The sequence below is a fragment of the Gobius niger genome, assembly GCF_951799975.1.
Source record: "Gobius niger genome assembly, chromosome: 17".
Classification (NCBI taxonomy): Eukaryota; Metazoa; Chordata; class Actinopteri; order Gobiiformes; family Gobiidae; genus Gobius; species Gobius niger.
In genome coordinates, this window is record NC_136868.1 from 12,822,735 (window position 1) to 12,966,913 (window position 144,179).

A 144,179-nucleotide genomic window follows, 5' to 3' on the forward strand; every position below is an offset into this window, starting at 1 on the left:
AAAATATATTTACCTTTCAGTTCCTGAAAGCAAAACTAGATATAAACAATCATTATTTTATAAGAAGCAACTCATTTCCAGAGTCAATCAAGGCAGTCAACTATCAGCGGTCAAAAATGCATTGCAGATTTACAAATCACATTCTAGTAATAAATATCTTTTCTGTCTAGCACTTGGCTCATCCACTCACACGCATACACACAGTAGGGTTGTTCCGATACGATACTGGTGTCAGATTTTATGCCGATATCCAAACTTTCCAAGATATCGGTTTCGTAGAGCACCAAAACCGGTTCACCGATCCGACCCGAGAGATGTGAGTCACAGATGTTTACTGTTAACGCCCGGAGCAGCTCAAATACCGGAGGCTCTGCAGGATGTAAGAACTCTCATAATCACAAAGCGAGGATCTGTGTTGAATATTTAATGCCTAAGAAGACCTCGGGCTGATTAGAGCTTGGGAGTGTATCATCAAAACTGCTAAAACGTCTTTAATTAAAAATGTATAATACTCGAGTCACTGTTAACATAAAGCATTTGGACACTAATGATGAACCCTTCAAAAAAGTCGCCACGTGGATTTAACTAACTGTTATGATCTGGGTTTGCTGCATTCAGTCAGGTCGAGGCTCAGCAACACTATGTGCCCTAAGAATAGAGATCAGCTGAATGACCAGGTTATTCCATCAGTGGATCTCCTCTTCACTGATGGCACGGGCATGTTCCAAGATGACAATGCCAGGATCAGCGGAACTATGTTGTGAAATGGATCTCAGGGAGCATGAGACATCATTTTCACACATGGACGCAACAGAGTCCAGATCTTAACCTCATTGAGAATCTGAAGGGATGTGCTGGAGAGGGGTTTGCGCTGTGGTCACACTCTCCCGCATCATCGATACAAGATCTTGGTGAAAAATGAATGCAACACTGCTTATGGAAACAATGCCACAGCGATTGCATGCTGTAATCGAAGCTACTTTCTTTTTGTGGCCGGACAGTGTATTTACCACGTGTGAACTGTCTCTATTCTCAACTTTTTGTTTGCTTGCCCCTGTAATTCAAAGCACTTTTTCAGTTTTTATCATTTGATCCTGAACTCTATCAAGCAGCGTAGTAACTTACTCGCTTTGTTTAATTATGCATAATGAGCCATATGTTCTGGGGTTTAGAGCCTTTTGTTTTAAACTTCGCTGTTTTATTCAAAGATGTGGCATCGGCCTGGGACTCAGCATCGGCGGCTACCCTGAGCCCAAGCATCGGTATCAGATCAGATTAAAAAATAAATAAATAAATGGTACCGGAACAACCCTAACACAAAAAACAATGATCATTTCGAGGTTCCTAAATTAGCAAATACAGAAGCCACAAAAGAGTGTTAAGCAGGAAAAGCAGGGGCATAACAATGTGAGAGGAGAGGCGTGAGGGTTTGAATCAGGTAAGTGAGAGGTGAGTGTTTCATGTGTGTCTTGTTGTTGGACTTGATCTCTTCTGGCTTCACTGTTCTCGTCAGTGTTTTTTTTTTTCTCTTTTTTTTTGTGTGTCCCTGTCTTTATTTGAAATACTCCTCAGCTGTCATGGCAACGCTCAGACCAGACGAGGTAAGGATCGGAGGCATCACAACAGTTCACCAGGGCCAGGCGCTGAGTTGAAACTGTCTGTAAGGCCAAGACGAGAAACAAATGATCAACGCGTTTTAGTCGAGTAGAATGAGTGGGTTATTTGTTATAGGCTTTGTCATGATGTGAACTTGAGACTGGTGCATGTCAGAGTGTCACATGGATCAACAGCAGCAAGAAAAGCAGCATTACTTTAGACGCCAGTGGTCCTCGGAAAGCCCAAATGTGGGTTGCATGAAGACGGAAAGTAGTGTGTGTATCGTTACTTATCTAAAAAGCCATCCCTTGTTCTGGGTTGTTAGAACATTTCACCTCTAACCTCTAGAGGCTTCGTCAGCAACTGAAGGTCTCATTTAGCTGAAGGCTGTACTGCTTTTCGAGATCACTCGTTACTGAAAAAGCCTCTCGAGGTGAGTAGAGAAACGTCCTCAACGGTAAAATACCATGTAAGTACAGATGACAGCTTGAGAGCCCTTTTCTGTGATGCAAAAATCACTCTGATAACAGAAACAAGCAGGAAACTAAATAGTTGAATTTCATTAGAATGCAAAACATGACTAGGTGATGCATGTTTTTTATTGATATGTTGTTAATGATGCTATAGATGGATTTCAATGCTGATAAACATTAGACACATGACTGATGTGCGCGCGCATACTAGGTGCAGAAACCTGGTGCTTCCAACATCACATATCAGTCATTTCTATTTCATGGGAACTTAGGCTCGAATAATGGCAATGAATGAACCGCTGTTAAGGCTCGAAAATAGTTCAAAGTACGTAGAAAGCTTGTCACTTGAGGACGCGGCGCGTATTTAAAGAAACTCACTTTAAGGTGAACATTTAAGGTCTACTATTATGTTAGCTATGTAGGTGTGTTTATTGAATTTTGCAATTAGCATTAGTTTGAAAGGGGTGCAGAGTAATGGACCTGCACCACTAGTTTACAGGATGAATCTAAAGACGAGCGCATCCATGTGAAATAACACACACTGGAGCGAGGTGCGTCACAGCACTTCAAAGGCTTTTCTCAAACCGTGCAGCGCTTTAAACATGTGATTTATCCATTTATCATAAATGAAAAATGACACGTAGGTCATTGATGCAAGAGAATGAAAATGTGGCTCATTTATTGTATGTTAATAGTGTGTTGGTGACAGACAGTGTTTCCCTACTCAGACCGAGGCAGGATCCTCATGATAGTTTCTCTTTAGAAAGCTCCTCCTCTCGTCCCTCCCAACAAGGCTTACTGTCAGGTGTCAGACCCGTCACTGCTGAAGTGCAAAAACATGTGTTCCTCGCCACGTCTGGATTGAGCAGATCTGAATTGTGGCGCCGGGTATATTCTTGATCTCAACTTTGGACCTTTTGTCTCTCGTTTGACGCACACAACCAAAGTTCTATTCTTCTGAAAAGTGTGCACACCTGCCTCTATTTACGCTATCAACAACACGAAACTATGGCAGTGTGTTGTTTTTATATGAAAACAAAAGCATGTAAATTGCATGACAGTGGTACCGCAATACACTTTTCCAGTTGTTTTGCACCAGGCCTGCGTGCATGCACCTAATTTAGTATGCGTACGTCACATGACATGTGTCTATAATATGAGGTAGATCTCCAAATCTGAAGTTAGATGCATGAAAAAAAGTTAATGCACTTTTTAGCCTATAAATCTGGTCCCACAACAAGACTTTGAGGAAACCACTGCACTGTGCTATGACACACACAGACACTAGACTCACACCATGAATAAAACAGAGAGACTTGTACCAGACAGCTCCAGGGACTTATTTCTGTTTTGGGGAAGTCTAGGTTTTTTCACGGGGGGTTTGCGATTTGGGGGCTTCTCAACGTTATTAGGGCTTTCCCTGTCAGGCCCTGGGGTCAGTGAGGACAAAACAACAGTTAGATACAGACTGCACGCACAGAGCAACATACAGATTTGATAAACAAGTGCAGAATGCAAAAATGCAGCCATAGTAACGGTTACCTGTGTCACATGACATGGCCTTCCTGCTTCTCTGTGGTTTGATTGGTGCCTGAGGTCTGAGTCCTTCATCACCTGAACCACACAGACAACGCATCGGTCAACTTCAATTTAAGCAATCAACATGTGCAGTCGTCTATCGATGAAGAATATTTCCATCTGAAACTTTTACTTTTTTTGAGCTTGCACACCGGTCAACAGTTTATGTTCATGTGAGTTAATACATAACCCTCTGATGATCCCACTGTTTAAAACTGATTTAGAGGACAGGCCAGAATCCCTCACTTCCGAAATACATGCTAGGTCAATGTTGAGGTGAGCTGCGCATGCGAAAACACAAGAGAGTCTAAAGTTGAGGTGAAAATCAGTTAAACATTAGTGCAAATGAGCCAGAACTGCAGAAATCTTTGCTGGACACTCGGCTGCATAAAACAACAGCAAGGATCCTTCGAATTGGGAGTGCTAAACAAGCACTTTTGCATAAATGCATATTATGTAGCCATGTGGTCCAGGTGCGACTCAGGCCTTCAAAGTAATGGAATAGAACTGGGAAGGCTTTCAGATGCCAATAAGACTAAAATAGCATGTGTCTGTCACAGTGAGGGTTGAAATGCTGAGTACTTCATGTTATGCCCCAACTTATTTCTCTGTTTCAGCATGCGCAACTCAAATCAACATTGACCAAGCACGTATTTCGGAAGTGAGGAATGCAAAATGTTTTGAACTTGTTGATAATACTGCATCTCTGTAATTACTGACCCATCCACATGAACAAAAACATTGACATGAAGTTCAATTCCTTCCAGAGGTGAAATGTGGGGGATCATTTTGGGGATATTGAAACATTAGCTAAAATCAATAGAAAATAGTATGGAAATAACCATGGAGCAAATATAGTGTAAACATGCTGTAAACAATAGCTAGTATTTTATATTTCATAATCTCCATTGGTGCCAGGGAATCCTTGCAGTTTTGACAACACAATCCCAAGCTCTACACCCTACATCTGAAATGATGACATCAAATTTCAGTTTGACTTGAAGGCAACCGGTTCCTTGGCTGTGGCTGTAATGTGCTTGCTGGCGTGTGGTGCAGTTACCCTGGCTCGCCGCTCTGTCGGGTAATCCGTGTGTGGGTTTGTGACCAGGAGGAGGCACAGGAGGAGGGGGTAAGCTCCTGTCAAAGGCTGAGTCTTTAGAAAAACTTGCGTACGCGGATGTCTTTGGCTGTCGAGAGAAGAAAAGAAAAAGCTATTACATCTCAATGTGTTGTAGATTTAAAGGGATTAAGGATAACACAGCGTCATAAAATGAGATTATACAACGCGGAGAAGAAGAAAGACGAAGGGGCAAACTAAGTGATGTCGAGTCGTGAGACAGAGACAAACCTTTTCGGGGATTGGGGGTGGCTGACTCTCTGAATCCTTCCTCTTCTCTCGCTCCTTCTTGTCTGTCCTCGCCGGGTCCCGCTCTGCGTCGATTTCCTCTTCTACACCTGGGGATCAGGAATAGGTTAACCACCTCACAAAGAAGTTAAAGTGTGACAAGTTTTGTGGTGGTACATGGAAGGACTTGAACTGATTAACTCCACCATAGACACTTTTCATTTGCTGTTTTACCCCCAAAACACATAGAAATAGCAATACTTGATAACATATTCCAAACCAGATCATCAGGACACTCAATACTGTGCATTTTATGTCAATAAGCAGTGTGTAATTCTAACTTTTTATACAATTCACGCAGTGATGTTGAAAAAGTGGGACAATATCTAAAGGACAGGGGTACAGCGATCCAAATGGCTTTGCAGCACAGCCAAAAGAGGGTCAGTTAGTCATCAATATTCTGAAAGAGGAAGGTGGACTAATGTGACTGAAATAATTGTGCTTTCAGAAGTGTGATTCAGAGCTTTACGCGTGGCTTCAACACTCCAAAAGCCTCAACACATTGACTGACATAGTGGTTAATAGCACTTCACAAACAGTGCCGCTGCTTTGGTGTTATACTGTAGTAGTGTGATGTGACATTTTGAGCAGCTGATGATTAGCAGAGAATGTACGCTTTGTCTGTAATTTATGCACTATAACTCTCTACACATTCGTTACATAAGACCAGTGCTGCAATATCAGATTTGACTTAAAAAGAAAAATCAAGATTAGATATTTTCCCAAATCTTTCAGCCCCAGTTTTCACTATAGAAATCCACATACTGTCAACGTGTACCTGGTACAGCCTCTGCGCTCTCCACGCGGGACCTCTGCCTCAGCTTAGACAGATTCGGTTTGCTGCTCTGTGGCGGAGGGTCCGGTTTAGAGACTTTGGGACCGCCTCCTGTGGTGCCCCTCCAGACTTCCACCTGCCCTCCTCCGATGCTGGGACACATCAGCCGATCCCCCTGGACGTCCTGTGGCCCATGGTGCCAGTCTGCTGCAACCTCTGCCTGCCCCTTTTGTGGATCAGAGTCTTGTTTTGGCGATGGCGTGCGGTCCGAGGGGTACGGGGGCAGCGGTCTTTGGGCTAAGTTTAGACTCTGCACTGGTTTCCTGATCGACTGTCTTGTGTCGGTCCATTGATGCTCCGCGGGGACCTCTGCGGGCTTAAACTCAGACCACGACCGGTCTAAGTACCGCCCCCCTGGTCCCAGCTGCCTCTCCATTTTCCGGTCGATTTGTCGCTGGGTGTGTCTGTCCACGGTCCACTGCCGGTCCACGGCTCTGTCCAGGTGCCGGCTCTCGCTCCAGTGTCGCTCTGTGGTTTTGGGGTCTCCGGGACTGTCCTGAGTCCGGTCGTCGTACCACTGTCTGTCGTGTGGCTTTTCGGTGTGCCGAACCACTGCTGTGGTTCTCTGTTTGTCGTCGACCCAGAACCTGTCCATGTCTTCCAAAGGCTCAAACACAGAGTCGGACTCGGACTTTTGTGGCTAACAAGAAACGATATGGAAAAGAAAGCAATCACAGAAAAGTAAACATTAAGCAGACAGATACCCTCCGAGCTTTGAACCATACTTAAAGAAGTACTAAGTAACGTGTTTACCTATAAATCCTTTCTGTAGTCCCTCTGAGGGTAATACAAGTGTTAAAGGGATGATTGGGGGGTCTTTTTTCTCTCCCTGGTGTCTCTGGCCAGAAAATCACAATTGCAACTTTGTTGACTACGGGTCGGAGGCCCCAATAGACACTAATGGAATCACGTAGAAGAAGCTAACAGGCTAACGGGCAAAGCTAACTGCTGGCTAGTGCCACTTAAACAGTATTTACATCAAAGTTTAAGTGAAAAACATTATCTCCATTGTGTAATTGGTTGAACATTATCCCTCTCTCCCTTTGTCTTTTCTCTTAGCGTAGTATTAACTACAAACATGCTACAACACCTGCAGTGGCTCTTATGGCCTCTAGGGGCATGAGTTACTTAGTACTGCTTTAAGCTAAATTTGACTGAATACAATAATGTTCCTGAAAGCTCAGCATTCTGAGTGACTTTACCTCTCGGGGTGAGTAGAAGGGGTGTTTGCTGCTGCCCCCTGCTGAATGGGGAAAGCCTGGCATCGGTTGTGGACTCAAAACAGGTGGGCTTTTTTTCTGGTTGTCAGCTTTTTTCCCATCAGCCCCTTCACCAGGAGACCCTGCTCTCCCTCCTGACCTGGGAGGCTGGAGGAGCGTGTACACATTCTCTGTGGCCGTCCTAAAGAATTCATAACATTTAAGATTAGTAACACTGAAAAGCTGTAAAATGTACTAAATATGCCTTGCTTTTTTATCTGTAGAATGATGTGTGTTGTTTAATCCAGCTATTAAAAGTAAAAAGTAAAATTAGGGTCAAAAGTTTAATCTGGTTCAAAGTAGTTCGTATTTTTTGGCTGAGGCAAGTTGTCTTATGGTAATCTGTATTTGACGTGTTGTGTGTTGATAATGAGTCACCACCTGTGAGCTACATCTGCGTAAACATAACTGTCATGAGTCTCCTGCAATTTGGCAGCTTTGAGCCAATTCAGAAGCCACAAAGTCAAACTAAAAGCAGTTTGGAAGAACAAGTAAAAATGTAAGATTATAGTTCATGCAGAATTCAGTTAAAATAGATTACCACAAAGTTACAGGTATTTTTTGGGGACTTGCTGTTTAATGCAGTGTCTGGAATTATTACTTTGAGAAAAATTGTATATATTGATGATTCACATATAATAGTAATACTCGTCTTCAGTCATAAAGTGTCTCTATGATGTTTTTTTAACGAAATATAGCAATTACGACTAACTACATTGAAGCACAGAATAGATTAACTTTCTGATTGTACTGCACATAAGGGCCAAGAGCGAGACCTTGTTTTCACAAATATGCTAAAGCTAGAACATACAAATTGCCACTTTTATCCAAAAGTGTTTTAATTGAATTGACTTGCCACTTCACTGTTGTATAGCTATAATTAATACTTGAGTGTTGTTTCATCAAACTAAGTAATAATTAGAGAATCATGAAAACCCGTCATGCACTTTGATGTCTGTGGGTTCATAAACTCGTAAAGACTTGTGAAGGAGCAGGCCTGGGATAGACTCAGAGACAGGCTGAATTATGAATAAATCACAGAAGTCTCTCTTTTTTCCAGAGCTCTATAGTCTGAATCGTAAAGTGGGATACTGAGAGACAGATAATGAGATTTTGTGCAGTGTCTTAAGGCCATAGCTCAGGGGAAACTGCTAATGATGTGTTCGTGGCTGTACAGACCCCGTGGGCGCCGTGGCAACAGTGTGACACCCGTCTCCAAAAAACTCTGCCTCTGACTCGGTCGGACCCTGATTCGACTGGTTTTGGCTGCGGTTTTTCCTGAAGCTGAAGATGGCCAGCATGTTCCTCCTCTTCTTCCTCCGCAGAGAGTGGGCTTTGTGCAGCGAGGACAGCTGACTGAGGGAACAGGAGCAAACAGGTTCAACATGTCACACCCCAGACCTGTCACAATAATACATTTTAGAAGTGTGATAGACTGCTGCTGGAAATATTTTCAACTTGGAGATCATTGTATGCCTCTACTGTAACACTAATGCAGTAAAAGCCCAGTAAGTGCTTTTTTCTAGATGTACTTAAGCCAAGTTGAGGAACATTCCTGGTTAAAATCATGGCACAAGAGACCCCCTGCTGAAACAGACCCACCACAGGCCGATCAGACCTAAGTGTGTGCCGCATAGGGACTGAGTGATCTAAGGAGGCGAACAAGCTGTGAATCAATAGCTCCCTACTCTTTCATCAGGCAGGATTTGAGGTGTGCAACTCTCCAGCCTTCGCTCCATTGCCGACTCTGGCTGGGCTCTGGGCATAGGGACTGATGGTAACTGTGTGCTCGTCTGTGCTTTGTCTGGAGTTTAGATACACTGTGGACCGTGAGGCTTGTCCTGCCGCTGGATATCACTTCTCAGAAAGTCCTGGTAAAGTCTTAAAGTGGACCAAACAAGTGGGAACTCAAATCTTCTTCTTTTAAAGATTTAAAACTGCAGACCGACATGGAGAATTTTAATAGAGACCTGAAACAGTGACTGAAGTCTGGCCAGAGCTGCACACATGATAATGCTGTATGAATTGTAAATTATCCTAAACTCTCCCTTTGAATTGACAGAAACAGCTTTACCTGTCAGGGAGAACTCTTTTGGTGTAAAAGTCTGGAATCCCATCGTCCAGGGGGCTTATTCCTCCATTTTCACTGCAGTGCTGCACACAATACCATCAATAATTATTCATACATTTGTTTCACTCTTAAGTTATTGACATATTCTTTATTTTGAAAAGTTAACATTATATTTGCCACAGCCATTTCCCTACCATCTCTGCTGGCATGTGTGCTCCTTTATGCTTTCGCGGCGGTCGGGGACGAACTCTGGTCACGTGATGCAGAGGCAGGCCGTGTGTGGGTAACTCTGACAGACCCTCCCACGAGGCGGAGCGGGACAGGGGAGATGAGTACGATGGGATGGAGGGGGGCGGAGAGGAGCTAGAGTCGTCACACAGACCTGACAAACAAAAACACACAGGATTTTTAATCCTGCGGTAATTTGTGTGCATATCTGAATAAAATAACAAGAGTTAGGCGGTAAGGGCTGCACAATACAAAACATATCATGCAAAATTTAACCCTGAAAACATTATTCTGGGTCCGGTGATGGCTGTGTGTGGAGGATTATGTGAATTTGTAAGATATGTCCAGGTTCTATCCATTAAGAAAGAAAAGGACTTTATAATTTTTCACAAGAACACATAATAACATGGTTTAAAGTCCATGATTTGAAGTCCATTTGATAATGTGTCCCCTTTAACGTAATAACAGAGTGAAAACATCCTTTCCATTTCTTTTTTGACATAAATAGCCCCCTAACATTCAGTGTGAGCACATGCATATAGCAATACCTGATTAGACATTGTGCATCCCAAGCCTCTTAGCTTCTCCGAGAATGATATAAAAGAACTGTCTAATGGTACACAGACAGGAAACATTTTAGCGGACAAAGGAAGAGCAGTACTCACTCAGTCGAGTGGAGACAGGCCGTATCCTTCTTGTTCGTGAGCTGCGCTTCTTAATGGCTATTGTGTCCTGAAAGAGAGAAAAAACATGCTTTAAGGATCACTAATAATGTGCACTCAGTGGAAATACACAGAGTGGCCTGACCGCATTGTGTGTGTGCAATTGTAAAATCTAATGAACAGAATACAGTCGTATGGACGTAACAGAGATGTTTTATTTAACAGACCGGATCTACATGAGAAATAAAGGATGAGCTATCAGGGCAAATTAAATAAATCTGGACATGAATAAAAAATTCTCATTTCTGAAGTGCTGTACTAATGCTTTGAGAGCTATGGCCCTGAAAGACATTGTGCTGATGATTTGTATATTATATGATGTTTATCCACTTAGAAATGGATAGTTCCAGTGGCTGTCTCTATATAATGTCCCAAAGCCAGAAAAACACTCAACACCCATCAAGCATTATGTCACAACCACCTTCATGATGTTGGTCGTCTCTCTTCGGCACAGTGAGCTGTCACTGGGTTCATTAATGTTCCCCTCTCCGACCTCTCTTGACTGGGAACACCTAAAAAAATGCTGAAGTTTTGGAGCTTCTCTGACCCAGTCGTTTTGCCTTAACCGCCTGCTTTACGCTGTTCAATGAGAACAGGGAGGAAGAGGAGTAAAAAAAATATGTGGCAACGCGGCCAGTGATCAGGGGAGACTTTACATTCAGGCATCGTGCATGAAGTCTCCGTTCATTCATCACCCAATAAAACAGTCATCAGCAAATATAAGTTCAGATGCCCCAACAGAAAGTCAGCGGCATGTTCTCTGGAGCCAGTCACAGTAGAGAGAGAAAGATGGAAGGCGCAGAGAGAGAGAGGGGGGAAAGACGCGTCTCGTCTGGGCTAAAAATAAGTTTCCAACACTAGGCAAGGCAGACAACTTTATTTATACCGCGCATTTCGTACACAAGGCAACTCAATGCGCCTACTGATCAGTGATCACCAACTCGATTCTGCTCCACACCGGTTACTAACAGCGATGTGGGGATGACAAGCCACGGGTCAGGGACACGAGAAAAGCACATGCAACGCTGTGCACAGAGACAGCCAGATGTGCGTAATGGGTCCTGTCCTGGGAGAGGCAGAGGACACTGATAGATGGGCTACGGTCACGATCAGGTGGGCCACGGATAAAAGTGGGTGGGCACATCTGCATCTTGGCAGTTCAAAGCCGACCATAGACTTCTCCTCAGTTTTAAGAACCCTCTATAACGGTAAAACATCATGTGAGCACAAGTTACACAATCTACTGGTGCAGACTGCATGGACATCAAGGCCAGAAACCACGACATTTAATTCTCACCTACACCAGCTCCTGTGTTCCGTGTCGTTCCTTCAACGCCCAGGGGAACAGCCCAAGACGGGGTATACTTGCCAGGGCTAACAATACTCAGCCTTTGTGGAAAAAAATGTCAGTCATGTGCCCACACTGTCAGCTCACAGCTCCAGGCAGAAATCCAGACGGACCCCAATTATTAACAACTCCCCTCACCAACTCTGACACCGTCCATCTACAGAAAAGAGTCCTTCTGGGGGTTACCGAGCAGTCTGGTGCTGTCAGCCCACAATGTCTAACTTTTCTGCAAGATTAGCTGTTCTAATAGATATAACTCACACGTCAAGTCCACTTAAGGCGAGACTCCTGGACAGTTTCCGCTCAATGTGGAAAACATCACTAAAAATGGCAGATGTCACTTGTCCTGAGTGTGAAAATAGTAAAGCTACATTCTGATAGCATTCATGTATTAAGTTTTGAACAGCGAGGACAAAGGTCGATCCATAAAGAGCCGCTACTAGGGGTGCACCCATCCGCATATCAATACTGGAAAAATACGATATCAGGTATCGGCTACAAATATCCGATACTGAACCGATACTAGTTTTGGCTCTCCTTTAAAATGCTACTTTTACCACCTAAATCTAAGTGAATATGGGCCTGCTGCGAATCATTGTAAAGCTAAGAACCTGATGAATTCAATCACTGAGCTACTTTAAACATTTTGCTGCACAAAATTATGTTAGCAATAGCATGCTAAAGCTAGCTGGAGCATGCTAATGCTAACGGAAACTATGATAAAAAATAAAGTAGCCAAATAAAATAAAATCGGCCACTGCTGAAGCAAGTGTTTGTATTTTAGTTTAAGAAATAACTGATATCACATGTTTGTAATGATCAGATCACTTCATGTGAGTTGTTTATATTAATGTAACCTAAAGCCTGGCATTTACCCAAGGATAGTTAGTGTAGAAAAGTCCAGTGATCCTTGTTAATGTTTATTCAAGAGTTTATCAATAGATATAATTGATAATTGATCTGCAACATGACAATAAAATATGACTTCATTGATCTTACAATGGAGAAGAGTCAGTAAAATGTTTCAGTCAGAGAAAGCCACTTTTAGATTGGTAAATATCGGATATCGGCAGATACTCAAACACCAGTATCGGCATCGGTAGCAAAAAAGCAGGATCGGTGCATCGGTGTACGGAACCAAGGCTGCAGCAGGAAAACTAAACAATGATTGACCTCATTTCAGACTAGCACAAAAGCATGTGCAAACCAGGACAAAAGCAGGACATCTTTCAGTTAACAGTTAAACATCCCTAAGAGCAGAGACAACTGTTGGCAGGAGGAAGAAAAAGTAAAAAAAAAATGGTAATAGAAAAATCTGATTGAAAAAAAAAATAACAAATTGTTGGGTATAGCACCATTTTTCTCCACTGGCCGCTTGGGGCCTCAAACTGGGTCACACACATGTTGTTAGTGGGTCATGAGAAAAACGTGGCTTCATTTTTCACCGCTCGATATTGAGGAGGTCGGACCCACTGCCCTGGATATAATATGGTTAGGCAAGCAACAAATTTAGTTTTTAATCAGTAATTATACAGGACTAAACAACAAAAGCAAGATTATGAAAAGTGAAAGGAAAAGCAGGACTAAACAAGATCAACCAAATAGCTAAAACAGGACTAAATCAATGAGCAAAACCAGGTAAAAAAGAAGTATAAGAACTAGCTGATTAAATAGACTGACTTGAAAGCCAGTGGACATTATGTTCTGTGTGTAGAGATGCGACAGAAGGAGAGACAGGGGAAGACGGTCAGGTCCAGTAGGAAGAGCCTTACGATGCTGGTGCTGATCTCCTCGTCTGTGATGTCCAGAGAGTCTCGATGTCTGTTGTACCTCCAGCTGGTTCCCTCCTCCCCAACACCGTCCCAGCGCTTCAGATGGGACACCTGCCGACTCTAATGAACACACGCGCACACAAAACTAGAAATTATAAATACTGTACATTTGGCTATCTGTCTTGATTCCAAAATGGACACTCGCATTCCTGAGTTTTCTATTATTTGCATGATTGAACGCTCTATCTGGATGCTCTCCACAGATGAATGAATGGTGAAAGTCTCTCTTAGGAGTCAAATATCCCCAGAGCCAAAAATGATAGAAACGTCTAATTCTAAAGTGGTCACATGTTTGTACACCTATTTTATGTTGTAGTCTTTTGCTTATAATAATAAAATAAGAAATAAAGAGTTCTTTTTGTTTTGGCTTTTTGTCTTTCAGCCAAGCTCCCACAGAAGTACCTAACAGGAATGTCCTGAAAAAAATCAGCCCTATGTGCCTCATACAGCGCCCCCTGCTGTCACAGTTCAAAACTGACACGTTTAGAAAAAAAACGTGTTACTTTGGTCCAAATTGCCGTCATTCACAAGCTTAATATAGAAGGTGCTGTTACACGTATGACCTGAGGTGGCAGTGGTGAGTATAAAATGACCAACTTGCATCTAGCCCCTTTAACCAAGTGCATTTTCTCCAGTTCAGCTTTACCCAAATCTAAAAGGTTACAGGCTATGTAACGCCTCATTTGAAAGCTAAGACCTACAAAACTGATCTAAATCAATATTTTCCTTGCATTGTTGCCGTACTGTCACAATCTTTTTTGACATTTCTATTCATAGCTTTTTTGTTGCTCTTCAGTGGTGTTTTTGTTGCATCTTCGTCACACATTATTGTCACATTTGTGTTACTCTTTTGTCACATTTTGTTGCATTTTCGTCACTGTGTCGTCACATTTTTGTCATTCTTTTGTTGCATTTTCATCCTCGTTCTCGGATAATTTTTGTTGCTATTTTGAAAGAATCTTTTAGATTTGGGTAAAGCCAAACTTGAGAAAATGTGTTTGGTTCAGGTGAGGGTTAAGAGGTAAAAAAATGACATCAAGTTAAATTACTTCAAATGTTGGCCTATATATCGGCTATTGGCTATCCCTTCATATCGGTATCGGACCCAAAAAATCCAAATCGGTCAGGCCCTCGTCTCTATGATTTATATAAATATTAAGTTTCATAGTCACTATATGCTTGTCTGACCACATAAAATTTGGAAAGTTCAATTAAAACTATAAGTTAGTATATACTATAATTTACCAATGACTTGTGCGTGGTGTAGAGCTCCTGCAGAATTTGGTCGACGATGGTGTTTGTGAGATAGGAAACCACTGAGAGCTTCACTTCTCTGTAGAGCAAAAGGAGGAGCGGTAAAGATTTATATGAGTGGGAGAAAATCAATACGCTGCTTATCAAATCCAAGGGCATTAGTGCTTACTCCAGAGCCCTGTGGATGTCCTGGGCCGCTCGCTCCATCAGGGCGGTCCGGATGGAAGAGCGAGGGATGGACACTCGCTCAGAGACGGACGACAGCGAGGGGCTCAACCTCTCGGCCGCCGTCGAAGATATCGGACAGAGTTCATGGCACAGGGACACCATAGAGTCCACGATCACCTGCAGAGGAAACAAGCCTTATTCACTCAAACTGTGGTACACGTACAGTGGACTGTAATCTGTTTTATTTTAGCTTTAAAGGATCTGTATCATGCTTTTTTAGCCATTCCAAAGTAAAGTATAGGCACTCATTTTTTTTTTGTGATAAATAAAAGTATTTTCTGGAGGTATTTTTCAAACCCGGAAGACACAACTCTTTGATTCAGTTAACTCCACCCCCTCTCTTGATGCAGTTATAAGGAGTTGACATCCGCAACACAGCTTCATAAATGGTCCATTACTGTTTACGCCATGGGAGTCACAATGGTTATAAAAGTTAATCCACTTTGGTTCAGGCCAAGGTTCACCAAGTATCCATCAAGATACAAGTCTCAGAAAAACACTATTTGGGCTGATAGTCGCCAAATACCGGAAAGAAATTCCAGTGAGTGGCCTCTTCTTTAGGAAGGTTAAATATACTCCCGTCCTCGTAGCCAAATGCGCTTTTCTCTGACATTAGTGTTAGGTAAGAAAAAAGAACAGGTGTGTCCAGAGTAGGTTAGAAAGAGCTCCGTCTTCACAGCTTCCAGCGCAAACATCTGTTCAGACGGTCAGGGGATGCGTTTGTTTTGGCCACAGGGGCAGCGCTGACCTCTTTTTAGTTTTTTTAAATGTATTTCTTGCAACAGAAATAATGAAAAAATCAGGCCGTAAGCTTAGAATTAAGACATTGCATTACAGACGTCGAGCACTTCCTTTCCGCTCTGACGACACAACTGAGCCAGTCAGTCGTTCACCAGGAGAGGGCGGGGAACTGCATTGCTTAGAACTGCGTCAATGAATCCAAAAAACACTCTCGGGGTGTTTTTGATAAGGAAATAGCATAACAACATGGTTAAAACCTCCAAATAGTTGATTTTGCATGATATAGCCCCTTTAACTTAATTCATTATGTGATCTTGCATAGTTTACTCCTCTTGATGATTTTTGTGTTTTGATATGAGGTTTGATTATGGAGTAAACTTGTGATCTGTTTTGGTAAAAAAAAAAGAAAAAAATCTACCTGCAGCTCCTTGTCTGCAGCTTTGGCCAGTTCCCCAGCCAAAGAGTCCAGCCTCTGCCTCACCGGCCCATCCACGGACAGCACATGAGCCAACTCACACAGGGACGGATACAACTAAAAAAGAAAAAAAGAAAAAAGAAATGCCACCATATTTAATCCAACTTGGCTCTTGATAAAAGTCGCTCACATGCATCACGGGAAGCCAATTCACACAGCACTCACCGCGCGGGAGTTCCTGGCCTCTTTTAACACTTGTTTAGCGGCTTGAATCTCCTCCATCTCGCCGACGCCTCGTAACACGCACACCTGCTGTTGGACACGCACGCACAGGCGCTCCATCACCTTGGAAACGTGCAGCGAAAGAGTGTTACGAAAAGCACCCGACAGACACGCACAATAGTAATAATAACGGGGACGACAATGACAATACTGACCTGTTCGGCGGTGCTTGTGACCAGACCTTGGTGCAGCCTGAGAGCCTGTCTTTGGGAAAAGCGCTGTGTTTGGTTGTTCCTCACCAGAGCTCGCTGAATCTGTGCAAAGAGGGTGTTAGTGTAATGACAGGTAATTCAAGAAATAAAAAATAAATAAAGATATACATAGGGATCAGGAAAAAGTTCATAAAAGAGATTGTGTTCAAAGTAAAGAAAACCAAATTTTTGCTGCTTTTTTATTGTCGCTTTTGTCATGTTTTTTTGTCACTTTTATGGACAGAATTTTTTCAAGAAGGTTTTAGATTTGGGTAAAGCCAAACTGTGTGCTCACTTTCTGCAATCTTCCTCAGAGTTGGTCACATGATGTTATTGTGACGTGTCTTCATAAATCAAAAAATAGCAAACACACGCCCATGTCCAATTTTTATTAACCAAGGAAAACGTTTCAGCATAGCCTTCTTCAGATCATTCTTTTTTCATTCTTGAACTACAGTGCGTGCGGCGTGACGTGTCTTGTCAGCTGATTTTTGCGCTGTTTTCCTACCAGTGGGGGCAGGACAACAGCGCTGTCTGCAGTCCAACTTCTTCAATACAGCGTTCCAGGTGTGTGAAAGCAAAAAGGCCCCCTCATTCCGGTTTACTGTCCCAGGGGCACCTTTCCGAATTTCAATTACCTGTTGCTTACCAATTACATGTTTTATGAATTAAAAATATTTCTCTGTGATAATTAGATGGTGATAATGACGTGCAGGCGAAAGAGCTGGTGGAAATCTGGACTAGGGCTCCTCCAGGTGGCAGCTGTAGGAATAGTTTTCTAAAAAAATAATTTCCAGGTTGGACGTAGGGGGTGGTTAGCAGCTCCAGCAGTGCGGGATAAACACACTTCGAGCACAGAGCGGCTCCAAATCGATAATGTTGGATAAAAAATGTGGAGGACAGTTTTTGGGTTTGAACAATGAAACGATTGTAATCAGGAAGTGCAGAACGAGGCGTGGAAGAAGAAACAGCTTTGTCTGAGGGTTAGTCAAAACTGCGGGAATGTTGTGAAATACTACTCCAGGTCTGTATTTGACGAGGGAACGACATTGAAACATGGTTTAAACCTCAAGAAAGTCGATTTTTTTTCATGATATGTCTACTTAAAGACACGTCACAGTAACATCATGTGACCAACAGTAGTCTGAATTAAAAGAAAACCTTTACAAGTTCAGACAAGAAGAGCAAATTATGTTTTTTTTTATTCTGACATGTGTTTTTCAATTAAACCAGGTCAAAGCATTAAAAAAATCCATATCGAAATGCAAAACTGATTATAAATAGGCTCTGTATGCAAAGATTAAGACGTCATTCTTTCTCATATTGCTCAATCTGAAATTCTGGGTCACTATTATGTAAAGATAGTATAAAATCATATGGCAATAATGATTAGCGTTGTTGAAGGGATGTAAATAGTTGTTCATTTATCTTTTTCGTGTTTGTGCCGAGGCTCGTTCGGTCCATTACACAGACACCATATTGATTTCTGTCACAGCAGGAGTGTCTCATTTTATCTCAAACTTCGCTTTCTTCTCTTTGAATAAAACAGATACACATCGGCGTCAGATGTTCTATGTCTTTTATCTCCCCTCACTGAGCGCAGAGGATAAGGCTAAACGATTGTTCTGCTCTGATCTACGGGATTACTGGATGAATGTAAATGGCACAGATGAGGAATTGAAGATTAGCACCTAACAATAATGACTTGCTTTTTTCATCAGAAAAGAGTAAAATAGCAGCCGCACAGCAATTAGTCTCAAGCTTGCACACTTGATTTGCTGCTCCCAAGCCTGGGTAAACGGGGAGGGTGGTGTCAGGAGGCGCATCTAGCTTATAACCCTATATTAACACTGCAGACAGACTGACAGACATTTGGCATGCATCGTAATAACCTTGGTAAGCGCCTGCTCTGTCCTCTCGGGGGCGCTGCGATAAGCCTGGCTGATGTCACTAAAGGGTAGAGGCATGTACTGCAGGATGAAGTTGCTGGAGAAAAAGTGGCAGACAGAGGGGAAAGGTTAAGGATGAGGCAGACACTTAAAGGTGAGACACTGCAGGTGATATCTCTTTGAAACTGTTTTACTGGCATAAATATGAGCAAAAATGTTTTGCAAGAAAACGTCTTTCATTTACACTTTCATTTATATGGAAATAAGACCATTTAAGAAGAAGGCATTTAGCGAAAACAGTAAAATGCATGTGATTCATGCACTGGCTGAGCAATCCCCTTTCAGATGTTAATGCTGGAGGTGCACAATGAGCTGAGTCATGAATCATTATTCATGAACATAATTGCACTCGCTGTATTTGTCAGAACATTCTCAATCAGGTATTTTTCAGAATCTTGCAGCCATTGTCCAAACTAAGCAAGACCAAATCCATGAACTCTTAGATGAACAAGGACTCAACAACATTATGTATAATTTAGAAGGAAAAGTACATCATTTTTGCACAACAGGAGTAAGGCTAAATCTACAGTGGGAGGAAAAAGTAAGTGACACCCAGAATCTCACTGAACTGTACCAGTTTTGTAAAGAGGAATGGTCCAAGATTCATAAAACTCGGGCAGTTCAACGAGATTTCTAGGCGTTCATGTGCTTTTTCCACGCTCTCCTGTGAATGTTTACATGTTATGGCCAATAAAAATATGATTAAGGTTTGTATGTTTGGGTGGTATTAGTTTAAGCAGACACTGTTTATTCATTCTTATGCTTTTGATCAAAATCAGACCACATTTAGTGACCAATTTAGGCAGAAATGTGAGAAATTCCAAAGCGTTCACAGACTTTTTCCTCCCACTGTACATTAATAACAACTATGAATTTGGACAGAAACTGTAATCCCACCAACGCTGCCCCGACCACAGCTGGAGAACCTACTGCATCCAGCACTCACGCCTTCATCTCATGCGAGCCTGTCATTTTTGGCCTTGAGGTAAATCTGGACCATTCGAGATAACGCCGAACAGAAAGCAACAACTCATTCAGCTCACGTTACAGATTTCATGCTCGTCACGTGATGTTTCTAAAATAGGCCGTAACTCTATCACACAGATCAATATTGCCGTGGCGGTACATACAGGCAGGCTGTGTTTATTGACCCAAATGAAAAAAACACATACAGATTTTAGACTTACTGCTCGAGCGCTCTGGCCACGTCGAGAAACCCGGTTGCGGAGGTGTTGTTGCGATCCCATGTCACACTCCTGCAGGGCAAAGACACGAGATGCATTCAGAACATTTCTACACAGCATTTCATACATCGCCCAACATGAGTTTAAACACATCCAGCCAAATGCAAAGGCAGCGGCTTCGATGGCCGTTAAATTCACCTTCTGGTAAGCTGTTTTTGAGATTTCGCAGATCAAAACTATAATTGTTGCAATTAATTCACATTTATTTAGATTCAGTATGTCCCCTATTCTATTGGACTTTATTAGGTATAAAAAATCAGGTAATACGTTATTTTACAGTACCCTTGATACATTGTAACTAACTAAATTTAGTACAATGTAATGTGCTCTGTAATGATGTGTAATAACGTGTACCTATGGGTTAGATACACAATCGAATAACTTGTATTAGTAGTTTGTAGGTACATAATGTAATAAGACATAACTCTAACCCTAACCTTAAGTCCTAGCCCTAAGGGTCTCGTGTCCTATTACATTATGTACTTACAAAGTACTAATACAAGTTATTCCATTGTGTACCCATAGGTACAAGTTATTACAGATTGTTACAGAGCAGATTACATTTTACTAAATTTAGTTAGGTACAATGTATCAAGGTAATGTAAGTGATACCAAAAATCACTATATCTAAAAATGTTGTGAAATACTTTTGTTTCTTGCATTAGTTTAGAAGTTCATATTTGTCTAGTATAAATGCTGTTGAAATCAGACATCTTCTCTAGCCAGGGGTCCAACAGCAGTTTGTAGGTTGTCAAACAAGTACAATGTACAAATAGACTGCATCAGCCCAAACTACAATAAAAAAGAACATCAAAGTCCATCAAAGGTGTTGGCTGATCTAAGGTTTTGGTCAGGCTTATATATCTCGCAGGCTGGAATAAAAAGCTAAAAAAAAAGCCGCATGTGGCCATGGGACTTTAGTTTGCCCCTCTGTCCAAGGTTTATAGGGTGTGCGATTACATACAGTTAGTAAAGGAAATTCTCAACAGGAAATATCTCTCGATGATAGAAGGAAACAGAGATGGAAAGAGAATGTAAGACCAGCCAGCCACAGTCTGTGTATTTCTCCTTAATCGATGATTGCATTATGAATTAGTACAGTATAGTTTCCACATTACAACACATTGGCTGCTTTGTAATGCACAACTTTACTTTGCTGTCAAACTGTGGTATCTATAATGTTTGCTTCTTCAGGTGTAACTCAGGGCAATCTGCAATTTTAGACTTCGTTATAATTAGAGACAGCTCCTACAGGTCGCCCTGGCGGCATTGAAGATAGGTCAAATGCAGAGAATGTATTTCTCTACGGGGATTAATAAAGTAACTTAACTTAACAATATATAGGCTACAGTATATATCTTCAGTAGTATATTCCTGAACTGAGTTTATTACCTGAGACTTGTATTGATCTGTAAAGCTTTGCTCAACATCTTGGCTCCGATGTCGTCCATGCTGTTCCCGCTGAGGTCGACTTTCCTCAGACACGTGTTGCTGCCGAGAGCGTTCACCAGAACTGTGCCTCGAGACCTGAGCCGCGAGTCAGTGAGGGACAAGGTCTGCAGCGCCTGAACACAAACAGAAACCACTTTAAACAACAAATAGCTGGATTGGAAGCACAAAACAGACAGTAACCAAACCTTTTTACCTCATAAACATAAACTTAGAGAAATGTAATTGAGCCACAAAGGGGATTACCAGGCCACTATGATACAATAAAACTGATTAAAAAAAAAGGAATAAAATCTTGAAGTGAATTAGATGATGTAATCGAGGAGTAAAAACTGCTCCAACAGAGAAGTTCGTACTAATAGGTGTCTGTTTTGTTTGCGTGGTATGTTGTTGCCACATATACGATGCCTAATGGGTGCAATGTGTCCATTATTTATTGTTGTCAAATGCATGAGGTGTTTGGTAGAAAATCAGGATGAAAGAAAACAAATGGAGCTCTGTGAAAGAGGACGATGCAGCCGAAGGGAAAAGCGAAGATTTACTCCTCTCTAATGTCACTGCTCACCAGTGGCTTTACACGCTGAATACATGAATTATTTACATTGTGTTAGAGCTTTGATATGGACACTATGCCTGCAAGGATGAGAGAAACGGTAATTATTAATGACAGAGTGACACTTGGAACAGAAAGCAGGAGGCCTTCGAGGATGAGCAGTATATGGACTGTCGCTATGAGACAGGGATCCTCTTAAGATGTTTAATATTTGATGATGTTTATACATGGGAGGGCATGTTTTATTAAAACACATGGTGCTGTCCACTTAACCTTGAACTGTTTTCTCATATGCTTTTAGGCCTGATTTACTCAAAGCAGTTTGTAACTAAATGTGCATTTTAAAATTGGCAACATGTTTTGTGTTGCCCAAGGGCTGCTTAATATTGGAAACAATATACAGAATATAATAACAGGTAAATAAGTCTGACATTACTGGTTCAACTCGAGCTTAGCTTTTTAATATCATTGTCACAGGGGGACTTTCGTGGCTAAATAAAAAAATTAGAATATATATAAAAACGCTCTGGCCCGTAAAACTGCCCTCCACGTCATCTGGACCCTTTTTGAGCAGATCACTGTTTTATAATGCATCATTCCCACTACTGTCTGCAGAGGACGCTCCTGGGCAATTTGAAATCTTGACCAGCCCAGTCTCTCACTCCTTAGGCTACACTGTTCCTCCCATTTACATTAAATAATATTTAAAAATGTAAATTACTGAGGAATGTTTTCAAGCTTAAATTATGCATGATATAGTATGCCCACTTTAAAAACATGGAGGGTATGTAAATGTGTATCCAGTATACACAAAATATATATGATCATAACATGCATTAAAAAACATAGCTCCCAGTATGTTTTTTGTGACAACATGACAGCTAAAACCTCAGAAAAGCCAGTTTAGTAAATTCTGCTAAACTGGCTTTTCTGAGGTTTCTGAGGTTTACCCCTACATAGTTTAACTGTCTTGTCAGTTGTACTCACACAGTCCTCTTCTTGTATGAGCTGCACTAACTTCTGCAGCACCTCGTCCAGCAGCCTGCAGTCACAAGCAGAGAGACACAGAGGATGAGCTGGCGCGGTCACTTCCTGCTGTTAGCATGCTGTGTGCCTGTGGGCGCCCGTAAAAACAGTAGCGCATATTCAAGCACACAGACACGCGCAGCTGCGGTACATCAAAACACGCATATTTTCCGGGGTGGTAAAGCGTGGCGCCAAGCATCCACAGCGGCACCTGTTTTTGATGTTGAAGTTTTTGCCCAGATGGAGGTGTTTGAGGGAGGGGTGTCTGGAGAGAGCAGGCAGCACCGTGAGCAAGTCTGCGTCGAGACCTGTCAAATGCAAAAAACACATCTCTTAATCTTCTTAATGTTGGTGTATTCTGTTGTTTTGCTGTTTTGTGGTGAGCATTGCTGTAAAACTTTATATTAAGGAATGCTTGTTAGTATTAAGCATTTCTAATAGGCAGTGAATATTAAATTATGCTTGTAAAGATATTAATACGCTTAAACTATTATCCATTACCATTCTAGTAGGGCAATATTAATATGCTATAAATATATCAATAAGGTTAAGCTGCTCATTATACTATTATTATCGACTATCATGCTAATAGGCCATGGATAATGTATGGGCCTATCACACTAGAGGAGGCGTCGCTGCCCGGGCTGCAACCGACAGTCACATCAACCTGTCCGCAACTCAGATTGCTTGCGCGATCACCAAATCACGTCACAGCGACGTCTTGGATAAGTCTCTGTGATGTCTCTCTGACTTCTCTCTAACTTCTCTGCGACGTCACCATTACGTTTCTTTAAGCTCTCCTTGGTATCCAACAAGTCTCGGGAGACTTTGCAGGAACATCACAGAAACGTCCCCACAACTATTTGGTCTCCACTGAAATTGGACCAGTTAGTTTTCCCTGCGACTCCCTGGCAACTCGCCTTGTCTCCGGGTGACATCTCGGAGATATCTCTGTGATCAGCGGCGTCAGTCGCCAACAGGTCACCAACTAGTCTCCAGGCCGGTGAGATAGGCCCTTAACCCGTAACCCTAACCAGATTACTAATGCTTATTAATACCCTATTTATACTTAACGAGCAACCCCTTAAAGGCACAACACTTCATTTTGTTTCCCTAGTAGTGTAACAACTTCGTTTTATCCTCCTTCAGTATATTGTAGACTCAGACATTTGTGGGAAAAACACTGTGCAACTAATTATAAAGCGTTAAAGCATAAATTTTATGAACCTGCAGGATAGTTTTCTAGCATTTCTGCGAAAGTGACCCTATAAGTTGTGAAATGTGCCTATAAACTCATCCCTGTGAAGAATTGGGACGCTATAAATATGTTAGGAAAGCTAGGGATGAGTTTGGACCACAACTAACGTCTTAATTTAGTGCCTTCCTCTTTCAATGCCATAATAAAAAATAGTTATAGGACCATTAATATACCAAATTTCTCCCTGGTGAGACAAAAAAGATACTTATATAGATACTTGTATATCTGCATATAAAAATGGGTGGGAAAAGTGTTATCATTGCACAGGTTTAGATGTATATTATAGCAATTGCGCATACGATCATGACCTCTTTTCACTATTTCTTTTTATTATACAGCTCTCCGATTCAAACATTTCTTAGATCAAAGGTAGAAATTCAGAGTCTTTATAAAAACTGCAGACTTGTTTCATTCACAAAAGTGAATTCATTGACCATGGACCAAAAAAGTACAGCTTCAATCCAAGACCGAGTTGGCTCTTTTTCACCCAGAATCAGTATTGACTGGGTGTGAAAGCTTCCTGCACTGTGTATTCGTTATCCAGCTCCTTTTACTCTCCCAGACAATGAAAGAAACATGGTTTATTCATTTATGGGCAGGATTTGTGGTGACTGGACTACTTGGTATTTTTCAGGTGACACGAGCTCATGGGTATGTACCAGTGCTCTGTGTTATTTATTTATGATAACAAAACTGCAGCTCTTCAGGGGTGTTCAATAATGCAGTATTCTTGTGAACATTTTAACATTTTCTGTCCAAGATTACAAGGTCACAAACCTCCTACATCTAAACATGCATGGATTTCCATATTAAATGGCATACTCAGTTTTAGTATTAAAGTATTAAATAAGAAATTCCCTAGAGGCACAATGGTCAGGGTTATAGATGTGTTTAAGCGAGTCCACACCGTTGTCTGAGATATCCAGAGTAGCGATGCAGGAGACTCGGGGGAACAGTTCCTGGATCACAGCGGCGCCTGCGGACCTGAGCTGAGAGAGAGAAGAGAGAACGGGGAACACTCCATGAATCACAGACATTTCAGGCTAAGTCTATGGAGATTTGTTCCATTTTTCCAGACAAAGGAAACGTATGGATGGATTGTGTCGTATTCAAAGGATGCGCATACGCATATTCTTCATCTACTTGGGGATTTTTTCACTAGATATTGAATAATTTAAACAAGCCCATTTTCCCCCTTCACTTATTGCGGTTAGAGCTGAAGATAAATTTATGTGACTCATTCAATCAATCATCTTCCACTAAATTCTTGTGTGGAGATGATTGCAGTAACTATGGGCATTAGGTGGGCTGCATCCTGGACACACCACCGATAAGGAGCCATTCACAGGCAAACAAACATCCATCATCATCATCCATCCTCACCCGATCTCGAAGGGTGCGCCCAGCCACCCTGCGAAGGAAACTCATTTCGGCCGCTTGTATTCGCGATCTTGTCCTTTCATTACCCAAATCTCATGACCATAGGTGAGGGTGGGAACGTAGATCGATCGGTAAATCGAGAGCTTTGCCCCCTGACTCAGCTCCCTCTTCACCACGACAGACCGATACAGCGACCGCATCACTGCTGACCCCGCACCGATCCGTCTGTAGATCTCACGCTCCATCCGTCCCTCACTCGTGAACAAGACCCCGAGATACTTCAACTCCTCCACTTGAGGCAAGGACTCCCCACCGACCTGTAGAGGGGAAGCCACCTTTTTCCCGTGGAGAACCATGGCCTCAGATTTGGAGGTGCTGATCCTCATCCCGGCCGCTACACACTCGGCTGCAAACTGCCCCAGAGCGTGCTGAAGGTCCTGGTTTGTTGAAGCCAACAGAACAACATCATCCGCAAACAGCAGAGATGAGATCCTGAGGCTCCCAAACCGAACACCCTCCGGCCCCTGGCTGCACCTAGAAATTCTGTCCATAAAAGTAATGAACAGAACTGGTGACAAAGGACAGCCTTGGTGGAGACCAACAGGTAGGCCAGGTATGACTCCTTCTTCAGCTTGACGACATCCCTTACTTACCCACCACCGGGTTCGGGGATTGCCGCCGCGACAGGCACCAGAGACCTTACGGCCAGAACTGCGAGCAGCCGCATCGACAATGGAGGAGGAGAACAGGGTCCACTCGGACTCCATGTCCCCAGCCTCCTCCGGAATCTGGGTGAAGCTCTTCCGGAGGTGGGAGTTGAAGACCCCACTGACAGAGGGATCCGTCAGGTGTTCCCAACAGACCCTCACAACTTGGGCCTGCCAGGTCTGACCGGCTTCCTCCCCTGCCAGCGGATCCAGCTCACCACCAAGTGGTGATCAGTTGACAGCTCAGCCCCTCTCTTCACCCGAGTGTCCGAGACACGCAGCCGGAGATCAGATGACACAACTACAAAGTTGATCATCGACCTCCTGCCTAGGGTGTCCTGGTGCGACGTGCACTTATGGACACCCTTGTGCTCGAACATGGTGTTTGTTATGGACAAACTGCGACTAGCACAGAAGTCCAACAACAGAATACCACTCGGGTTCCGATCAGGGAGGCCGTTCTTCCCAATCACTCCCGTCCAGGTCTCACTGTCGTTACCCACGTGGGCGTTGAAGTCCCCCAGTAGAACAATCGAGTCCCCAGTCGGAGCATCATCTAGTACCCCTCCCAGGGACTCCAAGAAGGCCGGGTACTCTGCACCGATGTAAGGCCGAGACAATGGTGAGAGACCTGTCCCGGACCCGAAGGCGTAGGGACGCGACACTCTCGTTCACCGGGGTGAACTCCAACACGTGACGGCTGAGCTGGGGGGCTATGAGCAAACCCACCCCAGCCCGCCGTCTCTCCCCGCGGGCAACTCCAGAAAAATGGAGAGTCCAGCCTCTCTCCAGGAGTTGGGATCCGGAACCCAAGCTGTGCGTGGAGGTGAGCTCGGCTATATCTAGCCGGTATCTCTCAACCTCCCGCACAAGCTCAGGCTCCTTCCCCCCCAGCGAAGTGACGTTTCAAATCCCGAACGCCAGAAGTTGTGCACATCCGCATAGTCCCTTTAAAGGAAATAGGGCCAGATCTTGTGCCTGGCGTAGAGGACCTTCTTGGTCAAAGCGCGTTTTTGTGCTTTCGCCAGTAGCCTGAGGGCGTCGCTTAGGGAAAAAGGTGGGTAGTCGGAGGCGTGTACTACAAGCAGCGCTGACTTCAATGAGCGCTTGCTGCATTCCCTTCGCTCAATCTCCTGTAAGGGCGCTCTCACACTTTCATACCCATCCAAACCGTGTGGCACCGTTGCTCAATGCGCACACGCACGGACACAAGCAGCTGATATGAGCGGCTGCATTTGTTACTCTAAAAAAGGCTGTATTTACAACGGGTGTAAGTGCCACTTATCTCCTGATGAATAAGGAGCATCAGCGGTGGTCATCGTAATAAGCCTTGTGTTTACTGCTCCTCGTGTACAGCTCAGTCCAAAATTCAAGGAGCGCATTTCACAAACAGGGCCTTTGCAAAAGTTCATTAATTCAGCCCCTTCAAAAATCATGCACCTGTAGCGCAACTGTTCCAAAAACCTATAATTTCCTTGCAACTACTGCATAACTCTGCAACTTCACCGCAGCCAATGTGACAGTTTCTGATCAATTAAATCCTTTTCATTTGGTAAATATGTGCATTCGAGCGGTGCCCTCTCCCTGCCTCCCTCACACTCATCTCGGATCTGACTTGGAGCGAGTGGCAGCTGAGCGGAGGGACAACTTTATTTCTTTCAGCTTTATTAAACATCGGGGTATGCGGCAGGTATTGATAAGAATGCAAAGAGCGTCACCCGTCTGCACAATTGTCTGCTCTACAGTTTGCGCTATGAACCGCAAGATCCGGCCCCAAGTCTTTTTAGGAATAAATTACAATTTTTACTCTGTTTTTTTGGTTCCAGACGACAAATTGTTCATGTACCGGTATCGAAAACAATGTGGGAACTAAAATTAGTCCTAAGTCATTGGCTCACAAGTCCAAGTCAAGTCTTAGCAAACACATTGGATTAGATTTTTTCTTTTCTAACTCCTGCAAAGTATTTTGTGTTCATGATGCTACAGGTTTGTCTCTAGAGCACAGAGAGGCTGTTAACTTGACCTAAATACCACCAGGTATTTTCAAGTCACGTGGCCCAGGTCTTTTATTTATCAAGTTGAGTCTCAAGTCATCACATTAATGAAAGTCATGAACCTCTATTCCATACTACACTTTAAAGCAGTGGTTCTCAACCTGGGAGTCGTGAGATAGATTAGGGGTTCACTAGATCATATGGGAGGCATATTTTCTATGTAGTGTGAATGGAAAACGTGCCCTGAAAGAGCCAGTGGGGTAGAGTAGATATTTCTTATAACTGTTAGAAACTGTTTATGCATAAGCGCTCTTACCTCACAGCCACTAATGTCCAGATGAAGGTCATTGATATGAGGATTGGAGGTTAACCCAGTTAGCAGCGACCTAGAAAAAAAACGCAAGATCAAAGAGCAGACAAGGAGATGAAACGCAAAAGGCAGACTTGGCCCAGTCGTGCATAACTTTACAAATCTGCTTTTTAGATTTTTGATAAAAGTGCAGGGGAACAGGGGAAGACGTGACGAGGAGTACCTGAGCACATCGGGGGGCAGCTTCATGGAGGACAGGCTGACGTGATTCAGACTGAAGGCAGAGCAGAAGAACTGGCGGAAAAGTGGCAACGTGTCTTTTACTTTTCTGGAAAATCGGAGGGAAATCGTTAGATGGCAGGGAAATGAAACCAAAGCGTTGAGTGATACAGCGGGAACACATTTCAATCATTTAACTCTTTTGAGAAACTGTAGCCGGCAATTAAGTGAGATTTTAATTAACTTTAAATGAATTGCACACCTCATATGTGACAAATTGCATTATCAGCAACGTGAATAAGCCACTATGAAAACTTGAGCTGACCACACAGGCAGTTGGTGACACGGTGTCATAAAGTACAAGAACTGTGCAGAACACCAAGTACGGGCGCATAATGAGAAATGGAGTGAGTTTTTCTTGCAGTTTAAGAGACGGAGCGACCGGGGTCAAATGATGGATCGCTCTGCTCAAATATTCATGAGTCTTATCTACGCACAAGACTCTGGTTTAAAACGGCACTCGACACACCCGCACAGCGATTCCCACAAAGCTCATTCAGATTTCCCATTAGGAGCGAGAGAAAGATTAGGTCGGGCTAAAGAGGCAGAGGGAGGGATGGTGATGGAGAGGATAGATGGGACTATTCGGATGATGGAGAGGTACATCAGAGGGTTTACAGTACAGGACAAAAGTTTAAGGCAGGTGAGAAAATGCAGTTAACTTAAAAGGTGTGCTTTAGTTAAGAAATACCTTAGTTTTTCCGCCCAATTATTGTTATTGAAATATCACATGACACAGTATCCCTGTAGTAATATATTGCAGAAAGTCATTGTATCAAATATTATGATTTTAATGGACAATGGTTTAGTCTGGATTCAGATCACTGTTTAGCCATGAGGGTCTTTAGATCAAAGTCCGAGTCAGCTTTATTGTCTATTCTACTTGATGTCGTTTGTTTGTTTTGGACGAGGGGTTGGAGAGCAATGGCATTTTGATTCTCTACATTCTCTTTGAATGTGGTAGAATTGACAATAAAGTGAACAGGACTGAATGTAGCACACACACAGAGAATGTAAATTGTGTTCTCAAAAGCAAAAATATTCTTTGAGAGTTTATATATTGACCAATGTAACTTTTAAGAAGAAGGCAAGTCTTATGTTTACTGTAAAATAGGAAAAGTGCTGTAGTATATGTCTAAGCTTCCTGAGTATTAGTGATTTAAAGCAGTACTAAGTAACTCATGCCCTAGAGGCCATAAGCACCACAGCAGGTGTCGTAGCATGTTGCGTTTTTTTACTCATTAATTGTCTATGAGAGTAAATACTACGCTGACAGAAAAGACAAAGGGAGAGAGGGATATTGTACATCCAATTACATTATGGAGATTTTTTTTTCACTCAAACTTGGCTGTAAATGCTGTTTAAGTGGCGCTAGCATAGCTTTGCCCGTTAGCCTGTTAGCTTCTTCTTCATGATTTCATTAGTGTGCTTTGGGGCCTCCGAGTTAGAGCAGGGAAAGTTGCAAGTGTGTTTTTCTGGCCTGAGACACCAGGGGGAGATGAAAGATGAAAGGACTACGAAAAGGATTTATTAAGGTAAACAAGTTACTTAGTACTGCTTTAAATATCATTGACTCGAGTGGGTTTATTAGTTGAGGATGTTCTTTTGTCAATAAAGAGCTATTAATCAGACCTTTGCATGTTTTAATAGCTACATTTCTCTTCGAGGCGAGGCTATGACTAACCTGTGCGAGAAGGAGTTTTTGGAAAGATTGAGAAAGGCAAGATCAGCACAGCAGCCCCTCAGCAGCGCCCCAAAGAGCTGCGTTAGACACAGAGTGGAAACAGTTAATGTGGCACCGAACGCATGCATTACTTATTTAAAAGCCTCACGTAAACATTTGATTATCCCAAGATGGCGCTACTCACAGAGTCCACACAGCAATCTGTGCCTGACAGATCCAAGTGGACCAGGCAGTTGGGCTGAGACAGAAACAGATATAAGCTCTGCAAACAGATGAGGAGGGGTCAGGCGAGATGAAAGATCCACACAATAGAGAAGAAAAGAAAAGATCTCAGTCTCTGAACTCGGTACATCTGAAACATTTCCTGTACAACGCAACACCAGCCTCAACGAGGGGAAGATAAACCCAGATAGACGAGCTACAGCACTTCATGTTTCATATTTATCCATTACACCAGTGTTGATACACATTTTACAGGAGGTACTTGGAAATATTTCAAAAGATGAGAGTGAACATTGTTTTCAAAGGAGTATAATTTAAACAATGGGCTATATGCACAGTGACCCCACGTGATTTCCGCCTGGACAGTCAGCCAGAGGCTGTCCTTCCTGTCTGTCATCTCTTCCCATTAAAAATTAGCAGGTCCCACAGAAATGAAGCAATAGCTTAAGATTGGGTAAAGGACAGCGAGTAAAAGTTCGGATGTGGCTGGAGCAGGTTAAAAAATACTACGTGAGACGTAACGACTTCACTGGAGGAAACTCCGTGTTCATAACGGTGGATGTTTTTGTCTTGAAGCTAACGCGGCTAACAAAATAAAAAATAAAACTAGCGCAAAGTTTTGAACGAGCCAGCGCAAAAAAGAATCGTCCTGTTAGTAGTTTAAATAATATTTACTTGTTTACATGTTATATTATCATTTTTCAACACTAGCCTTTAGCTCTAAGATAAAAGCTCCTACTTTACGACAGCTGGCGTTTCCTTTGGGTGCTGGATTCACAGCGAACATGATGTTTGTAATAAGTTGCTGTGACTGTCCATCAGTAACTCGTTGTCCTTAACCAGATCCTGAGCTATCGCTATTTTTGTGTGGGAACCTGCTAATTGTGAACGTAAACGACCAGCGACAGGAAGTGCTGCGTCTGGCTGACTGTCCAGGAAGACGTCACGTGGGGAAACTGTGCATATAGCCCATTGAAAGCTACAGTTTGTAGGTTCCAGATGCAGCTACATTGCACTTGATTGTGAAAGAAGCTTTCTCCGTTGGAGCTAGCTCATGACTAACTACTTGCAAGCAGCTAACAAAAATATGAATCTCCCTTTTGTCGGGACCAAGGCCGTTGCATTGACAGAGAGAAAAGCGAAAAGGCTTTTGTCAAACGAGGCCGTGGAATGAAAGAGACAAAGCATCAAACAGCATCTTAGCTACAGCGCAGTTTTGCTCCAAGGCTCTGACTGGGCAATTATTTTGACAAAGATCCTCATTTTAAAGCCTAATACTGCAAGTAAACATCTGAAACTGTGTGGATGTTGCGATGACGCTTGTGATATATAGCCGTGGCCAATAAGGCGTGCAAGTGGAGCAGAGTGAGTTGTGTTTGCAGATGGTTTGTGTGTCTGACCGAGCAGTCTTCTCCCGACAGGACCCCGGGGTTTTTGCTCAGGTCCAGGTGTAGCAGCGAGTTTGAGTACTCGTCGCTGGAGCACAGGGCCTGGGACAGCGACGCCATGCCTGGACCGAGAGAGAGAGAGTCAGTAAAAGTCCAGGTTATGCTTTACTTTACAGAACAGTAATAACATAGTAAGACACAAATTAGTTGCCATGCTATTAGGCAAGATAAGGGAATCTTTTCACATGACCCAGTCACTCATAGCAAAGGGACATTTTTATTCACTCCTTACTTTACTGTGCTGTCAAGTAAAGAGCTACCAAAGTAATGATTTATTTAGACAGGAAGGAACAGGATATTGGTAGATAGAAAAGAGGTTTTAAACTAGTGTAGCATCTGGACACACCTTTAACCTCTTACAGTTAAATCATGAACTGCAGTTTGTTCCTGTTTTAATAATAAAACATAAATTATATGACTAACTCTCAAAAACAATCCAAACAAATTATCCACATTAATTTTTGGTGACCTTCTGAAAATGGTCCCACGAACCACTGAGATAGAATGTAGTGTCACAATACTACAACAACTACAAATATTTCAAGCCAAAATTGAAGCAAAGAAATGATAACAACTACACTTTTATGACAAGGATCTGACTGCTCGCACCCGAGAAACCAAGGAAAATCTACCAATACATTCCTCAGTGAATGAGCAACCAGAGCTTACATTTTCTCATGTACATATACTTAACCTCTTACCCCCACCTTAACCAAGTGCATTTTTTTTCAGTTTAGCTTTACCCAAATCTGAAAGCTTCTGGACTGGAGTCCTTAGACCAGTATGATACCGCAAAAAGACCATTTTTGTCACTTTTTTGTTTGCATTTTTGTGGCTTTATTATTGGGGTTTTATTGCATTTTTGTTTAGTCACATGACATCACTTTGGGGAGGTTTTTCTTTGCATTTTCATCTTCATTCATGTCTTGTTTCGTCGCTATTTAGATGCTTTTTGGGTAATAGCAAACTAGAGAAACTGTGCTCGGTTCAGGTGGGGTTAAGAGGTTACGTAAAAAAATGTAATTGTTACACCCACCAAGCAGAGCAAATATTTAAAGGGAATATACAGAGTTTAAAAATGTATTTGTCCTAATGTGTAGAATGAGCCCAGACCTGTTCACCACAACTACCTCTAACATCCTGCACTGTCACTCAGAAAGGTGTTAATTTGGGTCTGAGGTGCCGTCATGCACGAGCTTAATATAGAAGCTGCAGTTACACGTATGACCTGAGGTGGCAGTAGTGAGTATAAAATGGCCAACTTGCATCTAGCCCCTTTAAGTGACAAATCTTCATTTTGACGCATAAAAAATGTGTATTTTTTGTTTTGTTAATTTAACTTCCTTTTGAAAATATTACAATTTTCACATTATTTCATGTTTTCTTTCTCATAATTAATGAAACGCTCAAACAGTCACTCAGTACAGCACTAAAGTAACATTTTCTCCAAGTACTTTTTACTCTTACTTAAAACGTAAATACTTGGGCCACTACTTTTGACTTCTACTTCAGCAAAATTATGTAAAAAAATATCATTTAAAATACTCAACTCAACTCACCTCTGCATTCAAAATAGTGTAAAACAACCTGTAAATACTGTATTACACATACAGTATTTACAGGATTAGGATTAGGCTTAACCCATACGTATCCACATATTCGTGAGTTTAAATTATTATATAGCGTATAATATAGAATTTTGAGTTCCCCACAGTCAACGCTGTAGCAGAGTAGCACCATTTCAAAGCATTTTGTGTCTCTGCATAATTTATGAGCCCTATGCGGCAGGTAACCGGGCGTAACAAGAAGCAGTGCAAAGTGTCTCTTCATTTTGATGCAATATTTAAATTCTCCACTGGGTAAAAGCTAAGATGAGAGAGCGGCGGGGGGCAAAGAGGTCTACAGGGCTTCAGATATAAAAAGCACTGATCCCAAATCCATGAAAGAAAGAGCTTCAAGGGACTATTCTGATGGCTTTGAAAGATTTATGAATTCAGCGACTTACATAAAATGTGCAATAGAACTGTCAGAGCCGCCTCGTTAGTTTCATCAGGTTTAAACAAACAGCTGAGTGTGAGAAATCGGACATGAGCTAACAGTCGGATATTGAAAAAAAGACACTAACCTTTAGAGGTGAGGGAGGTCTTCGAGAGGTTGAGGAGGCGCAGTCCTTTGCTGAGGCGGCACACCTGCTGGATTAGGCTGGACACACCTACAAGGAAAATTTTAATCCGTAGTGTTTTATTGGGCTGAGCAATATAACAAAACAATAAATGTTCTCAATAGTTAAATCTCATTTTCTTATTGGATTTCCTCCAAATGAATATGGATTTTACTAATATGGTTCATAGACATACAGATGCTCGTCAAAAAATTAAAAAGTGCATTCATTTCTGTTATTCAACTTAAACTGTGAAACTAACATATGATAGACTAATTACATGCAAAGTGACATATGTATAGCCTTTATTTGTTATAATTTTGATTATTATGGCTCAGCTTGTAAAAAATCCAAATTAAAAATCTCAGAAAATTATAATATTTTGAAAATGGACTGTAAGCCATAATCATCAAAATGATGTCACTTTGCATGTAATGAGTCTATATCACATTAGTTTCACATTTTAAGTGCATTAACAGAAGTAAATGCACTTTTTCATGATATTCTAATTGTATGACGAGCACCTGCAGTAGATAAAATATATAATAGTAAAAAAACAATGTAATGCTCCCAAACAGGAATTTTCAGACATCCGTTTAATAGCAAAGTCGGATAAATCGAGATAAATTAAATCTGGATTCAAGACGGCAACGTTATGTGATTCACTAAGCCATGTCTTCAGGCCTTACAATGATCTCTCTCTGTTTCTTTCTTTATTCTTTATGTAACCAGAAAAGTCCCACTGAGATTAAGAATCTAATTTCCGGTGGAGTCCTTGCCCCAGAGGTAAACCTATTGTACATGTTTTAATGGTAGAGTAAACTGTAGCACCCGAAGGAAACCTACGCATGCAAACTCCACAGAGAAAGGCCCCATCCAGGTGGGAATCGAACCCGGGACCTTCTCGCTATGAAGCACAAGTGCTAACCACTGTGCTAGCGTGCCGCCTACGTTGATGACAGAAGCTCCACTCGAAATGGGCGGAGACACTAAACGAGAATTGGTCAAGTTTTGAATTAAGATGTATCCATCCGTCTCGATTTATTGGACTTTGTTGATAAATATTTATTCCTCCGAATTCTGCTCTGAACCATTGGCTGTAAAGCTGTGAATTGAAAAGCCTCATGCCAATAATTGTATAATAATAATGGTATTGCAACTGCAAGACAAGAGGCTCAGAGAAAGACCAAATTGTTGTGGTTAAAGAGGCTGTGAAGGAGGATGATGGACGGATAAGGCTTGTTTGGAAGTTTCTAAATCTCTAGCCGTAATTACAGGTGTTGCATCAATGAAGACTGACAAATTATACGGATCAAAGCATTTAGCCAGCCGTAAGAAGCTGGGATGGGATTGTTATGTCAGGCTATAATTTCAAGTCGGCTAATGTGTAAATCTGAGGAGAACCAGGACGGTTTGTGGTAAGACTAAGCAATCCGTGATAGATCTGAGCAGCTTAGACAAAAAGACTTCATCATGATCAGTAAATGAAGATTTAATTTCACACCTTGGTTGTCCAGAGAGTTGTGCGCGAGGTTGAGTGAATGAATGACTGAACCAGGGTTTTCAGATAGAGCTGTGGACATCTTCTGAGGGAAATCTCTACAACAATAAAAGACAGAATAAAGAAAAGGTGAAAAGTAAATGAGTGCAACTAATACATCCCCAAGTTAAAAAAAAACATGCAGACTCCACACAGGAGGGATCAAAATGGCAACCCACAATATGGCGTATTATTAGCATGCAGAAAAGCTGATATCATCTGAAACCAGGACTAAACAAGGGCTTGATTTAGGACCAAGGCTAAAAAAAACTTAAAAAAAAAAATGTTTTAAATTCCCAGCGCTTACGATTTGAGCCCGGCGTTCTCCAGTGTTAGCTCCTCCAGGCTGGAGGATTTGCTGACAGTGTGTAAGACCTGCTCTGCTACCTCCGAGCCCTGGAGCAAACACATTATTTTGGTTTTGAATGAATCTCATCAATGGTAAAAAATACAAAAGGGAAGGTTGAGCTCACAATACGAAGGTCTTTGCAGTAGAGTTTGGTGAACCAAGTGTTGTAGGCCATTGATGCGACAATCACAGCCAAATCCCTGGAAATGGTGCGTACAAGAGTGAATAACCAGTTCTCAAAGCACTTTTAATAATCTCAGAAGAGCATGGCCAATGAGAGTGAGAGTGGCTGGTGGAAATGAGGCTTTGTTATTGGTGTTGCTGTGTATTTTAGGGATTTCTAACTTATTTGAAAAGCTGCATTTATCTATTTACAAATTATGCTCTGCACACTCACAATAAACTCCTTTCCGCAGCTTTTTCGATCCACAAAAAGTGCTGTATTGGTTATAGTGTCCTCACCTGCTCTCCAGATGGCTGAAGTCCTGCAGGTTAAACTCGCGGTTGTCCTGGGAGTGATATATGGTGTCCACATCCTACAAACAGGAGCAGCACAAGTCCATGAAGCTGTTTCTCCACACACAGCCTATTTAAGCCTCTCAAAGCTTCGTATACAGTCACCAGCCAAATGCTTTGCGGGTAGATTTATGTTCTGGCAAGAAACACTTAAACTTGCACTAGTGGCCACTTTAGTTATGATCCTATTTAGTTGGGGCTATACTGCGGTCGCAACAACAAATTAAACAGTTTAAATGTGCTTCACATGATCAAGAGAAAATGTAGTATTAAACTAATATTTTTGGCCACATGTTGCCCCAGAAAAGTCTCAGTCTGGTGATGTCCCGCTATGGCAACAAGGTCTATAAGATAACTAAACACCACTAATTAAATAAATGTTTTATTTTATTGTATTTACTTGAAGAAATTCTATGCACTATTATTTTATATGCCCACATAACAACACAAAGTTTGAAATCTGGCAGTAGGTTGTGTTTAAGACTGGAGTAAGACGAAGAAAGGGGCAACTAAGAATTGGTATAAAATTAACTAAATGCAGATGTTTTGACCAATTCTGGGTAATATCTCTGTAATTGACCTTTCGCAAAACCCCGCCCTAAAAGGGTTATTGTCCAATCACACCTCATAGCAACCGTTGCTACCATACATTCCCTGAACATCCTTCCATTAAAACGAATGAAGCAGGGTCTGTTTCTCCCCTTTCAAAGCTGAAAAACAAGCTGAAAAACACTGCCTGCTAACTTTTAAGCCAAGGTCAGACTTGTTGTCTCTCTTGTCCTTTGCCAAGAGTTTCATGAGTTGTCGCACTGGACATCATCACTAAAAAGCTGTTTCTGCTGCTGGAATATCTGGCACATTTTCTTTCAAAGCTCTGCCCCCACAGTAAGAGGCCGTCTCCTTGGGCGTCTGTCAGCCGCTGCCTGCACATCTCATGTTAAATCTGCGATTTAAGCTTACCCCAGACTGGCCGTAAAAGTTACACTTAACTCCATAAAGTTACACCATAACTTTCAGATTTAAGTCAGAAGTGCACTCTGCTCTGGTAGCGTTTGCAAGCTACTATTTGATCAATACTAGACAGACAAAAGAAGAGAACTTATCCGATAGTGCAAGTGAATGACTAGTCCACACAACAGTGCTGGTTGCATAAGGAAGCTCCAGGGATATTTTCCTATTCCCTAATGTAGGCCTGTCATGATAACAAATTTGAAGTTTGATATATTGAGGTAGGAAAGTATCGCGATAAAGGATATTATTGACTCTAACGATACTAGATACTGTCAATTCTCAGGCATAAAAATGAAAGTAAACCAGAAATATATCGTTTATCTGTTATTTTCTTGAACGATAAGTCGATATAGTAATTATCGTGACAGCCCTACTGCATTATTGCGCTGGTATTGCACCAAAAAGAGTCACTAGCACGCACTTCTCCCCCTTTGTGACATAGCATCTGCTTAACTTCACTTCTTAACCAACAATACCTTTTGAGAAGGATCAATTACTGGGTCTATCCACATGAAACAAAAACAAAGCTCATTGTCTTCTCTGTCAACAGTAAACAGTAAAGTCATTATCTTGCTACAGCCTCAGAAAGTGGTGGCATTATCCAGTCAGTTGCTTGCGCGATCGTTGTTAGAAAATATTGCAAGTTGGTAAAGTCTAGTCATCAGCAAACAATGACGAGAAGAGAAAACTTTGTGAATTTTCTGTTTGGAGATTTCTGTCAAAAACCGTGCCACTCCCATAGAGAAAAGAACTTATAGTCACAGTGGGAAAGAAGCCCTACAGAACACTTCTGAGGACAGTGTTGTACAAAAACACTCAACGGAGCACTCTCGGCTCTTACCCACTGCACTTCCTCCTTGCAGCTGATGCCATTATAGTCGCACAGAGCAGCGTAGGTCTCAGAGAAGCCTCCTGGGAGAGACACAGACAGAGGGGGAAAATAGCAAAAAGAGAATTTCAGATGATGTGAACAGCTGCCTCTTTCACTAATAAACTCGCAGACAGAGTGGTGAAACTGTCGCCCCAATTATCAATCATTGGTTTGTGTGACGGCGGCTGTATAAGGAACATCTGGGAGAGCATTTGTTAAGTTTTTAGAGCCAATTTCCGCCCCAGTCTGCTAAATGAAGAGCCCTGATTTGTGAGCTGTGTGGTGGTAGTGGCAGACTGACAGGAGACAGTGGTTTCATCTTATACACAGGTACGATTTGTCGCGTAGTCACCATTTGAACTAATATTATTTCTTCTGATAACACCAAAGCATCTTTCCTCATGGGGGTGTATTATAAACCTGCTAACTGTGTGCAAAATTGTCGCAGGAAAGTGATTTGTCTTTTTAGTTCAGAATTTTAACACTCACATTCTTGAAATTTGTGCTGTGTTAAATTCTCATTTTAAAAGCCAAACAGCAATATCTATGCAAGTTCGATAAAGCTCGAGATTGTGTTGTCAAAGCTGTTTCTGAGATGTCTGAGATTCCTGGCGCATTCACATAAAAGCCTTTAGACTTTACAGTGTGTTAGATTTTTTTTTACTCGTAGTGACCTGACAGCTTTTTTCTCTATAGTTTTACAGCTAATGTCGCTTTCTATTAAACTCTCTAACTCAGTATGTTTTTTTTTTCTTTTTAAATCATTTAACCCTATACGTTTGTTAAGTAATAAAAATAATAATGCATTGTTTTTTTATAGCGCTTTTCTGGACGCTTCAAAGGCGCTTTACACTGCACTATTCGTACACTCCATGCTCGGTGGTGGTAAGCTGCTATTGTCGCCACAGCTGCCCTGGGGTAGACTGACGGAAACGAGGCAACCAGTCTCCGCCATCGGCCCTTCCAACCACCACCAACCACTCACTCACTCACTACATTCACAAGGCTTCCTGGTGTTCCTAAACGGTCTCCCATCCAAGTCCTGCCAGGCCCTTCCCTGCTTAGCTTCCGAGGTCTGACGGGATTGGGCAGAGCAAAGGCGGCATGGCCACAAGTGCTGACGTCACAGCTCTACTTCCGGGTCCGCAGATGTGCGAGAAACTACAAAAAACTCTTTAATTCCACAATCAATACTTCTGAAACTCAACAGAGAGTTACTGAACATACTTATTTATCAGGCCCATTAGCCAAAAATGTTGTACCTACTGCTATAAAAGTAATATTTGCCAAAATCTGTACTTCCGGGTTAGTGGAGATGAATGCTAACGGTGTAGCAGCTACGCTAACCCCGGAAGTAGTGACTTTAGAAAATATTACTTTTTTACCGGTAGGTGTGGCATTTTTAGCTAATGAGTCTGAGAAATAAGTAGGTTCAGTCACTCTCCGTTGAGTTTCAGAAATATTGATGGTTGTTTTCAAGAGTTTTTGGTGTTTTATTTCTTCTTCAATACAACAACAAAAAATCTAAAAAAGGTGACAAACACGTGATGAAAACACAACAATAAAGTGACAAAAATGAGGTGAAACACAGCAAAAAAGCAACGGAAAAACTGTGACAAAAACGCAACTAAAGCATTTCCATAAAAAGACAAAAATGCGGCAACAAAAACGTTAGGATCAGTTTTGTAGCTGTCAAATGAGGCATAACACTGTTGCTCTCCAGTCGAGAAGCTTTTAGATCTGGGTAAAGCTGAACAGGAGAAAAGGCACTCGGTTAAGGCGGGGGGAAAAAGGTTAAGTATTGGCCCGAACTAGGACCCTATTGTACATGTTGTTCAAGGTTGCAAAATATATTTTTTCCCTGTAACCTTGACAACAGTAAAGCATACATGGGATGCATCTTTCTCCATTTATCTGAGCAGGAGACCAAAACCAGGCTCAAACTACATGCATTCAAAATGGCAAAACTATTGGATATTGATATTCACTCCCGATCACTTTGTCCAGAAGGATTTGACAGCTGATCTTGCATAGTGTTGACTGACAGAAATCACAATGTAAAAATCCCATTAAACTGGCAACATCCTCTTCCCAGAACTGTCCATTCTTACAATAACAGAGTGCCCTCATTTGTATGGCAGCGCAGGTTTAACAGTGAATGCATTGGGTGCTAATGTTTTATGTACCACACGCCCTCTGGGTCTCCACTGAGGTCTCGGAGCTCGGAGAGTACTTCCTGGAGCCCTCCGAAAGGTCGCTGTCTGAGTGGCAGATGGACGGCCTGCAAGAAAAAGTCAACATAATAATATGGTATTGAGCAAACTTAATGTGAACTACATGTTTTTTAAGGCACACTGTCTGACCAAAAGAAAGGCGCCGCCTGGATTTCACTAACTTTTATGATCTGAGTTGTTGCACTTGGTTCAGGTCTACAATAATGTGCCCAAAGAATGAGGTTAGGTGTGAAAGAGTGGATCAGGGAGCATGAGACACCATCACACATGGATAGATACAGACGGCATCTCGTCATAGAAGGGGGCGTGGCTTCGCCGAGGGGGAAAATAGAATCTTTAGAGAAACACAATTTTCTACTTTTTTATAACCTGGCTAACGGCATGCTGCAGTGTGTGCTCGAATAATTTCGAACTGCACAACAGCCTGGGGACCATGGCCGAAATTTTCGCATGGATTTGGGAACCAATCACAGAACGAGGAGGGACGGCAAGACGATGACGCGCTATTCGATATACGGAAGCTTGTAGTTTATTTACGGATTAAAAAAAAAAAGTTTATTTACGGATCCAACATGACAGCAGCAGACACGATGGTATTTTTTGATCAAGCTTTAGACCTTGTTCTAAATAGTTTAGCTCAAAAGTTTACAGCGGGTACATCATACGTCATCTCATACGATGATACGATTGGCTATGGCTACGTGCAGACGCATGATAGACTTTTTTTTTTTCCGTATCGCCCAATAAACCACTATGGACAATTGTAAACCACACCTCTCCTATGAGAAAATGAATTGGTGGTCCCCAGAATAAATATCACTTGTGATTTTAGTCTGGTGTTTGTCAGGCTACTCTTTTTAGCCATTTTCTTGTGGAATATGAACTTATTTATCACATATTAGTAAAGTCGGGCCCATATGGATATTTTCTCACAGCAGATTGTTCAGTATAAGTGAAAAAACGGCAGTTGTTGCTACCGCTAGCGAACCGTTAGCATTAGCCCGATGCTAACATATATATCAGGTTAGCATTCTCCGTTATTTATGTATTTATGGGCTTTCGAACCACTTTGCTCCTCTCCATGTCTTTGTATCTTTATTTAGTAGAAAACTATATTCATAATTCAGCATTTGTTAAAGTAGTTTATGAATAATTAAAGAACGTTTAGATTTCTCTCCAAATTGTTTTCCCCCTGAACTGTTTTCAAACATAACCATAAATGAGCAATTCCAGAGATGCCATCTGTATCTATTGGCCACCACAGAGTCCAGATAAACCCCATTGAGAATCTTTGGGATGTGCTGGAGAAGGCTTTGCGCAGTGGTCACACTCTCCCATCATCAATACAAGATCTTGGTGAAAAATGAGTGAAACGCTGGATCTTTTGGATCTTTTGACAATATTAGAGTGTGTGACCTTTTCTTTTTTAGACAGGCATTGTTTGAAACCATGCACAACAAAAATCTAAAACTATCCTTTAGTTATTTATTTGCTCCATTGTGAAGGTACTTTATTGGAACCACCCTTTTGCCTTTTGAAATTTCCTTGCAAGAACAATAAGATCCACTTTATGAAACAAACTTACGCAAATATGGAGTTGTTGAATATTCGTGACAGAGCGTAGTTGATGTGGTTGACCACATGGTTGAGATGTTCCCGGCACTCAAACCTCAGAGAGAAGCTGGATTTGTCAGTGTCGATGATAACCTACAATACAAAGCAATGTAATTTCGCGAGTTTAGCCTCTGCATTGAACAAAACATGCCCGAGGCCACAGTGATGTAACCACATTCTTAGATAATACAACAATATGAGTTTGTGTCAAGGAAAAACGAGAGCTGCATATGACAACCTCTATGCAATGTTTAAGCAATATTATAGTATAAAACCGCAGAAAATTCAGATTTTTCTTTTAGGAGAGAACTACTTCCCAAGGGTCTATTCTCAAGTGATGAAATATGAGTAAACAATAACAAACTAAAATCTTTTGAATGGTGAAAAAAGTCCTCAGATCAGACAGACAAACAGATGCCTTCATTAAGAGTTTGTTATTCACTTAATAATTATTTCAAATTGCAGAAAAACAGATTGAGCTGAAATTTGCAAACAACTTGTCTTTTCTAACCACTGTGACAAATGTTGCCAAATCTAGAAAAAAAAAAATCATGGATGACAAAATTATGTCAAAATCATACCTGGTGATCCGGATGGGAATTCAAAGCCCTGATCTCTAAGAAATTGAAGGTCGATTCTACCTGGGCTCACAGGGAAACAACGATTGAAGAGAGAAACCAAAGCAGAGCGCTGTAACATTAGAGCTTCATTATTTTACCTTTGTGGGAATCTTTGGCGCCATGAAATAGAGACGCCAAGTTGTGAGGACCTAAAAATAAAAAAAAACAAGAAAATTAAATCGAAATTGAAAAAAAAAAGGTTCAGTCACACCCCTCGCAGAGAGCCTAAAATAGTCCCAAGTTTTTTACAGCATTGATGGAAATAAATGGCGGCTCGTGTATTGATCTTGCTAAAAGCCCTCTTTGACAGGAACACATTGGGCGACATTAATAGATTAAATGCAGCAACGCAGGCTGAAATATCGTGACATGTTGCAATGCTTTAATCACATTTAGGCCAATGGAGTTGTAATAATATTAGCATAACATTACTTTGCACAGGCGGGAAAGGCCTGTTTCATTTGTGACACACAGAGGAGCGGAAATTAATATTACGCTAAAGGTCATTTAAGCATTACAAGGAGATTTAACACAATACGACATGACTTCGAAACACCACTTTATTTGCACATTCCCTGAGCATTAAGAGCAACAAATACTGCACACTAGAGGTTGGGTGTTTTACAATATCGTCTATCGGAGATTTAAAATGAGCCCTCCCACAACTTCCTAGGGCCTCAGAGGAGCTGAGAATCATCGCTGTGCAAATCAGTCACAAGTTTGTACACCTATTTTATATATTTTAGGTCGCAGGCGTTTGCTTATAATTTTCGAACAATCAGAGACCTACTGTTTTTTGTTTTGGGATCTGATGATCTTTGTCTCGCAAATGAACCATCCTAGAAAAGTTGAATCATCGACTGGACTGGGTTTTGGTAAAGTTGAAGATGTTTCGCATCTAGTCACAGGTTAGAAAAGACACACTTTTCTCTTTTCTGACTCTTTTCTGGCCTAAAGAGCTAAGTAGAAGCTTCTGTGACTAGATGCGAAACATGCTCAACTTTACCAAAACCCAGCCTAGTCGATAATTTAACTTTTCTATGGTGGATGCTCCCTGGATGAATGAGAGCCTTCACAAACATCTTTCAAATGAAGTGTCTACTAAACATGCATGTCATGAATAAACCAGCCCTAAGCCCCTAATAAAGTGCCCCCTGCTGTCACAGGCAACACTGACACATTTTGCATTTCAGAACGAACAAGCAATTTTTAAAAATCGGCCAAACATATCGGCGCTGCAAATCGGCATCGGCCAATCAAAATCCACAAAAATTGGTATCGGCCTTAGAAAAGCTCATATCAGTCGACCTCTATTGCACACCACACACAACAACGCCACTCTGGGGATAAAGTGGTGTAATATTAGGATCAAAACCACAGACACAAAAAAGTCTGACAGGGAAAAGTGAAACCGCTTCCTAAGTGATTTACTGTAGATCTGTGTTTCTCAACAAGTGGTACAGGGACCCCTGGTAGTACACAAGCACTTCGTGGGTAATTGGAATAATTGTTGCTGTTTGCCTCATCTGTGTCCATTAACACTGTCTCAGATTCACTTCAAAGAACTTCCTACACATCTGCGTTGCAACAGCCTATGCGTACGAGAGAGACTTGGATGAATCTGACTTCCTCAAAGACCTACAGTTCATGTTGTCGGAAGAAAAACAAAGGCAGTGATTCTTCGGCCCTGAGTGGTGCCCTCTGCTCTGTCTCTCTTCTGCCCCGTCGCTCCCAATCACCTACTCCGTCTCAAACTCCCCCTGCGGACCTGGACCATCCGCGTTCCCAAAGAAAATAATTAAATTACACCTCGCTTTAGTGTTTTTTGGAGAGAGATCCATCAGAGGAGCACAGGAAAATCAACACCCACACGAAGCACGGGGAGGTAATCAGCCTAAATGCGCTTTGGAGATGATGAGCCAAGAGAGCATTAGGGATCAAAGGCGGTCGGAACTCCGGATCTGATCAGGGCTGAACCAGGACTAAACCAAGCCTAAACCAGGACTAGAGTGGATCTAAATCAGGACTAATTGAATGAAACAAGACTTACTTGGACAGGTCTAACCAAGGCGTAACTATAATTGGCCTGTTCCTTTAAAGGGACTAGATCAAGTTGGTCTTTTTTATACTCACTACTGCCATCTCAGGTCGTACGTGCAACTGCAGTTTCTATATTAAGCTCATGCATGACGGCACTTCGGACCAGAATTAACACCTTTTTGAGTGACAGTGCAGGGTTTTAGAGGCAGTTGTGGTGAACAGGTCTGGGCTTATTCTACACATTAGAACATGGCCGGAACATGTAGGGGGAGGAAAATACAGAATTTTAACATTTTTAAACTCCGTACAGTCCCTTTAAGTTTTGTAACGTATAGGCATGCCCGTGTATATCCCCTGCAGACTTTAGCAGCTGGTGTCATCTACAAAGGAAATTACCATATTTGGATTACAGATTCTTGTTGGGGAGATTCTGCGCGTCATGTGGACTGGATAATGTGTGGAAAACACAAGAGAACACGGCACTATGGTCACTTTCTGCCAAAATCCGAAGTGCAAGTCAACAAAAGGTAAAAAAAAAAAACATCGTAAAGGGTGAGTTAGTACTATTTTTTCACTTTGACATGGAAATTAAGATGTTAAGGGAGACAATATAGGCAAAAATATAAACAATTGCATGAAAAATCACTGTCATGTCTCGCCTTAAGATGTTAATATTATGTTGCTGTTTAATAAAAGTACAGATTTTTTTTTTCAACACATCAAGACAATTGAATGAATCAAACTGGAGCTTGACAAGAGCCTGTTTTACATCTCTAATCTATTCATGCAAAAAGCACACTCACTGTGCTCGGCAAGAATAAATGAGGAATAAATCACCACAGAAGAAGCCAACTTAGGACTAAACCAGGATCACACCAGAACTGAACCAGGACTAATCAGTGCCTAAACCAGGACAAAACATCAGCGGGCGCAAGGTGTCGGCAACACTCCGTTTAAATGTGTAAGATGGGGGCTGATGAGGCACAGAGCATCGGAGATCAAAGGGTGTGAAGGAGGTGAGGAGAGGCAGATTGTGCTACATTACTGAGCTGAGGAGGTTATGGAGGTGGTTAAGAATAAACAGTCACACTGATGCAGCCGAAGCCTCAGAGACTTATCAAAGTATTTCACATCAAACAGGGACCACACTTCGCTGCCGTGTATTGTGCAGTTTAATTAAGCGAGAGAGAGAGAGAGAGAGAGAGAGAGAGAGAGCAGGTGCAGGAATGATAGACTAATCTACTGTTTTAAAGTTTGGGCTAAAGGAAGGTGCCGAGGTAATGATATAAGTCAGAGCAAAACTGAAGACAAAAACTAGGCCACAAACTGCGGATCCAGCTCAAAAACAAGACTAGACCAGGGCGAAACATAGACTAAGTCAGTCAACTAGGGATGCACTGATCCAATACTGGTATCGGATATCGGAGCAGATACTGAAAAAATACGATATCGGGATTCGGCTACAATAATTGGCTTTCAACGCCTTAACAACATAGCTTTTACCAGCTAAAACTAAGTGACTATGGACATGCTGCATATCACTGGAAAGCTAAGAGCCTTGTAGAATTCAATCGCTGGCTTAGTTTCAGCAAACGCATTGTGGATCGCCGCGCAACATTCCGCGGTTAGCATCAGTATGCTAAAGCTAGCGAACACTAATCAAGGCTGAGACAGAAACTAACATAGAAATACCTAAAGTAGCCAATTAAAATAAAATCGACCACAGCTGAAGCCGTGTTTGTATTTTAGTTTAAGAAACTGATGTAACATATTTGTAATGATCAGATCACATTATGTGAATCTTTTATATTAATGTAACCTAAAGCCTGTCATATACCCAAGGATATTTAGTGTAGAAAAGTCCAGTGATTCTCATTAAATGTTTGTCCAGCCGTAATATCATGACAATAAAATATACTTTGTTGATCTTAAAATGGAGAAAAGAGCCATTTCTATCTTTCACTCAGAGAAAGCCCCTTTTAAGGAAGTGGTATCGGTAAATATCGGGTATCGGCAGATACTAAATACCCGGTATCAGTATCGGGAGCAAAAAAGCTGGATCGGTGCATCTCTAGATAAAACTGGACTGACATTAAGTGGACTAATCATACATAAACTTGCCTTTGGGCATTTCAAAAGACACTTGATGAGTAAGTACTGCTGTCTTAGCATCGGGTTTTCTTTGCGTCCTCTACTGGCGGAAGGGGGGAAATACCCATGGTTAAAAACAAATTCACAATTTTTAGCTTATTGCTGACAAATCACACAAAATCCCAAGACCAACAATGACCACTGCTTAACCACGTTACAAAGATTAAACCAAGATCTTGAAAAGACAAAATCGAGAACCAAGCAGTGTCCTAATATATAGTTACATATAAAACTAAAAGAAAAGTAAGTTAGATATAGAAACACTGACTGGCCCAATCTTACCCTTTGCTTCAAAAGACATTTAAAATATCCATATCAACAAATCTCGGCCAATTTCATTCCTATCTTACATCTTACAGCCAGCGGGATATGAAGCCCAGTCTTTTGGTTTTAGGTTCAGGGTCCGCTGCTCTAGATGTGTCCGGACTTTGAAAAGAAGTACGAGAGATCGCCGTTTCCTGATGATGGAAATATCAAAGAGTCTCAGTATCAAAGATCGTACATGGAGTAACTCTTTCTAACTGCCCATCCTCACCACATGATGAAATATTAAAACGACACTAAAGAGGATGTGGACGTGGTTGTGCCAAATCTCGGCGCCGGATGAAAGCTGATTGGCTCGTGGGGCATAGCGGGACGGGGGTAACCACAGACATTACTGCAGTTTGTTCAGACTTAAGTTCTGCGCTGACATGAGCTTCATCGACGACAAATCGATGATCCTGTTCCTATGTTTCCTCTGCAGTTTCCACTCTGCACGTTATATCCTCCTCCATTAAATAACAGATAGATGCACTCAGTTGTGGGAATTTATGAAACATGGGCAAAAAAGGGATGGAAATCAAGTCAATTAATCTAACAACTGGTGTCTGTTTAGCATCCAATACACACAGTTATTCTGACATTATCTTTTACACCCAGTCGTCTTACTGCAAATCCAATCCAACTTTCATTCTGTAGCACATTTCATAAACAAGAGTTTCCAAAGTGCTGCACAAGAAAATAAAATATAATTTAACTAGAAACGATAAATATTTAAAAACAATAAAACATTAAAAGCCAATAAAGACGGTCAAAAATAATAAATAGATACTATAAATTACTTGAATAAACTAAAAAACAATCAAACAAATGAGATAAAAAGCACTAAAAACCAAAATAAAACATGTGTAATTGAGGTCCATGATGTACTGAGGGGCCAGTCCATTCAAAGCTTTATTATAATGCCTGTATAAAGTTATACATCTCACAGCAAGACCCATGTTTGTATTGATGGGTTTCTTTTAGTCCTCCCGACAGTGGATCAAACAGATCAAGCAGTTATTTGTGACTTTGAATGACTTTGTGTCTCTATCTTTTGCCCCACACACTGACAGGCCTCAATTACCTAAAAGACAGAATGATGTCCCTGTCCCATATGGAGCGATGAAAGCGCTCGGAATCAAAGGCTGTGAGCTGCTTTGCCCCCTGCGTCCCCTCAGTGGGACTCCGGGACACCGGGGGGCGCTCCCACACACGCTGTCTATCCAATATTCATCCAGTTGGCTCACACAGAGGGGGCCATGCACTGAAGACTGCACGCCTGTCTTCTCCAGTGTTACATGGTGAGGGCTCCAGCTGTCTTAAGCCCTACTATCACGCCACAGTCAAATCTACAACTACTAACAACGACGTGAACATCAAAGACAAAGTACATACAAAATGCATGCGTCAGCTCGTTACGCCTCCGATAGAGGAGAGTTTCCCCACATCAGCAGATACAATTACACACTTCAGACGGGATAAAAAAGCTTACCAGAAGTCTGTCTTCCGATTTCCCATTTTTGGTGTCGAGCTTAATGCCACACACAAACTTGATAGATGATTTGTCGATGATCTTTCTGATGCTTTCTGTGAATTAAACAACACAAGACGAACATTAGCATTTCATCATAAAAATGTTCTTTCTATTGCTTCATTCACATTCGCAATGTGCATCTTATGAAATATTACTTTTTTTTTTTTTTTACAAGTTTGCAGGCCTGGAGGACAGGCTCTAAGCCAGATACTCTTCTCTTCTCAGGCTTGGAGTTGGCATAAAAAATACCACTTTGAGCTGGATTTAGTATGTAATGATCAGGATAATAACAAGTTGTGTGTTTGCGTAACATCAAAACAGTTTTAAGAGTCAGTTAATATGACTGAAATGACCTTTTATGACATGATATAGACATATTGACCTGTTATTTTTGAATGGTGGCATAAAGACAAACTTTAATGGCAACACAAATGGACTGTAAAAATGTCCTGCCTGCATTCATCCCTCCATCTGTGATTTTGAAATTATATTGACTTCTTTAGTGTGGGTTTAATAACTTGGCCAGACCTTGGACAGACATAGAATAAGGACTGTGAGAAACTCTGTACATCATCACTGCAGTAAAGAAAGAAGTGGTTCTGAAATCCAGACATCACTTTGACATGAAATATGACCACATAAATCTAATTTTCCCGATCAAAGCAGACAGTAAACGGTCTTGACCTTTGGCGGTGGCTGGACAGACTTCCAACCGCTTTAATAACCGAGGAGGAGTCGGCCTCATCGTTCACACCGCTCACTGATGGCATTTCACATTGTCAAATGTTTCATCTTGTCATGTCGGAGTAAATTGTGAACTTGAAGTCATGTGGCAAAAAAATCCCAATTGTACTGTTGGGGAATTGTGCCATATCTTCTTTCTGTTAGATTAATTTAGATATATTTAAGGACATTGGGCCAAATAATGATGTATTGAAACTTGTACAAACAGTGTGAATACGGCTTTAGGCGAGGTCTAGCTTTAACAATTTAAATGCACTTTATGTCAAAAGCGCATTTTACTGATATAAACAGTTTCTAAAGTGAAAATTCTAAAGTTTCTTATGCGGAGTTATGGACAGTTTGCTCGCTCCAGCCACTAGGGGGCAGCTTAAATTAAAAAGGAAAGAATTCCACACGTGTCCAGCAGAGGGCACTGACACATTGAGAGATCAGGATATAAACAGCATGTTATAGCCACGTGGTAAATGGTCAGTCTGCCCCAGGGTGGCTGTGGCTACAATAGTAACATACCGCCATCGAATGTGGAGTGAATGAATAATGACTTTATGTAGGGCTTTGAGAAACATGTGACACAGACTGATGAAGCGCAATAAGTGTAAGCTATTATTTATAAAGCCACAGTCCTTTATTGGTTTATTTGTATAGGGACAGTGCAAGTTAATGAACAAGCCACACCGGAGCTTTAGGCTAATTTCCATCCGTCGTCCCCCATGCACACTCTCATTCATCCTGGCCTATTGTACATGTTTTTTTAGTGGTAGGGGAAACCGGAGGAAACCTACGCAGACACGGGGAGAACATGCTAACTCCACACAGAACAGCCCCGTCCCTGGTGGGAAACGAACCCGGACCTTCTAGCTGTGAAGCACAAGCACTAACCGCTGTGCTACCGTGCCGCTTTACAATATCATGCAGCCCATGACCCGCCGTGGAGGCTGAATTTCGGCCTTCAACCCAAACGACTTCGACACCCCTGTCATACAGCGTAGCTGACATTAAAAAGGCCACATCAAAACAATAAAAACCTATAAACAATTGCAACACAATAATGTATCGCTAACACTGCTTCAGTTCACTGTCTGACAAAGCTGTAGGCACCTGAAATGTGCATACAATAAATTCATGTGAACAGTACATTGTGAGAGCTAGAAACAAGTTGGTGTTACAGTTTATGCTCAACTACACTTGACTTTCACAGCTTGAAAATGGGAGAAAAAGGGTTGAGCAACTTTAAATCTAATTCTTTTGGCAGGGAGTTGACAAAACCAATGAATTTCAAGAATCTACAGCTGGGTTCAGGCTTGTAGAGAGCCCAGAATCTGCAACCTCTTTACTAACCCCTATGCACAACCAAGTAAATCTTTCCTTTCAGTTTTTATCCTCTGTAGTTTCTAAAGTCATCCTCAGTAGTGGTGCCGTAGACTCTTCATAGACTCTATACGCGAAATGCTCTGCCTTACACCTTCCTCTCCATCCATTTTCTCGTCTCAGAACTGGCACAAAGAGATGACTTTGTTCCATAATCAACATACATTTCATAAACATTTAACATCGACTTTTATACCAGATTCAAGCTGTCAAACGTCCTCTAAATGTTACATGAACCCCACTGTCTTAAGAGGAAATGGAAAAGTTGTTTGTTGCATCTTGATCAAGCAGAATGGCTATTGGTCCTTTTTTTTTTTTTTTTTTCGCTCTCTGTTGCTTCGAGTTCATCCCAGCGCAATTACCACTCTGCTCCGTCTCGTTGTATCATCCAAATGTTTCACAATATGTGTCAGAGACGTCGCTCTCTCACGGGGGAGATTTCTGAACATGGCACATTCAGACTTCGGTTTTGCTGTGATTCACCAAGAAAGAACTGTTCCCGTCAAACTGTCTTCAAACTGCAGGGCTTGTGGAAAAAAAAATATCTAATTGCGATTGCGATTGGATTCACGATTCCGAGACTGGAACAGGTCCCGGTGCAAAAACAACTGAGAGCGGAAATATGAATGCTGAAACTACTGGGTTATCAGTTTTAAAACAAAGAACTAGGGCAATGTATCGCTAGTTGTGATCAGAAGTTGATGCAATATCCATATGGCAAGAAGAATATATCACAACATCACTGAGGCCTTCCATTTGAGAGAGATTGTTATAATACATCTGCATAATACATCGATTAAATTATCATTGCAGTATTCAAGACAGTATTGTGTAGCTCTATTGCAATTTCGATTCAATTGCAAATGACTGCGCAGCCTAAGCCTTACTTTAAACCTGTGCTGCTGTAACCTCATTATCCTCACCACAACCTGCTGGCCCCGTAGTCAAAGGAAGAGAGTTTCTCATATGGGAGGGTCACACCAAGTAGTCAGTATCACACAAATGCAGCATTGTGAAGAAGCAGGCAGGTGTTGCAAGACCCGACAAAGCCACGACGAAAGGGTTTACAAGAGAATCAATGCTGAGATTTCACACTGGTACATTAGGGCGGACTTTGTGCCGTCTGGAAGCTATATCTTTGAAAAGGAGAGAGGAAAAGCAGTGGCTTGTTGTAGAAAGCTTACTGAAATGGTTTTAGTGAAATCAGCTTAGCAATTTGGCAGAGGGCGACGAGTGCATGCTTGGTTTTATTACTTTAAATACTGTATAATCCAAGCTAGTTACATAGTAGATACGTTTTTATGAATTGCTTGAACTTAGTGCACAATAAGGTGAAGCACACAGAGTATTAGACTAAGTTCAACATGGTCTGACAAAAAAAACATGCCCTCTGATATTTCGTTGGACCGTCTTTAGCTTTGATTACGGCACGTTTTTGCCGTGGCATTGTTTCAATACACTTCTGCAATGCATAAAGATCCATTATTGCATTCATTTTTCACAAGGATCATGATGGGAGAGTGTGACCACGGCTCACAGCCTTCTCCAGCACATCCCAAAGATTCTCAATGGGGTTAATATCTGACTCTGTGGTGACTAATCCATGTGTGACAATGATGTCTCATGCTCCCTGAACCACTCTTCTTTCACAATGTGAGCCCGATGAATCCTGGCATTGTCATCTTGGAATATTATGCCATCAGGGAAGAAGAAATTCATTGATGGAATAACCTGATCATCCAGGATGTTCAGGTAGAGGCAGCTGGTATCATTTTTTGGGCAAATAGTGCTGCTTAATCTCAACCTGATCAACTGCAACCGCAGATCACAACAGTCAGTTAAGGTCTGACAGTGTATAACCATAACTACTTAAATGATATCAGTGGTAAGTGACTTGCAAATCAACATTGCAATTAGCAAACCTCAAAGACAGCAGTTATTTAGGCAGTGCATTATACTGTTAGTACGGCACACATAAACCTGAGCACCAAGAGGAAACCTCCACACAGAAAGGCCCCATACAGTCTGGAATCAAACCCGGGACCTTCTTCCTTTAAGGAAAGTGGATTAGAAAATGTAGATCTAATCACAATCACATGCAGGCCTGGATCTACAGGGGTGCAAAAGGATGCATTTCTAGCTCATTTTAAAATGTTTGCAGCCTCAATTTCAGTCGCGTCACAATGTTGTATTTCAATGGCGCGATATCTTTTTGCCTCCTTTTGAAACTTCGCCCTCCGGCAGTTTGTTCTGGAGCCGGCGCTGATCAATGAACGATTTTAAGTCGTGTGCAGTGAAATATAAGTTCAATTCCTATCATTTCCGGCAAATTGCTCTCCCTTTGCACTGTACTTTATCACGCCGGGAAAGCCTTTAAGAGCCAATTATGCATAATGTACTGCAAATGCATGAGGCTTTCTGTGAGTATAGCCTATATATACTATGAAATGAAAGTTGTTCAAGCACATTTCACCAAAGCACCTTTCAAAGTTTTGACAAGACAGCAAGGCTGACTCACTCAATCAATCAAAAAAGCACCAAAAAAAAACATTTTGGCCAATCAGAAACAAAGCGTAGTTTTGAATATCAAGTAGAAAAAGACACTGATGTGGAGAGTGGACTTGAATGAGTAGAATACAGAAGCAACAGCACAACACAGAGATGCCAGAACTGAACACCCCCAGAACAACACAAGAGAGTCAAAAGAAAGTGGGTGTCGTTCGATTGACCTTGTGAAGTGGCCCCCGTGGCCCCTACAGCCAGTCAGTGCAGTGAGTGCAGGGGGGTGGGGGGGTGGGATGGCTTTCCAGGTGAGTAAATGAAGAGGGAAAGATCTCACCAGGATTCGTCATCACAGAGAGCGTAACGGAGCCATTAGCGGCAATTAACACAGCAGCTCAGTTCCCGGTATCATGACAGGAGCACGTGTACTGGCCATTCTTTAGCTTTCCCCCTCACGTGAACATGATATTTAGAGAACAGGGGATCAATACTTGTGCATCCTGTTATTGTTATTGGCTAAATCTGGGGGGGGCATCTGCTTGTATCGTTGCCCCGTGTTTCACTTTCACGCACACACAGACAGACAGACGCACAGTCACTACAGAGCTTGGGGGTCTGGGCTGCAAGAAAACAAAGAGTAAAGACTTATATGGGCACGGGGTTTCGGGGTTAAAGAGGACGGCGCGGTGTGGATGGAGGGGTGTGCGATGTGGACACACACAGGTAGCGCATGCAGCCCAGAGGCACACGGCGTTATCTCCATCCGCCCCTTCGCCGTGGCCTAAGGCGCGGGGTCCAGTGATGGATCATCTCCGGGGGGCATTTTTCGCACAGCCGCCTACTGCACATCGCGTGGTAAATAATGGATCCGCATCCCATACAGCTGGTCCCGGGGAAGCGCATGACAATATGGGAACGGTGTGGCTTTGACAACCACCCGATGCGTCGCAGCCTTCCCGCCTGAGCGCGCCGCCAAGAGCATTTACCCCGAAACAAGATGCACAAGCCCCGCGCGCGCCCCCCCACTACCCACCTGTGATATCCTTGCTCACGCTGACGAACCCAGTGGCAGTGGTCTCTTTAGAAGCCATGTCTGTTTCTCCGAGATCGCCACCCCGCCTCTTCCTCCCTCCTCCTTCTCCTTCTCCTCCTCCTCCTCCTCCTCCTCCTCCCGCTGGCCCTCGCGCTCTCTCACAAATGGACACGAGGGAGGACGGACTCTCTCTCGCTCACAAATGGACACAGGGGAGGAAAGGTCTCTCTGCCAGGCATTCCAGCGGAGCAGCAGCCCGCCACTGCCGCCGACCAGCCGCGTGGATGTGAGGATGATGGAGCGGGATGATGAGGAGCAGTGTGTGTGAGAGCAGCTGGGTGAAGGAGGGAGGTGCTGGGCGGGCTCGCGGAGCAGAGGGCGGGGAGCCTCGATCACAATGAACCGGTTACCTGGAGCTCCGGAGTGTGTGGTGTGCGCAAGGAAACATCGTGTTCAGAAGTCTTTAACTGTTTGATGCAGTGAAGATCAGGTGCAGCAGCTACACTGAGGCAACAAGTGCACTGTTAAATATGACAGCCGTGAATGTTCATAATCACTGAGGCATTGTCAAGCAGGGGTGTCCAAAGTGCGGCCCGGGAGCCAAGTGCGGCCCTCTAACCAGTTTTTGGTGGCTCTCGGGCTTGTTGCTGAAGGTCCTTTTTATTTCAAGTTGAATAATTCCTCACAATTCTCACCTCAATAACTAACATTGTATTGTGACACAGTGTTGGCATTAAGGTTTTAAGCATAATGGACACAATTTAAACCTCTGCCAAATACACCAAAGGTTTTGCAGCATTGACCACCGATCTGTGGCCCTTCACCTTGTGTATGCATTAGTATGCGGCACCCTGTTAAAAATGTTTGGACACTCCTGGTCTAGAGTTTAGAGCATAGGCAAGTTTGCTTGGTGGAGGGCTGATTTTCTTCATCGTTTAAAGACCAAGTGCCGGACCCGCCAATTGTCGGCGGAAGTAAAGCATCACTTTCTACAAATACCAGTCATAATGATAATAATAATAATAATGCTTTATATAGCGCTTTTCTGGACACTCAAAGACACTTTACATTGCATTATTCATTCACTCCTTACTTGGTGCTGGTAAGCTACTATTCTGTTCTGCTAAGACATTTTAAAAGAACTGACAATATTTTTCACATTTCTAGAGCAATTTAACAGGCGTTCTCTAATTTGTAATACTATTCCTCAAAATCATCATGGGGCCAGAAGTTCTATGATGGCGGGCTGTTTTGGCCCCCGGGCCTGACGTTGCCTATCCCTGTACTCCACTAAGGCCCTTCTAGATGCATTAACAGTGGTTCAATGTAAGAAATAATAATCAAACATGGCATTATTCACTCCATACTCTGTTGTACTTTACTGTTGTAGCCACAGCTGCCCTGGGGGATAGTGACTAAGTGAGGCTGCCAATCTGCGCCGACGACTCCTCCAACCAACACCATCCACTCGCTCTCCACATTCATACATGGGCAAGAAGTGTAAAGTGTCTTGCCCAAGGACACAACGGTATTGTCTGCACCTGTGAGAGCTGCGATTGGAACCGGCGTCGTTCCTGTTACAAGACAACGAGCTACACCTTCTGAGCCACTGTCGCCCCCACTTGTCACGATAGCCTTTTTAACAGCCCTTTGGATGAATATCTGTGTCTGCAGATATTACGTACTTGGCAAATCTAGGATGGCGTTGCACTAAAAATAGATCAGAAAGAATTGTCTGAGACGCAGCTCTCTTTGAAGCAGCAGTAAAGTGTTTTGAAAGTCTTATATCAACTCTATGCTTAATGTCGTTGTCCAGAGCTCCGCCTTTTCGCCGGACAACAGGAAGGAAATGTCCCACCAAGATGACCATCTCACTGTGGGGTTTACAAAACTACAAAGCTTCGGGCCGGACGTCTGTCAACAGCACAAGAACAACTCAGTGTATACATATATGCATTAAAAGCATAATTATTCTGTAAATATTGAGGCAGGAGCATACTGAATGTATTTGAGCAAGAATGCACCTCTTCCTTTTCTCTTCGCTGCTGGGTGAGTAACAGATGGAGGAGCCGACTGGCACATTTTTACGAGAAACAAACTGCTTCCACACATTTCAAGAAACACACTGTTTACAAGACCTGTGCTCTCCACTGATGTATCGTACCGGGCTGAAGTTTCAGTGAGGGGAACGAGATGGTGTTAACTACTTTTTCAAGGCATTTGCTCAAGAATGAAAAAAATACCAAGGACAAACCATTTATCTGCTGACTTTTAACTAAAGACTTAAAAAAACTCTAATCATACAAACATACAACTGTCACTCATAGTATTTGTATGCATGAACGTATTAATTGTCAAGGATAGCTATACATTTTATATAGGAATGTGTTTTGGTTGGATCTTGAGTCAAGTTTGAGTTAGGTATGCGTGTGTAGGCATTCAGGAACTTTCCATCATAGTGGAAATGTGCAAATATGGTCGACTGGACTGGGTTGATTGAGTTCAGTAGAGTGTTTCCAAACCAGGGGTACGGGGACGGGGAAAGAAGCTGAAACAGAGTAGAATTTCAACATTACTTTGAAAGAAAAGTTAGTTTTAATGATGTTTTCCAGTAAAAGGTTTGACTTTGAGAGTATAGCTATATTTTGAACATAACACTCCACTAAACACTGAATAAAGCAGAACAAGCAGAACACTATGTCTTAGTGTTCTGCTTGTTGCCAGGATCCTCGGATTAGGGGGCACTCGGAGTATAAATGAAGGCCTCAAGGGGTACATGGGACAAAAAGGTTGGGGATCATTGGAGTATAGAAATGAAAGCCTCTTTCTTCCGAGGCCTTCTACTGCTCTTACGTCAAATGGGTAACACACAAACTGAAAGGCTAGCTACTTCAGTGGTTCTCAACCTTTTGGAGCCGCGACCCCCATTAAAACAGTGAAGGGGTTCGTGACCCCCCCGCCCGGGTCACACCGTGAGAAATCAGAACATTAGCCTACATAATTCTTAAAAAAAAACAAAGATTATTATTGGTTAATATAAATGTCATCAAATTACGAACATATAATGGCACTCTGGTAAAATAGCACACACATGCGACAATAGAATAGAATATACGTTAAAAAAAAGTATGTATATTTTATCTACATGATCTGGCGACCCCCCAAATTCGTTTCGCAACCCCCTTGGGGGTCCCGACCCCCAGGTTGAGAACCACTGATCTACCAAACCCCACTCATTTCTTGTTTACCCTGAACTCTAAAAACTCAGAGTTTCACCTTCGGAGAAAGAAGTGAAACCTCCTCAACTTAATCAACCCAGTCCAATTGATGACATTTGAAAATCTCTACATCAGTGAATTGAATTAAATAGGAAAATACACAACTTTCAGCTTTGTTTTTAGGATTCTTTTATACCTCTCCAAGTCAAATCCCTACTACAGTGTGTAATATCTTACCTGCAGCAATGTTTTAACCCCTTTACCCTCACCTTAACCAGGTTTTCCAAATTTTCTCCAGTTTACCCACATCTAAGAGCTTCTTGACCGGAGCTTGCAGCCTGTAGGCCAGGGTAACACCCTATTTGAAAGCTAAGACCTACAAAACTTGTCTAAGCTTCTTCCTTGGTGTTTTTGTTCTCACGTTTTGGTTGTTTAAAGGGACTAAATGGAACATGTTTAAATGATGTACTTTCCTCCCCCTACTTGTTCCAGCCATGTCCTAAGGTGTAGAATGAGCCCAGACCTGTTCACCACAACTGCCTCTAAAATCCTGGACTGTCACTCAAAAAGGTGTTAATTCGAGCTTAATATAGAAGATGCAGTTACACGTAAGACCTGAGGTGGCAGTAGGGAGCATAAAATGACCCACTTGCATCTAGTCCCTTTAAGCTGTGTTTATTATCATGTTTTCATTGCCTTTTTATCACGTTTTTGCCACATTATTTTCAGATTTTTTGTAGCGTTTTTGCAGCACTTCATTTTTTAGTGTATTGTGACTGTGGCCAAGTTGCAAAAATGTGACCAAAACATGTCGGAAAAGGAACAAAACGTGATGAAAACGCAATCAAAAGGGACGAAAACGAGAAAATCATAACGAGGAAGAAGCTTAGAATAGCTTTGTAGGTCTTAGCTTTCAAATGAGGCATTGCACTGGCCCATAGGCTGCCAGTCCAGAAGCTTTTAGATTTGGGTAAAGAAAAAAACTGGAGAACATGCTCTTGGTTCAGGCGGAGGTTAAGAGTTTAAAGACAACTCTGGACTTAATAGTGAGTGATAAAACTGCCAGCGCAGCCAAACACAAGTAACTGCTCTAATTGTTAATCATAGGACGGCTGCATGGTCCAAAAGCTCGAGGCAAATCGACCGTATGTGTGTACATTCCTCCCGCTCCCGAGGGACGCAGTAACACTCTCATTAACAAAAAATCCCCGTATACTCTCTCAAGCCGGAGTTATCAGAGCGGTGCATGCAAGAGAAGAAGAATAGTTGGTGCACAAATTTGCTTTTTAAAGTATAAGGTTGGTTACGTAACGGGGCATATCAGCAGTGGCCCGTAAGTGTGGCGCTGCTGTAGTAGCGAGTGGCCCAAAGGAAATGGTCGTCTCTTCTGCCTCCGGTTCTCTCATTTTACACCTGACTGATGTAAAAACACAGGACCTGAAATATCACGGAGCGCTCGAGGGAGGATAGGTTTGTGGACTGGATGTGTTCTCTGTTACACAGGTGCGGCCGCGTGCGCCGTGCAAGACGCCACGACGGAAAAAACAGGTACAGACTCGATATACATGCACTCACCGCACTGATGTATGTCAAGACTGTGGCTGCAGATCTTTGTAATATCTTATTGAAACCAAGATTTAGTTTGTCGTCAAAGTAAGACTTAGATTTGAGAAAATATTGCAGGTTTTTAACACAATAAGACCACGTGGAGACAGGGGCGGACTGGCCATATGTCCATTCTGGAAGAGCACAGAAGGGCCACTGGCTCTAGGGCCACCTTAACCTCTTAACTCCCGCCTGAACCGAGAGCATTTTCTCCAGTTCAGCTTTACCCAAATCCTGTAGGCCAGTGTAACACCTCATTTGAAAGCTAAGATCTACAAAACTAAATTGATATTTTTCCTCGCATCATTAGTTGTAAATTAAATTTTTGTCAATTTTTGTCCTTTTTTTGTCCATTTTTTGTAATTTTTTTGTCCATTTTTTCACACTTTTTTCACATTTTCATCCTTGTTTTCGTCTCAGTTTTGTTGCTATTTCCATACCTTTTTTCCAGAAGCTTTTGGACTGGGGTAAAGCTGGAGAAAATGTGCTCGGTTCAGGTGGGAGTTAAGGGGTTCACTGAGCTTTACCCAAATCTAAAAGCTAAAAAGAAAAGCATCAAAATAGCGACAGAAAAGAGGATGAAAAGAAAACAAAAATGTGCCGGAAAAGCAACACGAAAAATGACCAAAAATGTGATGAAGTCAACAAAAACACGACAACAAAGCAACGAAAAGGCCACAAAAACGTGACAAAAACATAACAAGAAATGATAGAAAAAATGTGACAAAAACACAATAAAAAAAGTGACAAAAGCACAACAAAAAGCCACAAAAAAGTAATGAAAAAACAACAAAAATATGATAAAAAATGTGGCGACTTGACAAAAAGTTAGAATCACTCTTGTAGATCTTAGCTTTCAAATGAGGCGTTGCATTGTTGCTCTCCAGTCGAGAAGCTTTTAGATTTGGGTAAAGCCGAGCTGGAGAAAATACGCTCCGTTAAGGTGGCTGGTAGGTGCACATTTACATTCATTTGGGCCAGGCTGGTCAGAGTCCAGGGCTGTTTTTCAGTCCCAGTCCGCCCCTGCATGGAGACAATTGATTTTGTTGTTGGCACAGAATATTGTTGTGTTAAATATCGGCTGTTTTTGTGATTCGGTGCTGCCCAAGTTTAAACAAATGTTTTCTGACTGGATTTATTATCACCCAGTTTCCAGCACTGAGAGGACAAGTACCTCTTTAACTCTTAACCTCTTACCCCCTCCCTTAACCAAGTGCATTCTCTCCAGTTCAGCATTACCCAAATCTTAAAGCTTCTGGACTGGAGTCTTTAGGCCAGAGTAACGCCTCATTTGAAAGCTAAGACCTAAGAGTGTCTTTGTCCTCACATGGGTGCCGTGTTGTCGCTGTTTTTTGGTCACTTTTTGTGGCTTATTTGTGGCTTTTTCATCGCATTTTTGTCTCATTTTTGTGGCTTTTTAGTCAAATCTTCATTGCATTTCTGTTTAAGTCCATTGGCATAACTTTGGCAGTTTTGTTGAGTTTTCATCTTCATTTACATCTCGTTTTTGTCGCAATTCAAATTCTTTTTTGAAGAAGTTTTTAAAGTTGGGTGATCGCAAACTGGAGAAAATGTTCTCGGTTCAGGTGGGGGTTAGGAGGCCATACAACAATCTAGTTGACCTTTGATACAGAGACAGAAATGACGTTTGCCAGCTTTGCCATTAAAGGAACAGGCCACCGTTTTTCCATACTGACATGTTCTTACCTGAGCTTAGACGATTTTATATGTACCTGTCTGGTCTTTGTGCTTCGCTTCTAACTTCACTCCGTTTGGGGCCATAGGAATACATTGGGAGAGGCCAAATGCTAACAACATCTTTGGTCGTTTTGCGTGATTGAGGGCACAGATAAAGACCAGTCAGGTACGCGTCAACTCGGCTAAGCTCAGGCAAGAACATATCTCAGTATGGAAAAACGGTGGCCTGTTCCTTTAACACAGCATTTCATTTTAAAAAGGATTTATACTACATTCTGCATGAAGAAATGCATTGTACAGTGTTGTTTTTGCTGCGGTATGATCCACACAGAAGCAAAAGCATTCATCCATTCCAGCTTTGCAGTGTTTGTTTTAGCTCTCTTTAGTTTGGGAGATTCATTTTCAAACAATTCAAAACAACCTAGTCCATATATCAACTTTCTGATCCTACAATGTGCCTTTGTCTCGTGAATGAATGAGGCCAGAAATTATCCCCAAAATAAATGATTCTTTATTGTGTCATTGTTTGTTATGAAAATGTAAAATATTTCTCTCTCTGGCTGCAGACTCTTTGCTGGCCCTTGTGACAGTGTGGCCCCCAGGCTCAAATGTCCACCAGGGGGAGACTGTGTTACTGCTCTGCTCGGTCCAGTCCAACTCCAGCTCATTCGGGACCTATAGTTGGTTCGGAGACTCGCTGCACAGGGATTTGACCTCTGGACCTCGGGTCTCGGTCCACGGGGGCAGCCTCGTCATTAGGGGGGTCTCCAGGCAGGACCAGGGCAGATATGGGTGCCGTGCTGAGCACAGAGAGGGGAACAGGACAGAGGAGATCCAGAGCCAAATGGTGGACCTTAAAGTGAGAGGTGAGAGACGACTGATGGAGTAACTGGAGCAGTGATAATAATTGGTGCATGGATTTTAGATTATGTCATTTACTCCCACAAGGGGGCAAGAGTTTTCCCTGTTTATTGCATTTTAGTAACAAATACCTCATCATTTAAAATAGTGAATAAACCTCTAATAATAATAATAATCATACACAAGTCTTAACCCCCCCCCCCCAACCCAACAAAAAGCATCAAAAGCATAAAAAACGTGCCATAAAATGATGAAAAAATGCATCCACCCATACAAACAGGTCCGAGGTGACGGGTCAGACTTAGAGCAGTTCAGAAACCCCTATGTGAAGAACAAGGACCGTGACATCGCCCGGTATGGCGCAGCCGGGGCCCCATCGTGGAGCCAGGCCTGGTGTTGGGACTCGAATGCAAGCGTCTGGTGGTCGGGCCTCTGCCCACGGGGCCCGGCCGGGCTCAGCCCGCCCTCCTGTGGACCCACCACATGCAGAGGGATCTGTAGGGGTCGTGTGCAGAGAGGACAGGGTGGTGGTCGAAGGCAGGTGCCTCGACGATCTGGTCTGCGCAATAAAAATGCAGCAAAACAAAAACACAAAAAAGTAAAACAAGTGACAAAAGAGCATGAAAAAGCAACAAACGTGACAAAAAAAGCACAAAAAAGCAAAAAGCATCAAAAACACATAAAACAAAGTGATGAAAAAGCAACCAAAAAAACTGTCAAAAATACATTTTAAAAACACATTTTTTTGGCAACAATGAGAGGAACAATCTTTGATCAGTTTTGTAGTTCTTAGCCTTCAAATGAGGCGTCACACTGGCCTGTAAGAGACTGTTACAAAAGTCATGTGACACATAAAATATATGTTGTTTGAAATATATATTTTAATACATTTGTATAGTATTTTCTTTAGAGATATATTTGGATTGTCACAGTAGTACACGTTTTGTTTCTCATTATTTATGTCACTACTGAAACATAAGACTTTTACTCACAATACTAAGTACTTTTTTCTTGTACTTGAGTAAAATAATTTCAAAATAACGTTACTCTTACTTCAGTAAATACTTTGGCTACTCCACCCGACTAGAGCACAAACCACTCAGCCACCGTGACGTACAGCTGCAGTTGAAGTAAATTAAATTACGGGGAGCGTGAGAGGACAACTTCAGGTCAGTCCAGGATTAATGGAGTTGCATCCCATAACGAGTCAATTATGCAAATAGCAGCGCAATATTTTGCTCTGAGATGCAAAAATGCAGCAGGTAATATTCAGATTTCCGCTGCAACACATTAAAAGTAACAGGAAGTTTTGATTGTCTCTTTCTCCTCTGTTTCCACACAACTTTAGTGACTCCAAACAAGCATTTATCAGTTTTACAAATGTAGAGAATAAACAGTTTCCACTCAGGGATGATAATATGAGCCCCCTGAACATATTCATCGTGCTTTGACTTTGCAAAATCTGTGAGCCTCTAGTCTTCAGAAATACGTTATGTAGGGTAAATGTCACCTGAAGACTTGTTTAGGCGCTAATGTCCAGATTATTCATAAAATCCTCGTCTAATGCACAGTAAATCAATCATGTGTGTGACCTGAGTGCAGTTTGCTCCTGAAGGACATCAGTTAAATCTATACATGATGTAGTTATTGATTACAGCCCCTTGTGACTTGTTACTGAGAAACCCAGATGCTTTGATCAACATCTCCTGTCAACGCATGAAAGTTGACACTGCAATGAGCCCCACAACTGAGTATTATGAAGTATTTTTGACCTTTGTGTAAAGGTGTGCTATTAGCAGTCACTGAAAAGTGGCGACACAGCAGTGAGTGAGGGTCTCATGTTTGAAACCTTTGTCGTTCTGAGGACTCTGCTTGTTCTCCCGTGTCTGACTGGGCTTTCTCCAGATGCTCCAGTTTCCCCGATCAACCCAAAACATCCATTAACATTCAGAAATGTGATCCTGAACATGACCATGAGCCTCAGCCTGTAGACCCCATGTGTCAAACACTAGGCCCGTGGGCCAGCTGCGGCCCATGAGATGATTTAATGTGGCCTCTTGAAGGGCACGTTTCTAGCCAATTCCTGTCCGGAGTTATGGATTTTTAAAGAAAATAGCCACAATGTTCACTCCAGCCACTAGGGGGCAGCTTAAATAAAAAGGGAAAGAATTCCACATGTGTCCAGCAGAGGGAACTGACATAATAAGAGATCAGGATATAAACAGCATATTCTAGCCCTTTGGTAAAGGGTTTGTCTGGCCCCGGGCGGCTGTGGCTACAATAGTAACTTATCGCCATCGAGTGTGGAGTGAATGAATAATGACTTTATGTAGCACGCTGATAAAGCGCAATAAGTGTAAGTATTATTCATTACGCCACAGTCCTTAACAATATATGCGCGGCCCGCGGCCCGCCCACCCGCCGTGGGGCATGAATTTCGGCCCACGACCAAGTTCGACACCCCTGCTATAGACCCTTTAATTGTTTGTAAACATTCCGGACAAATGTCAATGTACAATGTCTAGCTGTTGTTGGAAATATCAGATAAACTTTATTATGTCATTCCTCTTGTTCTTGCACATTAAGCCACAACAGAACCACATTTTTTAGTTGTAGTTTTACACTTATCATCGTTAGTTTTAGTTTAATCTTATTTCTCTCGATCACTTCCTGCCTCCAGCTGATGTCACTGATGATGTCAGCAGTGAAAGGGTCTACAGCTCATGGGCTGTTTCTATGGCTGTTTCCCAATTGCCAGGATCCTCGGCGTCTCGACCACTTCGGACGTCATTTGCGTCATCACGGCGCCGCCAAGTGGTGTTCCATTTCACCTGGACCACTCGCCCCCTCGCAGCTCGACTCCTCCGTTTGGCTCATTTACGAAGGATACAGCAGTGGATCCTCCGCTGCCTCGGAGAGCTGAAATTACCCATGATGCACTGCAACATAGTTTCTTTTTTCTTTTCTCGCAAAACTTTATTAGTTTGAACTCACTTTAAAAAAAGTTTTGTTCCACATAAACAGTTTCCTGGCCTCTGTTATTCATAAAACAGTTGTTTTAATGAACATAGATTGACACGTGACCTGACGCAGCCGCTTGCTCCGGAGGCCGTTCCATTTGAGCTCAAAGGCGGCGGAGAGAGGACACTCCGCTCCGTTTTGGAGGAGCCGCCACCGAGGACGTCAACGAAGTGGCCAAACGGAGGACGGATCCTCGCAATTGAGAAACAGCCATGGTCTGGAGACAGGTCCCCGGGAGGAGAAGCGAACTTCAGCCGGCCACGTTTCCTGACAGTTTTACCCCAGTAGCATTGAAGGATGGATCAAGAAGACGTGTTTCCAGGGAAACAATAGCATCAGCAGCAATAATGAAGTTGATTATGGCTGTAGAAATAGTGCATGGAACAATAGCAATGCCAGAGTTAGTAAGAACGCTTGGGGTTAAATGCTGCAGGAAATTGTGACTTAAAACAGTTTGTTCTGATAACTTCAAGCATAGACCTTTTTTTTGACTATTGAGAGCTCCATGCATTTTTCTAGTAATTGAAAATGAATTTTACTGAAACAAAGAAAAACATTTTTTATATGGTCAAACTGCAAGAGCTGTAATTATTTTCGGTCATTCTTTCCTTTCCAAACCTCAAATTGAAAAGTCTTATGATTAAAACCTGACCCTGTACATTCTTGTGTCCGTTTGGAGTTTATACCTGCTCTGAAATGTTAATTCTCCTGAGCATATTCATAATGTGCACTGTGGAATGTGCTGGGCTAATTAGAAATTTTTTTAAAGAAAATCTGCTTTCGTTACTTTTCTCTCTCTTCTCTAGACTCTCCGGGTCCCACACTGACAATGACCCCCGACAGCAGACACATCTTCAGAGGGGAACGTTTCACTTTGCTCTGTCCTGACTCCACCACTGACCCGTCAGACTGGAGACTGAGGCACTTCTCTCTGGACAGTGGTGTGACCAGCTCAGACCTCAACACTGACCACTGCGCTTCACTAGGAGGCGCTGTTGCCTCGGATGGGACACGTGGATGCGCGTTTTCAGCAGGGAACGGGAGCAGTGGATTGTACTGGTGTGAGAGTCCAGAGGGTCGGACCAGTGCTGTCCACATCACTGTGAGCTGTAAGTATTTAAGTCTAATACTAATACTACCACTACCACTACAACAATGGCATGGGCTGCGTGGAGCTTGTATGTTAGGTTTCCCACAGTTAATCCAATTTTCCCGGCCACTAAACATGGACCCCCCTCCCAGACTAAAGCATCTCAGTGGGTTTTTCCTGGTAAAAAATAAAAGCCTAAACAGCAAAGCGTACTATTATTAGATCTGCTACTACTAAGCCTTTACCCGACTGATAAGTGGCCTCTGCAACTGGAACCAATACATTATTGCACATTAACATTTTAATTATTCCCCCCCCCCCCCCCCCCCCCATATGAATGTATGAATATTCAAAGTTATTTTCTTGCAAATCCCCTTTCATGGGTTTTCTACAGTTCAGCTTTACCCAAATCTAAAAGCTTCTCGACTGAGCAACAGTGCAACGTCTCATTTGTCCCTTTTCGTCATGTTTTTGTGGATTTTTGTTGCTTTTTTGTCATGTTTCCACCATGTTTTTCGCACTTTTTTGTGACATTATTTTAGTTTTTTGTTGTTTTTTCCCTTGCTTTATTTGTCGCGTTTTCACTACATTTATGTCACTTTTTGTGGCTTTTTTGTTGCTTTTTTATTGATTTTTTGTCATGTTTTTGTTGATTTTTTGTTGATTTTTTGTTGATTTTTGGTTGATTTTTGGTTGATTTTTTGTCATGTTTTTGTCAATTTTTTGTCATGTTTTTGTCAATTTTTTATTGCTTTTTGTCATGTTTTTGTCGATTTTTTGTCACGTTTTTGTCGATTTTTTGTCACGTTTTTGTCGATTTTTTGTCACGTTTTTGTCGATTTTTTGTCACGTTTCTGTCGATTTTTTGTCACGTTTTTGACGAGTTTTTTGTCACATTTTTGTCTCTTTTTTGTCATGTTTTTGTCAATTTTTTTTACTTTGTGGGTCATGTTTTTGTCGATTTTTGTCTTTTTTTGTTGCTTTTCCAGCACGTTTTTTGTCGCTTTTTGCTGCATAAACGTAACGTCTTTATGTCACTATTTGTGGCTTTCATTGCTTTTTTCATTGTTTTTTGTCTTTCATGGCTAACATGTTTGTATTGTGATTTTATATCTCTACATACTGTTGTCTTTTGAAAGTGTGTGTTTTTTTATTAAAGCCACACCGCGTAGAATTTTACCCAATAAATAAAATTGAAATACAAGCATTTATTTTATGACAGATATTTTCATCATAGAAAAATACCTCATTAATGTACAAACAAACATTTATGAGGCTCACCCCTGCGAAGATATGACTGTAAACTTTACTGGGAGTGGGTACGTCTCCAGCTCGTCTCCATGGAGATGTGACGAAAGGCGGGAGAATTTGAGATTTGAACAGGTTAGTTTCTCATCCAAGTCCATTCTTTAATTTCACACTGAAGTAACAGCATTTTCTGTGTCATTAGGAGCATGTTTTGTTTTTCCACAACAGTATAGTCCAAAAATGTTACGCAGTGTACCTTTAATTTAGCCTATAATCGTGATTGTGTGTCATAATGTGTGTACTAACCAAAGTTATTATTTGTGTGTAAAGGTATTTAACACTAATAGCCCCTTGGACAATTCTGGCTTTTTTAACCTCTTAAGCCTTAACCAAATGCATTTTCTCCAGTTCTGCTTTACCCAAATCGAAAATGTTACAGCCTATAAGGAAAGAGTAAAGCCTTATTTGAAAGCTAAGCCCTACAAAAGTAATTTAACCGGGTGGTTTTCTTCGTGTTGTTGCTGAATTGTCGTCACTTTTCGGACTTTTGTTTTCATTGCTTTTTTATTGCATTTTGTCACATTTTTTGCCACATTTTCATCACTTTTTCCTCACTTTTCTGTTGCTCTTTGTGGGTTTTTTGTTGCATTTTCACCACGCATTTTTGTCACATTTCTGTTGTTCCTTTGTTGCTTTCTTGTTGCTCCATTGTCACTTTTCTGTTGCATCTTTGTCACGTTTTTTCATCACATTTTGGTCACTTTTTCATTGCCTTTTTGTCACATTTTCCTCACTCTTTTGTTGGATTTTCACCCTTGTTTTTTTCTGATTTTGTCGCTCTTTTGACGCTTTTTTCCCCAAGAAGCTTCTAGATTTGGGTGAAGCCAAACTGGAGAAAAAGTGCTCGGTTCAGACGGGGGCTAAGAGGTCAACCATGTCTAACCATATCTTATGAAATTGTCCCCTTTCCAGTAAAATAATAATAATAATGACATGAACATTCAGTATCATGACAGAACTTTACAAAGCCAGCTCCACTGTAGGTGTTTAATAATGCAGTTGTGTCTGACCTGTTGTATCTTTTTGCAGCAGCTTCTGTCATTATGAGGACTCCGGTCTCTCCAGTGCCAGAGGGCCACAGAGTCGCCCTCTACTGTCGTTATCGCACTGACAGCCCCGGTCACACCAGCTTCTATAAGAATGGACAGATAATTGAACCTTCCACAACCGCTCTCTCTAATAAAACGATAATGACGACGATCGACAATGTGACGCAGGAGGATGAAGGCTTTTACACGTGCAGATCTGTAAACATGGAGAGTGAGCAGAGCTGGTTATCAGTGCAGAGAGAACGAGGTGGGACATAATGCTGTACGTTGTAATTACATGAGTAACGCTGGTGAGTGATGGGCGCTGTATGTTTTATAGGGGAGATGACAGCAGCAGATGGGGCAGCAGATGTCATTAATGGTGAGCTTATGTTATGGCGTGAATGCAGTTGATTAGTTACATAATAGAAACATCTGCTCTGCTATTATGTCGTATCGGGCCCTAATGAGTGCTGACAAAAACTATTCAAATGTATTCAATTTATAGAAAGTACACTATGGCTTCATTCTGTTATCAATAGTAGTGGTGTTTTGTTTAGGGGCCGGTAGCTGAATCCACTGCTCATCAATAAATGATCCCACTAGAGTCATACATTAACCTCTTAACCCCCGCCCGAAGCGAGCGGGTTTTCTACAGTTCAGCTTTACCTAAATCTAAAAGCTTCTCGACTGAGCAACAGTGCAACGTCTCATTTGTCCCTTTTTGTCATGTTTTTGTGGATTTTTGTTGCTTTTTTGTCATGTTTCCACCATGTTTTTCTCGCGTTTTCGCTACATTTATGTCACTTTTTGTTGCTTTTTTGTTGCTTTTTTGTTGATTTTTTGTCATGTTTTTGTTGATTTTTTGTTGATTTTTTGGTCGATTTTTTGTCATGTTTTTGTCAATTTTTTGTTGCTTTTTTGTCATGTTTTTGTTGCTTTTTTGTTGCTTTTTTGTCATGTTTTGGTCGATTTTTGGTCGTGTTTTGTCGATTTTTTGTCACGTTTTTGAAGATTTTTTATTGCTTTTTTGTCATGTTTTTGTCAATTTTTTGCCACGTTTTTGTCAATTTTTTGTCACGTTTTCGTTGATTTTTTGTCACGTTTTGGTCTATTTTTTGTCATATTTTTATTGCTTTTTAGTCATGTTTCCACCATGTTTTTTGTCACATTTTTGTCTCTTTTTTGTCAACATTTTTTTTTTGCTTTTCCAGCACGTTTTTTGTCGCTTTTTGCTGCATAAACGTAACGTCTTTATGTCACTATTTGTGGCTTTTTCATTGCTTTTTTTTCATTGTTTTTTGTCACATTTTTGTCACCTTTTGTTGCGTTTTCTTCCTCGTTTATGTCACCATTTTGAAGGGTTTTTTTTTGGAATGGAAAAAATGCGCTCGGTTCAGCTGGGGGCGGGGGGTAAGAGGTTAAAGTCTTGACTTCTCTTCCTTTTTTTAAATAACTTATTTCATAAGATTAACCATCATAAACATGGAAATTGACTCTGATGAGTTTTTGCAAATACTAATTTTCAACCAATCCCCCCGTGATATGGCCTCTTCAAAAGATAATGCCAAAATGTACACAATAATAAGAACATAATGACACAACAACATAATTTCCCCACCATTTCCCCCATGTGACAACCAACCCCTGGATGAGCAAGACAAACATCTGAAAGTCAAAGCTACGATCAGTCTATGATCTAAAACACAATGAGATGACCAACCCGAGAGACAACCAGCCCCAGTCACCCCTCTCTGTTTTGGTACTGGATCCTCTTTGACCTCTGATGAAGCCTGTTTCCTCTCAGGACAATGGTGGATCATTGTATTGTGCTGCATCGTGCTGCTCGTCCTGGTTCCTGTCAGTGTGGGGCTCGTGTGGCGCAGCAGGTCAGTCTCAGCTTTGATGGTTAGTCAGTTCCTCAGTATCTAACCAGGAGAACCCCTCTGCCTGCATCGTGTAGTCAGTGGGATTGTGTCCTTGGCCCAGGCATGGCTGGTGACTAACACATGTGTGACAGTGTCTGAGTGATTCTTTGCTATGTGTTTGGGTTTGACACGGAACGGTGGAGGTGTTTCCCATTTATAAAGGAGACAATGGTGTCCTCTCAGAGCACGCTGAGCTCTTCATGTTTCTGTCACGATAAACATATTAGAGAAAGTATATGAAGGATTACATGAGGATTTACAAAAGCAAAACGTGAACATTTGAATCCATGAAATTTGAAGGAAAATAAATATGCAAATTAAGCTCATCAGGCCCAAACAGCATCTCAGCAGAAACCAGTGGGAAACAGTATGTACATTCCTGACTCCGCCCAAGGCAACATCGCCTACACAAACACTGACCAGTGGCTGAAGGAGCGCATACATTAGCAAAGCAATGTGCTATTTCCAGCCCTTAGAAAATGTGTTATAAACATCGACAACTGGCCTGACTGATGATAATTTTTCAAACAGGTACAAAGCCAAGTGCACCTGTAACGGCTGCACTCAGGGCGTCCCGTCTGCAGACCTCCCAGTCACTAAACAAGACGCCTCAGAGGTTCAGTGGGACCTGTCCTGGATGGAGATGACCAACCTGCTCGACAAAAACCTGTATCCAGGGACATAGAAGAGATTTTGCAGGTTTTGAAAAGGCTTCAACACACATAAAGATGAATAATATTTATGTGCATGTAAAGTTAGGCACTGAAAGAAAGTGCTTCAGACACTGGAGCCTAAAGGTGAATAAAAAGGACCTGACTGGAAACATAGCTGTTGGTAATGGCCGATACAGGCACTTAAACGAATATTGGTCCTGGTAAGTCTTCTTACATGAACACAATGCAGCTGAATGGTGAAGAACAATCTTCAGTAGATCGTATTTGGCGATGAAGCACAATTGCCCATATGTGTATTATTAAACGTTCTATAATTGTATTTGTAATAAATGTTTGAACAAAGACATTCAGGACTTGAAAAGCTGATATTTACTATAAAGTAAATCACTCAATGAGGAGTTTCCAAAACACTATATTGGTTGACCTCAGTGGATACTTGCTATTACTCATGTTTTATTGATAAAGTTTTTAATTATTATTATGCTAATTGAAGCTAATTGTAATACATGACAGGGTGAAAGTACAGTCAATTACAAAGGAAACAACTCAAAAGTGAGAAGTCAAAGTCTGATCTGCACTTGGTACAACTGCTCCTGGCATTTGCTGTGGTTCAGCTTTTTCAACTCTAAATTTGGTTTCCTCGACTCTCTGGGACTTTGAGTCACACTGATTCATTACAGTCTTGGATAATTATAGTCTGATGAGGTGACTCACAGTGCAGCTTTGAATTTCTGTGGTAACAAAATCAACGTAATGCAGTGTTTCCAACCATTTCAACCTGACACATAAAAAAAAGACCTCTAAAATGCATCAACAAGGACAAATGTGGCCTCACAATCATGTTTTGACTGTTCTAGTCCATTAAGTAGAATTTCCTGTGGGTTTTGATGTCTGCCTCTTGTTGCTTTAAGACAATAGACAACAGTTTTAAAATTGGTCTATAGTTAGTAAATAAATGAGAGAGTGAATCGTAAGGTGCATAGTCAACGATGCCTTTTGCCCATAATTTGACAAACTCCATTAACGCCTCAGTCCAAATAAAAATAAATTAGAGATAATTTAAGATTAGAATGGAAGAATGAATGATAGAATAAGGAAAAAAGTACCATAAGGAAAAGTAATAACAAATACATTTCAACTGGGGCAGCATCATTTTGCAAAAATCCCAAATTACAATATTTCTGTCTAGTATTAATTGGACTGGATTTGCAATTTAGGTTTCAGAATCAAGATTTAGTTATCAACCGTGCTTAATTTGATCCCCTGTTTGATCTCATATATTGGTGTTTAATGAGAGTGTTCAGGCAATTGTTTTGGCCTGTTCCCCGAATCCATCGCATCAGACCAAAAGTGTTCCTGAAACTACTAATGCACAAATTAAGCACTGGTTATCAAAGCACAATTTAGTCACATCCAGGAACATTAACACTTGGAGAAGATAGAAATGCCAACGAAACACATTATGTTCGAAGTAACTGCAGTTTCCTAATTTCAATCATCAAAATAGAGACTTGATTGTGATAAACCATGGAGCCCTATTTCAACATAACCTTGTGTTCTTGTTCAGTCATTCTTTTTGTGTAAGAAAGTGTTATTGGGCATTTGATGAAACATTTGGTGAAATCTATGATAGATGATCTATGATTATTTGAGCAGCAGATTGTATTATGACCTGCCCTTTTTGATGGACTGATTTTGTTTTGAAACGGAAAGAGGGAGAGGAGCTAAAATGAGAAAGAATGATCTTTGTGAGTTAATCAAGCTGCTTTGTTGATTGTTGAACGCACTGCAGCAAATGACTGTCATTTATTCACAAGATTTCCTGCCGTCAGCTGATGATGCACTGTATGTCCTTCTCTGTAATTAAAATCATCAGTTTGGGCCTCACACTGCTTTGGGTCCATCACTTTTGTATAAGTTTTGGTTTTATTGTCAATGTATGTACGGCACTTGTGTAAAGTTTACTAAGCTCTAGCTACGTTTACCGTGACTAGAAATTCCATCACTTATTTAATTCTCATTATGCAGTGAAAAGAATGGTGTTGAATTATGGTTGGATATTGTTTTCATCACGTCAGCATTCATCATAGGGATCAGGAGTTAAAGGACTGTTTATTTATAACTTTCTGATGTAGTTTATTTTCACTCAGAGTGATTCTAAAAATATATTTCTTTGTCTCAAGAAAGAGTTTAGAAATAGGTGAACAATATCCCCATGGAGTATAACAGACCCACAAACTGCTTTTGATAATTTATTTGTCACCAAGATGACCTTGTCAGTTAAAACAGGACTTTTGTGTTGTGCTACACCCATGCGGTATGTTTAGTCATTTTGTCTTGTGAATTAATAATTATAAATAAATAAAATAAGATGTATAGGACTAATTTCTTGGCAGAATTGTGATTTGTATCGCAGAAGATGTTCACTTTCTTGTCTAGATTTGGTCTTGCCTTTACCTAATTTAGCTGAAAAGTTAAATAAAATGTCCTCTGCTTCCTCCTGTTGTGTGATAATGGGCCGCAGATGTGTCCTCGTGCTGACCATTAGCCCTCATAGCACTGCATCCACTGCCTTTTTCCTTTTTTCCCCCCTCCCTTCACAAAACTCCATCCTTGGATCCCTGCAGTTGATCGGTTCCTCCGCTAGAGGGCAACAAAACCACGCGTTCGAAAACCAGACGCATCTCGTGACGCAATCATCCCGAGACGGAAGTAAAAATTTGTAGTTAAAACACAAATTGTAGTGACATGACAAATCAAACACAATTTTGATCGAAGCATTTAAGGCTCATAGTTAAAAACGGTACGTATTTAATCTACGGCTACTTCGACATTCCCTGAACTTTTTTTAAATACATTTACATGCTCAGATATCGACGTATCTTGGCAATGTAATGACATATGCAGAGTCTATTTGTTTACAACGTGGATAATTTGGCTTAAGTGTATTTTTTTTTAGCGTTTCGTTTTGATCTTTACACTGTTATTCTAGATCTCTAATGGTTCAGTATTGTATATGACCTTTTTAATTCCCTTCTGTTTATTCGAACTGTCATGTGTCAGCTTTTGTATCATGACTTGAGCATTTCCCTGCGTTTCATCACCAGGTTTTTGGACAAATCCTCGCCCACAATTACTCGAGATGGTACGTTTTTAACATTGGAATTCATAAAATAAAGTCTGTTAATATCTAAACACTGATTATATGTGTGTATTTATGCGTATGTAATGCACCAACAAAGGCCCTTTACCTCTTTGCAGCACGGTAGAGTGAAGGTGAAAACTACAGCCCAGCAGGAGGAGGAGAAGAAGAAAGAGCGTGAGAAAAAGCTGAAGATCTATGTTGCTGCACGTGATGCCTGTTTCGCTAAGGTCTTTTGAAAGTGCTTTTTAATTTGCCTTGAGGTTCAAATGCCAACTTCTCACCCCCCTCATTCTGTCTTCTTACAACAGAGGAAGGAGGGCGTCAAGGATGAAGAGGCCCTGGAGTTAACTCAACAACTTCTGTCCTCCAATCCGGACTTTGCCACCCTCTGGAACCAGCGGCGAGAAATCCTCACGCACCTGGAGACCGTGAAGTGAGTCCAGTGTCCCTCCACTTTGTCACTCGGTCATGATATCTACATAAGTTGGACTCGTGTGGGATGAAAATGTCCCTGTGATTTATGACTTCAGGGACGAGGATGGGATGCAGAAGATTTACGAGTCGGAGCTGCACTTCCTGGAGTCATGTTTGAAGGTGAACCCGAAATCTTATGGCAGCTGGTTCCACAGAGGATGGGTGTCGTCTCGTCTGCCCCGACCCAATTGGGCGCGAGAGCTGAGCCTTTGTGATCGCTGCCTGAGCCTGGACGACCGCAACTGTGAGTCGAAGATACAGCTGCACAGTTCATTGCCAAATTACCGTTATCGCAATATCCATCATCAGAAACCACGATATATCGCAAAATCACTCAAGTTTTCCATATGAATTAATTTTATTTTTGTTTTGTGGTGAGCTCAGAGCTCAGTTTTTGTCACAATTTTCATAACTTTGTAAAATTGATTTGGTTTAGTACTTAATGTTGTGTTTTAACACCATTTGATGAGAAAACAAATTGCTCAGAATTTTTGTTTAAATTGTCTGGGTCATACTGTATTTGGTCTAGTAAGAAATTACAATAACAGGGCATTACAAAAACTTTTTTTTGTCTCATATCGTACAGATCTTTTGAGATATATCTGGTTTAACATCCATTGAATGATTTAATGGATTTTGTGAAATACTTTTCTTTCAACTTGGAGAGACAAATTGGACATTGTATGAATATTTATTTAGTGCTAACTAAGACATCGACATCATTATGTTTCATGTTGCACAATTGCGGCAAAATCTAGTTGCACCGTCACGGACAACAAAACGCCATTCTGAAACTGATTCTGACTCAGAACAATAAGTGGTTAAGTGAGTATTATGGATGTCAGGGCAGAGATGGTGTCAGGATGGAGGTGTGTTGGGTTAGGCAGGGGAGGAGAAGGTTAAATTGCAAATCTTGGATGTGATTGGCTGAGGTGGAGGCGTGGTTGCCACGGTGATAGGCTGAGGAGGAGGTGAGGCTCCTTTGGCAATGGGCAATGCTGCAGATGGGTCTAACTGGGGGAATTAACTTATACGCTTCATGTAATCGTTTAGACAATATTGAAAGAAAATATTTTGTTGTTCTGTGGATTTTGACTTTTAGTTACTGAAAACTCAAATTCTACATTGTGTCAGTCAATTAATTTGGTTCTACCTCAAATTGAATGAGAGTAAATGGTTGCTTTGCCTGCAGCTAGCTCACTGCTTGTGCGAAGAAAGCAAGATTGATCAGAGAAGGAAAATTGATTGCATTATACATTTTACATAAATAACAACAAATATATTATGATGCATTTCATGAATTAACATCCAACACATTTTTGCAGTTTTGTGACATAATCTTGTTCATTTGCATCTCTCTTCCAGTTCACTGCTGGGATTATCGCCGCATGGTTGTGAAAATGTCTGGTGTCCCGGTGGAAAAAGAGTTGGAATTCACTGATCGTCTCATCAGCTCCAACTTTTCCAATTATTCGAGCTGGCACTACCGCAGTACCCTCCTGCCTCTGCTCCACCCGGAGTCCCCTGAACCCAAATCTCCGAGCAGGGACCCACAAACCCACTCTCACCGCGTGTGTGAAGAGCAGCTGCTCAAAGGTATGAAATGATGTAATGTTAGTAATCAACAATAGGTGGCAGTCTAGAACTTTTTATGATATGAAGCACAACGTTACAGTCAAACGCTTTCTGTTATGCTTTCTGTTATGTTATGTGTATTTTATCATCATTCGTTTTTAAATGTGGAAAATGGCTAATCCTCACGACAGTTTCATATCGTGCACCCTGCTGATCATTATTGCCTGTTGTCTATATCCAACAATAATGTAATTCTTTACACTTTAACAGAATATGAACTTGTACAAAATGCCTTTTTCACCGACCCCAACGACCAAAGTGCGTGGTTCTACTATCGCTGGCTCCTGGGCCGAGGTAATTCCAGTTGTTTTGTCGTCCTGTGCTTTCTGACATTGGCCACCATTACACTGTTTTGTGCATTTTTATTTTCGCAGCAAACCGCGAGGAGATGATAAGCTGTGTGTACGTCTCTCGGGATGAAGAGAGAGTGGTGGTAGGCTTCTCAGGACCTGTCAATGTAAGTGTCTTCCTTTTTATTTGCAGAAGAACATTGCTGTGTTTATCTGGCTTGTTGCATTTTTATATATATTTATTTTAGGCAGAATCCAGTGGCCTGTTTTTGGTACTCGATGGTCAGCCGCAGAGAGTTGAGTGGAGAAGTGTCCATCCTCGTTTCAAGCAAAGTCCAGTTTGGGTATCCTTTGTTGTTGATATGTCAAATATGAATGACTCTCAGTGTGTTCAAGAATTTGGGGATGAGAGTGAATTAATGCAACTCCATGTGAGAAGAAAAAAAATCAGACAGAAAATTCTCAATTGTATTCCTTCATTGTTTCCCAGGAATCGGGTGCACAATACAAGCATTCATCCATTCAAATTCTTCCGCTTTGTCGCTTAAACATATGTCTGTGTCTTTAAGATTCTTTCACCAGACAGTCATCACAAACACATCTCAACAAGAGCCAAATATAACTTTTTACTCTACTACTGTGCGTGGCTTCACAGGAAATATGCATGAACAATCGGCCTTGACATTTGTTAAATGCAATTCATTTAACACGCTGACCCCATGTGTCTCTTATTTCCTTAAAAACTGAGCAAGTGTGCTTTTTGAACGTGACTCACCTCTTGAAATGTCCTTCTGCTGGTGTGTTATTAGTGGCATGTGTCCTGTTACAACAACAGAACCATGTTAAAGGAACAGGCCACCGTTTTTCCATACTGAGATATGTTCTTACCTGAGCTTAGACGAGTTGATACGTACCTGTCTGGTCTGTGAGTGTGCCCGTGGAAGAGCGTAGTTACTTCTAACTTCACCCTGTTTGGAGCTATAGGAATATACTGGGAAAGGCCAAATGCTAACAACATCTTTGGTCTTTTTGCATTGCTGAGGGCACGCACAAAGACCAGACTGGTACCTATCAATTTGTCTAAGCTCAGGTAAGAACACATTTCAGTATGGAAAAACGGTGGCCTGGTCCTTTAAGGCTTCAAGGTGATTTTGGAAGTTTTAGACGAATAATTGGAAGTGAGGAGTTCTTGCCAAACCGACTAAATCCCAATGATGATTTAACCAGTACGACTCAAATAGAGGGATGCAGTTTTGGATCTAAATCTCCAAATGTTTTCCTTAATCATGATTTGGAAGTGATTAACTTGCCATGTTAATCTTTTGGCTGAAAGTCCTTTTGTCTGTCTAGTGTCACCTCTTTTGGACACCTTTATGAGACAGTAATTTGACCTTAGTTCGTATGTGCTGAGAGAGAAGACGTTGAACTTTGTGACCGCGGGCACCAAGGGGCACCAAGGGGCATGTCCAGTAGCCCTTGGGACTTTTTCTAAAGTGTAAAACACTTCATTTTCTTGAATCTAATTCTTAAAATTGCAGTTATTTCGGTTCTTGTGACTCGGTATGAGTTTAAAATAAAGCTATTTTAATATAATATGGGGTCAATATCCTATAAGTGAACAGTGTATGTTTAAGTCTTTAGGATTTGTTTTTAACTGGTAGCCCTCGAACAACTTAATGCTCTTAAAGTAGCCCTCAGCTGAAATAAGGTTGGTGACCCCTGCCTTAAAGTGATAGTCTGGAAGTCAAAATGTTTTACATATTTTTTAAAATGTGCAAAATCGACCACCTGGTTTAGCATTTTGATGTATATTTGAAGTACAAATATACCAAATTAAATTTTTTTAAAGTCCCTCCTTCCCAGATTTCTTCAGCTAATCAGAGTCTAGTGTCCTACCGCGTTGACCAATGAGACGAGCGTTTCCTGTGAACCAGCCTGTCAGAGCCAATCAGGACGGGAGGGGGAGGAGCTTGATCGTTTACTTTCAAAATTCTATTCCTGCTCTCCTCATTTTGCAAACTTAGGGCTTTCTGGTCCAAGAGGGGAGGAGTTTACTTTCACATTTCACCCTATATCTCTTACTTTGCAAACTTACAGACTGTCGCTTTAAGTATCTTTTCAAGTGTTGACAACCTATTAAAGTTACAGTATCGAAGGACACGTTTTCCAAGACCGTGGGCCCCATAGTTTTCTGTTTTGTTTGAGTCTGTACAAGTTTTATAATAGAAAAAAGAAAAAAATCACATTAGCTTTCTTGTTGTATACTGTCAAGGTTAACAGCTTTCTTTTTCATTTATTTCTAATTTAGACTTAAAGCAATAAGCTGTGTGCTCTTTGTTGACGATTCTACTGATGAGCGAGGCGCGATGAATAGATCACTGAAAGGAAGCTCTCTGGTGTTACAGGTGGAAACGTCAGCGGGTAAATGAAAGGAGCATGTGTGATAGATTTGTTTGGGAAAAGGACCTTGGAGATGTTGAAAAGGTGGAGATGAAGAGTCTCGCCTTGTTGTGCACACTGAGATGAAATGTGACTTAATACTGGAGAGTTGAAATTGTCAAGTCAAGTTACTGCTTCTGTTTTTCTAATATGGGGCAGCCCTAATCCTGGCTCGTCTTCAAATTCACTCACAGCAACAAGAAGCAAACGTTTCGACCATGACCAAGGTTGCACAAATAGAGTTTTCGTATTCATGTATGCCCATTGTGCTAGTTCTCTTCAGATAGTCTCCGGCCTGCTGCGCTTGTAAACCTGAACACTCTCTCAGATATGCGATCTCCCACCGGGAACAGTAAGTGACATCACAAATGAGCACAATCTGACGGTGCACTGGAGCGACAAGCCCACTCGGAGAGACTGCGCTCTGTACACAGGTACCGCACTGTACGCCGCTGTCCCGCGTGCCATGTCGCATTAGGGGCTGCTCCACAAATGTGTTCCCTGTTTTAGGTCGGAGCGAGAGCTGGTGTCGAGACTCTGCCACGGATCAGGAGCTGTTCAGGTAACTGTCCATCAGGCTCAAGGAAACTTCATTCCTCTAAAGCGGTCGAAGCAGCATGACGTGGGTTTAACTGCAAACTCTATGCTGCGTCTTAGTCTCTTTTAGAGTTTCCTGTCCACACACATCACCAACTCCTGTAGGTTTTTGGCTTTTACTCATTATTTCTTAATCTTCTCAAAAATTTAAGTTTAAAATTCTGTCGCCACTGATCTCTATTTTACATATTAGCTCTTCACATAAAATCAGTGCTTAAAGGGATATTTCAGGATTTTTGACATAGGGCCTCATTTCCTAGTTATCCAGAGTGTTGCTGATTTCTGGAGATATATATTTTTTTATAATTCATGCAGTTCTTATATTTGAAGAGTTTCGTGGTGCTAGGCTAGCGCATTTCTACGGTATCAGCTACACTGCATTAAAAACAGTCTTACACACCCAACAGTGCACCTGAGGCAAATCAATTAATTTGAATGCCACATCACTGAACTTTTTTGTAGTTCAGAATCCGAGAACTGAACAGCTCAAAAGTTTAGCGACTGGTTTACAAATTAAGCACTGAGTGAAATGTTTAAAAGCTTCAATTGGTTTCACTGGGCGGCCATGTGCCTCTGGTGAAAAACTTTTTTTTTTTTTTTTTGTAGAAAACACCTGGAGGACTGACTACAAATGACAAATGAAATCTTAACCAGTAATTATATCTCATGGAGACATCACGTCTCAAATTGCCTCTTTTATCTCTTTACTTTACTTCATTTTTACTTATTCTTTACAAAGTTTCATTGTTTAACCAGGTGCAGTGTTAACGTGTCTCGACATGTTTTGACTATACTTCCTCCACTTTTTCTCAGATGAAAAAGAATTAGTTTTTCTGTCATTATTTAGAAACCACTCGCAGCATGCCTAATTGGAGTTTGAAAAGATTGAAAAGTACAAGTAGTTTTTCCCCCATTGTTTAAACTATTTCACAGATGTTTTCCATCATAATAGATGCAGATGATTACATGGGGTTCTTCAGATCTTTTTTTTTAATCAAATATTTTTTTTTTCCACAAAGTTTCACTGTGTAATTGTTTTCTCGTATCCATCCCACTTTCCTTACAAAAAAGAGGAACACATAAAGACAAATACAATAACACATAACAATGGAAATACAATCAATAATGCAAATATAGATATTGTATCAAGCGGTATAAAATTAAGCATTACCAAAGTATAATATGATACGCAATAATGAATGTTAAAACAAACATGTCGAGTTCTCTGGTGGCCATATCCAGTTAAACTTTAATGTTGTTTGTTTTTTTGCTTTTCGGTTTCCTGCAATCTAAGGAAAACCTATATTCTTTCTAGTTACGCACAAGACAAATGTTAACAGTCTTTTTTCCTGTAGGAGTGAACTCTCGGTGGAGAAGACCTCTGTGCTTCAGTCTGAGCTGGAGTCGTGTAACCAGCTACAAGAGCTAGAGCCACTCAATAAATGTAAGTGGTGCTAAATCTCTATTCAGACAGAGCCAGATACGATCAATGTGATCAGGGACACGAGAAACTGATGTGTACATTTCAATGGCAGGGTGCTTACTCACCATAATCCTCCTGATGAGGGCGCTAGATCCCCTGGGATACGAGAAAGAGACGCTCACGCATTTTCAAACGCTCAAAGTAAGTTCACACATCTCTATTGAACAATCAGACTGAGGAACATGCACACTATTAGGTACACTTGAATATATTAATTACAGTATTTATTCTCACCACCTGAAACCAATAATTACAGTACAGAAAAAAGTTTTCCTTACCTTGAGCCTTGCTAAAAACATGGAGATGTGTTCCTGGGGGCTGCGTTGTTGTCGCCCTTTTCTCCTGATGGATTTCCTTATAGCATTAGTTGAAGGAGCGGCCAAATGCAGAAACAAATTTGCTTATGGGCTAGAAAATAGTCCAAGTTTAATTACAGGCCTGTTAATGGCTTTGTTTTAATTCCTCCAACGGTACCACTGGTTGCGAAAGATCCCAAAGCACCAAGCACTTACAACAGAAGTGATTTTGTATAAGTAAATTATGGTTCTTTGTAAACTAAACAAGTTTTATGTGTAAATTTAGCTCTAAAAACATTGAATATGGATAAGTGGGCCTCGATGTTCTGGCCTTTGGATATTGCTGCCTTATACTATTTGTTATGTAGCTTTTGCAGCAGAGACGAGTATTTAATTGACTACAATAAAGTGCTGATGTAAAAAGGCTTGTGAGGTGGAGACTGAAGATCTGAGTTTTCATCACATATGGTTTGAGTATTTCAGAAACTGCTGATCTTCTAAGTTTTTCACTCTTAGAAATGTGCCTGACAGGGAACATATTCAGTGAGTGACAGGCCTCTGATGAAGATGTCTTGTGGATGTCAGAGCGCTCTGAAGAATGGGAAGACCACTTTATGAAACAGCACAAGCAAAAGACACTCTAATCTCTCATCTTCTCAAAGTTTGCTCTCTCAACGCAAATAAATAAGGGATTGCTTTAATGTTCTGTATTAGTGTGTTTAGTTCTCAACGGTAGAGCTTCTGCTCTGACCTTCTTATCATAACCTGAATAAAAATACACATTTTTCAACTTAATGTTAGTATATTAAATAGGGGTGATAGTGGCTCAGATGGTAGAGAGGGTCGTCTCATGAGCAGAAAGTCTGTGATTCAAATCCTGGTGCTGGCTATTGTTGTGTCCTTGGGCAGGACACTTCACCCGCCTTGTCTGTGTAAAGGTAGTGTGTGAGTTGGTGATGGGTGGTGAATTTGGCAGCCTCGCTTTAGTTTACTCCAGGCAGGGCTCCAACACAGTGTATTGAGTGAGTGAATAATGTGTAGCACTTTGAGAAACTTGTCTAGTCAAGCTTGTAAAGTGCAATACAATTGTGAGCCATTATTATTATTAAATGTTAAAAGACAGCATTTCCTCACAGGCTTCTGTTTCAATCATTAGTCAATTGACTAATCAAAACTGTCAACATTCGCTTTGAGCAATATGTTCCACCTGCTGTGACTGTTACAGCAAACCACAAGTTGTGAACCACTCCTTTATACGCATGACTTGCTGCCATGTCATTTGTTGGCTGGATATTATCTGGTGAATCAAGAGTTATTGCGCAGTGAGGTGTATGTTTTTTAAAGTTTTGCCCCTCTCTCTCTCTTTCAGGAAGTGGATCCTATGCGCTCCGCCTACTACAGTGACCTTTGCAGCAAGTTCATGATAGAAAACACAATTCTCAAAATGGAGTACGCCGAAGTCCGAGTTTTTAGTATTTCTGACAAGGTCAGTTTGAATAATGTAACCCAGGAGCAAGTCTAGGGGGTGGCTGGGGAAGCTCCAGCCGCCCCTTGAATCTCAGAGGGGCAGGTTATTAGGAGTCGATAACAAGTTCAATTAAATGTCACTTGTATCAGCAAACATGAACCAATGTGGGTAAATGACCTGGAATAAGCACTAATGTATGAATGCAAGTTAACCAAAAAGCAGACATTTTAGTCTTTTATGTCTGCACTGATCTGACCTCTTTCATTTTGCCTTATACTCATATTTTGACTTTTTTTTTTTTGACAGAATCTGACTACGCTTTGTCACTTGGATCAGCTTTTATTGGTCACCCATATCAGCCTGTCGTCCAATCAACTGTGCAGACTGCCTCTTCAGTTCGCCATGCTGCAGTGCCTGGAGGTACAGCGCTCTGCGAGATGAATCTCAGTGTTCCCGTTCTTATCTTTTCCCAGTTGGTGGTAGTAAAGCAAGAAGAGATTGAGTGTTTTTTTCCATTGTGTCTTAAATGGTTTCTTCACACTTTGCAGGTTTTGGAAGCCGAAAATAACTTGATAGAAAAGCTGGAAGGACTGTATCACCTTCCCAAACTCGAGGAAGTGCTTTTGAGGAATAATAGTATCCTTTGATATTGATAATGGAGCTCTTCTGTTTAAATATTACCTTTGTGTGATATCATGATATATAATTAATCCAAGGTCAATGTCAATCTTAACATAAGTGGACACATATATTATGCATTTTAGTGAATACACATTATTCAGGGGGATTATTCAACTTTGCACTTTTTATTTTTTTGAACCATGTTTTAATATGTGATCGTGACAGCAAACACATCGACAGAGGACAGATAAATGGCAGTAGTAGTATATTTTGGTAATGCTTAAATAGTGCAGTCGCCAGGAATGTCCTGCTGAGTGATTTCGGAACACCTCTTTAGGATAGTCCTGGCTCCTATTGTGCAGCTTCCTTGGCTTTGGAGTATTTCGCTTCAGGGAAAACCAGCATGATCATTTATCCCTAAAACCGTTCCCTTGTGACTCAAACACATAATCAGCCACGAGAGCTTCAAAACAGCCTCTCCGAGGAGCCGCTGCTGATGACTATGTAAGACTTGTCATTTTGGGCACAAATCTGGTGTTTGTAAGGGCTTCATTTTCAGCTTAACTAATGGCTTTACTTCAATGTTTTTCCTGTGATGAAGTTGCCAATTTGGGACGCTGCAATTTGAGTTTCATTAAGAGGGAAAACGACTCTTAACAACACATTATGTCCCCTGCATGCTCTGCTTCCCCCGGCGCACTTGAGGAGAATTAATAAGGTGGTGACACTGAGGGCTGCATTCAAATAGTTGTTTTTGTAATGACTGTTGAGTTACAGCATCCTCTTCTCTATATTTAGGCTCCCCACGAAATGAACTCGTGCGCCTTCGTCAGATTTTACATAGTGCTCTGACATTTGCAGTATGGGTCAATGTGTCACATCGGCTGTTTATTTAGAAATGCAATTTACCACATGCAATTATAAAATAGTTATTGCATTAAGCAAAGATTTATTTTTTCCCCTTTGGATTAAATAAATGCCCTGAGCTGGACACAGTCTCAGCACAAATTACTACTGTCATCATTTTGTTTTTTGGGGCGCCAGAGAGTAGAGCAGGTCAACATGTGACCGGAGGGTCGGTGGTTTAAATCCCGCAGTTGCACATTGTCGTCGTGTCCTTAGGCAAGACACTTCACCCACCTTGCCTCCAGTGCCTGTGTCCATTGGTGTGTGAATGGGTGAGTGAGTGGTTCCTTGATGTAAAGCGCTTTGAGTGCCTAAAGCTGGTAGAAAGGGCGCTATATAAATGTGACCATTTAAATCCTGGGAATAATTTTAAGCAGTAATAATTTTAACTCTGGTTCTGAGGCATTTTTATATTTGGGAACCTCTATATTAGATTTTTACTCAAGCATCACCTTCACTGATGCCTTAGTGGCCGTATTCAGGTTCAATGTGATTATACTCCTGGATGGGGAGCAGGATTGCACTTTCACAAAACCACACATTACAAAATGTTGCATTATCTGAACACTTTTAACATATTTTTTACCTGCCCCATCTCCATTAAATATTACAGGCCTTTAAATGTTGTGTGATGTGTCCTGAAACTTCCTGTACTTATAACTGTTTCCTGTCCCCGTTTTATTTCTATGTGACCCCCAATATATAACTATATTCTATCCTGTGATTGTGACCTTGCTCCCGACATGCTAAATGTTAATTTTCATTGATTACGCTGCTCAGAAATCTCATCCTTGGCCGATCTGGAGCCACTGGCCTCGTGCCCCAAACTGAAGCACCTCGATCTCCGCGGCAACCCTGTCTCTCAGAGCGACGGCGTGGAGGCGGAGCTAAAGGCCCTGCTGCCCAATGTCACCGAGCTGCTCCTCTGACGGGGCAACTAGCATCACCTCTATGTCCTTCACCTGTGCAAATGTTGTTTAAATGTGCGTTTGGATGCAAGTGCGAAAGGGCAGTCTTACTGGAAATCGTGGTACTTGGCGCCCGTGTCCTTCACAATGCCCTGGTTGTGCGTCTACATGTTTGTGTGTGGATATGAAAGAGAATTCAATTGATTGCGTGACATTGTGAAAATTGCCATGGTTGAAAAGATATATGGTGCACGAGGACAACTGGCATCACCGTTTTGTCTCTCACTTGTGCTTGTGTGTGAGCATGTTTGTTTAAACTGTCATGTGGGGACTCGTCTGTTCAGACAGCCATTAATAGCTGGGGTTTTCAAATGGGGGACTGAACTGGGCGTCCCAAGAAGATTTCAATATAATACATGTTTAAACTTATTATTTAATATAATTTTTTGTAGCATTTTATGGACCTTACAATTCAGTTGCACGCAATGTTTCCTTGTATACGCAACAGTGTAGAAAAAATGTTTTTAAACAACAACATGGTTAGATGTGGATACGGCTAGGTTAAGATTTAGAGTCTAGTTAAAGTTTGGCTCCAGAAAATCAATGTACAAAAAGTCCCCACAAGACACAAGTCGTGTGTCGTGTGTGTGCAAGCCTGACAGTGAAAGAATAAATATGTGGCAAGAGACTTTCTTTATTTTCATTTCACAATACAGGGCAACTTCTCTGAAGACGCTGTATCTGCCCTTCGCCTTTGTAAATGTAGCCTCTGTGTGGAAAAGAATGCTCACGTCTGTTCCTTCAATATGTCACAATATGCCCATCACCGGACCGCTCCTCCTGAGGGGACACAGGGGCAGGATCCACTGACCTCGTACTGCCCCGCTGTCAGCTCTGCCCTTCACCTGTGTGTAACTGTGTGAATGAGAAAGATCATGTGACTTTTGTTTGTCTCGTCAAAACATGTCCAACCCCTCTGTGTTGTTGTTGAGAATGGATATTGACCGATGCGGCATCCACACAGGCTCGTGTCAATAAACGGGAACACTGTGTGATAGTAGAGTCCAGGCATTTCAGTTTATCAGCACGACATACTAGCCTATATAGCACATCGTATTTCTGTAATGCAAGGAGATTTACATTTATTGAACTTCCAATTCGTCCAATATCCAGTTTTGGAACCCGGACAAAACATTTTAATTGGGATTACAATCTGTCAATCTCTCAGGAGTCACCACCATGGCAAACCAAATTTTTTTGGTGGATGCAATTTCTGAGTGTTGACTCACCCAACCTCATTACTTCCAATTTATTCTAATCCCTACAACAGAAAAGTAGTTGACAAAGTATTTCTAGTCTTTTCCATTTACCTTTCAATTTATCGAGGTGGGCCTTTTCTGCTCTGTCTGTGAGAATACATGAATGCTGCGTGAACACAACTTGCCCAAAAGCATGCGAACGCTCTGATAAAGAAGTTAATTGACTGTAAAAGACCGCAAAGAAATGATGGCTAATTGCAGCTACAGGCTTTGAAGTGATTTCATCAAGAGCTCACAAGTCGATAAAAGCTGTGCCTAGTGCTTTTACACACATTTCATTGAAAATTTGGGGATTTAGAGGGATTTGGAATGCATCAATCAAGCATGGCATTATGGCTACCTGCAAAAACGGTGATTAATATACGGTCGTTCATTTCCCCTGCTGCTTTATAAGTTGACGTGTTATAGGCAGAAAAAAAAAATCGACGAGCTTCAAGATTTAGTGCATTTTTAAAGGATGAAATCAAGAGCCAGAGTAAATACCAAGTGGTTAAAAACGAGTAGGCTACACTTTAATGTGAATTGATCAAGTTAAAGCTGGGGTGCCCTACTTCTCGTAGTTGTAGTGGGAATTTATTTTTGCCATCACAGAGTATGTTGTGAACACAGCAAAAACAGCTCCACTTGTTTACTGAGTGATGGGAGATTAGGAATCTAAACGAGTGCAGTTTGTTTTGGGGTGGTCCTCCCTGCTTCACTTTGCCACCGCTCAAAGCTGCACACGGGCATAAAACGAGCACGTGAATCATTGGCTTGAACAATTTGGATGCGCAGGAAGGATTGTTAGAAACTAAACTGTTTTGTTTGATCAGGAAAATTCAGGTGCCCTGCTTTAATGTGAGGTTCTTATTGAAAGTTAAGTGTAGCACTTAGAGAAAGGGTTGTAAAGCGCAATACAAGTGTAAGGCATTATTATTATTATTATGATTACATCGTCAGAAAGTAGAAGATTACAAGAATCAAAAACCCTCTTGCCTTTTATTCTTTCAGAGAATACCTGTGGCATTTAAAGTGATAGTCTGTTCCTCCCCTCTTGGACCAGAAAGCCACTCCCTAATTTGGAAAATAAGGAGAGCCCGACCAGAATCTTCAAAAGTAAACAATCAAGCTCCTCCTTCTCCATCCTGATTGGACCTGACAGGCTGGTCCACAGGAGAAGCTCGTCTCATTGGTCAAAGTAGTCTCCCGCCCCGGGGATTCTGATTAGTGTCTGAGATCAGTAAAGCGATGGACTTTAGACATTTTTATTATGTTATTATTATTTATAAACAATGCCCTCTCGCGAGTGGCTCGGGCACACGGCCAATGAGTTAGAGTTTGCACTGTCCTTTCGCCAGACACAAGATCTGGCCCTTAAACCTACAGACTATCACTTTAACTGTCTTTATTTAAATTTTTTCGGTATTCTATGCTTCCTCAACGTGGTCCGACTGTTGTGATGTGTCGTTTATCAGCTGATGCTCTTGAGCATAGGCGGCTTAAGAGGGCGATATGTACTACGCCCTCTGCTGCTTGTTCGTCTCAGGAGATGAACTTTATCTAAACTAAATTTTGCAGCCGGTGGTCGAGCGGTCAGGGCGGCTGCCATGTGCTCTAAACACTGGAGTGTCTTGAGTTCATGTCCCTGCTTCTTGTTACTGAATGTCTCTCCCCACTCTTCACCCGGTTTGACTCTGAGCTGCCCTGTCTAATGAAGCCTCATAGAGCTCTAAACATGGTTGGCTGGTTTACAGCAAAATAAAGACTGCAGTCGATTCAGTTTTGATTAAACTTGAAGGCCCAGCAGGTAGTAATAATGTTATGCTTGACTGGTGTAGATTATAGCTATTGCACATATTACCACTGCCTTTTGAGTCACTTTCGATGTAGGTGTCTGCTAGACGTTAAGTGTGTCACACAGTGGCACAGACTGATTCATCTGACGTTTTTGTTCGTTGGTTTATTCCTATTGTTTAAAAGCATTAGACAACAACACACCTCCTCAGTTATGTTTGCTTTACTCATAGGGATTTCTCTGAAAGTGTTGGGAGTGTCAGTGTCTTAACAAAAAACACAAGACTGCATTTATCTCTTTTAAGATAATAAACAATAATTAAAAAAACGTCAATGGCCTTTTTGTTGCTTTTACTTTCAACTCGATGTTTTAACTGTCTGTCCTAGTTCTCAAAGCAAACAACAGGAAAAAGCTCAAATATGACTGGGCCTTTGTGCTGTCTGACATAACCAGTTTGTGCACTTAATTTTTTCATTTTCTTCTCATTGTGCGGTGAGTCAGTCGCAGTGACTTGTTTGTCGGACAGTAGAGGGAGAGCCACCTGCCACTCAGTTTCCGATTTAGGAGATAATTTTGGCGCGCTTCATTCATTATTGGGCCTTATTTTTGGATGATCCATTCAGACTGGAAATTGTGTGGCCAAACCTGTGAATAATACATTCTGCTGGATACATGAGGGGACACTGAAATCACTGTTGAAATGGTTACGGGAGCGAGCTGACAACATGCGGCGCTACTATTTGAGGCCCAGCATTTGCTCATGAATCCAGAGTTTGGGAGTTTGATCACAGCTGTTCAATACCTATTCAAGGGTTTGGACTTTTCTTCCAAACCGAACTCTCAACATCATGAACTGAGTACAAACACAGTCAACTATTTCATATCCCATTGTTGATATTGATTTGGTTACTGTTGCCATGCCATGACATAATCTGCATGCTCTCTGGGGGTCATTAATCAAAGTGTGTGCAAGGCAAGCTAAAAAATAAAACATGTTACACTTAATATAACACTTGATGTCACCTGTATAACGGTCTTAGGCCCCGAATCTGGCGTGTAAATAAAATAATAGATTACTCTGCTGATCCACTTTTGCACTTGCTTTGCACATGAGCAAACACTTGGCAAATGACCCCCTAAGTATTTTTAATGTTCATGTGACAAAACCAATGTGTCCTGAAAGAAATCCAAGTGAAAATACCTCTGATGAACATAATAGAGAGGAACAGACTGTCTTTCTTTGGACATGTGATCAGAGCAGACGATAGTTTGGAGAAAAACCTCATGCAAGGGTCCACGGAGGGAAAGAGAGGCAGAGGAAGACCTAAAACAAGATGGCTTGACAATGTGCTGGAAAAACTGGCTCTGAAGAACTGTCTCGCTACAGAAAGAGACAGGAGGAGATGGAGATGCCTTGTCGATTTGGTCACCAGGGGTCAGAGTCGACCTGATGGATGAAGAAGAAGAAGAAGAATGTGACTGTGAGGATCAAGTGGTGGTCGAAGAGGTCATGTGCAAATTGACTTAGAAAAACTTAATTACTGGGCTCAGGATAAATGCACTAAACACCCTTGAAAGTAAAAAGAGTAGAACTAGCATATACTACTAGGTCAAGGTACTATTAGGTACTATTAGGACATTGATATCATATTTATTTTCTGTAAAAGATTCAACAATAGATACCCAAAAATGTTGCTTACAAAATAATTGCAGGTTGCAATGAAAATAGTTGGATCTGCTGAGATTTCGTCACTCCAAGTGATTTATGAAGACAGTCTTGGCACTGTCCAGGAAAATCCCCTGTGACCCACAACATGCGCCGCACGGAGAATATGAAGTGTTGCAGTCGGGAAGGCGCTTCAGAGCCATCGCTTCAGTCCCAACATCTGTGGCACTTCTCAGCCGTATATCATTTTTTAAGTTGGATGCTTCTCGGACACTTTTTTTTTGGGACACTGAAGATGTGGCACTTTTTGTTCAGTGTGAATGTTCTGTATTAGTTATAAACTAGAAATGTTTTGAAAGAAATATGTCGTGAAAGACTCAAGACATATTTCTTCCTTCCCCCAACCTCAACGGTCATCTTGTATTCATGTTCTGTTCAAAATAACACTACAATCCTTCCTTAGAAAAAAAGATGTGCTTTTTCCTTCACCTTTTTTCTCCCAGTGTCCCTTGCTCTTTGCTGAGTGCTGTGTTGATGTACAGTATCCCATGGGGCGCCTATATCTGAGTGTGAAACACTGCATTAATAAGAAATTGTATTTCCCTCGATACTGTTTGTGAACGTTGTTAAAAGTTTTGGCTTTGGGTCAAGCGGCCTCTAAAGAAAATGAGAATAAGAAAAAATGAGATTAGTAATTCGATGATAATTTAGAATGACTTGAATATAACAACAAAAGCTGAGAGTTATGAACTTCCTGAACCGAATTAAACTGATATAGATTAACATAGACACTTCAGTCAGTCTCTCTCTATAAATACAACTGCACGGTACATGAGAACATTGATATAAATAGCTCTCCAGTAACTCACTATTGAAAAGCAAAGTTGAGCAGATTCCAAGATGCGACTCCAGAGTGCCTCCTACTTCATCTATTTGCATGTTACACCTAAGGCAGGGTCAGATTACAATAAAGTATGCCAGAAATATCTGTGCTATGGCAATGGGAAGGCGTGTCCCCGCTCCTCCAAGTCTGAGCACAAACTTTTTAAAGTCATCTTGTGTGTTCTTGCCGGAGCTGCAACTCTGCCACGGTCTGAAGCTTTCCTGACTCCGTCTCTTCTCCAGTGAACTGAGTGAGTGGGTTTCGGCTCTTTCCTACATAACCGAGTGACAGACGTGGTAGCTTTTTTTTTAAAACTCTTTTAAGGGGCAAAATCAGTAGCTTTCATTTTGTAGTTCCTCTTAAAGACATGACAGGAATGCTGACCGGACTAACAATGAATGGGAGAGGAAGCTACGCTGACTGTGACTTAAGTTATTTGTTTGAACTGTGTTATAAAAGAGCTTTGAGCATTTATATCAACCTGAGCAATATAGTCTGCTATGGTATTGTTATAGTGCAATGTTTCTGTTGTTGTCTTTTATTCAATAAGGGCATATACATCAATCTTTCCCAATCAGGGTCCCCATGGACACACAGGCACTTGGCAAGGTGTACTTATGAATAATAATAAGAAAAAGAAAAGCCATTTAACTTCATCGATATTCTGCACCACAAATTAAGTTGGGATTCTCAGTATGTTGAAGAAAAACCCACTGGAGCCATAACAGGTGGTAATCATGCTACGGCAATACAACCACATTACAACTTTCTTCACAGTTGTTTTCAATAGTTTTTAAAATAGAGCAAATGTTCATTGTGCATTTTTTCCCCTATGGGTCACTTGACAGCATTAAATACCCGGGACAGTGATGTACTGTACACATTTATCTTGGATTGGGACTGGCATGAAGTGTACTGTGATGTGGTAGTGGCTGGATTTGACACCAAAGGAAAACACTGTTGATCTATATTTATTTAAAGGGACAATGAACATAAAAATGTAAATATGACGGAATAAGCCAAGCAGATAAAAAATAAAAAGGCAAACAGTGTTCAACAATACAGGCTTAAAAGAATATCACTCAAGAGATCAGACATAAATGAAAGAAGGCTGTCACATGTCTGGTTCCTACCATTTGAGATTTGTTAAAAAAACAAAAAAACAAAAGTGGCACAGTTATCAGCTGAGATAAACCTCAAATAAACCTAAGGCAAACCGAAAACCTAAATCAGACTAACCCAAAGGCTTCAATTTCTACAAATGTTCACGTGTTGCTTAAATGTTGTGAAGCACATTGATAATAATCTATATTCCCACTGTTTATAAAATGCTGTCTTTATGTAACCATCAGTGAAGCTTGCTTTGTCCATTTTGCTGCTTGAACTTTGACCCCTCTCACCCTGGGGGCGGCTGTGGGGATATCAGCACCCTCCTGAGGCCACATCACAGACTCCCGTCTATAACACACTAGTGCATTATACTAGATATGCTGCTCACGTTGTAATGGCAGTATACACCACGCATACTGACACACTGTGGCTGCTAAAATGAAAGGTTCCCGACACGTGTTCCACTTCTATATAGTATTTAATTTGGCTCAAAAACCCAATATCCACATCCACATGACACGGTCAAGAAGAATTGTCCTCAATTAACAGCACCTGGTTACATCAGGCCACGCCTTATATAGGCCCAGGGGGGACAAAAGAGACACAGTGCCATATAGAGGCAGGGAGTTAAATAACAGCAACAACTCATAAATGGCTCCTACAACCGGCCCCTAATTGTGTCTGTGAGAGCCAAGAACAATTACAAAACTTAAATTATGGAGCCATTGTACCGTGTCTCAATATATCAAATCAAATGTGGTTCAACAATAAATCAAAAACAATTCAACATATGTTCACTTTTATGTTTCTCATGTCATATTCTACATCTACGTTTTACAGCCCTTTAATCAATCCTTGCATTGTCCAACAATCAAGTAACCTTCCATCGCTTTCTCTTAAATTGTGTTCTCCTTTTAAGAAAGACAACAGTTTCTGCTTTGTTTTTGCCCAACACAAAAACTTCATCTTTCTTGATCCATGGCAAGGAAATCCAGTTGGAGCTCTCAGAGCTCAGCATGATGAGCCGTTTGTCCTGGGAGGACATCATGTTTGCGCTTTCCCTCCAGGTTCCATGGATGCAGTTGTCATCAAAGACCCACTTGCCGGCCCCTGTTTCGTTCCTTGGTTCCACCAGGGGAGGACAGTCAGATGGAAGTGTGGAGTTATTTTCCCCAGAGGGCTCAGAAGTGTCTTGCTCGTCAAGACTTGCTGGATCATCAGGTGTTGTAGAGGACCAATCTTCTCCATTTTCTTTGTCAAACATTTCAGACATCACATCTTCATCTGGTTCACAATTGAAATCCTCAGTGTCGGCGCCGTCTTCGAAGTCCAGCCATAACTTTATTCCACTTAAAAACTCAGAAGAGTTTTGTGTTGTTGAAGTGAACCAGTTGCCATTAACTCCCCTTTCATGGTCAGAAAGAGAGTTCCACAGTTTCTCTGCTTCATTTGCAAACCCTTTAAATCGGTCATAAAGACACCTGAGAGTCTCTGTACATTCGTGCACCATAGCTTTAATAATAGAGGGTTTTAACTCTGATGCTGCATTGAAGTATATTTTAACCTTTTCCGCCATGTTGGATCAACCAGTGTGTAGTTCAGGTAGGTTGGCTACACACCTGTCCAGCCAAGTGCAGCAGGGCTGCTCAAACTCAGCTACTTCCCAAAGTTCAGCATGTGATTGTCCAAACGAGCAGATTGCATGCAGGTTGTAACAACACAACTGCAGCAGTTCCAAGTTCCAAGTTCCAAGTCCACCAGTCAAATCCAGATCTTCCAGGATTGAGATTCTTCTTGACTAATGTAATGGCAGTATACACCACGCATACTGACACACTGTGGCTGCTAAAATGAAAGGTTCCCGACACGTGTTCCACTTCTATATAGTATTTAATTTGGCTCAAAAACCCAATATCCACATCCACATGACACGGTCAAGAAGAATTGTCCTCAATTAACAGCACCTGGTTACATCAGGCCACGCCTTATATAGGCCCAGGGGGGACAAAAGAGACACAGTGCCATATAGAGGCAGGGAGTTAAATAACAGCAACAACTCATAAATGGCTCCTACACACGTCATACAAGGACCTTTGACCCTGTTTGGACATCACGTGTGGAAAATTTAAATTACTTCTTTTTTTACCAATAAATACAGCATTAATTTTCCAAAAAGGTTTTCCACAATTATGTAGTGGTGGTTTACCTGTTGGATTTAAAATCATTAAGAGAGAGACTGAGCGTATTTAAATCTGCACATTTAGTTTTGATTTGAAGTTAGCTCCCAATTTTTAAGCCCTGTTTTTTTTTTTTTTTTTTTTTCAATTACAACGCAGTTTTGATGGAAGCAATATTTCTGCTTTCATTTCACTAAACTGTAACACTTTATTGTACACTACCTTGATACATTGTGCCCAAATAAATAATAAGTAATAACTTGTACCTATGGGTTAGATACACAATGGAATAATATGTATTTGTAGTTTGTCGGTACATAATGTAATAGGACATAACTCTAACCCTAACCCTAAGAGTCTCGTGTCCTATTACATTATGTACCTACAAAGCACTAATTCAAGTTATTCCATTGTGTATCTAACCCATAGGTACAAATTATGACACATTATTACAGAGCACATTACATTGTACTAAATTTAGTTGGGTACAATGTATTAAGGGACTGTAAAATAGTGATACCCACTGTTTCAAAATTACATCTCCCAAGAACAAAACAAATGTACATTTAATTAAAGTTTTACAATTTTTACACAAATTAGCAACACGTGTGTTTTACAAATTCTCAAAACATTTCCAAAAGCTTAATTTTTTATTGCACATTGTATTTTCAGACGTTTCATTTTTCATTTTTAACGGAGATTTTCATCATTGAAAAATTCCTCATAAATGTACAAACAAAGATGAGCTTTTGCTGTGAGCAGCTCAGCTTTACAAAGACATGACTGTAGCTTTACCAGCTCGTCGCCTGGAGATTTTAACCTCTTAACCTGTTAAGAGGTTTTAACCTCTTAACAGGTTTTAACCTCTTAACCTGTTAAGAGGTTTTAACCTCTAAGAGGTTTTAACCTCTTAACCTCTCTTAATCCCCACCTTTAACCAAGAGCATTTTTTTGTCGTTTAGGTCACTTTTTTTGTGGCTTTCTTGTAGATTTTTTGCTGCTTTAGTTTTCGTCACATTTTGGAAGGGTTTTGGTCGCGTTCTTGTCTTTATTAATGGCTTTTTTTGGTCATGTTTTTGTTGTTTTTCATCTCATTTTTGTTGCTTTTTCATCTCTCTTTACTCGTGTTTTTGTCTCCTTTTTTTGTTGTGTTATTGTTGCTTTTCCGGCACGTTTTTGTCATTCTTTTGTCACATTTTGGATGTGTTTTTGTTGTGTTATCACCTTTTTCAATCCCTTTTTTGTCGTGTTTTTGTCATATTTCGCTTCTTTTTCATCATCCTTTAGTCGTTAGTATAGTCCAAAATGTTACGCCGTGTCCCTTTAATGACAGCTCTAGTAACAAAACATGCCCGTTTTGTTCCACTGCAGTATTCATCAGAGCTATAGCATTGTACAAATGTTGCTCATACCCTGCCACCCTAAAGAAAACCGTGGGATTTTATGGGATGTTGTAGAGGCTGATTCTGGAGTGGTGTCCCGGAGCGGGGGGTGGTCCACTCTTTAGATGATTAAGTGATGAGGATCTGAGCTCAAAGCAGCCTCACTTATCGGGCGGCTCATCTCCCCACATCACACGCTCATATTCTGTACTGGGACTCCTTATCTCTACGTGATTTATTCAGGACATTATTGAACACACAGGAGAATATATAGCCTTGGTCGCCCCATAAACACAACAGCTTGCTGTGCTTCATAATACGTCAAATGCAAAGAGGCAGAGTTTGCTCAGACAATGCCAGAAGAAATGGAAAACTTTCTGGGATTGATTAGTGGTCCATAAAAAGTGATCTGTGACTCCTGTTTAAGGAAGTGGCCTTATTGGACATTTGTCAGGACCCATGGATTATGTTTTAAAAAGAAATCAATTCAGCAATCCAGAAGAGACTATCAGGTATTGCTTGATATTGTGTTGTTTTATGAACACAGTCGATCACTGGCTCCAAAACTGTGGTAACCGTCTCCTTAGTGAAAGGGTACGTTAAAGGAACAGGCCACAGTTTTTCCATACTGAGATATGTTCTTACCTGAGCTTAGACGAGTTGATACCAATGGGCGCTGGCTGCTCTGCTTTATGACCACGACACTGGGGGCCGCCATTGCACCGCCATTGCTGTAGTACCTCCATATCGCCACTAGGCCCCCATTGAAAAGCATTGGAGTTTAGACACCTTAAAAACAACTTTAACGCCTGGTTTCAATTTTTTCAACACTAGACTAGGCTAGATATTCCTCCTGAGATAACGCTGGGTTAATCACAATATATGAAACCAGGCTGGTTTTCGTAATATGAATTTTTGAAATCTCGTACTTAATGAGGCTCGGACTGTTAGCATTGGAGCAGCGCGAGCTACACGTCACGCAAGGGCCGAGTCTACGGTGAAATTCCCGCCCGTAGGCCCTTTTTAGGAACATGCTTCATCAGAGCTGGGGAGGGGGAGTCTGTAAATCCACCATGAATTCCCCCACGGCCGTGGTCATTCTGGTAAACGGGGAGGAGTGAGCATAAGACGTCCATTATTTTTTACAGTCTATGGTTGATACGTACCTGTCTTGTTTTTGTGTGTGTCCGTGGAAGAGCAAGGTCGCTTCTCACTTCACCTCTGTTTGGAGCTATAAGAATATACAGGGAGAGGCCAAATGCTAACAACATCTTTGGTCGTTTTGCGTGACTGAGCACACGCACAAACACCAGACAGGTACGCATCAGCTCATCTAAGCTCAGATAAGAACATATCACAGTATGTAAAAACGTATAGTTCAGGATAATCTGAATACATTTAGATTCTCTGCAACAACTGTATGCAAATGTTATGACTGAAAAGACGGATATGTTTGGGAATAAGAATATTGTTTACATGTAACAAATAAAGCTAATGTAAATTTAATCTAGTGCTATCAGTATTTGACACAGTGTTTTTTGGTTCTTCAAAGCAAACCCCATAAATGTATGCTTGAGTTTTAAAATAGAATACATTTGGCATGTGCTGCATTCACGGACAGGGTTTTCAAGTGTGTCGGAGCGGACCCAGAGCCTCTGGGGAAACATAATTGCAAAGGTTTCGAGACCAGTGCAGCAAATAATATACTAACCTCTACTAAATAAATCAACATCAGACTGTTAAGGTAAGTCTGCAGTAGCAACACTACAGCAGCAAGAAGTCCTCCTACAGTACTTCGTCAACCAAAAAAGACAAAAAAAAATATTAGATTAATCCACCAACTTGACACAACCTCACAATCTGAAGATGGATCCCCGGGCGCTGCACCGTGGCTGGACTTTTTCAGACTGCAGAGAAATCATTTCTTAACGGGGACAATGAAGTTACCTTTACATACATTTTCACTTGCCCAATGCAAAATACACATCAAATGTTTAGCTATTGTACTGAATAAGTCTCTTAGAGCAGCCTGAGCTGAGCCCATAAATCCTATGGGTCTTGTGCTCCAAAATACATGCAAATCTTCTCCCATGCCTTCAAGTTGAATTTACAGGCAAACCAACCGGATATCAAAGAGTGATTGATATCCCATTACCGTTTCATGTCTTTTATTGTTTAGATGTTTTTCTCTTTTTTTACTCATCATCTGTAATTATGACGAGCAGTCCCCATCTTTCTGTCACCCACTCCATGTCTGTGTGAGTTCTTCAGCGCTGGGTCCATTTGCATTTGAATGAGGAAACTGTCTGTGAGCTTCCCGGGAGCTAGTTTGTCCACTGTTAAAACTAAAAGAAACGCTCGCCGAAATTGAGCGCAATTTTCAACATTTCTGTGGTGAGGTTACATCGGAGGTGTCTTGTTAAAAAAAAAAGAGAAGAAGAAAAGTCCAGGAATAGCTCTCACATTTTGGAGGTGGCACCGGGCGATTGTGGGAGAGGCGGAGGATCAATGCGGCGCAGTCAATAGGAGTTTGATCTTTGTCAACACTACCCAGAATAAGTTTTTGCGCCTATAGCAAGCCTTTAGCAATTACTTTTCCATTAAGCCCATATGAGTAGAACGTAATTGGCTTAAAAATCTAATCTTGTAAAGTCACCTTAAAATGAGGTCACTGTTTAACTGCCACTGGACTATATCCAAAATCTATACCTTATTACTCTTCCAAATAGAAGCTACATATTTGAGAGTTGGCTCAAGTCTCTCATTTGCAGGTATTTACATTGATATATTGCTAATACGTCTAACTGCGGCATGTTTTGCATCTATGAGCAACAATTATCTCATCATTTCTATTGAAGATCTGTGAGCAGCAAAGGAACATGAACTAAGCTTTAAACAATGAGTCATACAACGTCAGCAACAACTGCAGAAAGCAAGAAAAAAAACATCATCATGTAGAAGGAACATCTTTCATCTCTCCAGACTTTGATTTTAAGCTCTTTCTTCTGTTAACACTATGTAAACAGTTATAGCAGCCCATTAGAGATCCACCGTGGAGACAGACTGAGTCATAGCCCAGTGGAGGAGAGTCTGGGGTCAACCTTATTGTTTTTAAAAAACAAAATAAACAAAGTAGGGGCACTAAATAAAGCTCCTCAAGTACCATTTAGTCCACAAAGTATAGCTGTGAGTCAGGACTGCCCCGAGCCAATTTGGTGCCCTCACAAGATAAGGCTTTTGTTAATAAACAAATGACTAAATTGATTAATTAAATTTTTTATTTAAAAATAATAAAAATTAAAACTAGAAATGCAATGGCTGCGCCATTGCGATTGACTGCGGAATTGCGGGAAGCAAATGCAGAAATTGCATAAACTGTTCAAATTGCATAAATAGCTTAATTTGCATAATCGTATTTGCATAAACTGGTAAAATGCATAAAATGTCATGTTGCATAAACTGTATAAACTGCATAAAGTGGTAAAATGCATGAATGGGTTAATTTGCATAAATTATGTAAATTGCATAAACTCTTTAAAATTCATAAATCCTATATGGCATAAACTCTTAAGTTGCATAAACACTTTAAAATGCATTAACTGGTTAAATCCCATAAAGTGGTTAATTTGCATAAATTATAAATGTTGCATAAACGTTTTAAATTCCATAAACTGGTCAAACTGTTGAAAGTGCTTCAATGGCAGAAGCTGCACAAATGGCTGAAAGGCCTGGAGTCTCCCCATTGGCTGGATTCCCACATACACACCAATGCAAAAATTTCAAACTCTCGTATAAAAAAAGTGGAAAACTGCAGAAGGCCAATTTTTTCTCAAAACCCACAAGTTGCCTAAGCTGAACATGCACAAAGTGCAGAAATTGCGTAAAATGCAGAAAAAAATGCAGAAAAGCATGGATTTGCCGCAGCCCCATTATAAGTCAATGGGAAAAATCTCCGACATTTTGGCCGATTGCGGAAAAAACGTAAGTTGCAGAAGTCCCAAAAGTAATGGCACCCTTCTCCTCAACATGCGGAACATTTTGATGCATAACTTGTATAAATTGCACAAAGCATGAAGGTGCTGAAAGCTCTAGAAAATCAGGAAAAAGATGGAAGAGGAATAATAATAAAGAACATGAAAACCAATAATTGACTGCGGAAGAATTCCGCAGTCAATTATTGGAAGATATATAAAGGGAAAAAAACCTCACTAATCAATATTGATTGTACTTTATATCTATTTATATCTAATTAGTTTTCCAATTGCCAAATTTACACTTGTGTGTGTTTCTGAAATGTCATTACCCAGATTTTTTTGGTTCTGTTTTTTGATGTGAAAAAGCTTAGTTTTATTTAATTGACTGCGGAATTCTTCCGAAGTCAATTATTGGTTTTCATGTTCTTTATTGATTGACTGCGGAATTCTTCCGCAGTCAATTATTGGTTTTCATGTTCTTTATTATTATTCCTCTTCCATCTTTTTCCCGATTTTCTCCAGCTTTCAGCACTTTCATGCTTTGTGCAATTTATGCAAGTTATGCATCAAAACGTTCCGCATGTTGAGGAGAAGGGTGCTATTACTTTTGGGACTTCTGCAACTTACGTTTTTTCCGCAATCGGCCGAAATGTCTGAGATTTTTCCCATTGACTTATAATGGGGCTTCCGCAAATCCATGCTTTTCTGCACTTTTTTCTGCATTTTCTGCAATTTCTGCACTTTGTGCATGTTCAGCTTCTGCAACTTGTGGGTTTTGAGAAAAAAATGGCCTTCTGCAGTTTTCCAGTTTTTTTATACGGGAGTTTGACATTTTTGCATTGGTGTGTATGGGGGAATCCAGCCAATCAGGAGACTCCAGGCCTTTCAGCCATTTGTGCAGCTTCTGCCAATCAAGCACTGAGGCCATTTCAACAGTTTGACCAGTTTATGGAATATAAAAGTTTATGCAACATTAACAATTTATGCAAAGTAACCACTTTATGGGATTTAACCAGTTTATGCATTTTAAACCGTTTATGCAACTTAAGAGTTTATGCCATTTAGGATTTATGCATTTTAAAGCGTTTATGCAATTTACATAATTTATGCAAATTAACCCATTCATGCAATTTACCACTTTATGCAGTTTATACAGTTTATGCAACATGACATTTTATGCATTTTACCAGTTTATGCAAATTTGTTTATGCAATTTCTGCATTCGCTTCCTGCATTTCCGCAGTCAATCGCAATGGCGCAGCCATTGCATTTCTAGTTATTATTCCTCTTCCATCTTTTTCCCGATTTTCTAGAGCTTTCAGCACCTTCATGCTTTGTGCAATTTATGCAAGTTATGCATCAAAACGTTCCGCATGTTGAGGAGAAGGGTGCTATTACTTTTGGGACTTCTGCAACTTACGGTTTTTCCGCAATCGGCCAAAATGTCGGAGATTTTTCCCATTGACTTATAATGGGGCTGCCGCAAATCCATGCTTTTCTGCACTTTTTTCTGCATTTTATGCAATTTCTGCACTTTGTGCATGTTCAGCTTCTGCAACTTGTGGGTTTTGAGAAAAAATTGGCCTTCTGCAGTTTTCCAGTTTTTTTATACGAGAGTTTGAATTTTTTGCATTGGTGTGTATGTGGACCTGTCGCATTAGTGTGTATGAGGGAATCCAGCCAATGGGGAGACTCCGCCTTTCAGCCATTTGTGCAGCTTCTGCCAATCAAGCACTGAGGCCATTTCAACAGTTTGACCAGTTTATGGAATATAAAAGTTTATGCAATATTAACAATTTATGCAAATTAACCACTTTATGGGATTTAACCAGTTAATGCATTTTAAAGCGTTTATTCAACTTAAGAGTTTATGCCATTTAGGATTTATGAATTTTAAAGAGTTTATGCAATTTACATAATTTATGCAAATTAACACTTTATGCAGTTTATACAGTTTATGCAACATGACATTTTATGCATTTTACCAGTTTATGCAAATTAGATTATGCAAATGAAGCAATTTATGCAATTTGAACAGTTTATGCAATTTCTGCATTCGCTTCCCGCAATTCCGCAGTCAATCGCAATGGCGCAGCCATTGCATTTCTAGTTATGATTATTATCTATTCTGTTTAAGACAAAATAAAGAACTTGCGCAACCATAAAAGGTGTGCAGTACAGTTTCTTAGAGGGGGAGCCTCCACCTCTGATGTTCACAGCGATGTTACACGTACAGCTCCCCAGACACGAGGAGAGAATCAGGGCTCGTTGGAAAGCTTGAAATCTCTCATTTCCAACTGACCGGAGGTCTCTGCCATGTTCCACTCCAAAGTTATGTCCGAAAGTCTGCAATGGACTTCATAGGATTAAAAAAATTAATAGAGGCCTGGAGCCAGCCCTGGTGAAAAGTCTTAGATTGAAGAGATCAGTGGCACCACCTCAAGAACTACAAGAGCTATAGAGATGGACCCAAAAGGGTAAGCCGTGTGTAAACTAAACAATCAAACAACCCTAAAGCATGAATGAAAGCATCATGAAAATGAATAAATCCTAAAGTTGTACCTGAAGGACCACAGTTTGAGAACCACTGTATTACAATAGACAATTCAGAAACTACTAATTCCAACGTACAGTATAAGAATTTGCCTCAAAACAGACTAAATGACAAAAAACCTTTTGCCAGCACTAAACTGGATGGTAGAAAATTGTTGTGTGGATATTATTCACCACAATGTTAGTAGGGGTGGAAACCTCCTCACGTTTCGATACGATACGCGATACATGGCTTACGATAACGATAATATCACGATACTTACGATACGTCACGATTTTTGAAGAACATGCTACTTTTAATCTTTATTTTATCATACTACATATTATTCATCATTTACATTTCTTTTCATGTGCCTTTTCTGTAAATGATCCCTGACTTATACACTGAATATGGGTCTACAGATTTGTCAGTGACTTCATTTACATTTAAATAAACAAGAAACCACAGTCCTATTTCAAAAGGAATGAATCAACCCCAAATTAATCTTATTTATAATTATAAAGATTATCATTATAAGTAATATTTGTGTGACAGTGTTTGGTCCAAGTGCTTAAAACTGTAGAGCTGCCCTCTGCTGTTCTGACTGAATTCTTGATCATTCATTCATTTATTTATTAATTTGAGAAGCAAAGTATTTCAAACATCTTTTACAAACAAGACTATTGTGCTCAAAAGGAGTAGGAGGAAGTTCATTATCAATATTAATTGCATGACGTCATTAAAAGTATCAATATTGGAATGATAAGTGTCGGTATCGCATCGTCCCACAAAATATTGCGATATATCAGAAAATCGATATACTGTCACACTACCAAATGCAAGTACTTTACAGCGCTGAGAAACGGAACAGGATTTAAGATACCGGGGATAAGGTCAGATAGATGTTCCTGTGGGCCAGAGAATGATGCGTTTGCTCTTGACTCAATGCCACTGGTGTTAGCATGGTTTCACATTCATTTCCCATTTAGTAACCAGGCCCTACTTAGCTTTCAAGTTCAGACAGCATCGAGCACTTGAAATTGTTATCGATCAAAATCCAAAAACACAAACTCCACCAGAAAAGAACTGGCACAGTTTAGGATCACTGTGCCTACTCCTTACAAGAAAATAAAAAGTGTATTTAAACTCATAATGCCACACTTGTTTTGATGGATTGTGCATTTACTCTTGAACTAGAAGCCTCCATTTCCCTGTAATGTTCACGGGACTATTGCTTTTTGGCTTTCCATTTGTTTTAGATCAATTTCCTGCCTGTGACAACCCACCAGGCGCCCCAATGACGAAATGCTGTTTGCATCTATTTTACACTGTTGTGACAAAGTGTTTGGGAGCCTTACATATGACAGGGTAAATGCTGCTCGTGCCGCTGTTTTTGTTATTCGAGGCACACACTCACCTCCCAGAAAGTCTCTCTCTCTCTCCCCCCCCCCCCCCCCCCCCCCCCCCCCCTCCCTCCCTCTCAAGCATAAATCAGCACCAGCATCGAGTCCAGATGTGTCCTCGATGCTATCACACCCTCCCGCCGCTATCTCTGCACTTAGAACTGTACGCCGACAAATTAATATTTATACCACGTCGACTTTTCCCCCAAAATCCCCAAATCTTCATTCAGGCAGGATTATCCAAAATGCTTCACGACAACAACAGCGCATGATCTGCTGCCGCCGTGCACGCAGTGGTGCCTAAAAGACATCGAATGATTTCTTTGATGGGTTTCAGGTGCATGGCTTTTTTCGTGCAAATGCCATTTTAATGACTTTTTCATCGTTCAAAAGGTACAATATTTTGTTTTGATTCCTTAATTTATGTGGTGATGCTCACAGTTAAACCCATCTACACAGGCAAGACTGCATTGTTATTATGTGATGTGACTATCAGAGCAGAATGTACAGGGTTCTATTTAGACTGGAAAAACTCATTCCCTCTGGCAGTGATCTTCAACTGGTGTGGCATCGGGACCCACCACCACCAAATCATAGTTATTCTAGCGCTTTCAACAACACTGAGATTGAATCTGTCAAATGGCCCCAGGAACAGGAGTAATTTATTGTATGACAAATGGTCTGTACAGGGGGGGCCCATGAGACACATTCCTGCCCGAGGCCCCAGCAAATCTGTCCACAGCCCTGAACAACATCTCCCCACAGATTATTGCAATAGAGTTTGAAGCATTGACAAGGAAATGTTTTCCTACTGCTGCCAGTTATTAAACAATGAAAGACGGTAGCGCAGATGGTAGAGCAAGTCGTCTCATGATCGGAAGGTCAGGGGTTCGATTCCCACCTCCTGAAAGTGTACACTGTCGTTGTGTCCTTGGGCAAGACACTTCACCCACATTGCCCCCAGTGTCTGCGTACATTGGTGTATGAATGGGTGACTGGATCCTTGCTGTAAAGCGCTTTGAGTGCCTAATGTAGGTGGAAAAGCGCTATATAAGTTGAGACCATTTACCATTTACCATCTTCAATGGGAAATCTTTGCGACCTACTGAAAATGGTTTCCTGGCCCACCAGTTGAGAACCATTGCTCTGATAGGATTTTCTCATTGAAGCGCTTCAGCTGTAGGGAAACATCGCGGTGAACATCGGTCACAAGTTTGTACACCTATTTTATGTTGCAGATTATTTGCACATAATTTCGGAACCGTATGAGATTAACCTGGCTTTAGCCATCCAAAAAGTCTGGTCAATTAATCATTTCCCTACATGTACGTTTGCCAAAGGAACAAGCATTAATTGGCTCAAAATAAGAGAAATTAACTTGAACGCTTAAAATAAGACAAAAAAAAACCTGAAATGAGACAAAAGGGTCAAAGACAAGAAAAATCTGTCTAGTTCCATTGGCAATCTTGTTTCAAGACGAGTCAAAACCGTATCAAAAACAGCATTAAAAGTCTTATTTCAAGCACTTTTAAGTCATTTTTGTCTAAGATAAGATTTCATTTTTTCCAGTTCGGCAATGGCGGCGGATACGAAAGTAAAGGAAGCTCTTCAATCCGTTCTGGCTCAGCTCCCAAATATCCAGAAATTAAAACTGAAGCCTTGGAATGTGCAAGGAATGCTCCCAAGAGTTATGATAGCTGCTTCACTCACTCTGGCGCATTACATACGTCACGACCAAACGCTAGCGAAAATCGAGTTTCACCCCTCCCACCTGATAATGGAGCTCAATTGTGAAGGTCGAGACCTTTGTACAAAGCGCAATGAGTACGAGGGTATATGGTAAAACCAGGCTAGTTTGAGATAGAGACGTTTTTTTGTTTTGGAATCTACTGATTTTTGGTTTTTCGAACAACCGTCTGAAGTACTTACTAAACATGAATGTCCTAAATAAATCAGCCCTATGTCCCTCATACAACAGTTCAACACTGACACATTTAGAACCATCACGTGATTATAGAAGATAATATCAGAAGTGCATATCGGCATTGGCCTTAGAAAAACCCATATGGGGTGATCTCTAGATATATTTCTGTGTATTTTTTTTTAAACCTTTACTGTAATAATAAATGTTTAACTATGGACTACTTGAGAGATATAAAATTCAAATGACATAAAATTCAATTACTTAATTCCAGCTCCTGAAGATGCGCATAGCCGTTGTGTCCTTGGGCTTCACACTTCACCCAGCTTGCCTCCAGTGTCTGCATACACTGGTGTATGAATGAAAGAGTGAACAGCACTGTATAAGTTGAGACCATTTTACATAAAGTTTTGGATGATGTTGCCAGCAATAAAAACGTGCTCCTCATGACCAAATAGACTGCTTTTTTTGCCGTGGGTCATCAAAAAACAGATTTGGATGAGGACCTAACCTCTTTAAATCTCATACTGGGCTGCCTTAATTCAACGTCTCCATGGCGACGGGCAGTAAAGTTACAGGCAGGTCTTAGGAGAGGTGAGCCGCTCACAGCAAAGACGTTTTTCAACAATAAAAGTGTCTGTAATAAAATAAATGCTTGTATTTTATTCTATTTTGGGGTGAAATGTTACGCGGCATAGCATTAATGATTTTTTTTTTTAATATACTTTAAAAGCCCTAAAGTGCAGTGAAGGAAAAAAAAACACTTCAAAACAAAAGCCAGCAGTTTCTTCATTCTTGCGGCATTATCCCTCACACTCATTTTTTGGCTCGCCTCTGCGTCCGCTCATAAACGTTTTGACAAGCGTGCATAATAATACAATTTCCACGCGCGACATCACAGGGGATTCTTGTTTGATGCTAAAATTGTGCTGTCACCTATTTCGTAATATCGCTCAGAGCTGTAAGTAAAGTAAAATCTCATTATCAGTTTGGAAATAAATAAAACATGTAGCATTAGCGCTATGGGTGATAACCCTGTCAGGAATGTGGGTTGATAAGTGGAATTAAATGTCACCCATGCCATTTTGGAAAAAGTTCAATCTCACACTTTGTATTTCTCTAAGTGATTGCCGGTCTAATTGCTTTCCACCTCCAGAGTAAAACATCTCCAAGAGCCTAGAGTCAGATCCCATTTGGGCCTTTTGAGTTAAATGATGTCTAAGAGGAGCTTCTTTGCGTCATGCACAGTATTTGAGACATATTCCATGTATAGAGCTCAGAATTGTACCATCAAAATGCAATGAGACCTGAGAAAACTCACCAGATAAAATAAAGATGAGAAAAGTGCAATGTTAAAAGAACTTCTAGCACTGTAAAGTACCAGTAGTATACCGGTAGCCTTTTCTTGTGAAATCTCCTGTTCCCTTTGCGTCTGTGTGGGTTTCCCCCAGTGCCAGGGGCCATATGTCCATTCTGAAAGAGCACAGAAGGGCCACTGGCTCTGGGGGCATCAGTCTGGCCTCTCTATTTTCTCCTTAACCTCTTCTTAAGTAAAAATGTGCTGGAAAAGCAACAAAAAAGTGACAAAAAGTGACAAAACACAACAAAAAAGCCACAAAAATGGTCAAAAACATCACCAAAAATGTGGCAAAAACACAATGACAAAGTAAAGAAAAAAGCCACAAAAAGTGACAAAAAATATTTTGAAAACAAGGCAAAAAGCCACAAAAACAGTTAGAAAAAGCAACAAAAAACAACAAAAATATGACAAAATGTATTAATCCGGCCCCCGACTCCCTGAGTATGTCAAAAAAAGTCTCTAGCCCATTCCTGTGCGGAGTTAGGATAATTTAACTAAATAACCAGTTTACTCATTCCAGCCACTAGGGGGCAATTTGAATATCTAAAAAATAATTCCACAGGTGTCCAGCAGAGGGCACTGACATAAGAGATCAGAATATAAACACATTATAGCCACGTGGTAAATGAAGCTTACCACCACAGAGCGTGGAGAGAATGAACAATGACTAAAGTACTTTGAGAAACTTATGACACAGACTTGTAAAGCACAATACAAGTGTAAGAAGTTATTACTTTGGTCACATTACATAATGATGTTTTATTTGAAAATAAAAATAAATGGAAATTAAAACAAAGTGTGACGACTTGATAACTATTTTTGCAAACCACTACAGTGAAACAAATATGTGCCTGCCTCAAGTGTTGATCTTGTGGATATAATAGTGGGGACGACTGTGCAGGCGAGTCATCTCTACTTCACAATGAGGCATTTTGGTCTGGGTCATGCAATTCTATGTAATAGCCAACCTGGTCCGGCCCCCCATCAAAGTCAGGAACAATAATGTGGCCCCCAGAGAAAAAAGGTTGAGGACCCCTGGTCTAAGCTTTCAAATGAGGCGTTACACTGCTGCTCTCCGGTTGAGAAGATTTTAGATTTTGGTAAAGCCGAACTGAAGAAAATGCGCTCGGTTAAGGCGGAGGTTAAGAGGTTAACAGGCTCGGCTGGTCAGAGTCCAGGGCCGTTTTTCAGTCCCAGTCCGCCCCTGCTCGGCTCTCCAGGAGCAAATACATGCAATAAATCTCTCTTGGGCCATTACTCTGCAGAAAAGAGCTTCCGACATCTCCGTGTGTTTTCCCTGAATGAATAAAGGTCAAATAATCCCTTCATCAGATGTGCTCAACTACAAACAGAACATTGGGATCGAGATCGACCTCTAGATTTCTATCCATTTGTGATTAAATGTTTCAAAGATTCAAAAGATTCAAAGATTTTCATTGTCAATTCATTGAATCGAAATGTTCTTGGTGTGAGGGGTGGAAGCACAGGGAGGGCAGGGAAGGGAGGGAGTTCAGCCTCCTGAAAGGTTGAGTACTCCATGCTTTACACTAAAGATCCATTCTTACGCTCAGAACACATTCACGGCCAAGGGCAGGACAGGCAACTTCAGGTCAATGAGCTTTACCGAGCTTTGTCGACTGTAACAGATTAATATCGAGTAAAAATGGGCTAACCTACAATTTAAGTACGTTTTAGTTGTTTGAAGTATTAGTATTTTTTGGCACCATTTTATAAGTGATTGACCTGCTCTGTCTTCATGCTTTTCTTTACTTGAGTTGGCTAAAGGCTAATGTTCTTTGTTCTTCCTCAAACTAATTGCTGGTCTAATTATTTTACCCCTCCAGTGTATAAACCTGTAAAAGTCTTCTTGTGTAGCCTATGCCAGTTCCCATTTGGGCCTGTGCTCGTCTCACTAACCTTGTCCTGGATGTCGCGCGCTGTGGCAGGATGCCCGTGGAGAACCGGCTGCACAGGAGCACCTCCACTGTGGGTCGCTTTCCAACCGTGGGCTTTGGCGACGACGACGCGCCAGGGGAGACTCGGGAGGAAGAGGAGGGAGAGGACAATGCGCAGGAAAATGCGTGTCGCCGGTGGTTACGGAAGGCCTGTCCGTGCTGCTTCCGTAAAACCGTGGACGAGGACGACCTGGCGAACACGCTCGTGACCGGACTGGAGGAGAGCGATGGCAAGCCCGAGACAAACGCAGGGGATGATGATGGCACTGAGCTGGATGGTATGTCACGACAAATCAAAGTTAAATCATGAGCTTGAAAAACTCCAATAGATTACAGTTCATGATTTCATTTAGCGATAATTGTAGGCTTTTCTCATAGGCAAACTATGCAAGGTGCGTAGGGCCCCGCGTCGCAGTCAAACTACGTTGTTGTTACACTGATTAATCACGGCGTTGTTAGGGGCCTATTTTGTCTCAAAGATGAGTTGAAGCCACACGGTTCTTATGCGCACAGTTACTTACAGTGACCCTGGTTCTCTGAATGTGCACAGTCTAAAACGAATTAGGCTACTCACAGGCTAATTCTCTGTGGTTGGACAGAAATAACTGTCCGGTGCAGGTTTCACTTGGTTTTAAGTCAGCGGTTCCCAAACTGTGGGTCAAGGCCCAGAGGTGAGAGAATGTGACCATTTGCCATTTACCATTTTAAAAAGTTGGGAAATAGACTAGAAGTAGTCCTAAATCCCACTGTGGCTTAGTGGTTAGTGGTTCTCACACAGAGGGACGGGGCCTGAATTGAGGTCATTATTTTCCACTTCTGCCCTGCACTACTGCACAGTGGAACCGTTTTGACCACAAATGGGTTCGCTCTTCGTCGAATAACCACGTGCTGTAGGGCCCCCGTGTGGATTTTTGCTTAGGGCCCCAGAAGGGCCAGCACCGGCTCTTTGTAGACTAAAGTGCAGACTTTGGTTTAGATTAGCAGCCTATTTTCTGCTGCTGCTCTACTTTCCAATAATTAGATAAGCACCAAACAATAGCAGTGAATCAAGTGTTTGCAGCACAAACACGATGTCATCACAAATCATCTGCCTCATAGTCAGTTTATCTTGCCAGTTTACCCAGGCCTTGGACTGGCACAAAAACTATTGCCAACTGATGGTTATATAACCCTCTGTGGCTTGAAGCACTTGGGCATCTGAAATCAGATTTGAAAGCGAAACACCAATGATAAACACATCCACACATTTCTCATGGCAGCAGAAGTTATGAAAATCGAGGGTGAGCGATTGCAATGTCTGACGTGATTACAGGAGTGATCTTAATACTTTCCAGATTGCGATGATTGATGACTTGACACACTTAAGCTCAGAGTTTGGGTGTGCTTTTTGAGGACACATGATCGCAATTTGTCAAAGTGCTCTCCTCGTGTTGTCATATGCCAATATCTTTGACTGTTTTCTCTTATTTGAATAAAACACAGTTCAATTTTAATGTCAAAATGGCTCTTTGTGTTGTTGTTGGCAAATTGCTGTCTTAACCTTGTCTTGACTTGAACATGTCGTCTTTGTTTCATCAGCTCCAGGGCTCAGAGTGACTTCCATAGACCTCATGAAAGCCAAGGCGGGGCAGAACCGCAAAGAGCACCACACGGACCAGTTCCAGAGCGCGGACTTGATCATTCGGAGAGGACAGACCTTCCAGATGTGGATCACTTTGTCTCGACCCTTTGACCCCAGCACCGACAAATTCCACCTGGAACTCAAATTAGGTCAGTCCTTGCGGTCGTCAGAGAATAAGAAGCTTTTGCCTGTGATCTTGATAGAGAGCAGGATAAGGAGGGTCAACCAAATGCCATCCTTCTTCTGGAGGTGAATGTGATAGAAATACACCAACAATATCATCATACTACTACTATGACTGTTGCTACTACTTAAAAGTTAATGTTTCTCAAAAGTACAGCTTTGGGATCTGCCACGGTACAAATGCTGCGTTCCAGACCACTGGCAACTGGTAAATTTCCCACCTCCGACTAGAAAAGGCATGGAACTCTGCTCGACCTCGTAATTACAACTTGGAAACTCGGAGATGATCAAAGAGGTCCGACTTCAGATTTGAGAAGCCTGCACAGTGAAGTGTGTCTGAATGATCCAGTTTTCACTTAACCACTCCACAAGCAGAGGTGGGAAGAGTAGCCAAAATACTGACTCAAGTAAGAGTAAAAAAGTACTTAGCATTGGCTCTAAAGTGTACATACGTGTTTATTTGGCTGGAACAATCAGAGGTCGGATCTTGTCAAGTGGAATTTTACCAGTTGCTTGGAATGCAGCAAAACAACATTAGTACAAAAATAGAGAAAATAACTACTACTACTACATTTTACTACTATCGGAACATAAAGATGAAATGTTAAAGTATTATTACCAATACAACTCCAGGTATTATTGCTGATATCGATGCAGGCCTACATCACCAGCTATGTGACAATTACAGTGGCTGACTTTCCGAAGATCTAAAAGATGGTGGTTCAAATTATTCATATAGTCTGGGCTCACATACCGTAGGCAGCAACATATGAAGCCACTTAGTTTGGAAACTGCCCGGGTGCGTAAAAATCCTCCACAACTTTACTGGTGACCTTGACATATAGCAGAATGGGTTGGATCGGTCCAAATGCCAAATGCCTTGTGATATGTCCCTAACACAGTCACTTAAGCTCCTTCTCTCCCATCTCTCATTTCCCTCACGCTGCCTTCGGCCAAAAGACGGCACAACTGGGAACGTTTACAACACGCCGGATATAATCCGTTAAACCTCCTGCTGATTGCTCTAATTTATAGTCGTCTGCCAATATTTACCACTGTCTTGACACTTGTTTTCACGTGCTTTACCTCAGCCTATAGTCTTTGGAGAGTAAATACATACATAGTAAGTCGATTTTGTGAGATTATAACCATATTTATGTGGTAAACAAAACAAAATGCGTCATGATCATTACACAACGTCTAATTAAAGCTTCCTCTGGACTGTGAATTTGCACAAAATGGCAATAAGGTCAACAATTCCTAACCCTATATTTTTTTATTATTATTTTTATTGATACATAAAACAAAGCTTTCACACAGCGCATAGACAAAGGAAAAATAGATGGGGGTAATAAACATAGACATTTGATGTTTGGGGGCATGAAAGGTTGTGCATGGTGTTTGATGTGTGGTGAGTGTGATGAGTAAGTGCAAGATATGGAGACAAAAAAGAAAATCAAGTGATTGAAATAATAAATCATGTGAAACAAATCATAAGGTGAGCAAAGTGACAATAGTAACAAGAATGTAGTAATCATAATATTAGTAAGGGGTAGTGATTGAACATTAGAAAGAATAAACATTCAAGAAAAAACAAGCAAGAAACCCTCAAAAAACAGATAAGACAATTAGGTTTGGGCGATGTCCCTTTAATTGCCCGTTGACGATGTTTACAGTGAACCACCGTGATGGAAGATGATATCGTCCATTTCTCATTATAAGCATTTTTAAAGATATTTACATAGCCTATATATGCTGCATATTACTATTTATGTTAGGAAAATGTGAGATTGCAGGATAAATGGATTTAAACTAAACATGATCTGAACACAGTCATGGAACACGAATTTTGCAACAGAAATGTGTTAAAACTCGTGCGTAAAAGTCTGGGAGGAGAACGTCGGCTCCTCAATACCAAGGCTCTTATCACACTAATACAAATGTAAATCAGAGCTTATTATTTGCATTTGATACATTTTAACGAAATGTTTAAGAAACCGTGGGTGAACGGGACAATATGTACACGTTTGCGTCGTAGCTTACGTTTTTGAAGCCGCTCCACGCGCCGCCCGGTCCGTGAGCTTGTAACTTCGTACCTCCTGCACCGCCTCTTTCTCTCCTCTCTCTCTCCTCTCTCTCTCCTCTCTCAGTCCTGAGAATAATCCAAACCCATGCGCGCCTACGCTAGCTCCGATGTGAGAGCTATCTCGTCATTTTAAAACGGTTTAAGTTTCTGTACGACGCAAAGCAAAACTACGCGGTGTTAAACTCTGAGCTGTAGAGAGAGAGAGCCCCGCGCGTCAGAAATAGAGCAGCTGCGTCTTTACTTTAATAATATGGCTTCTGGCAGGCTACTGACACTAGCGTGCATATTAGTTATATCCGTGATTTAATTTACAGTGCAATCCCTGCAAAGTTTGTAGGTTTACAAGGCCTACAGAAGACCAGTGCGTATTTCTGACAGGAGGGGGCGTGGCATCACGATGGTGGCTCTCCATCGTGATGTTGCTCATCCATCACGACATCGGCACAACCCTAAAGACAATTAAGTTGCAACAAACAACAAGAATCTACAACAAAGAAGCATAAAATAATCACAATAGTATCATTAGTAGGGCTGGGTTTACCAGTCTGGTAAAGCATCGAAAGCAAGAACCGAAAGAAATACTACATCTTTTTATTCGATGCAGTTGGTCACCAACATTTAAAAGATAAACTTGTGAAACACAAGTTGGATTTTTTTTCTTTTTTAATGGGGAAAAATGGGGGGGGGGGGGGATAAGAAAAACTTGGAAAGTGTTCAGGTATCGCTATTGAAAACGAAGTGTCATTATAGTAAATTAATGATACCCAGCCCTAATCATTAGCTTATTATGTATATAGAACTAGTATAAAATTGTATATTCCAAATTTATATATATCTTCTTCTTCCTCTTCCTCTTCTTCTTCTTCTGAAAGCTCTCCTTGCAATAGCTATAACTTTATTCAGTATTTTGGAAAGAAATCTTGTGTCTTAAAGGCTATACAACTGACAAGCAATGTCCCAAATCCAAAAAATAGTGGGAGAAATATTAAACCAAGGAGGATCAGTGAAAAGGACTTCTGAATTCACTTGCTTACCTCTATCTGTTATTTTCTAACAATATAGTGAGATACTGCAACAATTTCTGCTAACCCTCGCCAATATTTTGTTTTGCCAAAATCGATCCACAAATTCTAATCAGGAGCCAGCTCTGTTTTGGCTGGTCTGATCCATGTGGGAGAGAGGAGGCGCTGCATGCAATTTTAATGCTGACACAATGTTCTCCTGCTTTTGTCTTCTGCTGTGTAGTAATTTAAAGGGAGACAGGCATGATTATTAACAGTCTAGATTAGGACTTTCCAATATATCGCCACATTATTGTCATCACAGTATTAGGTGATGTGAGGTGTGAATAACACGCAAGAAGCAACAATATATTGCAAACTTTTTGGATAACAGGCGAAAGCAAAAAAGTACGGTAGCTCCAAAATGTGAAAAATGTTAGTCATGATTCACCTTGTTTTGGTTAGTGCTGTTTTTCAATTAGACAGGTCGGACTTCAGTAACATGAGCTGCAAGATCAGATCAGTGATCACTAGAAAAGGTTGTAGACTCCATCACTGACCCATTTCTTTTCAAATATTATGTCCCACGTGATAACATTGATAAAATATATTTAAAAAAAACCCATCAGATTCTTGACTATTGCAATTTCGAAGCGCTTCGATAGAGTTGGGGGTCAGGTCAGATTTCATTCGATACATTGGGACTGATAAGTTCCCTCATTTCAGATGTCTTGGCACAGTCTGTATCTGGGTTCATTTCAACTTAAAGGAATAGGCCACCGTTTTTACAGATATGTTCTTACCTTAGCTTTGACGAGATCATTTACCTGTCTGGTCTTCACGCGTGCCCTCAGTCATGTAAACACAGCAAAGAAGATGTTAGCATTTAGCCTCTCCTCCTCTCCTCTATAGCTCCAAACAAGGTGAAGATAGAAGCTACCAAGCTCTTCCACGTTTTCTCTATTTAAATATGGCTACATGAATTGTTACACGATCCAAGTAGTTACACAAAATTAAACAATGTGTGTTTTCTAAGTGGATAATAATAATAATAATAATAATAATAATAATGCATCGGTTTTATATTGCGCTTTTCTGGACACTCAAAGATGCTTTACATTGCATTATTCATTCACTCCATATTTGGTGGTGGTGAGCTACTATTGTAGCCACAGCTGCCCTGGGGTCGACTGCCATCGGCCCCTCCGACCACCACCAACCACTCACTCACTCACTACATTGGCCAGGCTTCCTGGTGTTTCCAAACGGACTCCCATCCAAGTACCGACGAGGCCCTTCCCTGCTTAGCTTCCAAGGTCTGATGGGATCGGGCAGAGCAAAGGCGGTAATACCAGGAGTACTTCGACATCCACCGTGCAGTAAATATCTTCACTTTACTGCGCGGACGCCGAACTACTCCTGGTATTTTCACGCCTTGCAATATAGTTCCTCTTTTTATCCGCTTAAAAAATCCACATTGTTTAATTTTGCTAAAGCAAGAACATATCTCAGTATGTAAAAACGGTGGCCTGGTCCTTTAAACTGGCACATTTTCCCGTCTTCTCAGTCAAAGTAACAGTCAATGGTTTTGTTCACATGACATCAGGGGCACGTCTACCTTTTTTTTTAGGTTGCCCAGTTAGTGGCACCTGTTTATGGCATTTTCCCCATATGTGTTATGATTCGGTGATGTTACCTGTTCACATGTTATAACGTTATAATTACAACGTCCTTTTGTTTACTTACTAAAGTTTATTTATACCAGGCTGTTAATACACTGTGCAGACTTGGTCCTCCAGCCGCTTCTTCTATGTTTTTGTTTCTTCTTCGTGTGACCCTTGACATGTATACATTCTGTGTTTGACCGCTGCCTCTTGACCCTTTGCAAATCCGATATTGGGAAGAGATCAGTCATCTATTGTAATTCCTGCAAGAAATGCGGGGAGATGCTAACACTGTCTTCTCCCCTTTAGTTTGGGCAGGATCTATCGGCACATGCTGATCACATTTTTATTGTTGTCTGCTCGGTACAGTTTAGCTTTTTTACTACGAATAAAAAAAAACATTCCCACCTCCTTGTGATCTCGGAAGTTAGGCAGGGTAGGGCTTAGTTATGGCAGACCCCCGGGAATTCTAGGAAGCTGGTGTGAGCAAGTGGTTGGTGGGTTGGTGGGTCGGAGGGGCTATACAAGTAAGATTCCTTTCCCTCCTTAATAGGTTTCACAGATATAGATTTAAAAACAAAAACAAACCTCCGGGAAAAATGGAGAATAAAAAAGAAAGAAGTTTCCATGTAACTCCTCCAAACTCGAAGCAGGAGCTTTTACCGTCACAGAATTGGCTGTAAACCTGCCGAATAATAAGCCCCATGTCTTTCATAATCTGTGCCATTCCCACAGACTCCCCAGCTACGGCCCATGCCCCGAGTTTTCAACATCACACTCGAAACCAAGGGAGAGATTCAGGGTACTATTGCTATGGTTACAGTTTGGTTGCTATGTGAAAGAGACAGACAGATGCAGCATCCTCCCGGCTGCAAAAAACCCCAATTGGTGAGGCTGCTCTTGTGCTCCCTCTGTCACCTCCCGTTTACCCACGCTGCATTGCTCCCGTCTGTGCGTACGTGTTGCTGTGTGGCTGTTGTAAGGGGCTGGTAACTGTAGAAGACATATGCAAATATAGATACTGCAATTACAGCGCTGTTTGATCACAAGTGAAGCCTGAAAACTGCAATTACTGTGTCTCCTACAGCCGTTTACTGTATAATACCTCATGGTCTATAAAAGATACATGCAGACAGGAGTGTGGGTGTTTATAGAAGTGGTTATGTTGCGTTAAACACTTCGGCAATCATTTGGTTTTCGAGGGTTATGCAATTAATAAGATTTTAATTGAATTATAATTAGGTCAATTAGACTAAGAGCAATTCTAGGAAAGACCTTAGAAATTGTGGCAGTGGAGACACAATGTTAGAGATTGGCCTCCCAATTTACCCCAAGTGTGGTACCTGGGCCATTGTGGCTTAGAGAGGTAAAAACAAAATAGAACAGACAAAAGCGGCAATAGCTGGAGTACGTGCCGTGGGATTCTGAGAGTTGTGTTCCAGATCGCGTCCGTTTAATTTGAAACAAGCTGCTTGACAACAGTGAAGTGTCAATTTCCTGATCTCCGTTTCCATTCAGAAGCAGTTTGGACGGGACCCACGGCAAATGAGCAGCTGCCAAAAAACGGGTCTCTGAAACGAGAGCCCTGGAGCAGGTTAATCATCACACGGGCCCCCCCCCCCACCCCCAGAGTCTGCACCCCCCACTCCCCCCCCAACCCAAATGCATCTGTGGTTTTTGTGGGACGGTTCAAGAGTAAGTCCCACTCATGGCCCGAAGTGCAGAGATTTATATAACGCGGGACATAAAAGTGAGAGTCTTATTATTGTCAGCGGGTCCTGTTCAGCAAATGTAGTGAAAGTAACGGCTTTGGGAAATTAAATGCGGTCGATCAAATGTGATACTGTAGGCTACATACAGTGTTCACGTGACTTTTTCCTGTCATGGATGTCGGAGTTAAGCTCATTCTGATGATAATATCTTGCTTTGATTGGTTAATATCTGTGTAAATGGTCCTAATCTTTCATCACTTGAGGCTAGGGATGGGTACTGTTAAACCAGTGGTTCTCAACCTGGGGGTCAAGACCCTCAAGGGGGTCACGAGACAAATTTGGGGGGTCGCCAGATCATTTAGATAAAATATCCATATTTTCATTAGCATATAATCTTGTGTTTTATTGTAGCATGCGTTTGCTATTTTACCAGAATGCCATAATTTGATTGTAGTTTGATGAATTTTATTTCAGCCATTTGTCTTTTTCTTTGTTTTTTAAGAATTATGTAGGCTAATGTTCCTATTTTTCACGGTAAGACCCGGGCGGAGGGGGGTCACGAACCCCTTTACCTGTTATAATGGGGGTCGCCGCTCCAAAAGGTTGAGAACCACTGTGTTAAACAATAGTAGCTTGGTATAGGAAAAAAAAGGTACTACTGGTATCGAAAAAGTAAAAGTATTGAAAAGAAGGTGCTGAAAAGAAATATACAATCTTTTTTATTCAAGTTTTTATGCTGTTGGTCATCACAATTTAAAAGTGAAACACAAGTGAAAAAAATGTAATTAAATATGGGAAAAATTGGGGTACATTTTGGAAAATTTGGGGGGAAAAAACGTGGAAAAAACAGGGGAAAAGAAAAAAATGTAGAAAATGTTGGAAAAAAATATGAAAAAAATGTGAGGAAAAAGTGGGAACATTTTAGAAAAAAAGTGGAAAAATGGGGGGAAATTTGGGGGAAAAATTGGGTAAAACTGTGAAAACTTGGGGGGGTAAAAATGGGGAAAAGCACATTAAAAATAGGGAAAAAATTGTGGGGGAAAATTATAAAGGAATATAGAAAACTTGGGGGAAAAACTTGAGAAAATTGGTTAAAAATTGGGGGAAAAAATTAGAAAAAATTTAATACAAATGCAACATAAATTAAATGGAAGGAAAAGGAATAAATTATTATTCGGATTCTATATAACAAATAATTTAATATACGTATCGAAAAAAAATATCGTTCCGGAATCGGTGTCAAAAACCAAGTATTGTTAAAGCAATAAATAATATAACGGTACCCAGCCCTACTTAAGACCCATAGATAGGCTGGATTCACATTACTTTAGATGATAGAATATTTTAGATTCAGAGGCCATTATTATTCCAATGAATCCCCTTATCGTTATTTGTTTGGAACTACATAGAGACACGCCCTGTGAAACCTCAAAGCTGTGAGGATTGTGAGAAATTCACTTGCCACACAAGGACCACGCCACAACAGAAGGTGCAATCAAGAATTTATTAAAGGTGAGAGGATGATCGCTGGGTGAGACTCTGTGTGGGGGCTCCGTCTCAGGCGTGTACCCGGCTCAGGACCCCCCTCGGAGCAGAAGAATCAGTGCTGAAAGAGAAACCAGACACATAGTGAGGGAGGGGGGCTCGACAGTCTCAGACAAACACTGTGGTGCGGGCATGGCTGGTACAAATATGGGCATCCGGGCAATTAGATGAATGCAGGAGTGGTTGGCTGCAAGGAAATGGGTTGGTGGAGGCGCGGTCCTGAACTAAAGACTTACTTATTTATTCATATGCCTAATGCTGTTCTATTTTGTCTGTGTTTTTACATTTTACGTCATTTAAAGTTGTTGTTTTCTCGTGTGTTTTTATGGAAAGCATTTTGGTCCGCCAAGTTGTAAAGAGCTCTAAAAACTTTGATTAACTGATTGAACGAAAATATTAGCTTCATGTATTTTAAAGTCACACCGCGTAACATTTCACCCAATAAACAGAATAAAATGAAAGCGTTTATTTTGTTACATGTATTTTTCTTGTTGAAAGATACCTTTTAAAAATGACCAAGGTAGGCATCTGTTTTTGATGTGAGCGGTTCACCTCAGACCTGACTCTTACTGGGAGCTGGACGTCTCCAGCTCGTCTCCATGGAAATATTGTATCAACTAAAGGCAGCCAAATATGAGATAGTTTAGGTCCTCATCCAAATTGATTCTTTGATTACCCACTGCAAAATAGCAAAACATTTTTGTGTCTAGGAGCATGCTTTGTTTAGCTGGTAGCAATAGAATCCAAAATGTTCAGTTAAATTTTAGTCTAGTTATGGGACAAAATATCAGATCGAATTGGATTGCAATGCGTTTTGCAGCAATACCAAGTATCGATACTTTATCAAGTGTCTCGATACTTTCAGTTTTGTTTTGTGCTAATGCACTTTTCAATCTTAACACTTCGTTTGGTTTATAAACTTTGGACATGTGAATGTTTTCTTTTTACACATTTTAAGGCAAACATATTATTCATCAGAAGTATTTACTGTATCGCAAAACATATCGGATTGTCCCCTGAATATCGTGATACATATCGGATCGTGAATCGTCCCAGCCCTACTAGCTATCAGCTCTCAGTTTTCCTAATAATGTTTAAGTTTGATGATTGCACTTGTGGCAAGTGTGAGTTCTAGTTTTACACCAGTTTTATGAAGAGTTAGGAAGGTGAAAAAAGTTTGATTGTTATTTTCTTGATGGCACATCAGTGACATAGGACTCTGGCTCGTGTCTCATTGGTACAGTATGGTTGCACGGCAACAGTATGGAAATTCTACCTCTGCGTTTTTCACTTCCTGTGTCAATAATAATCATCACAATCGAGATCTGGGGTCTTTAGCAAAATCTTGAATACTAGCTGAGACCCGGCCTTCGGCCGGGCCTCGCTAGTCTCCACATTTGATATTCAGAGATTAAGAGTTATTACACAGAAATGTCCAGTATAGTCCCTATAACCCGTCAGTCAGAATAGCTGTAGACCCGCAGTAAGTAGACCAGTGGTTCCCAACCCATTCCTAAAACTATGGCCACTACAAATGTGTAAAAGAATGAATGCTAAAAATAATTTCAAACAAACTGCAATTGGAGTGTTTGATGCACCTGTACTCCTTTCGTATATACTACAATGACAATATGTGCCATAAACTGAGGGAATAGAATTCAAGAGACAGTGGAACATGTAGGCCAATGGATTAATATTAGGGGTTCAGCTGTTACGGTTCGGTTGACGGTGCAGGACACCTGGTTTGGTGCATCACGGTGTAAGTGCAATGTAAAAAAGAATACGTTGTTTTGTATTAGACAGTATTTATATCCTTAGAATACAATAGGCAATGCTTTCAAAGCCGCTTTATGGAATGTAAAGGAGGGAAGGAAAAATAGAAAAGAAATGGTACAGCAGCAAAGTAAAAAAAAAAAAAAGAAATTAAAAAAAACGCTACAGTGCAGGCCATGCGCTCGTTAAGTGGTAGTTTCACTTTCGCTTTCTGCACACGGAGGCTGAAGCTCTCGGAGCAGCGCGTTTCATTTGAAGCTCGTGTTTCTGCGTGTACTTGTTTTCGGAGACATAACTTTGGAGACCGAAGATGGCCAGGATTGGATCTTACGCATGTGTGTGCGCTCTGACATGACGCAGCACTGGATCTATAATGAACCACAGCCTCGGTCACTGCAGGAGAGATGTAAACAAAGAGACGCAGATGTGTTTTGGAGGAGGTAACTGTACCTGTGCGGAGCGTCTACAGCTGCAGTTTAGGGGTGAGTGACGATGACACACATCGCCCTGTTTGGATGCGCGCACAGGCACGGCAGTCAGATGTCGTGCACTGGCGTTGTTGTGACGGCGGGTTGTCCTCGGCCAGCAGCACCGCGGTCCATATGGACCCGTGTCCAATGCCCGCGGCCGGTGGTAACGGTCACGTGGTGGCCTCTGGCCAATGCCCGCGAGCGGAGGGACCGCCACGTGGGGGCCGGCCGCGGATTGTTGGGAAATGAACATGGCAAGTGTTATATAGCGCTTTTCCAGACGCTCGTCGGTGTACAATGTGTTGCAGTATTCATTCAGTCCACTGCGCACCTCAGCCCCCACCACCAACCACGCACACAGTCACTACTGTCGCCAGGCTTCCTGGTGTTCCCAAACGGTCTCCCATCCCAGTTCTAACCAGGCCCGTCCCTGCTTAGCTTCAAAGTCGGTATGGGAAATAAACATGGCGGCGCCCAGGCGTCGGCCATTGAGATAGCGTTTTCTATTATAGATAACTGTGTTCTTCAACGTTGTCTAATGTCTGCTGCCACAACAGGCTCATGAACATCTACATTTTGACATTACTTGTGGTTTTGGTTTAACCTGCCTTCCACCTCTTTATTAATTTATGGGCTCTTCAGAATTTCAATCACACAGCCATCGGTAAAGTGTCATTTCAGAGATAAATTCTCGGATGGAGATGCACTGGAGACCTGTCCCTGATGGAGATGGTTTAAATCTGAGTTTTACCCACAGCAGCCTTTACCTCTGGCTGCTCCCTTACTCCTGTCTAACTCCGTCATGTGACTCACCCGCTGCCCATTGTTCCCAATCTGAGTGCTTAAGGTGAGGTTACTATATTTTGAAATGCATTAATACAGTGCACTCCCTTTTTTTTTTTTTTTTCCCTATGTCAGGTCCTGGGAAAGACTGATAGCGCAGATCATGTGGTGACATTGCGGCTCACGATGGTATTTGCAGACACCAGTGAAAGACAAGGTCACGCCCGAGAAGATATAAATCACAGTCTGTAGTTTGTCTTCCTTGGGCTGTGACCTAATTGTACTTTTCAGATTCACTTTTAAATAATGGACAGAATGCATTAACATACATTAGCAATAGTATAGGCTCTCAGAGTCATGGAAACTTTTTGGAGCAAAGTGCTGTCATAGCAGAAATGAAAGGCATAACAATCAGCCCTGCCTGGACATGAGCAGTGTTTAGACTTGCATTATTATTTATCAGAGGGTGTTAAATCTACGTTTGGAGGCAGGTTTTTGTCACGTGAGTTCAGCTGCGATTAAGGTTATTGAGGTCACTAGGAAATGTAGTACATGCCAATCTGGAATGTGAAAAGTGACAAACCACGTGTCTGTGAAAGGATTCTATTTATTTTAATGTTCCAAGTGCGGAGGAATGCAGGTGTGGCTCTGTGAGTGCATGAGCGCCGGATCCTGACAACAGTTAATGGAATATTTCTTGTTCCTGTGTCACAATGGTTATTATCTTCAGAGGTTAAAACATCATGAAAACCTGCAGCCCAGGAACAGTTAAATCTGTTACAGTGATCATGATGTTCGGCTGACCGATTTAAACAACCTCTTCCTGTCTCCAGGTTCGGCACCTGTGGTCTCCAAAGGGACGCATGTGATCATCCCACTGGTGGAGGACCTAGAGGACGACCGCTGGGAGGTTGCTGTGATCCGACAGGAAGACAAAAAGCTTTTACTCTCAGTGAACTCTCTACCGACAGCAAACATCGGCCGGTACCAGCTCACGGTGCACACAGTGTGTCCGAACGGGCAATGGACGTCCAAACATGACCCGGCGAATGACATCTGCATCCTGTTCAACCCCTGGTGCGAGGGTGAGTAAATCTGGCTCTCTTTGAGTCCCACAACCTCCAATTATCGCTAAAGCCTTTTTGTGCAAATACACACTCATTATGAGGCCTGCTTAGACAATCAGCCAGCCGAGTCAGTTGTGTAAATTTAACAAAGACAAAAAATAATGAGGCTGAATCCAAAGAGTCACCAACAAATGGCTCAAAATTACAGAATCACATAGTTTAGCAATAGCCTTTCATGATATTCCCTGCTCATTATCGTTCATTGCAGCATTTGTTGATCCAAGTTTAAGACAGTCACATTTAATCAAAACAATGGTTGTTTAATTTGACGTCATGACCTGGAGAAAATGCAAATTCCACTAAATGTAATGTTAATTTCACAGTATTGCATCTATATCAAAGTTGAGATCCTGGTCATTTCGCGGTGACTATTTTCTCCACAGCTGTAAGTCGAGGAGGCCCTTTGAATTGTGTGGACATGACAAAAACACAGTGATATCGCCTCTCTGCATGCGAAAGGTCACTTTTTAAATGCTCTCTGCAGAATGTCAATGGGCCTGGTCTAAATGCAGACAGCTCCGGCAGCAGCTCGTGTTATTGGCAGTTTTAATGATGTTCTTCCATGTCTCCCTGTCAGAGGACACGGTTTTTATGGACTCTGAGGATGAGAGGACGGAGTATGTGCTGAACGATGTTGGGCTAATTTACTACGGCACAGCATTGCAGATTGGTTTCCGCACCTGGGACTACGGCCAGGTGAGTGATGATACTGTATGAGCCATTTTGGTGAAGAAACAAAGCCCTCCACTCAGTAGGCACAGAGGTTTTTGATATAACTTAACTCCTATTTACTGCAGCCTTCTCCACAGTTCTGAAAGTCGAGACCACAACATCAAGGGCACTATCGGCTAATGAGTCTGAGTCACAGCCAAGGTCAGGTTATTAGACAGTGAACAACAGGGAGGCCAGTGGAAACAGAACTGTTGAGACCAATATTCACCGTTGAGACTATAGTTGAGTGGAGCTTTTAAGAATCGAGATGGTAAACTTGGAACCAATAACCAGGTACACTTCTGCCTAAATGAACAGTACAAGTTCAACCTGCTGTGAAGAACTCATTAGTTGCTGACAAAGCCTCTTAAGCACAAAAGCAACCCAGTATGACAGACTGAGAACTAGGGCTGGGCATCGGGAAACAAAGGTTTAGGTATTACTGGTATCAAAAGTATTGAAAGCAGGCACCGAAAAGAAATATAAAATCTTTATATTCAAGTTTTGTTGCTGTTGAACATCAACATGTAAAAGAAAAAAATAAATAAACACAAGTTGAAAACAAAATGTAACCATTTCAAAAAATGGAAAAAACAAGTGGAAAAACTTGGGAAAAATATTGAATAATTTAAAATTTGGGGGAAATTTTGGGATAAAACACGTTAAAACATTTGGTAAATTGGAGGGAAAAAAATGACATATTTTGTGAAAATTGGGGGTAAAAATGTGAAAACATTAACAATGTGGGAAATAAAGAGAATAGATGCAAGTTTGCCATTTTTATGCTCACTACTGCCACCTCAGGCCATACGTGTAACTGCACCTTCTATATTAAAGGGACTATAGGGAGTTTTAAATTGTTAAAATTAAGTATTTTCTTCCCCCTACATGTTCCAGCCATGCACGAGCTTAATATAGAAGGTGCAGTTACGCATATGGTCTGAGGTGGCAGTAGTGAGTATAAAATGGCAAACTTGCATCTAGCCCCTTTAAGCTCATGCATGACGGCACTTCGGACCCGAACTAACACCTTTTTGAGTGACAGTGCAGGATTTTAGAGGCAGTTGTGGTGAAGAGGTCTGGGCTCATTCTACACATCAGAACATTGCTGGAACATGTAGGGGAGGAAAAAAATTTGTTTTTTCATTTTTAAACTCTGTATAGTCCCTTTTTTCCCCCCTTTTTTTTGCCCTTTTGTAGTTAACATTTCTTGGTTGTTTCACCTCAAACAAATGATACAAATGCAAAAGAAATTAAATGAAAAGGAATAAATTAACATTATTATTCTGTTTTATGGTGCTATGTGACAAATAGTTTAGCATAAGTATCGGAAAAAGTAACGTTCAGGTATCGGTATCGAAAACCATGTATGGTATAAAGTACCAGTATCGACTACAATCGCCTTACTCGGAACCCTCTTCTACAATACAGTATCAGTATATTAAAACAATTATGACTTACTCAAAACCATGGAAACTGTCGTAAAGTTGAGTAGATTTGATCAAGAAGGACTGACTTTATTCTGAAATGGATTTAGCTGTTGAAAATGCTGCAAAGAATAGAGAACATGACAAGCACATTTTTTTTTTTATTGGCAAACATTTATCAGAATCTCTCAGGATTCAATTATTCAGTCAAACTAAAAAAGATGAAGAGATTTTGATTGCATCCATGAAAAAGTCTTTCTTAATTTGTTTGTTGGTTAAACCTCCACCTAGAAAATAGAAAATTAAAAAGGCTTGTTTCTCACACAAACAAACAAAAGGTGTTTTCCAAATATAAAATATGGATTCCAATTTTCAACATATTCATTGCATATCTCTTTATTCCTAAAAATATATTATTATATTATATATTATGCAGTAATACAGACCAACAGAAATGAATCCTAAAGCGGAGCTGTCTTTGCTTTCATATTAGTTTGAAGATGGGATTTTGGCCGCGTGCCTGTACGTCCTGGAGAAGAGTGGCACTCCTGCTTCAGGATGGGGAGACCCAGTGAATGTGGTCAGGATTATCTCAGCCATGGTAAGATCTACATATACAACAAAAGCCTTATACATTTTCAGGTTAGTTTGTTCTCTAAATATAAAACCTGTCTAGCATGATTAATTAAATGCACTGAACTCCCCTGAAAAGAGATTCTTAATCTCAGTGGGACTTTTCTGGTGAGATAAAGGTCAAGTAAATAAATAAATGTAAACCTGGGTACATCCATAATCCTCATATTTCCCCCCATGTGTGGGATTTTTACACATAAAGCACTAATTTCCACAAAACCACAAAAGTTTCTCATAAATCTCTGTAATACATGTTTTATTCTGCATTACAGATAAATTTAGCCTTAAAGGAACAGGCCACCATTTTTCCATACTGAGATATGTTCTTACTTGAGCTTAGATGAGTTGATGTGTACCTGTCTGGTCTTTACGCGTGCACTCAGTCACGCAAAAACACCGAACATGTTGTTAGCATTTAGTGACCAAGCTCTTCCACGTTTTCCCTATTTAAATACAGTTACGTGAGCAGTTACACGATCGAAGTATAGTCACACTGAATTAAACAGGTGGATTTTCTAAGCGGATAAAAAGGGGAACTATATTGTAAGGCATAATAATACCTATGCCCATCGGAGCACTTTGACTTTACTGTGCGGACGTCAAAATGCTCCTAAGCTATTATTACGCCTTGCAATATAGTACCCCATTTTATCCACTTAGAAAATCGACATGTTTTTTTTTTTGTGTAGCTATACTTGGATCGTGTAACTGCTCACGTAACTGTATTTAAATAGGGAAAAGGTGGAAGAGCTTGGTCGCTTTTAACTTCACCCCTATTTGGCCCCATCGAGCAGAGGAAGAGAGGCTAAATGCTAACAACGTCTTTGGTCTTTTTGCGTGACTGAGCGCACGCGTAAAGACCAGACAGGTACGCATCAACTCGTCTAAGCTCAGGTAAGAACATATCTCAGTATGGAAAAATGGTGGCCTGTTCCTGTAAATTGAGCTTAGGTGATATAACGCGATCTTCTTTGAGTCATACTGTATCTTGTATTTTTACATGCGGCTGTTTAATCGTCAAATACTTTTTTTTTACATCATCTCTGTCCAGGTGAACTCAGTGGATGATTTTGGGGTGGTCGAAGGAAACTGGTCGGGGATCTACACAGGAGGCTCCGCTCCGACCGTGTGGACCGGGAGTGTGGAAATCCTCCAGCAGTACCACAGTAACAAGGGCGCTCCGGTTTGCTACGGGCAGTGCTGGGTCTTCGCTGGTGTGGTCACAACAGGTGAGTTTGTTCACTCACAGGTTCATTCAGAAGGTTGTGTTCACACATCATAATATTTTAAAGGCTATAGAACAGACAGATTTTTCATAATGCAATGGTGTTTGTGCGGGGTGTTCAGCTCCCTTCAACACCATCACATGATACTTAAACACCTTTTTTGCTCCACATACTCACCGCATTTGGTCCACTAATAGATGAAAGAGCATCTAATTTGGGCTTGGAGAATATATTAGTAATAGTTATACAAACATGAAAAACAACAACACTGGTTAATTAGGGAAAGATGAGCTGGAATATGTTGAATAGTCCTGCTGTTGAAGGTATGATTATCATGTTAAAAAGAAACCTCAACGTTCAAGATTTCTTGATTTCTCAACTCAAAATGGTAACTTTGGCTTATGTTAAACCACTGTGATCTCATGTGCATACCGTTATAGACAGACTAGGAAGAGAAATCACCAGGGGATGCATTTTTCGGCAGGTATCGACTTCCCGGTTGAAAATCGAAAGCAAGCTGTATCAGTGTATATTGTTATTAAAGTACTGTCAGTGCTAACTTTGTCCACAGACTATGAAGAGGGTAGTCTTACCTTGTTAAAATGAGCAGGAAACATTCTTGGGCAGAAAACAATAATTCTACAATTCTACTGACTTTTGCTCACTCAAAACTGAAGAAGATTATGTCTTTATATTCAAATAATATCTTGTCTTTCCTTGAGCTTTGTGCAATTTTACGCTGGTTATTTAATCTTATTTAAAGATGTTGTTCTCCATCTGAAAATATGACGTCACATTCTAGAAAACTGTGAATGAAGCTTATTTAATATTGCAGCCTGACTTCCTGATAATGTTCATTTCTTAGTCCTGAGGTGTTTGGGGGTTCCTGGTCGAACTGTGACCAACTACAGCTCCGCCCACGACACGGATGTCTCCTTGACGACAGACGTGTATTTGGATGAGAACCTGGACCCTCTGGACAATCTCAACAGAGACTCTGTATGGTGAGTTTTTAAGAACAGCACTTATTCAATAGAACTTTAGATTGTGTCATAACCCCTAAGATTTCTGGGAGTTGTTCCGTGGCTCTTTTCTCAACTGTATGATTTTTTCAAACTAATGTGAGTAGACAGTGTTTGCTAATTCCCCCTATAATGGCAGATTTGTATACGTTCAATTTATTAACATTTAATCATGAACTCTATTTTGACTTGGCAGATTGATTGCCGCTTTACTATTGTTGTGTCCTTGAGCAAGACATTTCACCTCTGAGAAGAATGTGGCGTGTGAGTCAGTGACTGGTGGTTGTTAGAGGAGCCGTAGTTGCAGATTTTGCAGCATGTTTCCATCGTCTTATCCAGGGCAGAGCTCACACCACCAAGTGTGCAGAGTGAATGATTGGATTGTTGTTTACTTTACAGCAGCGATTGTAGCATCTTATCAAGACAAGCTGCAAGAAAAATAGCAAATCACGTATTGGCTGGCTACAAAATCAAATAAACTGAACTTACCATTGTTATTTGGTTATTTCCAACTTTTTTAGAGGAAATAGCATGGTAATTAAAGAGTTAGATTGATTCACACAAGCACTTTTGTATAAAGTGTGATATGTTAATAATACATGAGATTGTAAAGAGACTGTGATTTACTAATAATATCTGCACATCAACTATTCTCTTTTGGCATGTGTCACTTTTCTGCTTTTTCTCATTCCTCTCTCACACTTAGTTTCCTTGGCCTCATCGCCAACTGTGCCCCTGTAGGAACTTCCATGTGTGGAACGACTGCTGGATGGCGCGCCCCGACTTGCCCACGGGCATGGGGGGCTGGCAGGCTGTAGACGCCACCCCTCAGGAGACCAGCCAGGGCACTTTCCGCTGTGGCCCCGCCTCTCTGACTGCTGTTCGAAACGGTCAGGTCTTCCTCAAGCATGACGCCACCTTTGTGTTCGCCGAGGTCCGTGCAATTGTGCTCACACACACCACTATTTGGGTAGTTTGTGGCTTAATAACTTCGTCTGCGGTGCACAGGGGACAAAGCCGTTTGCACTTTTGCCTGAAGGGTATTTTGAGAGTCTGCGTTCCGTCTCTTTGTTACTGCGGATTTTCTTAAGCTTCGTTTCTGTGTTATAGAAACTGGTGATCTTTATTTCCCCTAAAGGAGAGATTGAGTGGTTGTCCGTGTGCCAATAGCTGCGAGGGTCTTATAGAGTATAAGCGCCTAATGAGCCATTTCACTCTTTTTTTTTTCATTTCTGAAATTCACTGGAGTCAAAATGGGTTTATCAGCAAAAGTAACTCACATGGGTAACGCTTTATATTAAGGTGTGCTCGTTTAGTATTAATAAGGTAGGAAAAAGCATTAAAGGTCCTATATCATGCAAAATCGACTTTTTAGAGCTTTTAGCCATGTTGTTTTGCTATTCCCTTATCAAAAACACCCCCAGAGTAGTTTCTGGTACACTCTGACGCACATAGTGTCAAACAGGAAGAGCACAACTTCTGTATTGTAATGCCTTACGGCCTGATTTTAATTTATAAAACAGCTTTAAAATGATTAAAAAAAGGAAGCGCTTCTAGGTCATGGCTGAAAACAAACGCACCCCCTGAGCGTCTGAACAGACGTCATGTTTGCACTGAAGGTTGTGAAGATGGAGCTCTTTCTAAACTATTCTGGACACACCTGTTCTTTTTTCTTGCCTAACGATAATGTCGTAGAGAAAGGCGCATTTGGCTACGAGAAGTGCGGGACTTTTTTCAACCTTCCTAAAGAAGAGGACACTCGCCACAATTTGGAATGTTGCATGGGCAGATCCGCTCGGAGAGAGGGGGCGGAGTTAACGGAATCGAAGCGTCTTGTCTTCCGCGTTTGGAAAATACCCCCAGAAAATACTTATATTTCTCACAAAAAATAGTGCATATCATATCAGTAATCGTCACTTTACTGTGCGGATGCCAAACTACTCCTGGTATTATTATGCCTTACAATATAGTTCCGCCTTTTATCCGCTTAGAAAATCCACATTGTTTAATTTTGTGTAATTATACTTTGTAGTGTAACACTTCACGTAACCATATTTAAATAGGGAAAACGTGGAAGAGCTTGGTAGCTTCTATCTTGACCTGTTTTGGAGCTATAGTGGAGAGGGGGAGAGGCTAAATGCTAACGCCGTCTGCGCTGTGTTTACGTGACTGAAGGCACGGGTGAAGACCAGACAGGTCCTAAAGAACTCGTCAAAGCTAAGATAAGAACATATCTCAGTATGTAAAAACGGTGGCCTATTCCTTTAATGAGCGCACCTTAATCTAAAGCGATGCCCCTGTCTGTGTCCTCCCTGTGAATACTCATTCAAATAAAGTTTTTACTCACAACAAGATGTTGATTTATTCGCTACAAAATTCATCTAATTTCATTTATTCATTCAAAAATATTAAAAAATGAAGTTAACATTATTTATCTGTTTTTGATTTGGCTCCTGAGACAATTATCCAATCAGAGAGCAAAGTGAGCCCAATCAGTAGGTTCACTGAAAACAAAGTATGTAAAAGTTTTTCAATTTTCCAAAAAATTTTTTGGTGCTGTTTTTGTGTTTTCTTAAAGGAATAGGCCACCGTTTCTTACCTTAGCTTTAACGAGTTCTTTAGGACCTGTCTGATCTTCACACGTGCCTTCAGTCACGTAAACACAGCGCAGACGGCGTTAGCATTTAGCCTCTCCTACTCTCCACTATAGCTCCAAAACTGGTCAAGATAGAAGCTACCAAGCTCTTCCACGTTTTCCCAATTTCAATATGGTTACGTGAAGTGTTACACTACAAAGTATGATTACACAAAATTAAACAATGTGGATTTTCTAAGCGGATAAAAGGGGGGACTACATTGTAAGGCGTAATAATACCAGGAGTAATTTGGCATCCGCACAGTAAAGTGAAGATTACTATGCGGATTTCGAACTACTCCTGCAGAGGACAAAATTTCCCTATGGGGACAATAAAGTATACAAACAAACAAACTTTTCGTTTCATATGTATTTGGCTTCAAAAAATCCTCGTTTTGACAATTTCATCACAAATTCTACCGCAGAATTCTGGCCTATCCTCCACTTGAAAACAACCTACACAATGAACAGTTATTATCAATACAGTCTGAGATGTAATTGCATCTTTGACCTTTAAAGACATAAAACATAGAAACACTCCTTATAGTCTTGACCTACAGTGTATCTAACTGATCTTACTGTTGTTTGCTGTTTGCCAACTGTGCGCGCTCTGCATATTAATAACTTTTGCCATATGGTACATTTCAAAATTATGCAAGACGTGCCCGCTTTTCTTTATCTAACTCCTGTTGCTGTTTCAGGTGAACAGTGACAAGATCTACTGGCAGAGGAATGCAGACGGGACGTTCAGCCAAATCTATAGCGAGAAGAAGACGGTGGGACACTCTATCAGCACCAAAGCAGTGGGGTCGGATGAACGCTATGATATCACGCACCTTTACAAACACCCCGAAGGTATGCAGACAAGCTACCCCAGTGAGATTAGTCATGTTTGCTAAATCACCAACACTCACAATATGCCAAAGTCTGTTGATTTCATTAGTGCAGTTCAGAATGGCACAGCAGCATAGTTATTAGCTTTGACTTCACAACAAGGCGGTTCCAGTTTAATAGTACTTGTTATTTAAGTTTAAGGTATAGTATACAATAAGATCCATTCTGTGATGACACCGAGGCAACCACATGGCTCAAGGATCTATCTCCAGACCTTGAGGTTAGGAGAAAGAAACTTAAGTTTTAGCTTTTTGCACATGTGTTACAGTGTAGTTTCGGGAATTTTCCGGTTAAATGAAGTAGGTCACTTTTAATTGGTCCCAAGAGCTTTCTTTTTACTCCCCCATTGTACTGTAAATGTGTCCTTTGCATTTTACCACCCTTCAGTGCTGCTGGGCCATCTGTCGGGAGAAGTGAGTGGCTGCAGTGCTCATGGTCAGAATAACCTAGCTGGAGGAATGTCCTGTTGTACATGTTTTGGGTCAGTGAGACACAGGGTGAACAACCACACTGCTCCACAGTGAAAGGCCCACATGGTCAGAGAATCGACCCCAGGACCTTCATGCTGTGAAGCATAAGCACAAACCACTCGTCCACGTGGCTGTGACAGGTTTTTGTACACCTTTCTTGGCAGGCACAGAGGAGGAGCGCATAGCCGTGGAGACGGCATGTAAATATGGGACCAAAGCCGAAGCCTACACCCCTCCCACAGCGGAGGACGTGTCTGTGGAGGTGTCCATGGACGCGACGGGCCCACAGATGGGAAGCGACGCAGAATTAACCATAAGTCTGAAAAATAGTAGCTCTGAGAACAGGCAGGTACTGCTGCACAGTCAAGTGGCAGTCATGTACTACACTGGAGTGCACAAGGCCACAGTACGAAGGGACAAAACAGATGTGGACCTGCTGCCCAATGAAGGTGAGACTCAAGCCACACCAATTTATCACAATGTTTTAATATCCTAATGACTTTAGAATGATAATATCCTAAGCCATACGGGTAATTGTGCTCAAAAGTGCAATATGAACGGACACAATCAGGTAAATTGCACTCGGATCTAAATGTCTTTTGTTTTATCAAAGCCCAAATTGTATTGCACTGTCAGTGCAATACAATTATAGTTTAATTATTGCAATGAGGTATTTTCTCAAACTCCTTCAGCCCTCTGATACAGAATGTTTTGAGGTGGTGGTGGTCAGTCTTTCTGTCACTTTACCCAGTCCCTTGCCCTTTACTTGTCATTTTAATTTTTGTTTGTAGCCTCGCACCATATGCCTTTTTGGGTCAGTCCAAACCCTTTTGGCAATGGATAACTCTCTGCAATGACCCGCCCAGTAATGCTCCAGTTGAAATAGGGCTATTTTCTGCTTTAGGCTCTACAGATTTTGATGCACAGCTTTGTAGGAGTAAAAATGTTTCAACTCTTGCCATGTGATCTGGTTAGACCCAGTATTTACTTATACCTCTTCTCATTGATAGTTTGCTTGTAGTTTAAGAACTATGGGCCTTAGGCGGGGCGCACCTTGATCCCAACAGAGCTGTGAACAGAACTGACTCAGAGACAAGTACATGCAACAATTTCACACAGGATGCCACTCCAGAAAATGGCATCCTGTTATGGATGCCATTTTTACTACCAGTTTTTCATCACTTAAAGGGGCGAGATGCAAGTTTGTGATTTTATACTCACTACTGCCATCTCAGGCCTTATGCATAACTGCAGCTTCTATATTAAGCTCATGCATGACGGCACTTCAGACCCGATTTAACACCTTTTTGGGTGCAGGATTTTAGAGGCAGTTGTGGCGAATAGGTCTGAGCTCATTCCACACATTACGACATGGCTGAAACATGTAGGGGGAGGAAAATACATAATTGTATATATATATAATAGTCCCTTTAATAACCACTTTTTTTTATTATGATTTTTTTAAATTCTTTTTATTAACTGAACAGGAATTTTGATTCAACATTCTTTTCTTTTGGCTGTCCCTCATGCCGTCTTTGCAACAAATCATCTGCGTTGTTGCTTTCACTGATTTGCATATAGCGATGTAACTTATACTCCAATGCCCATCTTGACACACCTTCTCAATATCTCCAAACTTGGGAGTGACTTCAAGAGTACCTTGTGAACATTTGCCAGTTCTGAATACTGAATTATTTTTTATTTTTTTTGTCCACAGAGAAGCTGTTGGAGTGGACTCTGGACTATAAGGACTATAAGGATGAGCTGGTGGATCAGGCGGCTCTGATGCTCACTCTGTCAGCGAGGGTCAAGGAAACACAGCAAGTGTTAGCCACGCAATATAGTTTCCGCCTCCAAAGTCCAAACCTCACTCTGAAGGTGCAGAAAAACAGACTCTGACCAGAAGACAAATGCCGAGATTAAATATGATTAGTGACTCTCTTTCTCCCTTGCAGCCGATTGGTAAAGCGGTGGTCGGGGAGAAGATGGCAGTGGAGATTTTGTTCACAAACCCTCTGCCGCAGACGCTTAAGGGAGTGTTGTTTCATGTGGAGGGGCTGGGACTCATGACCGCCCAAACTATTCATTTTGGGTGAGTACAATAATGCAGCAGGACTAAAAGAGAGTTGAACAGGGATTAAAGGCTGGATTGTACAGGTTTTATGTTCCTACTAAATTTAGTCACACCAATATATAATTTAAAGGGGGGATATTATGCTTTTTGCAAGTATGTGTTAATAATCTCAAACACATCTTTATCGCTATTTTACACTCATGACTACACCCAGGAGTTAACCAAGGTTAAAACCAGAATCAAGCAGTCGGTCTAATTGAAGGAAGACTGGACCCCATGATTGTACCTGGATTTAGACAGAACCAGTACTCAACAAAGACAACATCAAGAACCAAGACTAAACAAGGTCTGAAGTTCAATCAAAACGAAAATACAATGACAGAACAAAATTAGGGAAAAATGTAAGTAAATAAGGGGGAGATCAGCCCAAAACTGTGATTAATTAAAGCAGAACTAAGTAACTCATGCCGCTAAAGGCCATAAACGCCACTGCAGGTGTCTTATTAACTTATTAATTGTCCGTGAGAGATATTATTTTCACTCAAACTTGGCTGTAAGTGCTGTTTAAGTGGCGCTAGCCCGCAGTTAGCTTTGCCCGTTCATCGTGATCCCATTAGGGTGTATTGGGTCTCCGGGTCGGAGCAGAGAAAGCTGCAAGTGTGGTTTTCTGGCCAGAGACACCAGGGTTAGATTATTAACATTAACTGTATTACCCCCAGAAGGACTATGAAAATGATTTATTAAGGTAAACAAGTTACTGCTTTAAATTATTCTGCCCTGCCCACTTTTGCCTCTTTTTGCTGTGGCACTTCCTTTGTCTAGACTTCTGGTAGAGCGCAAAGTTATTTATTTATTTATTTATTTATTATTTATTAAGATTGATTTGTGTAAAATATTCAATGTGCATTTGCACCAACGAGCCAACACTGCAGTGTTTCTCTGCACGGCTTGAAAACGGCCGGGCGAGCATGTAGAACTGTTATTCTCTTGACTTCTCTAGTTCTATTTAAACGATTTAAATACGAGTGAAAGGTGTAATAGAATTGTAAGTATGTAAATAACTGCACTGCGGGCTCAATTCATGGCGGCACCCACGCAAACCTTCGGAACAAGGTGAATAGGACACCAGGTCAAATCCATAATTTATGTTGGTCTATACAGCGAATTATAAATTGAATCAGAAATAAAACTTGCAAAGCATTCATCTAAAATCAGAAGCTAAACTGCACACATTAGGAGAACAACAGTAATAATTCACCTGTAAATGGCAGGTTTTTTTTCTGACCACCTCAGTCATTTCCTGTCCTGTTTTTTTTTTTTTTTTCAGTGATATTGGCAGCCGTGCTTCTGCAACGGTGACCGCGAACTTTGTGCCCACTCTGTCTGGACCCAGGAAATTATTGGCTTCTCTGGATTGCAGGCAGCTCACACAGGTCCATGGAGTGGTCAGCATCGACGTGCAGCCAAAGAGCAATGCTAGCCTATAGCGATATTACGATGGTAGCCATAAACATGGGAATGACTGTGTTGGTTTATTGCATTTACGGACACATCAGTATGAGTGGGTGAACAAGAAAATTGCCGAAAGATCAAGAGTGTGAAAGTAATTACATGGTGCAGTTTCACCTCAGATGTGTTAGCTTGCATCATGTTTTTTAAAAGGTAGATGCAGTGACATGGCCCTCTAGTTTCATGATGCACTTAAGACGCATAATATTTGGATCAAAATAAGTAAACCCTTATGCAACAAACGGAAATACCCAAACTTTCCTTGGACTGAGCATCTGAACGCCCCTCAAACACCCCACGAAGGTGCAGATATGAAGACGCTCCCGCCCAGTTGTCTAACCTTAAAGGGATATTTCAGGATTTTTGACATAGGGCCTCATTTCTTAGTTATCCAGAGTGTTGTTGATTTCTGGAGATATGTTTTTTTTAATTCATGCAGTTCATATAGAGTGAGTTGATTTACCGATCGATCTACGTTCCCACTCTCACCTATGGTCATGAGATTTGGGTAATGACCGAAAGGACCAGATCGCGAATACAAGCGGCCGAAATGAGTTTCCTCTGAAGGGTGGCTGGGCGCACCCTTCGAGATCGGGTGAGGAGTTCAGTTACCCGAGAGGAGCTCTGAGTAGAGTCGCTGCTCCTTCACGTCGAAAGGAGCCAGCTGAGGTGGCTAGGGCATCTGTTCCGGATGTCCTAGTGGGACAAGGCCTCGTGGAAGGCCCAGGGCACGCTGGTGGGACTATGTCTCCGAGCTGGCCTGGTGTTGCCTCGGGGTCCCCCCAGAACAGCTGGAGGAGGTGTGTGTGGATCGGGAAGTTTGGGCATCTCTGCTGAGACTGCTGCCCCTGCGACCCGGCCCCGGATAAAGCGGAAGAAAATGGATGGATGGACAGTTCATATATTTGAAGAGTTTAGTGGCATTTCTACAGTACTAGCTAATCGGCATTAAAAACAGTCTGACCCGCTCCACAGAGCACCTGAGACAAATCACTTAGAACGCCAGACTATCCATATAAATGTCTGTGTCGAAGCTGGTTTTAAATGCAAAATAAAATTATTCTATGGATTCAGACATATATATATATATATTGAGTAGTCTGGTGTTATAAGTGATTAGCCTCAGGTGCACTGTGGGGTGGGTCAGACTGTATTTAATGCAGGCCAGCTGATATCGTAGAAATGTGCATGCCACTAAACTCTTCAAATATAAGACTGCATGAATTGGAAAAAAATACATATCTCCAGAAATAAACAACACTCTGGATAACTAGGAAATGAGGCCCTATGTCAAAAATCCTGAAATATCCCTTTAACAATTTTGGCATCAATAATAATAAATTTGTCAGATACTGTGTTTTCCTTGACGCTCCAAAATGCTGTACATTATTCATTCGCTTGATTGGGACAAGTTTCTATCAGGTTGTCCCAATACCTTCTTTATATTCAATCCAACTTGATACCGGTTGGCTCTGACAGAGTAGCTGCCGATATGTCGAGTACCAGTCAGAAACCACAGGGAGTGAATGAAACAACAGTGAAAATGAGCTAAATCCAAGACTATATTGGTAATTATGCCTAACAAACAATATTGTTGTCACAATATGCTGCGCCATCCTGCCAAAGTTTTAATTCCACTCAATGAAGGCATCAAAGTGGTAACATAAACACTTTCTCATCGATCACTGGTGTTTGTAGCACCTGCAGAGCTTCCACAGCCAGTATTTACACTGCTCTGTATGAAACATTAGTCTCAACACAGCAAACAGTGGCAGATGGCTTCTATCTTTAGTTGGTACTTTATAATAAAATTACGAGTCCTGGAAAATCAATGGTCCGATCACCAACAACCACTCACTAGCACATTGTCTTTATACACAGTAGGTGAGGTGGGTCAAGTGTCAACGATAGAAAAGAGCTGGAATTGAATAAACCTTTAAACTAACAAGCCTAACCACTGAGTCACTCCTGCCTCATATCTGAGATGTATATTCCCGTCAAACTGGTTATTATGTTATAAAGTCCATTATTAAGAGATTGTGTTTGAGAAAGAAACTGTATTTAATTGTAATAGCATATATATATATATATATTTATTTTGTTTACTTCATTGCATTGACGGAAATAACTCTATTTTGTATAAATGCATGTTGTCTATTCATGTTTGGTGTAAAAACTCCAAAACAAAAGCTTTGAAGACTGAAACAATTGTCGCACTGTGTCGCTTTGTGTTTTCAACCTTTTAATGTTTGGTTGCCATGGAACCAATCGTTTTATAGGACATTGAAAATATGAGCTGCCAGGACGGAGAGACGGGCAAAGTGGAGCGAGCGAGCGGCGCCGTTTCTTTAAGTCGCAGTCAGACACAAGTGTTAAGGGAATATTAATGACAGACAACCATCTTCCCAGCGCAGACACACACAGGCCGCAGAGGGAAACCAGCGCTATGTTGAAAAATAAATGCGTGCCTGTTCTGCACTTTCAACACAGCGTGACTTTTGCTTACCATGTGGGCCACATTGTACAGTTGGTCTGACTACAAAACTTAAACTATCAAAGCAAATCATCAACAGACATTGTTGACAAAACTGTTGTATGACCTTAATGTCCTTAATGAAATAGATGCCTTTTCAATAGGTTGTGTTTACATGACAAATAAACCTGACTTTCATTGTTTGGAATAATGGGAGATGGTGGTTGGGTCTTAGTCGGAGGCAGGAAGCTTAATGCTATAGAGTTCAGGATTGTGATGTCATATCGCTAAGCATCATGGGATTTGCAGCAATGGTAAAGTACTGGACTTATTGTTTACATTAAAACACCTGGATACTACAGTGTAGTAGTTTTATGCTGTTTTTAGCTAATGTTAGTCTATGGAAAATTATGCTAGCACCCACAAACATGGTGTATCTCCATGGTAACAGTGATGGATGAGAAGAACCTCACTTTTATAAAACGTAATACAAACAGTAAATCAGCACAATCTTCATACAGTCACACTCGCTCACTTCATATTAAAAAGTAAGAGGGAGGAGAAGGGAGACATAATGCACACATAGTTATCTGACTTCGAGTACATACATGTTCAGTGGTCTGACCTCCTGATGGTTATATCTGTCTCTTTCTGTGTGCCGGCAAACTCCTGTACCCGAAGAGCCTAAATGCACAACAGTTCAATGTTTTACAGTTCGTCACTTTACGCTTATGATCATTAGTTTTAGTTTAATCTTTACGTCTTTCTATCTTCAAACCCAGGTGTTTTGCCCCTTCATTGTTCTAACCTTAAACAAATCGCACTAACCTTAATCCTGACTTTAATCCCTAAGCATTTGTTAAAGAAAACTTTAAACTTAATAAAGCCAACTGAAAAAGCCCCAGGAGCACAGATAGAAATGAGGCTTAAAATCTTCTTTCCGCTGCTTACTCCCTCCCTCCAGGTGATGTCACAGATGAACTGAGTTCTTCAACGTGAATATTCATAAAGCACAGGTGTATAAACCTAATGAAGGCGGTGTTATATCTTTGAGAGCCGAAGGGACAGTGCTACTGCTACATCCTCCATTAGACACTTTTCTTTTGACATCTGCAGTCTTCAGCTGCAGGTGCAGAAACACCTGTGTGATGTCTCTTGTCCATTGATATCCATAAAACTCCATCACATCCATGAAGTGTTTTACTTTTTTTCCATAAATAAATTGTCCCGTATAAGATTAGTTTCGGTACTTTTTACTTGTGATTAAATAGGATGATTTAGAAGTATTGTGGAGTATAATAATATCCTCAGTCCTGTCCACTATCAAGTTTCTGAATTAACAAATAAAATTGACAATAAAATTCCCACTTTTTGAAAAAAAAGAAATATTTTGGGAGATTAAAAGAACTGTAGATAATCACATATGTGGTTTTTCAAGGACTTAAAACTTACAATAAAACAGATTTATCCAAAACGCTATGAACTGAATAGTAAAAATAAAATAAAAGGTATTTGCAAAACTGATGGATTTTAAAGTTTATTGTATTATATTTCTTGTTCAATATCTGCACTATGGTCAGTAGCTGCAAGTAAATGTAAACATGACTGTTAAATACGCTGTTAGACTGTACCTGCACGTATGTGGATCATTAACTTTTGTTCTTACATAATGGCATATTATTTTAAAGCAATGTTTCTTTGACTTGAGTACATATTTAAACTCACCTCTGTCCACATGAATTTTATAGTTCTTTTATGATTTATAATGCATCAAGTTTCTAGTTCACAAAGTGCGTGACCTTTAAAGTGTAATTTCACCCTCTCTAATTGTAGCCTGTAGAAATGGGCATCGAGCCGATTGAGGCAGAGGATGGGAGTGGATGTGACAGTCTGAGCTAAAGAAAAATGAACAGGCACTTTACTATATACAGAAAGACATTTTAAATTTGTCATGAATTACTTATTTGAGCATCGGTTTAATATGTTTTGGCCTTTGCACTGCTACATTAGCTCAGTAGGTGACAGGAAATTATAGAGAGAGACAGAATAGATTGTCCAAACAGAAACCCAAAATGCTGATGCAAGCTTTGCACTGCTTTACGATTTAGAGCTATAAGAAAAAGCTTTTGCCCTATAGGTCTGTTTTGTTGTTCCACTTAATTCTCAAAGTCAGTGGAGGTGCACAGCAATAGCATAGTATTTTCCTCTCATTTGAATCTGCAGAGTTTGAGTCCACCTTCTGCTCTTTGAGACAAATCTTGACCAACGCCTTAAGCTTCTTCATAATGGACCAAAATGCACGACTGCTCTTGAATGAAGGAGGGTCAAAGAACAGGGGGAGGCCTGGGGCAACGATCCATCTGCTGCTTCACTGTTGACTGTGAAACTTTGTCTTTTGATATATTTGTGTTATTGCTGATTTCCAGACTGTTCTTCTGTTGATCGAATCAGCGATATTTGGGAAGCCAGGAAAGGCACTGCTGTTGTGATATCAGGCTACACAAAACAATTAGATTTAATTTGGAATATTTTGACATGGTTTAATAATAATGACTCTGACATTAGGAGAAGCAGACTGGCTCATTTATCCAATGAGTCTGCTACTTGCAATTTCAGTGTTTGACAAAGCCTTCATGGTTTAAGGCTAAATGTCAGAGAAAATGCACCTATCTCTTCTCCCTCCATCAGTGTTTATGTTTGTGTATATTCCACGTGAATGGTCCAAACGTGACCTGTTGTATGCATTACATCACTCACGCCAAGAAAGCAAATTCAACCTGGATAGAGTCAGAGACAAAAGCAGCGATTAGAAAGATTTATTGATATAAATTGATATGGAGAATAGCTTAGCTAAATCTGGTACAAATCATGACCTCTTTGTAAAGACTAATGGTTTTGTACATTGTCCCTGTTTCAATAAACAATAAACTAAATATTTTGCAGGTCAAACCCCGGAAGTAAACAACGATATGCGGATTATAGTTAGTATAGATGGGTAGGTTAGAGTGAGGGATGTCTTACCCCGGAGCCTGGACACTGGTGGTGGTGTGGGAGACAGGTGAAGCAGGGTGAAGCCACGAACAGAAGAGGCGGGGAAGGGGTGGAGGCGGGTCGCAGCACAGTGGGGAAGATGACGAGCCGTGAACGCTGGAGCTTAAATACAGGATCGCGGGCGATGATTGGCTGCGACAAAGGCGTGGCTCTGCGCTGATAGGCTGAGGTGGAGGCGTGACCCCAGATGCGATCATTAGCTGGAGGTGATGCTGAAATTAGTCTTCCAGGCTGAATTTACGCCTATACTTCATATAGGAAAATTACAAAAATAGTAACTTGAATAAGTAACTTTAATCTGATTACTGGTTTGGACATTGTGACACATGAGACGGCTCGATACTGAAAGAAGTGGTCAACGTTGCTAAGTAGCTCATAAATGGCATCACATACGACTAAGATATTAAACTTACTGGCCATTATTTTTACGTATTTTATGCTTTCTCTAGCACGAGCGGGGGCTACTAATGTGGCAGGGACAAGTGTGATCAGGTGATCACATGAGGCTATAAAGGGAGGAGCTACACAGGCTTGCTTCCTCTTTCTGAGCAGGCCTGTGCACACGTTGCTTCCTGGTGAGAACTGTTTTAGGTTTTAAGGTTTTAAGGTTCTTTTTATTGTAAAACACTAACATTGTAAATGATTTTGTATTCTTTTAAGGGTCTTAACAGTCCAGTTTTAAAGGTATGCTTTTAGTTGTAAATTGTTCTGTTATATTGTTTAATAATCGCACTGTGCTTGTATAGGCTCAGTGCTGGTTGCCGTTTATTTTTGAGTTAGTTTCAGTTTACTGTGTCATTTCATTTTAAACAAGATCTTCCCAATTGGTGTGGACCTAATCTAGCTACAGCTGGGTGGGATAGGGGTTCACTCTAGGTGGTGATTTTATTTGTAGTTTTGGTGGTGGTGGCACATGTATATATGGGTGATTTCTGTTATGGAAATGGTGTTTATTTGTGTTTAACCTTGTGTTTGTTTTTCACTAATAGTATACCCCTCTCACCCCAGCTCGAGGCCACACCATTACCGTTCCAATTCAACCATTTTAGTATTTGTGTTTAATTGTAAATAAACTTTGCCTTAGGGCTGTTGGACCCACACTGACTGTCTGGCTTTGTTATTGAAGCACCTGTAGTTTAACACGATTGCTAGTGTTACACTAAGAAAAAAAGTTTGGAACCACTGCTCTAAATAACCAGTGTAGATGAAAACTTCTCAATGATGCAAACCATGACTGAGAGCTTGCACAAATAGACTATGTCTCGCCTTTGAAACTTTAAAACCTATGAAACTTGACTTTAAGTTTCTCTTCAACCCACTTCAGTGTTTGACATGATCATATACTACATTGCTATTCCTGACTGAAACTCTATATGGGTCAAGATTATCTGAAGGCTACTGAACGTGTCACTCATGTGTTATGTCCTTAGAGATATCACAAAAGTCACATTTCCTTATTGCAACATGTAGGTTAGAAATGTACATTTAAACATACTTTTATGCCATGCTCTCATTTGCAATGCACATACCAAACAGCCGACCGCTTTCATTTTTACAGACATATTTGAATAATAAAGCATGTGCAAGCTAAGTGTGTCATGTCCTGAATCTCTTACCAGAAACATGACCTATTTGTAGCCTTTTTATCATTCATAATTTTACCAGTGCTTCTTATACCCACCTGCAAAGTGAAAGGATGTGCACGGTGCTAATCGGTCATGCTCACCCTGCCAATAAGTACATGCACAATTCAATCAGTTTCCCTTTGGAAGCGTTTCAGAAATCCTAAATTCATAATCCCATTCAGTCTTCATGTTAGTTGTGCCACCAGTGAAGGACCTCGCAGGTGAGGAGGTGCCGACCCCTATTTAAATCTGTCTAAAGCTGTTATGCGGTTGGTTTTCTCAACTATGTGCAGCTAAAACAAAGTTGCTAAGTGCTTTAGCAAACTAAAAAGAACACAAGACGTAAAAGTGGTGATTATTGTCCAAGGCTGCGTAGATAAAAGATGACCTATTATGCGTTCGGCCTTTTTTCCTCCACAGAAATTATTAAAATGTAAAATGCAAAAAATACTCATTATATGCACTCACTTCGCTATGAGATGCATAAATGTCTGGTTAAAAGCTTCAGCACTGACCTTCACCATAGCCTCATGGTCTCTGCGCTAACCATATGGCTCACAAACACAGTCAAAACACCATAGTTTACGGTGGTCAAAATAGTATCCTGTCATTTTCTCTTAGTTTCACCCATTAAAGTGTTTAAATTGAGTGCAAGTCATTTCAAGGTACTTTAGGTGCACTGGAAAGCACAGATAAAAGAACACCCATAGATTACTGAGCATTATAGAGCATGTCTAACTTTGGGTCTGACAGCCTGTGGCCTTTAGGTAGTGCAGCCTAATTGCCTTTTCAGCTATAGCTGTTACATATTACGTGCTAATTTCCTAAGCTCAGCCACATTTGTGAATTTATGTGCCTATTGCCTTTTAAAGATTTAACATTGGAGCCTAAACGTTGTATCCTTTGGTTTTACTTTAAAATTTAATGCAATATAATTCTTTCACTCTCCTTATGGTGTTGCCACAGCAGCCCTGAGGCAGAAGAGTGGCTGCCATTCTCAAGACTTTTTACTTGCTTAAATGAAATTAGTAGTAAGTAGTAAGTAAGTTGTAGTAGTAGTAAGTACATGCTTTATTTGTCATTGTACAACGGAATAGTGTTCAGGTGTTAGTCCTGAGCCGCTGTGACTGAGTCGCGCCACCACTGTGGGCCAACCTGACCAGAGGAAGCCTGGCTGGCTGCCATCAGTCTCCTCTGAAATGGTGCTGCGCATCCTGGGTCTGTGCCTGTTTCAGAGAGTGGTGTCCTGCACTGGTCCTTCCTCTTCCTCCTGCGCAGCTCCCTCCACTCCACAAGAGTCTTTCACCATAATCTGGGAAGAGCTAAGCAGTTAGTATGTTTTATTCTCTAGTGAACGTCCATTAGCCAGAACAATAGAAGGCATGTGTGGCTCAGCTGTGAGTCTCGCCTGGATACCTCCTCATTTGTCCCTTTTCTGTTTCCTGTAGCTCCTCTTGTGACGCCTCCACTGTGCTGCAGGTGTGGGGGCTCTTGGTGCCTCTTCAGTGTTTCAGAAGAAGAAATGTGTAGGTCTCAAATGGGTTTAACTGATAAGCAGCTGTTTACTTAAAAAAAACAAAAAAAAACGCTTTCTTCAGGACCGTTATGGACTCTCTGCAGTAAATCCACCGATCCCTGCAAAAACACGGCAAAGGCGTACAAAAGTATCCAATAAAACAATGTGGAACACAGAAACCACAAATGCAGGTCACAGAAAAATGCAAACAATTGCAGCTGTACAGAGAGAGATTGAGAGATATAT

The 144,179-nt window shown here is 41.2% G+C and overlaps 4 protein-coding genes across 6 annotated transcripts; 3 read left to right on the forward strand and 1 right to left on the reverse strand.

Annotated features, from left to right (window-relative positions):
- Positions 1-1,489: 1,489 nt before the first annotated feature.
- LOC306977028 (capping protein, Arp2/3 and myosin-I linker protein 3-like) lies at positions 1,490-54,874 on the reverse strand. Of its 3 annotated transcripts, XM_079575183.1 has the most exons (40): positions 54,553-54,872; positions 48,864-48,958; positions 42,976-43,026; positions 42,839-42,898; positions 42,229-42,350; positions 40,596-40,690; positions 38,380-38,450; positions 36,474-36,547; positions 36,136-36,211; positions 35,970-36,058; positions 35,627-35,721; positions 34,087-34,173; positions 31,914-32,023; positions 30,476-30,553; positions 30,292-30,368; positions 28,552-28,656; positions 28,335-28,404; positions 24,845-24,926; positions 22,891-22,987; positions 22,641-22,695; positions 21,044-21,216; positions 19,595-19,663; positions 18,351-18,444; positions 16,423-16,521; positions 16,211-16,330; positions 15,989-16,102; positions 14,771-14,946; positions 14,593-14,680; positions 13,288-13,407; positions 10,111-10,177; positions 9,412-9,599; positions 9,221-9,300; positions 8,326-8,502; positions 7,090-7,288; positions 5,831-6,527; positions 4,996-5,102; positions 4,708-4,834; positions 3,612-3,683; positions 3,392-3,499; positions 1,490-1,658 (listed from the first exon to the last, which is right to left on the reverse strand). In XM_079575183.1, the coding sequence occupies exons 1-40, from the start codon at positions 54,608-54,610 to the stop codon at positions 1,618-1,620; spliced, it is 4,563 nt and encodes a 1,520-aa protein (XP_079431309.1). In that variant the 5' UTR covers positions 54,611-54,872; the 3' UTR covers positions 1,490-1,617. The 3 variants fall into 3 exon arrangements, 2 of the variants coding, with proteins under 2 accessions (XP_079431309.1, XP_079431310.1); XM_079575184.1 differs by lacking the exon at positions 3,392-3,499; XR_013793798.1 differs by lacking the exons at positions 1,490-1,658; positions 3,392-3,499; positions 3,612-3,683 and having other exon boundaries at positions 4,816-4,834; positions 5,818-6,527; positions 54,553-54,874.
- On the forward strand, positions 54,755-70,994 carry LOC306977373 (uncharacterized protein; the record flags this gene model as incomplete). The annotated part of the gene is made up of 8 exons (XM_079575674.1): positions 54,755-54,872; positions 59,274-59,318; positions 61,640-61,939; positions 65,762-66,064; positions 68,383-68,649; positions 68,722-68,763; positions 70,189-70,270; positions 70,841-70,994. The coding sequence occupies 8 exons, from the start codon at positions 54,755-54,757 to the stop codon at positions 70,992-70,994; spliced, it is 1,311 nt and encodes a 436-aa protein (XP_079431800.1).
- A 2,675-nt stretch (positions 70,995-73,669) lies between these two features.
- Positions 73,670-85,656, forward strand: rabggta (Rab geranylgeranyltransferase subunit alpha). The gene is made up of 17 exons (XM_079575271.1): positions 73,670-73,786; positions 74,091-74,128; positions 74,245-74,355; positions 74,437-74,561; positions 74,659-74,846; positions 75,968-76,198; positions 76,448-76,531; positions 76,612-76,694; positions 76,776-76,871; positions 79,295-79,400; positions 79,477-79,528; positions 80,919-81,007; positions 81,099-81,187; positions 82,712-82,828; positions 83,117-83,230; positions 83,359-83,446; positions 85,118-85,656. The coding sequence occupies exons 2-17, from the start codon at positions 74,126-74,128 to the stop codon at positions 85,264-85,266; spliced, it is 1,725 nt and encodes a 574-aa protein (XP_079431397.1). The 5' UTR covers positions 73,670-73,786; positions 74,091-74,125; the 3' UTR covers positions 85,267-85,656.
- Positions 85,657-91,062: 5,406 nt separating this feature from the next.
- Positions 91,063-135,340, forward strand: LOC306977030 (protein-glutamine gamma-glutamyltransferase K-like). Its single transcript, XM_079575185.1, has 14 exons — positions 91,063-91,137; positions 108,694-108,980; positions 110,281-110,472; positions 122,374-122,625; positions 123,245-123,363; positions 125,299-125,406; positions 126,490-126,667; positions 127,530-127,668; positions 128,428-128,620; positions 131,023-131,176; positions 131,850-132,134; positions 133,403-133,563; positions 133,641-133,777; positions 135,087-135,340. The coding sequence occupies exons 2-14, from the start codon at positions 108,695-108,697 to the stop codon at positions 135,244-135,246; spliced, it is 2,364 nt and encodes a 787-aa protein (XP_079431311.1). The 5' UTR covers positions 91,063-91,137; position 108,694; the 3' UTR covers positions 135,247-135,340.
- The last annotated feature ends 8,839 nt before the right edge of the window (positions 135,341-144,179 follow it).

Coding starts and splice junctions, on each gene's coding strand:
- rabggta (XM_079575271.1), top strand. Junction 74,356..74,436: donor GTGATGCCTGTTTCGCTAAG/GTCTTTTGAAAG, acceptor TTCTTACAACAG/AGGAAGGAGGGCGTCAAGGA. Junction 76,872..79,294: donor TCAAGCAAAGTCCAGTTTGG/GTATCCTTTGTT, acceptor ACACTCTCTCAG/ATATGCGATCTCCCACCGGG.
- LOC306977030 (XM_079575185.1), top strand. CDS start 108,695: ATGCCCGTGGAGAACCGGCTGCACAGGAGCACCTCCACTGTGGGTCGC. Junction 123,364..125,298: donor GCACCTGGGACTACGGCCAG/GTGAGTGATGAT, acceptor CTTTCATATTAG/TTTGAAGATGGGATTTTGGC. Junction 133,564..133,640: donor GTCCAAACCTCACTCTGAAG/GTGCAGAAAAAC, acceptor TCTCCCTTGCAG/CCGATTGGTAAAGCGGTGGT.
- LOC306977028 (XM_079575183.1), bottom strand. CDS start 54,610: ATGGCTTCTAAAGAGACCACTGCCACTGGGTTCGTCAGCGTGAGCAAG. Junction 35,722..35,969: donor GAGAACGCCGGGCTCAAATC/GTAAGCGCTGGG, acceptor TTATTGTTGTAG/AGATTTCCCTCAGAAGATGT. Junction 30,369..30,475: donor CAGATTGCTGTGTGGACTCT/GTGAGTAGCGCC, acceptor TGTCTAACGCAG/CTCTTTGGGGCGCTGCTGAG.